This window comes from Leuciscus leuciscus (genome assembly GCF_965113295.1).
Source record: "Leuciscus leuciscus genome assembly, chromosome: 25".
NCBI classification, from domain to species: domain Eukaryota; kingdom Metazoa; phylum Chordata; class Actinopteri; order Cypriniformes; family Leuciscidae; genus Leuciscus; species Leuciscus leuciscus.
The window spans coordinates 9512229-9656407 of NC_138724.1; the positions used below are offsets into that span (position 1 = coordinate 9512229).

Below are 144179 nucleotides of genomic sequence, written 5' to 3' on the forward strand. Positions count from 1 at the left end.
CCATACATGCAGAGACCAGCGCTCTGGATGAGGATGCCAGATCGAGCCGCGGGCTTGAGAGAGAAGGTCTCTTCTCACCGGTATCCAGCCGTATTAGATCTGGGAACCACGTTTGATTCTCCCAATACGGGGCTATGAGGAGCACCGTGTGGCGCGCTTCCCTGATTCTCCCGATGACTTGTGGCAGCAGAGAGACAGGGGGAAAAGCGTAAAGCGGGCCGCTGGGCCAGGTTTGGGCCAGCGCGTCCTCGCTCTTGGAAAAGAACCGTGGGCAGTGCGCGTTGTCTTTTGACGCAAAGAGGTCGACTTCCGCTCTGCCGAAACGGCGCCACAGTGACTGGACTGTTTGGGGATGCAAAGACCACTCCCCCAGGGGAACATTGTCCCTGGACAGTCTGTCTGGACCCTCGTTCAGGAGACCCGGCACATGCGCGGCTCTCAGCGAGCGCAGTGAGTGCTGAGCCCACACAAGGAGGCGTTCCGCCAGGGCGCAGAGTGTTTTGGATCTGACACCGCCCTGACGGTTCACATAGGCTACCACTGACATGTTGTCCGTGCGGACTAGTACATGGTGGCCCTGTAGGTATGGGAGGAAGTGCTTGAGCGCTTTCTCGACCGCCAGCATCTCTAGACAGTTTATATGAAGGTGACTCTCCTGGTCTGACCAAGGGCCATAGACCGGTCTGCCCTCTAATAGCGCTCCCCAACCTAGGTTGGACGCATCTGTCGAGACAACTTTCCGGTGCGAGACAACTCCCATCGTCACTCCCGTGCGATACCATTCGGCTGCTAGCCAGGGCTGCAGGGCTGAAACACAGCCATGATCCACTCTGACTCGTAAGCGGCCGGCCGTCCAGGCTTGGTGAGGCACTCGCGCTTTCAGCCAGCGTTGAAGCGGGCGCATGCGCAGTAAGCCCAGCTGGAGCACTGCTGCAGCTGAGGCCATATGCCCCAGGACTCGCTGGAATGTCCTCAGCGGAACCTGACTGCCCGTCTGGAAAGACGCGGCGAGATGTCGAATGCGGCGCGCGCGCTGCTCTGACAATCTGGCCGTCATAGCCACCGAGTCCAGTTCTATTCCGAGAAAGGAAGTCGACTGGCGGGGCAGTAATGAGCTCTTGGTCCAGTTGACCGAGAGACCCAAGCATTCCAGATGGCTGAGAAGCGCTGTTCTGTGAGACAAAAGCTCTGCCTCTGACTGCGCGAGGACTAGCCAGTCGTCCAGATAATTCAGTATCCGCATTCCTTGTCTCCTCAGGGGAGAGAGAGCCGCGTCCATGCACTTCGTAAATGTACGGGGTGCTAAAGATAGACCGAACGGCAGGACGGTGTACTGATATACCCGACCGTCGAAGGCGAATCTCAAGAATGGCCTGTGACGGGGTATTATCTGAATCTGAAAATATGCGTCCTTTAGATCGAGAGAGATGAACCAGTCTCCCGGGCGAATTTGCGCGAGGATTTGTCTGGTTGTGATCATTTTGAACGGCCGTCTCATGAGAGCTTTGTTCAAATGTCTCAGATCTAAAATAGGTCTCAGCGCTCCGTCCTTCTTGGGTACGAGGAAGTAACGGCTGTAAAGCCCGACTCGCTCAGAGAAGGATAAACCTGTTCTATAGCCCCTTTGCGCAGCAGCTTCGCTATTTCTGCTTGAAGCAGGTGCGCTGCTTCTAAAGTCACTTTTGTCTCCGTCTGCGCTAGAAAGCGCGGGGGGCGACGAGCGAATTGAAGCGAATAGCCGTGTTATATAGTATTCAGCACCCATTCTGACGCGCCCTGAATAGCTTCCCATGCTTTTGCACGCATAGCTAGGGGTCGAATGGTCTCTGGGTTCAGATCGCCGCGCTGAGCGGGATGGGGAACCTGTATCAGAGAGGATGGGGCGGCGACGCGCCGCCAGTGCTCGAACACGGGGGCTGGAAAACAGTGCTGACTGGCTGTACAGCATATGATGGCTCGATCGCTACGGATGGAGCGCGTTTTGCTGCTAAACACCCCTGGCGCGAGAGCGGCGTGGGGGTTGTCATGTCTGAAAGTGGGTCCGCGTGCTCGTGAGCGGGCGCAGAGTTTACACTTATAACACGGCCAGTGTTTGGGAGCTTTGTAACCCGAGGTAACTGAGTGGCAGAGCAAGCAGCGGGTAGTTGTGAGCACAGGGTTGTGGGCACATTTACTACACTTGGTACTCGAGCGTGTGTCCGCTTTATGAGAGTGCGCTCTGAGCGTGTTACCATGGGGATAGTGTTTGTGTGTAGTGGTGAGCACATTTTCTACACTTATGACACCTTCGGCCAGAGCCGGAATGTTTGTGAGCTTTGGAGGATCTGCAACCCGGGGTAACTGTGTAACAGAGCGGGCAGTGGGTAGGTGTGGGCACAGAATTGTGGGCACATTCTCTACGCTTAGCACTCGAGCGGCGCATGCCCGCTATGAGAGTGCGCTCTGTGAGCGTTACCGGGGAGACCGTGTTTGTGTGTAGCAGTGAGCACGTGGGAGTGGGCACATATTCTACACTTATAACACCATTGGCGTTATAGGAAACTGATAGAGCGAATGCTTTGTTGGCTCATATGTTTAGACGCTCATAAATACTCAAGCACCATCCTGTGAGCGGGAGGGTGCGAGATGCGGGTTCACTTTCTGTATGTAAGAAAGCTGCCGCGAGCTCGGAGAAGCCAGCAGAAAAATATATATTTATCTGCCGCCAGAGTCGGATTCGAACTCGGGTCTCCCGCGCGGAGGCTTAGTGTTCTGCCACTGAGCCACAGGGGCACACATAAGCTCTCAGTTAGCGCGAGCATATGACAGAGCGTCGTGTTTCGTTTCGGCGTTTGTTTGCAGGCGCGCGTGTATTAAACAGGCTCGTTTACTGCAGTATTAGTATTTCCAGCCGCCTGAACTTTAGAGGGGACTGAGAAATATGTCAGGAACGGAGTTTAGTCCGACCTGGGTGGGACTTCCTCTTTTCGCCGGTGCTCGTGACGTCCGCTCTGATATCCCTTGAGAACGGCGCGGTTGCGCGGCTCGGACAAAGGGAGAGAGAGCGGGAAGATGTCATCATGTGCTGTGACATCGTTAGTTTGCAGACGTGCGTGTATGAAAACAGGCTCGTTTACTGCAACATAGATATTTCTAGTCGCCTGTAGCTTAGGAGGGGACTGAGAAATGGAGGTGGCCGGTAGGTGACGCGCACGACCGAGACGCGGGGTAGCTTTCTTATAACGCAAAGGAAGCCAGCCCGTGACCGCCTACTTCTGACATCCCTTGTGAGCGGCGCGTTTGCGCGGCTCGAACAGAGGGGGAGAGCGCAGGAAGGGCGAGCGTCGTCATGTTTTGCGTAGCGTTAGTTTGCAGGCGTGCGTGCATAAAAACAGGCTCGTTACTGCAATATATGTATTTCCAGTCGCCTGAGCTTAGGAGGGGACTGAGAAATATGTCAGGAATGGAGGTTAGTCCGCTAACACTCTACTCTCCTTTAGCCAGTGACGGGGGGGTAGCTTTCTTGTAACGTAAAGGAAGCTATAGCCCGAGACCGTCCGTTTCTGACATCCCTTGTGAGCGGCGCCGTTTGCGCGGCTTGACAGAGGGGTCTGACGTCATCTGCTTCGTCCCCTGAGGCGACGGCAGTGCGGGCAATGGCCGGCCGCTGCGCGTCGGTGAAGGGCGGGGGAGAAGGAGAGAGCGAGGCTCGCGGGAGGGGCTCCGGCGAGCGCTCAGCTGTCATACCCGGCTCGCTGTACGCAGCCGCCCGGGTAGAAGGCCAGGCAGAGAGCGCAATCACAAGGCGGTCTCCGTCGCTGAGCGTGGCTCTGCACGAGCCACAGGATGAGCGAGGCATTTGAAACAATGCCTCACGCTCTTTTAGATGCAAAGTGTGTCGCGGGGCGAGCACACAACACACACACATAGAGCAAATAAAGGATATATTCGCCGGATAGCGAAGCAGGCAGGGATAGCTGAAGGCGGCGAAGGCGGCCGGCTTCCTCAGGCAGAATCCTCGGCTTGCAAGGCGCTGGTTTCAACGGCGGCTTCCTCAGAGATCAGCGATGCCTAGAGCTTCGCTGAAGAGACAAAAAATCAGTGAAAGCAGCCTCTCAGCCTATATTTATACCCTCTGCCACGCCCCGCCTCGGGCCGTGACGCGTAGGCGCGCTGCTCGCGCTCATTGGGCGTGACGTCACGCCAAGGGCTCAGTGATAGGCTGCTGCAGTTGCCGCAGAGCAGCCTATGAGCACGCTAGATTGCCTGCTCTAGGTCTGCTTGCTGCCGCACTGCGTTGACAAGATCCCCTGCGTCCTCGCGCTAACTAAGAGCTTATGTGTGCCCCTGTGGCTCAGTGGCAGAACACTAGGCTAACGCGCGGGGGACCCGAGTTCGAATCCGACTCTGGCGGCAGATAAATATATTTTTTTCTGCTGGCTTCTCCGAGCTCGCGGCAGCTTTCTTACATACAGAAAGTGAACCCGCATCTCGCACCCTCCCGCTCACAGGATGGTGCTTGAGTATTTATGAGCGTCTAAACATATGAGCCATCAAAGCATTCGCTCTATCAGTTTCCTATAACGCCAATGGTGTTATAAGTGTAGAATATGTGCCCACTCCCACGTGCTCACTGCTACACACAAACACGGTCTCCCCGGTAACGCTCACAGAGCGCACTCTCATAGCGGGCATGCGCCGCTCGAGTGCTAAGCGTAGAGAATGTGCCCACAATTCTGTGCCCACACCTACCCACTGCCCGCTCTGTTACACAGTTACCCCGGGTTGCAGATCCTCCAAAGCTCACAAACATTCCGGCTCTGGCCGAAGGTGTCATAAGTGTAGAAAATGTGCTCACCACTACACACAAACACTATCCCCATGGTAACACGCTCAGAGCGCACTCTCATAAAGCGGACACATGCTCGAGTACCAAGTGTAGTAAATGTGCCCACAACCCTGTGCTCACAACTACCCGCTGCTTGCTCTGCCACTCAGTTACCTCGGGTTACAAAGCTCCCAAACACTGGCCGTGTTATAAGTGTAAACTCTGCGCCCGCTCACGAGCACGCGCACCCACTTTCAGACATGACAACCCCCACGCCGCTCTCGCGCCAGGGGTGTTTAGCAGCAAAACGCGCTCCATCCGTAGCGATCGAGCCATCATATGCTGTACAGCCAGTCAGCACTGTTTTCCAGCCCCCGTGTTCGAGCACTGGCGGCGCGTCGCTGCCCCATCCTCTCTGATACAGGTTCCCCATCCCGCTCAGCGCGGCGATCTGAACCCAGAGACCATTCGACCCCTAGCTATGCGTGCAAAAGCATGGGAAGCTATTCAGGGCGCGTCAGAATGGGTGCTGAATACTATATAACACGGCTATTCGCTTCAATTCGCTCGTCGCCCCCCGCGCTTTCTAGCGCAGACGGAGACAAAAGTGACTTTAGAAGCAGCGCACCTGCTTCAAGCACAAATAGCGAAGCTGCTGCGCAAAGGGGCTATAGAACAGGTTTATCCTTCTCTGAGCGAGTCGGGCTTTACAGCCGTTACTTCCTCGTACCCAAGAAGGACGGAGCGCTGAGACCTATTTTAGATCTGAGACATTTGAACAAAGCTCTCATGAGACGGCCGTTCAAAATGATCACAACCAGACAAATCCTTGCGCAAATTCGCCCGGGAGACTGGTTCATCTCTCTCGATCTAAAGGACGCATATTTTCAGATTCAGATAATACCCCGTCACAGGCCATTCTTGAGATTCGCCTTTGACGGTCGGGTATATCAGTACACCGTCCTGCCGTTCGGTCTATCTTTAGCACCCCGTACATTTACGAAGTGCATGGACGCGGCTCTCTCTCCCCTGAGGAGACAAGGAATGCGGATACTGAATTATCTGGACGACTGGCTAGTCCTCGCGCAGTCAGAGGCAGAGCTTTTGTCTCACAGAACAGCGCTTCTCAGCCATCTGGAATGCTTGGGTCTCTCGGTCAACTGGACCAAGAGCTCATTACTGCCCCGCCAGTCGACTTCCTTTCTCGGAATAGAACTGGACTCGGTGGCTATGACGGCCAGATTGTCAGAGCAGCGCGTGCGCCGCATTCGACATCTCGCCGCGTCTTTCCAGACGGGCAGTCAGGTTCCGCTGAGGACATTCCAGCGAGTCCTGGGGCATATGGCCTCAGCTGCAGCAGTGCTCCAGCTGGGCTTACTGCGCATGCGCCCGCTTCAACGCTGGCTGAAAGCGCGAGTGCCTCACCGAGCCTGGACGGCCGGCCGCTTACGAGTCAGAGTGGATCATGGCTGTGTTTCAGCCCTGCAGCCCTGGCTAGCAGCCGAATGGTATCGCACGGGAGTGACGATGGGAGTTGTCTCGCACCGGAAAGTTGTCTCGACAGATGCGTCCAACCTAGGTTGGGGAGCGCTATTAGAGGGCAGACCGGTCTATGGCCCTTGGTCAGACCAGGAGAGTCACCTTCATATAAACTGTCTAGAGATGCTGGCGGTCGAGAAAGCGCTCAAGCACTTCCTCCCATACCTACAGGGCCACCATGTACTAGTCCGCACGGACAACATGTCAGTGGTAGCCTATGTGAACCGTCAGGGCGGTGTCAGATCCAAAACACTCTGCGCCCTGGCGGAACGCCTCCTTGTGTGGGCTCAGCACTCACTGCGCTCGCTGAGAGCCGCGCATGTGCCGGGTCTCCTGAACGAGGGTCCAGACAGACTGTCCAGGGACAATGTTCCCCTGGGGGAGTGGTCTTTGCATCCCCAAACAGTCCAGTCACTGTGGCGCCGTTTCGGCAGAGCGGAAGTCGACCTCTTTGCGTCAAAAGACAACGCGCACTGCCCACGGTTCTTTTCCAAGAGCGAGGACGCGCTGGCCCAAACCTGGCCCAGCGGCCCGCTTTACGCTTTTCCCCCTGTCTCTCTGCTGCCACAAGTCATCGGGAGAATCAGGGAAGCGCGCCACACGGTGCTCCTCATAGCCCCGTATTGGGAGAATCAAACGTGGTTCCCAGATCTAATACGGCTGGCGGACACACCCCCCTGGCCGATACCGGTGAGAAGAGACCTTCTCTCTCAAGCCCGCGGCTCGATCTGGCATCCTCATCCAGAGCGCTGTCTCTGCATGTATGGATAGTCAACGGATACCCGTTGACTTGCCAATAGGGGTTGTGAACACGATCACACAGTCTAGAGCTCCCTCTACGAGACGGCTCTACACATCTAAATGGTCTGTGTTTAATAAATGGTGCACCGCCCAAGGGCTGGATCCACAAACATGTGAGGTGTCGCGTGTGCTTTGTTTCCTCCAAGAGCTGTTGGACATGGGCAGGTCCCCCTCCACGCTCAAAGTATATGTTGCGGCCATATCAGCTTTTTCCGACTAGGCGCTGGGCCGCGCATTAGGGAGGAATGAGTTCATTATCCGCTTCCTTAGAGGAGCTAGGAGGATGAACCCCCCGCGACCCCCCTCGGTTCCTATTTGGGATCTTTCCCTGGTCTTAGAGGCCATGAAAGCGCATCCCTTTGAACCCATGGAAACTGTGGATATGAAATACCTCACGCTCAAAACCGTTTTTCTGATAGCCCTGTCTTCAGTCAAACGTGTGGGTGACCTGCATGCGTTATCAGTTAACGCGGCATGTCTCGAGTTCGGACCTAATGACTCTAAAGTCATTCTCAAACCGAGACACGGTTATGTCCCCAAAGTGTTGGGCACACCCTTCAGAGCACAGGTCATTTCTCTCTCAGCTTTGCCGGCTACCGGCAGCGAAGTTGACAGTAATCTCCTTTGCCCTGTCAGAACGCTGAGAAATTACATTACGCGCTCCGCCGCCATGAGGCGCTCGGAGCAGCTTTTCGTTTCGTTTGGTGGGCGCACCAAGGGTCTCGCCGCCTCGAAACACACTCTGTCCAGATGGATAGTGGACGCTATTGCAGCTGCTTATGCGTCTAAAGACCTGCAATGCCCTTTGGGCATCAGAGCCCACTCTACTAGAGGCATGGCCTCGTCATGGGCTTGGACTAGCGGAATTTCTATTCATGACATTTGTACGGCGGCGGGCTGGGCCTCCCCGTCTACATTTGTTAGATTTTACAATCTAGAAGTTCCCGCCCTGCAGGCTAAACTTTTATCAGTCTAAATCTCGCGTAGGCCGGCCCACTTCTGTGCGCGGGCTACTGCTGTTTGATTTAGCCCTCCTGGTTGAGCTGTACAATATAAGGGTTGGTTAGTCAGACCGGCCGCGCCGTTCTGTTCCCCCTACTATGTGCTTATGTACTTGCGCTAGCCATATCATTGGCCGCCTGGCTCACACTCTCGTGTTCCCCGGGCTTCCCTGGGACTCATTCAGTGGATGCCGGGCGCGCACGGCGTTGACAAGGGAGTTCCCGTAGCGTAAGCTAAACTTACGCAATACGAGAGAACCTCTCGTAAGAGAACGTACTCGGTTACCTAACGTAACCTCTGTTCTCTCTAGAGAGGGAACGAGTATTGCGTAACCCGCCGTGCTCGCGCCACGAGCTCACTCGCTTCTGCGACAAAAACCAGTGAAAGCAGCCTCTCAGCCCATATTTATACCCTCTGCCACGCCCCGCCTCGGGCCGTGACGCGTAGGCGCGCTGCTCGCGCTCATTGGGCGTGACGTCACGCCAAGGGCTCAGTGATAGGCTGCTGCAGTTGCCGCAGAGCAGCCTATGAGCACGCTAGATTGCCTGCTCTAGGTCTGCTTGCTGCCGCACTGCGTTGACAAGATATAAAAATTAAGGATAATTTTTTGCTTCATATCTCGAGAAAAGATGACTTTACCCGTAGCGTAAGCTAAACTTACGCAATACTCGTTCCCTCTCTAGAGAGAACAGAGGTTACGTTAGGTAACCGAGTACGTTCCATGCTGGTGGAACGCTCTCCCCACCCTCATCCGGAATGCAGAATCCCTGTTAACATTCAAAAGACAACTGAAAACCCATCTCTTCCGTGAGCACTTAACCTCTTATAAAAAAAATTAAAATAAAATAAAAACCTTCCCTTTCCCTTTAAATACCTCGCTTATCGGGCTTATGCTACTCTGAATAATGCCTGAACTTCGTATTTTGAGCACTTCTTGCGTTGTTTTTGCCTCTTCATGATGACTCGCTTAACTTAGTCCTAATCTGTAAGTCGCTTTGGATAAAAGCGTCTGCTAAATGACTAAATGTAAATGTAAGAAAAGACAGAATAATGCCTAAAAGCTGCTATGTGACAAGGTGTACAGCAAACAAGCTAAGAAACCCAGAAATAAGTTTTCATAAGCTGTCGACCCCAAAAAACGAGCGTTTGAGGACATAAAAGTGGATACAGGCTGGAACGAATGGGTAAATTGTGGGATCCTGACACTCAGTATGCACTAAAAATACACTACGTGTGCAGTAAGTTAAACATTTGGTCACTGCTGAGCCAAATATCAGTTTTATATATTATATTTCTGTAAGATAAACTATCCTGTGTTGCCGATTACGGTCTCCTCCAGCGGACGTACGTTAGTTCTCAGAGTAATGAGACACGTGACGCTCTGTCTCAACTGCCTGTATCCACTTTTATGTCCTTAAACACTCGTTTTTTGGGGTCGAGAGCTAATAAAAACTTTTTTCTGTTTTTTTTTTAGCTTCTTTGCTGTACACCTTGTCACACAGCAGCTTTTAGGCATTTTTCTGTCTTTTGTTAGAAGCAAGGAATGACAAGGAGGCAGCCTCTCGCAATGCAAAGTCAATGGGGACGGTTGGTTTGTTTTCCCCCTGGGTGTGTGGGCGTGGCCTAAATACGCTCTGTCTCTATAGGGGGTTGAGCTTTGGAGCGAAGGCCAGTGATTGGTTTGAATCTTTATAGACTCTAAACCAATGGGCGACCTGCATTCCCCTTTAAAGGCAGTAAATGGAGAAACGGTTATTCATTCTCTTTACTTAGGCTTAGAAGATTTCAATACTTGAAATTAAGAAAATAAAATGAGTGGAAGAGGCAAAACCGGTGGTAAAGCCAGAGCGAAGGCTAAGACTCGCTCCTCTAGGGCGGGCCTGCAGTTTCCCGTCGGCCGTGTTCACAGGCTTCTTCGCAAAGGAAACTACGGCGAGCGTGTCGGTGCCGGAGCTCCTGTTTATCTGGCGGCGGTGCTCGAGTATCTCACCGCTGAGATTCTGGAGCTGGCTGGAAACGCCGCTCGGGACAACAAGAAGACCCGCATCATCCCCCGCCACCTGCAGCTGGCAGTGCGCAACGACGAGGAGCTTAACAAACTTTTGGGCCGAGTGACCATCGCTCAGGGCGGCGTGCTGCCCAACATCCAGGCCGTGTTGCTGCCCAAGAAGACCGAGAAACCCTCCAAATCTAAATAAACGACTCGTGTCTGTTACATTAAGACCAAAGGCTCTTTTAAGAGCCACCCATTTCATCTCATAGAGAGCACATTCTGTTTCTAATATTTATAAAGCCGGGGGTGATTAGAAAATTAACGATAAAAAAATAGCAGTAGCAGGAACAAAGTGTTAATGTCTATGAACATAACCCTGAGTTATATTTGTTTGATGGATATCGTTTGTGTCATGTTTGCTGTGCTTAATGGTAAGGTATTCTGTTAAAATCCGAGAACTGCACAACCATTACGAATAAAATAAACGCTTAAGAACAAATAAATACCAAAAAATAAGCATATGGGTTGTTTCATGAGCAAAGTAGTAAAGGGAACAAAGCACATTGAGCGGGAAACCCTCCGCTTGTTTGAAAAGAGGGAACACGCAGTCATTGGCTAGCAGTCATAAGCACACGTCACACCAGCCAGTCACGACACTATGAGCTTTTGGCGGTATAATGCTTTAAAAGCGGGTGTATAACATATAGCAACATTTCCTTCCAGCGCAAGCAGGACAGAGAGAAAGACCGCAGCAATGGCAAGAACCAAGCAGACCGCTCGTAAATCCACCGGTGGTAAAGCCCCGAGGAAGCAGCTCGCTACTAAAGCCGCCCGTAAGAGCGCTCCGGCCACCGGCGGCGTCAAGAAGCCTCACCGCTACCGGCCCGGGACCGTGGCTCTGCGGGAGATCCGCCGCTATCAGAAGTCCACCGAGCTGCTGATCCGCAAACTGCCCTTCCAGCGGCTGGTGAGAGAAATCGCTCAGGACTTCAAGACGGACCTGCGCTTCCAGAGCTCCGCTGTCATGGCCCTGCAGGAGTCCAGCGAGGCTTATTTGGTCGGTCTGTTCGAGGACACCAATCTGTGCGCCATCCACGCCAAGAGGGTCACCATCATGCCCAAAGATATTCAGCTGGCCCGCCGCATCCGCGGAGAGCGCGCTTAAACCCGCGTCTGCGTCAACCCACAACGGCTCTTTTAAGAGCCACCACAAATGTATCTAAAGAGTTAGTTTTCGCTCTCTTAAACAATTTATTACCGTTACGAACTGGCTTTATCGAACTTTTTTGATCCACTTCAAATGTTGACTACTGCATATATCTTTTTTCGAAGTGGTACAAAAATGAGTCTTTTTGTGACAATTGCACAATGCACACACACACACACAAACATTTTGTGACTTGCACTGACTTCATATACACTTTATTTTTCTGTCACTGTTGCCCTTTTAGGGCTGATTTGCCCTCTCAGTTTCAGTTTTACGGTGTTTTTTTTTTTTTGGCATGACAAATATTCTTACATTTGTATTGCTAAAGCATTTGCAGAGATTGTTGTTCAGTTAAAACTGCAAAATGGCACTACTGTGGTTTTGAATGTGTGCATATGGTTAGTAAACCCTATGTTATTGGAACAAAAGGCCCCAACAAAGATGTAATATTTTAAATTCTTGTTCTTGTGGGGACGTTTTTGGTCCTGATGAGTAAAATGGCTTAAAATCATCGATTTATAAGGAACGTTTTAAATGTAAAAATGCAGACATTTTTCGGCTAGGGGATAAAATATTGATTGTTCAGTACAAACATAATTGTGTCTATAAGGAGGAGGAGGAGACGACGACTTCTCAGCTAGTATTTTCTTCATTTATATAGCACTTTATACAATACGGATTGTTTAAAGCATATTTACAGTGATAACCGGAAAATAATGCATTTTGGCTGTTCAGCTGAAGTCAGATTGTAAAGATCATCACCACGGATTATGTCTTTAGAGAAGCAAAGAGCTGAATGCCAGGCATTTGGGTGAACTATATTGTATGCATTTTAGTAAACTGTTAATGAATTTACAATTTTGACATTGAATAAAAAAAAGTAGTAAAATGTTTTCTGTCATGTTATTGGCTTATGGATATTTGTATTGAACATACTCAGGTTTTTTTTTCAGTGAATATAGGGCAAAATATTTTAAATAGTATAAGTATTTGCTTAAAGAATTTTGCTTAAAGAAAACTTACAAGTATAATTGCAGTATAAAAAATGGTTCAAGTAATTCACTGAGAATATAACTAGTAAACTTCATTTTAATTTCATCATAGTTCCTCAGGCGACCAATGTATGTTCATTGTTCACCATCTGTTATTTCTTCATAAACACAAATTAAGATTTTTAAGAAAACGTCAAGTTGACGCTTGAAAAACTGGAATTTGGCAGAATCGGACAAGATAATGAGCACTTTGAAAAATGTCATAATTAAAACAGAACTGATGGGGAAAATATGCAAGTGCAGTGAAGAATGCAGGAGTTCATGACTCCAGAAGAGGGCAGTAGCGCGACATCCAGGTTACGAGCTGCCCTTAAAACACAAAGAAGAAGAAGAAGAAGAAGAAGAAGAACAAGAAGGCGCCAAATTTTGTATTGATCCTTTACGAATACAGTGAGAGAGAGAAAAAAATAAAAATAGGAATGAATCATGAATCTTAAAGGCAAAGGTGAGGATTATTTACTCATGCTATGAGTTAATGTAGCGATCTCAATCTTCGCATATGATATTAAAGCAAATAGCCGAAATGTTTACTACATGTTTAATGTTTATTACATCGAATAAACAGAAGATATTTAACGTTACTGTTGGGGTCGAGTAACGTTACACGTCAATGTTTACTGACGAGCTTTGTTGTCGTTAATATTAGCACCATGTTTACTATAGTTTTGTTATATTTGTGTTTTATCTTTTATGTTTCCTTTCAGCAACCGCGGAATCGAACATCAACAGGTACATAAATATACACATAACCAAAAGATAGTAAACACTGCTGACTGTGCTAGCACTGAGCTCACGTTAAAGAATGAAAGAGATGTTAGCTAATGTTTTATACCATTATCTACACCGAGCAGTGCTGGGTAGTAACTGATTACATGTTAAAATGGATTACGTAATCAGATCCCCAAAATTGAGTAATTAATCTGATTACATTACACTTTTTAAAAACTCGTAATCATACTTTTCTATTGAGTAAATGGTTACATGTTATTCTTAAAATAATATTAAATTATGCTATGCATTGATTCTACTTCTTTGTTATGTTTAAAAAATGTCTTTCTAAAAAATTTTTTAAAAAGCCTATACTGTTTATCCGTTCAGAAGGTCTTCCAGGTTCACAGACCAGCCACTGTCACTGAAAACTGACAACAGCATTTGATCATTTCTTTGTAGGAAGTGTTTTCCCAACATTGCATATCTGATCAGCTCCTGATGAGCACATTAATTATTATTTGAATGATCTTTCAGTGAGTTATTTAACCATGTATTTTAAAATGTTCAAATGATCATCATTTCATGTCTGCATGCAATACAGGGATTCTTCAACTTTTTTGTTAGCTGAACCTCTTTGCCCTAATACATTTACTGGAAGGAAGCCCTTATATTTTAAAGGGTTAGTTCACCCAAAAATGAAAATTCTATCAGTAATTACTCACCCTCATGTTGTTCCAACCGCGTAAGACCTTCGTTCATCTTCGGAACACAAATTAAGATATTTTTGATGAAATCTGAGAGGTGATCACTTCTCCGTAGGCTGCTAGGTGGCCCAAACTTGCTGGCCCAGAAAAGTTATTAAAGAGATCGTTAATATAGTCCAAGTGACTACAGTGGCTCAATCTTAAGTATATCAAGCGACGAGAATACTTTTTGTGCGCAAAAACAAACATAAATAACGACTTTATTCCACTATTCACTTCCTTCTCTCTGGGCCTCTAGTCGGTTCACGTAGTGTTTTTGCGCTGCGCGTCACACACATGACCAGCGTCGGCCAATAGTGAGCCTACGTGGTGACGTGTAACACAGACGCGCTGCGCAAAAACACTACGAGGCCCAGAGAGAAGGAAATGAATAGTGGAATAAAGTCGTTATTTTTGTTTGTTTTTGCGCACAAAAAGTATTCTCGTCGCTTGATATACTTAAGATTGAGCCACTGTAGTCACTTGGACTATATTAACGATCTCTTTAATAACTTTTCTGGGCCAGCAAGTTTGGGCCACCTAGCAGCCTACGGAGAAGTGATCACCTCTCAGATTTCATCAAAAATATCTTAATTTGTGTTCCGAAGATGAACGAAGGTCTTACGCGGTTGGAACAACATGAGGGTGAGTAATTACTGACAGAATTTTCATTTTTGGGTGAACTAACCCTTTAAGTTAATAGGTCAATAATACAAATAAGTCAATAATAATAATAAAATGAAGTTCATGGTTCTCTGATGTTGGTTAATGGTCACATGACATGCAGGGAAAAAAATAATAATAATTATTTTAGTAAATGTTTTATTTTGATTGGTTTCATTTATTTTATTTTATATATTATATCATTCCTGTTGTTGATAAAGATTGGAATATATTTTCTTTCTCTTTGTATTTTTATATCAATAATGTACAAGATTATCCTCTCCAGATCAATGTGATAAACGAGTTAGGTCAAAAGTAATCAAAAAGGAGTCAGAATACATTACCTAAAGTGAGCAATCTACAGGGTGGGCCATTTATATGGATACACCGCAACAACATGGGAATGGCTGGTGACACCAAAGTCCCGTTTGTGGCACACCAGTACATGTGAGGGGGCAAACTCCTCAAGATGGGTGGTGACCATGACATATACTAATGTGCCACAAACAGGACCTCAATATCACCAACCACTCCCATGCCACCACGGTGTATCCATATAAATGGCCCACCCTGTAGATTACATTACTAACTACAATTTTTGTCATGTAATTTGGAATCAGCAACTAACTACTATTAGTAATCTAAGTAATCTACCCAGCACTGCCACCGAGTTTGTTCCCTTTTTGTGATTCTATCAGGTAACTGAGAACATTCAGAGTTTATCATGCTTGTCGGTTGACATTTTTCTGGTAGAAACAAATTAATTGCGCTTTTCTTCCCCTTATCTTCGCTGGTCGCTCCGCTTTTGAGCACAGATCTCAACTTTGATGGTTGTAGTTCATGAATGCGTTGGAATACAGAATGGTTTCTCTTGGTTGTAGTTCATGAATGCGTTGGAATACAGAATGGTTTCTCTTTTTAAAGAAGTAAAAGAATACAATTTAGAGAATAGAATAGTATTTAAAGAGTACAAATTTGCATGGTTGCATCCCTTTATACTGAATGTGGATCAAACAGATGTGTGTTCTACCGTCCGAGACTCATTTCCTCCTCTAACGTCCTCATGCAGTGATGGAGATGCCATCAAGGTGTTTGTGCGGGTACGGCCACTGACTCAAGGCTCTGGGTTAACAACAGACGGCGATCACAGTCTGTGCCTGACCGTGAGCTCACCGCACACTGTCAGACTGCACTGCAAACCAGAGCCTCGGACCTTCACTTACGACCATGTGGCTGACATGAACACAAGCCAGGTGAGACAGGGCTTCAGAAGTGTCTTCTCTGGCTGAAGATCAGTCGAGGAACATCTCATCCACTGCTCTTTGTGTCTCTCAGGAGGAGGTGTTCTCCAGCGTGGCTAAAAACATCGTGGAGTCGTGCATGAACGGATACAACGGCACCATTTTTGCCTAGTGAGTTCCTGTGTGGTTCCCGTTTTAAAAATGTTAGAGCCTTGTCAATTCATGACGTTGTTTTTGTTTTTCAGTGGACAGACGGGCTCAGGAAAGACCTTCACCATGCTGGGTAAGTGCTGAGATCTCGTGTCAGTTTGCAAACTAGTTCGCTTTTTGACATGCATAGCAAACATGAAGTAGCTCCCAAAAAGTATTTAGACACTTGAGCTACAATTAAAAATGGTTGGTAACACTCACTTTACAATAAGGTTCATTAGTTAATGCATTAACTAACATGAACTAACAATGAGCAATACATTTGTTACTATATTAGTTAATCCTTGTTAATGCTAGTTAATTAAAATCCAGGTGTTCATGTTAGTTCACAGTGCATTAACTAATGTTTACAAATACAACCTTTGATTTTAATAAAGTATTCGATAAAGTATTCAATAAAATGTTTAAATTAATCAACTAAGATTAATAAATGCTGAAGTATTGTTCATTCTTAGTTTGTTAACTAAGGTATTTAACTAATGTTAAATAATGAACCTTATTGTAAAGTGTTACCAAATGTTTTTATAACATTGCAATGTATAACAAAAATATCAAAACAAGTGGCATTTGTTTAGAAGATACCGTAAGCTCAAGCTATTTTTTGTAGTTTTTGTATCTTATTTTGTAGTTGTCAAATGCTAGTTCATATGAGTTTGATGTGATTAGAATATGAATTATGAGTGAACTTGAAGGGAACCGACTGCATTCATGCACACAAATCACAACAGCTGACACCGGTCATTTAAAAATGTCTCAGAACAGTAAAGCTGTGAGAACAGTTGTTTGATCAGATGACGTTTTTTGTTATCTAATGTGTTGTCAATTATATGTTTCAAGTGTGACTTTTCCAGGAGTTTCCATTTACTTTGTTGGGAGCACTGTAAGCATACAGACAGGTGTGTGTGTTTTGTGTCTGCAGGTCCCTCAGAGCTGGATAATTTTTCCGATGAGCTGCGTGGTGTGATTCCTCGTAGTTTTGAATACCTCTTCTTCCTCATCAATCGAGAGGTGGAACGGGTGAGACAAGTTTCAATAAATGTAAAATAATTCTAGATTAATTTAATGTTGCCAATTAAGTGCACACTCATTGAGGTATCTTGCTGTTTAAATGATGTGTGCATGGGACTCTCAAGAACCGCTCATACAGAACCAGCTCAAAACTTGGAAATTTGTGAAATTTATATGATGTTTATTTAGTTATTCTAGAATGTCTGTGTTCTTCCACTGAATTGGGCAGTACATCACAGTAAAATAGGGATCTCTGATGTGTGATTTGTTCTGTGTGAAGAAGAAAATGCGTAATTAGAGCTACGATGAACTGTTGTCATGACAAGTGCATGTTCAATCAGCTTTTGTAGGAGAACAAAACAAAATATTTTATAAATGTTGCAATACATTGTTGATACAACATTTCTTCTTCTCTTTCGCCCCTCAGTGTGTCACAATACTATGTATTTTTAATGTCTTAGTAGGGGTGTAACAATATATCGTGTCACAATATATCGCAATACAAAAATGCAACATGTATCGTGTGAAGTTAACCCAAAATTCAAATTACTGTGTGAGAAAAAATTCACGTTTTCAGAGTTTTCGTGTCAGTAGGCTACTACATTAAACTACTATATATAATGTTGAATATAATGTATAATAATGCAATGGGGGAATATTTGTGTGTCCTGATAATGCCAAATTTCTGATGTTACCAGTAAAAAGTGGCCTACATTGTTTTAAATATATCTAGTCAGTGGCAGACTGCAAGCATATTCATCTAAAATAATTCTGTATTTTCAGCTTCAGAATAATGAATATTTTTATTCTGGTGTCTCTATTGTCCTTTGAATTGCGTTTCCAGCAACAAGTCCAAGCCTATTCATTTTCAATGTAATTCCGAATGTCGCATTTTAATCAACAGTACATTTTTTGTTAACTTTTTACCATATGTCTTGGAGTATCACAATAATATCGTATCGTGGTGTCGAATTGTGACACGAGGGTATCGTTACACCCCTAGAGTTATTAGTGTTCATTTGAACACGTCTGAAATGACACAATGACTAGTGTTTTGTATTCTTTTCCTTAATTATAGATTAGAGAAGCATTGACGTTTTTACATTTCTTAATCAGTGGGTACAGTAAATTATTTATTTGGTGTTGTGCTTTGTGGTGTTTATTAATTCTTTCTGTTTTCTGTGCAGTCTGGTGGGACGAAGAGCTTCCTCTGCAAGTGTTCGTTTATAGAGATCTACAACGAGCAGATTTATGACCTGTTGGACAGTGTGTCCACCAGCCTGTTCCTGCGAGAGGACATCAAGAGGGGCGTCTTTGTAGAAGGAGCTGTGGAGAAATACGCTGCATCTGCTGCAGAGGCCTATCAGGTCTCGCACATGTTGACCTCGAGTAGTTGTCAAAAAACAACACTAGCAACAGACATTAATAGCTTTCAAACCGCAAGACTCTTTTCAGGCTTTTTGTCAAACCAACTTTTTTAAATACCCTACAGTGTGACGGCTGGATTCCATCTAACAGAGTTCTACTCATCAAGTTGCTAATTCTATTTTTACTTAATTATGATGTATAACGATATTTTTAATGTATAATGAACAAACATTTTCTTTTTAAGAGCTGAATGTTCTTCAGGGTCCCGTTTTTTTTTTAACCAATGACTTTTCCAGTCATTCGATATTTACTGGATAAGACTTTTTACAAAATGTCTACCTGATAAAAATATTTTAGAACTTTTGCACAACTAGAACAATTTACATTCTACATTTCATACAAATACCGTGGCTATTTAAATTTGATTAAGCAATCTCACATTTTCAGGTTTTCCCAAACTGTGGGAATCTGGTTGTATATTATCTTTATTTATACTATTTTGCCAGTTCTATTGTGACCTTGTGATGTTTCTGAATGTTTGTGTTTGCAGGTGTTGTCGATGGGATGGCGGAACCGGCGAGTGGCTTCCACCTCAATGAACCGCGAATCCTCTCGTTCACATGCAGTGTTCACCATGACGTTGGAATCGAAGGAAACTGGACATGAAGTGGTCAACATCAGGACCTCTCAGCTCAACCTGGTGGATCTTGCCGGCTCAGAGAGACAGAGGGACACGCATTCAGAGGGTTCACGGCTCAAGGTGCTTATGTTGAACATTTACCCCTCAAAAATACTTTAAAGCAGTGGTTGTCAATCTGTTCTGTTTTCAAACAAAATAAGGGATTTAGTTTCAGGTCATCAGGAACACATTATTATTATTATAAATATTACTACTCTGCAGTATTGTATTACAATAATATTCAACTTGAATCTGTTTCAAATAAGTGCAATACTCTATCACAGCTAATGTGGACTAAAAATCCACTTTCATGTAATTTAGTTTCCCCTTGATACACTGGCAACAGCAATATGAGGAGTTAATGTTTTAATTCTACCTCAGTATGTCATCATAGGGCAATCATGCAGTCCTATTGTAATTGACGAAATCAACTCATAACACTGTTATAATGAATTTGTAGTGTTTCTGTTGCTTTACTTCATTAACATGGCTGTGGTCATACATAAGTGCAGCCCAATTTATTTCGGTTTGTCTAACAAAAGTAGCAATGTAGTCTTTCTTAGTGTGACAAAGTTAAGTACGAATTGTAAAAGTTAAGCTCTTTAAATATATATTTTATAAACTTTACACTAATTCAACTTTTACATACTATTCAATTTTAGTGCCCACCAAATGAAAAGTTTTAAAACACCTGCTGTGTTGCAATAAAGACATTCTGTTACTCCACTGTTATTACTTTAAAAATTAACTGTAACCTTTGATTTGTATGCTTTAGGAGGCAAGCAGCATAAACCGGTCACTGATGTGTCTCGGTCAGGTGATCATGGCCCTGATGGATGTCTCCAATGGGAAAAACCGTCATATTTGTTATAGAGACTCGAAACTGACCTTCCTGCTCAGGGTGAGGGTGCTTTGAGAACGTTACTCTGAATGAATGTAGATGAGTGAATCGTGGCTGACTGCTGTTCATTTTGTCAGGACTCTCTGGGCGGAAATGCAAAGACGTACATCATCGCAAACGTTCATCCGGGTTCCAGGTGCTTTGGAGAGACGTTGTCCACTCTGCAATTCGCTCAGAGAGCCAAACTCATCAAAAATAAGGTTGAACAGCAGAATTATTCATCCGAACATTCATGATCTTCTCCGTATTCTTGAAGAGATGTGAAGGCTGATCTGTGTGTTTGTGTCTCTGTAGGCTATGGTAAATGAGGACACTCAGGGTAATGTCAGACAACTGCAAGCAGAAGTGAGAAAACTAAAGGAGCAGCTTGCAAATGCTCTTTCTCAAGGGCGCATTGTAGAGCTTACGCCAACAGACCAGCAAACAGGTATACACACATTACAGAGCTCACACAGACAATCTATCTGCCTAGACATGGTGTCAGAAACTACAACTACAGTGCGCACATTCATTCATTCATTCATTCGTTATTTAAACTGGTGTTTGTGTTGCCGCAGACTCTGACCCTGAAGTTTCCTATAAGACACAGTTCATTCAGGCTATGAGCTTCTGGAAGAAAGGACAGGAGGAGAAGAAGGTGCTTTTTTATTGATTTCATTATTATTATTTTATTTTTCTATTGAGAACTTATCTGTGCCCATGATTTAGTAATGGTACACAATGACATGAGGTACATTTGGTACACCAAAACAATTAGGAAATCAATCATTTTAATATAAAAGTTAAAAGTAATTTAAATACAGTATATATGACCAAAAATGTAAATTCTGTAATTTACTCATCGTCATGTTTGACTTGCGTTTTCTTCCCATTATGCTCAGTCTTAACCACAGTCGCCTCTGCTGCTGTCTTTCTTACAGGCTCTTCAGCAGAAGGTGTCTCAGCTGGAAGCTGCCTGGGCTCAGAAGGAGAAATTCATCCAGTCAAACCGCATGATCATGAAGTTCAGAGATGATTACATCGCAGAGCTAAAGAAAGAACTTCAGACAGGCCAGAGATCAGATCCTGAGCAGCAAAACCAGGAGCTGCAGGAAGAGATCCGTCTGCTTCGAGATCAGGTAGACAGACTGCATAACAGTGGTGTTTGAGTCAACAGCATAGCCCAGAATGATAGCGTGGATCAGCATGTGTTTGATCCAACAGTCAAAGCGGAGTGGAAAAATGAAATGAACAGAACATAACATAAATCTTCAGATTCCAATATTTAGGCATGTGCTGATATTAGATATCTACATTTTATTAGACTGATAACAAAAAAGCTTTTACACTAAACACAAATTTCTGCCACAAATACAAATAAGATTGTGAAACAATGGATTCCTAGAATGGAGACACTTATGTCTGTTCACCAATGTTTTTTAGTGTGTTTTTTTTAATAGATTTTTTACTGTCAACAAAATGTTCCAGTCAGTATGAAATATTGTTTTAGTCGCATGTCTGGAGCCATTGCAGATAGACATACTCCTTTTTGTTTCTTTATTCTTTGTTATTCACTGGGGCATTTTGGGGGGAAAGAGCTGACTTTGGGGTTCAAACGTGCTCAGGTATGGTTCAGAATGCCTTCATTGAGTACACTCTAACAAGAGTTCGTTTGACTAGTGGGATCGCACCGTACTGTGCCCAGTCACGGTTCGCTTAACCGTCCCTGGCCCGCTTGGAAGAGTTGGTCCAGAGCACAGTTCGGTTGGACTCAGGCACGGTACACATGTAGTGTGATCGGTACACACTCTTTTTAAATATTAACCATGCATATTAAGTCAGTAGACATACACGATTAAAGCAGGCCTTAGAAAGAATTGTAAATTAATGGTTTCAGCTACTATGTTCAATCTGTAATTCATTGAATGAACTGGTGTTTAACACCTTTAATGCCTTTCAGTTTTGGTGTTGACCTGCTAATATATTCCTAGTCAAGTCAAGTCACCTCCATTTATATAGCACTTTTAACAATATGGATTGTTTCAAATCACCTTTGACAGTGATAATAGGAAATTACCGTAACAGATTGTTTAGGCTTTACAACAGCTCTAGGATAAAGTTATTGTCCAGCTAAAGTTAGTTTTGATTGATTGATTCACTTCCGTTGCGAAGATCATTAGTTATTAACTTAGGGGCCGCGAACACAACACCGTTCTAACAGGAAAACCCCGCTCCGGCCGCCCATCCGCACAAAACAGTGCCTGGTGTCCCGAGAACGCACTCCCTGAAATAGTTTCGAAGGTGCAAACAATTATCCATTATCTCTGGTCAAACCTCAAAAATGCAAACCCGCGAAAACGCAGACGTCGCACACATCCGCATTACGTTCTCAGTCCAAAGGTATGCACTTTGAATATATATATATGTGCGCAGGCGTGTAGTCCTTCTCTAGTCATTTCTAGTAGTAGTTATCCAACTATGCAAACATTTTCTTAAAAATATTTTTCTTTTTGTCAGGTGGAACACCACCCACGGATGATGCGGTATGCAGCGGAGAACTGCGCCCTGCGTGAGGAGAATCGAGCCCTGCGCGCTCTGGATTCTGTCAGATCTGCCGTTGAGACCAAGGTTCAGTCGTTAACTGCGCTGGAGAAAAACTTCCTAGAGCTGCTGGAAGCTCAGAGACCAGAGGAAATCACAGGAGGTGAAGAACTCAAACCTCTGTTTGAACTGTTTGCCACAGTCGTTAGGCAGATATGTATAAAGTAGGGTTGTCAAAGTTAAACACACATGATTTAATTAAACATTAAGAACACTGTAGCTGAAGCTACTTCTCTCTGGCCCTCTTCACACCTGGGATTAAGATGCATTTTGGTCGATCGGTGGACGATGCTAAATACAGGTGTAAACGGGGGCTAAAATGTTTTGAGCTTGCCTACTTTCGACCACTTCCAGAGGTAGCTGAAAACGCATTCGACCAGATTGCTTTAGTAGTGTAAACGATCGAACGCATTCAAACGGTCACAAAAGACGCCGACTATCTGCATTCTGACCTAATGTGTAAACATTATGGGAAGCGCACCAGCCAGATGAGATTTAAACTCTGTCGGCTGAAGACCCAACTTTGGTTTGAAGACGAAAAATGTTCTCGAAGACGAAACACAACAATGTTCTCTCCTGATCATCATTCCTGATTTCTAACACACACTTTAGTTGTTTATGTACTCGGTCATTATATAATTTTTGTATATGTTTAACAAACAAAGGTACCTTTCACTACAAAAAAAGAGATTAATTACACTTAAAAATTTCAATTCATAGCTTTACAGTAAAGTCAACATCACATTTAAAGAGCTTTGCAAAAGTCAACTTTTAAGCACAAGGAGATCACTTAGACTGCTGTTACTGCCTTGATTATTAGCTCCTCCCATCTACTCCACCCCTGTCACCATGGAGACGCTGTCATCAGTTTCCATGGAGAGAATGAAGGTTCAGCTGCTGCAGAAACAGTCAGAGCTCACAGCAACAATTCAAGCCTTTGAGGAATTTAAGGAGGTCAACAAGTATGTTCATGTCACATTCATGTGTCTCTTCCCAAATGCTTGCGGAGTCCTTGGTGGCTATAAATTTGATCATTCTGACCAGTGTTTCAACATTATACTTTTCAGAAAACAGGTAGCTGAGCTGGAATCTGAGAAACGCTATCTGGAGAAGTCCAACAAACACCTTGAGAATATCCTCGAGGCCACTAAAGCCTACAGCAAACAGGAAGTGTCTCAACTCAACAAGATTCATGCTGAGACCATTAAGGTAGGGAGACTTTAAGTTGGTCTGTTTTAAAATGATTTCAAATTGAAATGTCTTATAATGGCTGCTGCTGCTCCCCAGATCTTGACTACGCCCACAAAAGGCTATAACTTGCGCAATCGACTGGTGCCGTTGTCTAGCCCAGAGCATCTGAATGGACAGGCCGAGGATATGGACGTTGATGATATCCAGAGTGAACCGCCGCCCCCTGAAATGAACGAGCTAGCCTGTGAAGCGCTCACTGAAGAGCTCAAGCAAATGCAGGTGATCACAAAGAACCTTACTTTTTCATCTGTTTTAAGGGTTGTTTTGCAGTTTCAAAGCAGCATACTAGGACTGCCCCCGACTGAAGATGTCTCTAGTCGACTAGTCATTCATTTAAGCCATTAGTCGACTAATCACGAGTATATTCATTTAAAGGGATAATTCACCCAAAAAATTCAATTCTGTCATAATTTACTCGCCCTCAAGTTGTTCCAGACCTGTATGAATTTATTTATTGTGCTGAACACAAAAGAAGCTTTTTGAAGAATATTGGTTACCAAACAGTTGATGGACCCCATTGACTTCCATAGTATGGAAAAAGTAAAAGGCCTCCATATCATGCAGCAATGCGTGCTAATACTTTAGCTTCCTCACTCCGCACACACACTTGGATATGCACCTAATAATTGCGCACATTTATCTAGGTTTACGTTAGAGCGAGCGGCCATGTAAAGTTGCTACTTACATGTTTCAAATGATAAGGCATATTTAAGGTCGATGGATGATAGGCGAACGTTTGGATTCTTTCCTCGACATACTGTAATTACCACAAGGACCCGCAGTTAACGATCTGGCCCTCACGGACTTCGCCACCTCCTGTTCAGTTTTTTTTTTTTTTTTTTTTACTAACCGACTAATAACGTTTTGGTCGACTAAGCCTCTTCTCATCGACTAGCGTTTAGTCGACTATTAGGGGGCAGCACTACAGATTACCATCAAATTAATGTACAAGAGCTTTTTTTGCATTCTTACAGTATGGAAATCATCAGTGCATGTTCTAGAAGAAAAAAAATCATAATATTGCATAAAATTTTGATCGTATGATTTGATTACTGAAATTAATATTACAATTTACTGTAGATTGTGGGAATCTATTTAAACGTTCTTCTTGGTTTGGTTCCAGGAACATGCTCTTGGTGTTCAGGGCCAGTTAGACGAGGAGGAAGCCAAGAACAGGAAACTGCTTAAGCAAATCAGCAAGCTGGAAGAAGAGGTCACCAAAGCCATTGAGAAGTCCAGTCGCACAGAGGAGGTGTGTTTGTAATAGTGTTCAGTTTTTCTGGTGTTCTGTTTCCTGTGCAAATGGGTTTGATGATGCTCTCTACCCGTAGTTGTTCAGTGCTGAGCGACACTCCCTGCTGGAAAAAGAGGATCATCTGCAGGAGAAAATCAGTACCCTTGAACAGCAGCTGGAAGATGAGAAGAGAGAGATGGATGGTGAGTTTTGAGTGGTTCAGATGCTTAACTCCTTGCCACATGGGTTCCCAAACTTTTTTTAATGCTGGGACCCACCTTGAAGAAATAATGACTTGCAGCTCAGTAAGTGAGTAATATGTTGAATTAGTAGCCAATATGATGGATTCTGTGAGTTTGTTAACCTCTTTTAGGCTCCTAAAATGAACCAAGTGTACAAAATTATGAATCAGTCTGTGATTGCTGTGACCTCTCTGCAGTGCTTCGGGTGGAGGTGCGAGATCTGCGTGTTGTCCTTCAGTCCTCTGATAAAGAGCTGGAGACCACGCGGACAGAACTGCAGCAGCAGAAAGCAGAACACGAGAGAGAGACGACACAACTGTCCAACAGCCTGATCAGCACACAGCTGCAGCTGGACACCGTCAAGTACAAACACACCGTCACATCAAATACACTGCCAGCCGCAAGTTTGAACACACCTCCGCCTTATTTACTGTTGTTCTAAAAAATGTATATATAATTGAAATCAAGGAATTATGAAGTAAATGAACCAAATCAAAACTATCCAAAAGTAGCCTTAAAAAAAAAAAAAAAAACCTGAACTTGTTAAATGCTCTATCGGTTAATAAACAAAACTGCATTAATAAACAAAGCTACTTCTCCAAAGCAGCCAGTGTTAGTTTAATCAATTTTATTTTAAGCTGAAGCCTTCATATCAAAAGGTTTCAAACTTTTGACTGGTAGTGTAAATTAAACTAAAATATACTCTATAGAAATTGTCTCTCTGAGAGTTGAATTAATCTCCTTCAGGTTATAATTGTACTCAGTAGCCTGTCTATCTCTGAGGTTTTGAATGATACACAGTGTAACCTGTCTATCTTACATTAGGTCACAGACCGTAAAAGAAAAGCAGCTTTACATTTTCATGTGTTAAAAGTCTCATGTATTCTGTATGAGGGGGAAAAAATAGTGAGCATATTATTATAAATTAAAATATAATAAAAACTATTTTTTTTTTGGCATTCTATTAAAAACAAAGTTTTTGCGGTAGTGCTCAGTGCCCTTCTCATAGGTGTTTCATTTGTAGTTGATTTTCACCTTATTTGGTGACAATTCAAGATTGCAGGCAGATTTACTTTATTTTATTTTTAAGATAAAAATATGAATTGCCGTTAAGATTACATTAAAGGTGCAAGTCTCTGAGTTTTTGCAGAACTATGCCCCCTCTGGCGGCAAGCGAAACTGCAACAACAAAAGTTTTCTTTTTTTTTATCTTACGTGGAGTTTGCGTTGGTGTTTGAAATGAACTACAAGCCGGTCTCTTAGAATCCATCTTCTACGGAGAATGGCGGCGAATACACGAACCTGCCAGACATAGCCAGGTGAGCGTGCCGTGAATGCGCATGACGTCACGCCCAGTCTCAAATTCCGACCCGAATCCCTCTTATTTATTTTACTGTACAGGATTATAGAGACAATCGCAGTGATCAGAGAAGGGCTCATTCAGCCCATCAGGCAATTGTTTAAGCATGTATGGGTTAGAAAACGGGTATTTTTAACATGAAAAGTTGCGCAATGCACCTTTAATATTAAAGGTTTAGTTCACCCAAAAATGAAAATTCGGTGATTGATTACTTGCCCTCGTGTCGTTCCAAACTCCTAAGACATTAGTTCATCTTCGTAACACAAATGAAGATCTTTTTAATGAAATCGGAGAGCTTTCAAAACATCCGCATTGCTCATAAAATTGAGGTTAAACCACTGGAGTCGCATTGATTACTGATGTCTTTCCTACCTTTCTGGAGCTTGAAAATGGTATTTGCGTAGGCTGCAAATGCAGATACATTACAGAAAGCTCTCAGAATGAATATCTTACGGGGCGGTTTGGGACGGGGGTGCCAAATCGTCCTGTTTGCCTGGTAAAGAAGGTCTTCCCTCTGGGGTATCCGCCACGGGGCTGCTGACAGCAGCTGAATCAACTCGGGGAACCAGGGTTTGGTCCGCCAGAGGGGGGCCACTGGTAGGACTGTGTGTCTACCCTCCCTGATCCTTTTTATGACTTGAGGGAGGAGCGTGACCGGGGGAAAAGCATATAGGGGAAGGCTGGGCCATTCGTGGGCCAGCGCATCCCTGCCCTTTGAGAAAAATATTGGGCAGTGAGAGTTGTCTTCGGTGGCGAAGAGGTCGTCCTCTGCTCTCCCGAAAACGTCCCTGATCGTTTGACCCATTTGGGGATGGAGGGTTCATTCCCCTGGGGACACATTTCCCTGGGACAGCATATCTGCTCCCTGGTTCAGTTTGCCCGGGACATGCGTCGCTCTCAGCAAACGCAGGTTGCTCTTTGCCCATTATAGGAGACTTCTGGCCAGTTCGTACCAGAATGTATGAGCAGAGTGGAGTGGTGAGAATCTCAGCTCCTCGCTCACGGAGCTGTTCACCCCTCTGCTCCCCCCGCTCAAATCCACATCAGGCCAGTCCGCTCATTATCGCTCCGCGCTCAACGCAGTTTACATCGCGCTCCACTCAAATCGCCCCTCCCCCCCCCGGCTCGCTCCAAAATAGGAAAAATATCTGCATGTATTTCACTGTTAGCTTAAACCACAGCCTTACCTCCCAAAGAACTAAAGAGAAACAACAACAATTTCCAAATAGAAATGTTTTTTGAAATGTATGTAAGAAGAAATATACACAAAAAGTCCTGTAAAATTAAACTAATCAATGGGCCTAATTATATAAATAAAAATATACAGGCCAGAATTCTGATAACTGAACTTTTGCGCAGCGTGCACGTCATTTAAAATTTAAATTGGCTTATGTCCATTGTCAAACTTTAAAATAAAATAAAAATTGAATTGCTTTCCTTATCTACAGTTCTTTTGAGTTCACCTTCAAGAACACAAGTTTGGCCAATGTCTGAGGCTTCAGACTCATGCGGTGGTTTCTTGACAGCAGGCCAGCAGCGGAGAAAACCCTCTCTGCACTCGCAGACCCGCTTGCTGAACACAATGCTGAATGCTGAACACAATGTGAGCTACTTTAGCCAGGCGGGCAAAAGACGTGGAGTTTTCTTTCCAAAATCGAATAACATCTGCGTCCGGGTTCTGTCTCGGGGATAAGATGTAATTTTCGACTTCACCTTTGGTGCTTCCGTTTATGCGTTTCTGCTCGCTGAAGTATGACCCGAACAGGCGAGCTCTTTTTGGTTCAGGCTCAGGATTCAGGTCAGCAGCTGGTGGGGTGTCGGTCTCGGGTGTCCCGCTGGGAGCGTTAATTTCCTCAGCTTCTTTTATGAGGAGGTCCCGGATCTCCCCGAGTTTGTTGCATGCGGACTCATCTCGGTTATCTATTCTGTCTTGAAACGGGGATCTAACACTGATGCTAAAATATTCCATAGCGAATTGACACGTTTTTTGCCAATGTTTCTGCAAAAGCAGTGATGCCCATTGGAAGTGCAGCGTGAGTGTCATTGGTGAGCAGGGATTTGATTTCTGTGACAGCAGGGAGGATCAACCCCAGGTTCCCCAGCTCCTTCTGCATTTTCTCTGTGAGGTCTGCCAGTGGTTTCAGCACACTGACAAGGTGTCAAGCTGCCATACTTGATTCAGGGTGATGTTAGCAACATTAGACTTGAGTTTGTTTTGCCATAACGGGTCTTTTTGGAACAACCGGATGACCGACTGAATCATCCGCAGCTGGCTGCTCCATCGAGTGGGGCGGACACCTAATTGGTCGGTTTCCTCTGTGTTCAGGGTGCTCTTGCGTACACTTTTCACCAGGTGCCCGACTTTCACTAACAGCCTATTAATGTTGTCATGCTCGTTAACGACACGTTTGCCAGCTTTGATCTCCAGCTGAAACATGTGAATGGGGCATCTCAGATGTAAATTTGACACAGAAAAGTACTGCTTTATCATAGTTCCCACATTAGTGGTTATCACTTCCACATGGACTTGCGAGGGCGCAGGTGGTCTCTCATCCTCCTCTTCATGTTCTGTGCTGCTGCTGACATCCGCGTTCACTTCACCCTCCGCCTCCTCTTCAGTGCCAGGGAGGAGGTTAAACGCTGTAGAAGCCTGACTCGCTGTGGGATGGAGGTACTGCCTCTACCGCCCCTTTTTCCAGTATGCTCATCACTTCGGTGCGGAGGACGTGAGACACGTTGCTCTTCACCAAAGTGTCGACTATGCCTGCAAAGCGGGGTGGATTGCAAGCAAATTAGAGCGAGTAGCCTGTTTCTACTGTGTTCAAAACCCATCGTGACACACCAGGGATGGCTTTCCATAGTTCATCAGCGTCGTCGATGTTTCAGCTGGCGTGAGCTCACTAACTTCCAAATGCTCAGCCCTCTGACTCCTCCATTTTCTCTCTCACTGTGTTTGTCCTCTGCATGCAGAGGGGCTCTGCATATGCCACAGCCGTGGCGCAACATTTGCATCAACGTCGCTTGCTCTTTTAGAAATTTGCCTCTCTTAGGCGCCCGCCGGAGAGCGCAGGGAAACAGCGCGACAGCTCACTGCGATGAATTCTGCTGGCTGAAGAGCGCGCTGGTCTGGTGCAGTCTGCTGGCTCTGCTTTCTCTGTGAAGAAGGTGAAGGCTTCGAGTAGAGTTGTTCTGCGAGGTCCGTAGATCGTCGCTGAAGGAGATAAATCTGAATATATGGTGAAACGAGCGTCTTTTATAGGCAGATGCCCCGCCCATTCTGGCGGGCTCTGCGCTCAGCTCGGGGAGCTGTGCACCGATTGGTTCGTGCAGTTATGCCGCTCTGTGCTTTTGGTTGGTCAATCTCATGATGATAGCTGGTTTGTCGCTGTCATTTCTCCGGGGCAGAGGGTGGCATGCCTCAATGTTATCGGAGTCCATTTTTTATCCCTTTGGATTGAAGAAAGGTAACCACCTGTTGCTCCACAGAGCTGACATCCTGCTCACGGGGCTGCCCTACGTTATCAGCGGTCACTGCTCGAGCATATGACCGAGGTTTAATGCGGAGCCCAGTGATGACCCAACGCATTCTCATCCTAGGGCGTCATATACTGACGCTTTTGACATTTCGTCTACATCGAACGCACATGGCACCCTTTAACGTCAATATGAGACGCACAGAGCTTTGTTCGGTTATGGGTAGGTTTAGGTCTGGGGTAGGGTTAGGGTTAGACCGCTAGGAGGCGCCTTCTGGCCCATATCTATCTGCGTGTCATATTGACGCTAAAGGGTGCCATGTTCGATGTAGACAAAATGTCAAAAGTCAGTATATGACGCCTTGGGATGAGAACGGGCTGGATGACCACATCGTTGATCCTGGTGTACTGCTCCGCTACTCTGCTCTCCAGGTACACCAGACGCCGGTTCTTCTCAGCGTTCTGGATCCGGAGAGCCTTCACCTCCTCCACCAGGTCCAAGATGGATTTCTGCTGCAGTTTGACAGCAGAAATTTTTTGTCATGTCATAAACTCCCGTCTGTCATAAACTCCCAACGACTTTTTAATGTTATCACCTTCCATGACTGTCAGCGCCTTTTTTGGCAGCATAGTGCCTGTCGTAGCGTCAGCCGGAACTGAATGATTCCAATATAAACTGCCATAGGTTTGTGCAGTTACCACTGACCAGCCAATAAGCTTGCGAGTAGCATCTGCACTATTATGGCTGTGCAGTAGCACTGCGTTATTATACAAAAAGGCTTCAGTATTCGGAGAAAAAGGAGTTTTCCCCATAGCGTATAGCTACGCAATATGACTGACCGTTCGAAAGGGAACATGCTGTTTGTAGAGGTTTAATTACTGGGGTGTTCAGATTGATGTTTTCTTTTTTGTTTTTTTTTACATTTTGTAACCTGTCTTTCTGTCTCAGAAAACATTTATACCCAGTATAACTTGTCTGTCTTAGATTACAATGATGCTCAATATAATCTGTTTGTCTGTCTCAGGTTGGAGTGGGAGCAGGTGTTGGAAAAACAGCGTGTTCTTCAGGACACATATGACACACTGCAGGCTGAGTTTCAGTTCGAGTTGGATCAGCACACACAGCAGATGGAGCTCAAGCGCCGAGAGTGTTCAGAAATGCAAACCAAGATTAATGTCAGTATTCATTCACATAATCACACAGTTTTAGTTTTCACTTAAGGGCTTTTCACACTGTGCCTAACCCTGGGATATTGCTGTTCTAAACACAGCTTTTATGAAACCCTGTCCTAGAGCAGGGTTAACACCGCTTTTGCACTGTTAACTCCACAATGTGTTGCCAAACTAGAAAATGTTAGAATGTTAAGGCTAAGCCTAACAGGCACCCACTTTGCATTCCTCATATTTACATAATTTAGACAGTCACAAAGTCACTGCTTGTTGAATAAAAAGTTTCAGTGTTTGAGGGGAAAAAAATTCATATGGTGACAGAAAATACATCTACTGGAGTTAAGAAATGTATTCTTACTTTTTATAGTCTGAAAAAGTCCATTCAGGTAAAACTTGATATATTCAGAAATATATAAAATGAAGATGTGCAGCGCTAGAGGCTTTATGTACAGTGTACAGCAGCTATCACACTGTAGCCCACTGAAGCTAAGCAGGGTTGAGTCTGGTCTCAGTACCTGGGTGGGAGACTCCTGGGAAAACTAAGTTGCTGCTGGTAAGGCCAGCAGGGGGCGCTCACTCTGGTCTGTGTGGGTCCTAATGGCCCAGTATAGTGACGGGGACACTATACTGAAACAAGCACTGTCCCTTGCATGAGACTTTAAACCGAGGTCCTGACTCTGTGGTCATTAAAAATCCCGGGATGTCCTTAAAAAAAAGGTTTAGGGGTGTAACCCTGGCATCCTGGCCAAATTTGCCCATTAGCCTCCTAATCATCCCCATATATACTGATTGGCTTCATTACTCTGTTCTTCTCCACCAATAAGCCGGTGTGTTGTGGGTAGGGGTGGAACGGTTCACAAAATCCTCGGTTCGGTTTGTATCACGGCTTGTGGTCACGGTTTTCGGTTAGATACCGTATACATTGTTAATGGTTTTTTTTTTTTTTTTTTACACTTTAGAAATACTATACATCAGCATAACATATATAGCCTTAAAATCTACCATTTACAGTATTTAAAAAATAAGTTATTCTCAAGGTCAAGTAATCAAAACAACTGAAAGAGTGAGGCAGCTTGATTTTAGGAATAGACACGTTATTGTGACAATCATAAATTAAATCTGTGAGATTCTGATACAGCAAGAGGCTGTAAATGTTAATTTCAACAGGCTTTTCATTTATTTGTCAAAAAAAGTTTACAACTGTTGGCCTTAAATAAATTGTAGCTGATAACAAAAACACTTAAAGAATAGGCTTTCTTGTCACTGTTACTCCGTGTCCTAACCAGATGCGATGCAACACGTGATAAAAGGTAACTTTTCCATGTTAATCTGAGTTTTTGTCCTAACCAGCCGCAACGGCGACACGCTTCGATTCTATTTTAGAAAAAGTTCCTATTTCTCCGACGTCGCGGAGAACAGAAAGTATGCTAATCTCAGGTAGGCTACTGTTTGTGCTTTATTTAATGTTAAAAGCGTCTGTGTGAGTTTGCATATCATTTTGTGTGTCTTTTTATAGCCGTATTGAAAGCAACAATTCACCTCGGATCTTCTAAATAAATAAAAGTGAACAAGAACGTTCAAACTGTCAACTCATTCTTAACAGACAAGTGTATTCTATGACAAGGATAGTTTCAATAACTCAGCATGTATTTTTAATAGTGTTAAAATTGTGTAATATTCATGAACTTGATTATGTACTTATCCATTTAGTTGAGAGTGCCGGGAGCTTGCCTAGAGAGCCCACTCACTCACGCTCTTCTGATTGGCTGTGATTTTTGATTGACTACATTGTGTCCCATAGTTGCATCGCGTCTGGTGTGGACAGTCAAATTATTTGTCGCTGGAATCTTATCGCATCGCATCTGGTTAGGACACGGTGTAACATTTGCCTCTGTGCCAAATGAAAAAATAAAACGTGTTATGCTGTGCATGGCTTGACCCGAACAAAACACACGTGTCTCGAACCGTGATAAGTGAATTGAACGGTTCAGATTTTTTTTTTTGATGAACTGCTCCACCCCTAGTTGTGGGCGTTCTGGTGCAGTCTGGCTGCCGTCGCATCATCATCATCCAGGTGGTGCTGCACATTGGTGGTGGTTGAGGAGATTCCCCCCTGCCATATGTAAAGCAATTTGAGTACCCAGAAAAGCCCTATATAAATGTAACTAATCAATTAGCTAATTACAGTGTGAAATGTCTTATGAATACCCAGTATTTAACCCAGAATAAATTATGACCAGTGTGAAGCAGTCTAACCCAGGATAATTCATGGTTAACTATTACAAGTGTGTAAAACCCTATACTGTTCACGTTTATTATACAGGTTTACTAGTGGTTCAAACATGCTTGTTTGAATGATTTTTAGGTCAGGTGTCTGCATTTCATTTTATTGTGTGGTTGAAGGCATAGCTATTATCACAGCATTGATCGCATAGTATGGTTTTGTTTGTAGGAGTTGCAGCATAATCTTCAGGAGGAGAAAGAGCAGAACAACAGTGTGAGATCCCAGCTGACCGCCCACCAAGAGAGTGTGTCCAAGTGAGTGAAAGAGACATGAAAACATCTGTCAAAAACCCGCCTTATTATTTGATGTTTCTAATTTTGGTATTAGATATTATAGAGTAAGCGTGTAAATAATGGACTTGTTGATATAACTCGATATAGTTATAGTTTTGTTGTTGTTGTTTTCCACCATCTTTTCTTGCGTGCATAAGTGTCTAAATACTTTTTGGGGCGTGTGTGTGGAGAGAGCCAGAGAGAAATGAATGCACTTATAATTTGCATTATGTGCAACCTATAGAAGTTTTGATGTTGAGTGTTTTTCAGGGAGCTTGTGCAGTCTGTAGAAGAGAATTCCTCGCTGAAGAAACATATCACTGACCTGACAAACAAAAATCAACAACAGGTATGTGTGTCCGTTAATAATTTTAGTATTTTGTAATTTGCATGATGTTGTTCTGATGCTGTATTACATGACCTCTACATGTCTGTTTGGTTCTGATGTGTCTGTGCAGTGTGATGAGATCAGTGCTCTACAGCAGAGTGTGTGTTCAGCCAACATGACTATCAACAGCCTCAAGCAGAAGATAGAACAGGACAAAGTGAGAATACAATACACTGATCACAAAAAGCAGGAATCGTTCACTCACTGTAAAAATGTCTATTAAAAAAAAAAGGTTAGGTTATATAACCTTAGTTTATGCATTGTATATCAATAAAAAAACGAATAAAACGGCATAAAATGTATTTAATGCTAAATTAATTGTTAATGGTTATAACTTAATGTTAACATTCAACATGTTTAATGTCAATGCAAATGTGGAATGTGGTATATGTAGAAAATAACATTAATGGAACAAGACAAAACACACTTAAGGTTTCAGTAAAATAATCAGATTTACACTCTGAAACCAGCTGGAAAAACTGAAAATAAGAATTGTCCATTTTGATTTCAAATGTGACTTTAAAGTGTGTTCATGGTAAACCATAAACACAAGCAACTTATGATTGCTGTCATTAGGTTGAATACTGAAAATATCATGATTCGTGCAATTAGTTGTTTACTGTGTATGATCTTATAGGTTTCTGATATTGATGTTTATATTGAGGTTAATCTAAATATACATGTAACTGCAATTAAATGTGTTATATGTATTCAAGATCTATTTTGAAAACAAGTCAAGATAACATTTTATCTATAATTCTTATTGTAACCTATGTTTTAATGAAAAACAAGACTAAGACTGACTGAATAACAATAGGATTTAGTTTTTCCTCTGCTGTGTTACGACTGGGGTTTCATTATGTGTGTGTTTGTTTGCAGGATGTGGTGCTGGAGTTTATGCAGGAGACCAGAGAGCTTCGGAGTGAGGTGGCTGAGAGAGATCAGACTGTGTGTTTGCTGCGAGGAGAGATCGCTGACATCAGTGTGAGTTGCCCTATCCATACCCTACATGCTCATAATGCTTTAGGTAGGTTGTATTGATATATTAAGTGTTGTACCTGCAGGGGAAGTACAGCACAGTTTGTACTGAGAAAGAGCAGATGAAAGAGAACATCACACAAATGCAGAACGAACTACAGGAGCTGCGAGAAGCTTCAGAGAGGCGTCTTGCTTCTGACCGTGTAGAGGTATGTGTGTAACAGGGTTTACGTTTTGCTTCTGACAGTGTTGGGGTATGTGTGTAACTGGGTTAAGTTTTGCTTCTGACAGTGTTGGGGTATGTGTGTATCTGGGTTAAGTTTTAATACTTTGTCACAAGCCGAAACTGAAGTAAGTGTGTGTCACAGCTGGAGCTGCTGCAGGAAGATATGTCATATGCTACTGATGAGATGGAGAGACTCAGTAAAGTGGTGGAGGAACAAGCTGCTTTATTGGAGAGGTCTAGGACTCTGAACACAGAGAAAGAGAACAATATAAACACCCTAGAGGAACAGGTACTGCCCCTTCTACGTTCTATCTCAATTCATGCTTCAGTTTTTAAATCAAATATGTAGGAGTTATTAATGTAGAGTCCACCTGGCATTCAGTCATTATCGATGGCTCTCTGCAATACTTGATTCTGATTGAACAGTTGTGGTATTTTGCAGTCAAATGTTTTTGAACCAGTGGTTCTCAACTGGTGTGTTGCAAACCAAAAATGGGTCTCGGAATTGTTCTGATGTGTCTTAGACTGCAGGCAAACAATGTGAAATCCAATTATTAAAATGCAATATATATTCAAGTATAGGTAGGTTAACAGTATTCATCAACTTTCAAAAGTGTGGAGAAAATGCTTCTCGAACTCAGACCACCTCCTACAGGTAGTCTCGGGTTCGATACCATGATGCGCTCCTAGGTGCTCATTACAGCTTTTACATGACCAATTTTTCATGCAAACCGTGCCCTGTTTCGAGCTAAACTGCCAGTGTGAAAGCACTCGGTAACAATTTAGTTTAGGGTCCAATTCGCACTATTAACTAGTTGCTTCTCAGCATGCATATTATGATGATATTGACTGTTTATTAGTACTTATAAAGCACATATTAATGCCTTATTCTGCATGACCATTTTCTACATGCCTTACTCCTAAACTTAAAGGGATACTCCATGCTGAACAGAAAGGAAGATATTTAGAAGAATGTCAGTAACCAGACAGTTTTAGATACCATTGACTTCCATAGTATATTTTTTTCCTACTATGGAAGTCAATGGTATCTAAAATTGTCTGGTTACTGACATTCTTCTAAATATCTTCCTTTCTGTTCAGCAGAAGAAAGAAATTCATACAGTTTTGAAACAACATGAGGGTGAGTATATGATGACAGAATTTTCATTTTTCGGTGGAGTATCCCTTTAACAACTACCTTACTAACTAATAAGCAGTAAAAGTTTTTTGAGGCAAAAGTCGTTGTTAATAGTTAGTTAATAGTGAGAATTGGACCATAATCTAAAGTGTGACCAAGCACCCTTAGTACAAGCTTGTTGAATCAGACAAACGTCCACAATATGCATGAAAACACAACAGAATGATTTCTGGTGCACACACATTCACAGGTGAAACAGCTGAATGATCAGATTAACCTTCTGAGAGTGAGAGAGTCTGTCAATCAACCTCCAGCTGCTGCCACACCCAAAGGAAATATACAGGTGTGTGTGTGTGTAAGAGAGAGAGTGCTTGCTCTTGATTGTGATGAAAGAGTCAATTTAAAAATGAAGCCTTTGTCAAACATTGTCTGTTTTTTCAGACACCCCAAACCCCCGGTGGCTTTAGCTCGAGTCTGTCTCAGGTGCTGGAGTGTCAAGAGAGAGAGCTGGAGAGTCGACGCTCTTCAATGATCACCATGGAGGTTCTGCTGAAGGAACTCAACGCAGAGCGCACAGCCAAGAACCAAGAGATCGTCAGATTAAAGGTTATGCTCATGCGCACATACACGCACAGTTCCAACTTCAGTCACAGCAGATATACGGGTTAATCTCACAGCTTATTATATAATTAAATATAATAAATATATGTATTTGTAATTGTTTATTTATTTTATTCTAGAAACTGTTCATCTAATTGAGAGGGAGGAGTTCTCTTTTATCATACTCTTGTTCACCTTTGGATAGTTTTGTTTCACTGCCACAAACATTTCCAGCTTTGAATTCAGTTGAATTCAGGCAGTTTTTTGCCCAATTAATTTTCATAGCAGTGTATGCTTTTTTTTTTCTTTTTTTTTTTTAATGAAAGTTTTCAGGTGGTTCATTTTTCATAAAAATGTTTGCCTGTGCATCTGTAGGCCCAGCTGAATGAAAAAGAGATTGTGCGAATGGAGATTCAAACACTGTTGGACCAGTTTTACACCGTCCAGAATCAGCAACAGCAGGGCAGCTGTGCGCAAAAGTAAGAATGATTCACTCATACACTCGTTCATACGTGTGTGTTCTGTCTATGAAATTATCTCTTTGCTTTGTCTTTATAGAGATGTGAAGGAGACCATACCCATTTCTTTGCTGAGAGAACTACAAGAAGAGAGGAAAGTGAAAGTATGTCCAGGCAAGATCTAAAAAAATCTCTATATGAATTAGATTACATCAACCCTCTGGAGTCTAGACTGTTTCCAATAACCTGGGTCAATGATGTGACCCAATGCTATAATTTTATTTTAGCAAAATTCAACGGTTCAGAGTCAGTTTTTATCACTTATATCGTGCTTATATCACTGTTACCACTTTTCTGGTAATGTATGCGTGTAGAATTTATATGCCACTAATTCAGCATCTTGCTTAGAAAAAGATGTTGTTGGTAACGGTTGACTTGAGTAGCTACTATAGTATTTGATATTGGAATAACTAGGTTGTGTTTGCATGTGTGATAGAGAGGGATGTTATTATCTGCGTCTGCCATGGCTAACAGTATTGAGCGATGGTGTCACTGAAACAGTTGAACTACTTTCACTTGGAAAATTTTTCCATGCATGAATGTTTTCAAGGCCCTCCTAACATGGAGATCAGAGCAGCATCAAGGTAGAAAAATGTAAATGTCTGAAATTATATTTTTGACCAAGTAATTGCTTCAGGTGTTTTTGTTGTCTTTATAACTTTTGGTGTAATCCAATTGCATTTATTCATGACTAACTTGGTAAAAAGGTACATTAGAAATGCTATATGCCCTTTTCAACAATTCAACTGGATTGAATTGTTAAGTTGAATCTCTTTTTTTTTTTTTTTCAGAGCTCCATGATGATGCAGTTGACTGATGCTCAGACAGCGTAAGTGAAAATAATGAATTTAATCTATTTTGGAATAAGGCTGTAACATAACAAAATGTGGAAAAAGTGAAGCGCTGTGAAAACTTTACGGTGTGTGTGCGCGCGCGCATGAGGCCCCTGCACGATCATTTGAATAGTTTCCTTGCAACAGACTTAAAACACTTGATTGTGAACCGAAACTCAGCACTACTTGTCGCACAGTTTTAATTTTTTTTCTTTCGTTTTGTTACTATTATAGAATACAGCTTTTATTGTCATTGTAAACAATGAAATTACAAATAGTCACCATGCTCACTCAGCAAATCAGCAAATATTAGAAAACAATAAATACACATGGAGTTAACATAGAATGAAAATAAATAACATAAGATAGGATTAAATAACAAGAAATGAGATGAGTAAACGTGATGAAAAAAGTATCAATGTACAAGAATGGAATTAACATGTTACTTTCTGTGGACCTTGATTATTGCACACTGAGGATTTGTGAGGGATTATGGGTAGCAGCAGTGTTCGGTATTGTCACAGCCCTGGGAAAGAAACTATTTTTCTTCCGGGAAGTCCGAGTGTTATTCCTGTATAACCGTTTTTACAAATGTCTGAATTGATTGCCATTAAACTCCACAACATTAACAAACTTCCCAACCCCCCGTTTGTGTGTGTTACAGACTCCAGCGTAATGAGGTTACTCTTGCCCAGTCTCAGATGTGTGTGCAGGAACTGACCACTGAACTTAGGAATCGTTGCCTGGAGCTGCGGGATCTGCGGGAGAAAGACCATCATCAAGAAAAACTGCAGCAGGTCAGAGAGAAACAATAGTCGCTTTTCCACTGTCGGGCCAGTGCAAGCCAGAGCTAACAACGTGACGTGCGAAGCCAATAGCCTTGGACCTCAAGCACAGATCCCAAAACCAAGTTGCGTTTCCGCTGCAGGGCTACTGGCCTGACAGTGGAAACTATTGAAACTAAAACTACTGAACGATTAATTGCTACAATCTGGTCACGTGACACGCGAGAGTAAAGCATATAGGCCTGGCATACAGAAAAGAACCGTTTATGTATAATTTATGTGATATTGTGTTATAGATTCTCTCTCCAACGATTCTGGATCGATTCAGAGAATTTCAGAATCGAGTCTGAGCTTAGTTTTTAAACGGTGTTGTGTTAGCGGCCCCTAAGTTAATAACTAATGATCTTTGCAACGGAAGTGAATCGATCAAAACTAACTTTAGCTGGACAATAACTTTATTCTAGAGCTGCTGTAAAGCTTTAATTTCCTATTATCTCTGTAAAGCTGCTTTGAAACAGTTCATATTGTTAAAAGCACTATATAAATGAAGGTGACTTGACTTGACTTGACATAGATACGTGTGCTTTAGAAACAACCGTATTCTGCTTGCTTCTAATTCATCTCTCTCTCTCACACACACACACCACTCAAACCTTCCGAAAAATAATCTTTCATAAAGTTCGGAAAGGTTGAAGCAAATTACAAGGACATTCATTGCACAGGTCATGCTCTGTGAGAAACGTGCGCTTTGCTTGATGTTAAGCCCTGTTTATACTTTCACCTGGCTCCGCAGAGCGAGTCTCCACAGACTGCGCGCGCACATCCCCAAACGGACGAGGCGTTTATACTTGACGCGCTCGCCGTTGTACTATTTTCTGTGAAACGACGGGGCTACTCAAATAATTGTTCTCTTAAAGGAACACGGCAACTTTTGGGGACTTTAGCTTATTCACCGTATCCCCCAGAGTTAGATAAGTCCATACATACCCTTTTCATCTCTGTGCGTGCCATAACTCTGTCTGACGCACCCACCGCTAGCCTAGCTTAGCACAAATACTGGAGGTAAACGGCTCCAGCTAGCATACTGCTCCCAATAAGTGACAAAATAACGCCAACATTTTCCTATTTACATGTTGTGATTTGTATAGTTACAGCGTGTACAAATAACAAGGTCACATGAGACTCAGCCATCTTCTAACCGTATACATACTGGGAACTATATTGTCAGAAGGCGAAGCACTGCTACTTGGGCCGAGGGATTTTCCGCTGACCTGAGAAGCCCCATGGTGAGGAGCAGAGAGTTCGCTCAGAGTTGGAGTAAATCACTCCGCAGAAGTAGCAGTGCTTCACCTTTTGAGAATGTAGTTCCCAGTATGTATACGGTGGCTGTGTCTCATGTGACCTTGTTATTTGTATACGCTGTGACTATACAAGTTTTAAGCTTTAAATTCATTCATATGTCTTAAATGTTGAGGTTAGCTGGTAGCCTGATATAATAACATTGGAAATGAGCAGTGTTGTTGACAAAACAATGCTTGGAACAGTTCACCACCTTGGAATTATAAGGTTCTATCTGCATTCTGAGCGGTTTTGAGAAATTGAGCTTCAAAGATTTTGCATTCCATATAGCAAAAATGATATGGGGAACAAGTCTCTTTCATACATGAATATGACAGAGACCCTAAATGTATTCTAAATGTAAAATATCAAAATCTTCTCAAATTTGTAAATGGGGATTTTTGGAACAGGTCAAATGCAGAACCTTCTAATTCTAAAAAATTACTTTCCGCTTGGAATCGTAAGGTTCTATCTTGCAAAACATTAATTAAAGCAATAATTTTCAAGAAACACAAACAGTTTACTTACAAATTGTTTTAAAACATAAAATTAGTGTTGTAACAATGTATCGACATGTATAAGAAAGTTAAGTTTAATGCTTTCTATGAGATTTATTTCATATTTTAGGACGAATTTAATTAATTAATTTTTTATTTCTAGATAAATAAATAAAAAGTGCAAATGAAAAACTTTCCTGATGACGCTGACTGATGTCCAATCAGGCCAATTCTAGCTTTGAAGCTGTTTTAAACCGTTCAAGCACAATGTTTTCTGTGCGTGCACACCCAAAGCGTCTGCACAAAGCCGCCTCTCAGACAGCCTATTAGTTAAGCTAGTAGTGAGTTAATTACTATGGTATTGAAATTTGAATAAAACTATTTGAAATTTCACTGTTGTTTACATTGTCTCCTCACAACTTTAGTTATTAGTTATTGTATTCCATTTCGCTGACCCATTTAACCTTGTATTCTAATTTATTTATTTATTTATTTATTTGTTTTTGTGGTGGGGCCCCAACAAGTAAAAATGTGAACCACTGGCCAAATCCTTTATGATGAACCCTGATAATGGGGAAAGGGGATCGGTTGGACATTACTACTTAAAATACTAATTATTTGATTCTCAGCCCATGTGGTTCCAGAACTGTATGACTGTCTTTTGTGGACCACTAAAGAACAATATGTAGCGCAAGAGTCAGAAAAATTTGTTATGAAACTCTATATACAATAGTTTTGTTGTGAAGAGACCAAAATTCAAGAAATAATTAAAATCTTCATCTGTAGCAGTTAAATCTCATTCGCAGACATGTTATTGATATCAACAATGATATGAATGGATGTCATCGCCATCAAAGCTGAGGCAAAGCTTCTTAACCTTGCAGTGTTTGAATATACACAAATGAGATTCCATAGTAGGGAAACTGGTGGCCAGGACACGGAGCAAAATTATTTCTTCCATGGAACACAAAAGAAGAAAAGTCAAATGGATTTGGAACAAAATGAGGATTAGCAAACTATGACAGAATGTTCCTTTAAGTTCATTTAAATGTGTGTAAATGTAAATCCTTAATTGTAACCCTAGTGGTATCTTTCAGGAAATTGAGGTTCTGAGAAAGCAGGTGGATCATCTGACCGAGGAAAATGGGAAACTGTTGGGTCATCAGAACCCCAAGCAGAAGATTGAGTACCTGGTCAAATTGAAAAAGGAGATCACCAAACTTCAGGAGGTCAGTATGAACCCACAGTTTTTATGCACAAAACCAGAGACGTATAAGACAGAAAACATTCACTTGTTTACATGGGAAAAAATCATAACACTCAAAGTGGCAGCTGTAGTCCTGTCTTAAAAAATTTACTTTTTCATAGAGGCATAAGGGGGCCGCATAAGGGGGCCGCACACCGGACGCGCAGCTCAGCGCCGCGCCACGTCTAGGACAACTCTCACAGGAAAATCTGATAACATCAGCAATTTTCTGATTTCTGTAAATAAATATAAAACTAAATGTATATTGCAGCACAGGGTGAAGTCCGTATATACATTAACTACGATTTGAGACACATACATGTAAATTTAATATAAAACTATGTAAATGGCGCTCTGTGGCGCGGCAGGATTTTGAACACGGTCCTGAGCCGCCGCGGACAGACGCCGAAAGGCGCCGCCGGTGTGTGTACTCTCATAGAGAATAATGTGTTCGGATTTAAAAGACGTGGCGCGGCGCTGAGCTGCGCGTCCGGTGTGCGACCCCCTATAGCATGCTCAATATGGCCATCCAATTGAAGAGGCAATCCCTGTTTATCCAGAACATATTCGATTAATCTTCCAAGACGCCTGGTCTCTGTATTTCCTTCCCAGCAGAGGTCCAGACAATACTTTTTGTGTGTGTGTATATATATATAGCCTATATATATGTATATGTGTGTGTGTATATATATATGTATATGTATGTTTATGTATATACGTGTATATATATGTATATACGTGTATACTGTATATATGTATGTATATGTATATACGTGTATGTATATGTGTAAAAAAAAAAAATCTGGGATTTTATGGATAATTATAATCAGACAATATTTTGCCGTGGACAGCTAGCTCCTAAAGTTTTTGATATTCTTCATCTTCATATCTGTGTGGTGGTCAGTTCACAGCAGTGACAGAAATTATTTTTTTCCAATACGTTTCAATTGATTTTTACCTTTTATTGGCATTTTTACCTTTTATAAATTTAATTTAAACCTAATTATATGCATGCATCGTCTTTTGTGTCAATTTCATACATTTAATCAAATTAAATTATAATAATAAGACACAATAGGGCTGTTACCAATCAAATTAAATAAGTATTAACAAAATCTTTGCAATGGAGAGGATACACAGAAGCTGCATTTGAAATGGCATTTAGATGCTTTTACACAGACAAAAATGTTTTGATGTTTTAAACATAAAACGTTGAATATTGATATTTGAAATTATTTAAAGGGCACCTATTATGACTCTTTTCACAAGATGTAAAATAAGTCTCTGATGTCCCCAGAGTATGTATGTGAAGTTTTAGCTCAAAATACCCAACAGATAATTTTTTACAGCATGTTTAAATTGTAATTTTTTGGGGCTCAGAAAAACGCGCTGTTTTAGTGTGTGCAAATTAACTGCTGCTGCATGGCACAGGGGGCGGAGCCTCACGAGCTCGCGCTCAGAGTCAGGACAATCTCATCTTGATAATATCAGAACAGAAACTCTCAGTTGCGGTGTTCATTTCGACTCGGAGTCGGACAATAATGCCCACAGAGCCAGAGAATATATGCTGTATGGACATAGAACAGGTATAGTTTAGTTTAATTATGGTTATAACTTATTTGTCATCTAATAAGATGTCTCCACTAATACAAGCCTGCTGTAGCAAAACCCGTCCGAATGATGACCAAAATATACTGATGAGTTCAGTGAAGTTTATTGTACATCACACAAAAGATGAAGTGTTAGTTTTACTCCAGAGAATCTCTGTAAGAGCTGAATAAACAGTATAAGAAGTGCGCATTAAAGTCTTATCCATAAACTCTCTCTCTCTCTCTCTCTCTCCCTTTCATTATCAACAACATACTCAGCGAAGTACACAAAACACTCGTTACAACTAACAGTAAACAAATATACTCACCTTTTCAGTGGGTGCTAAATAAACTGGTAAACCTTATATCCGTAAAATGACTCGAAGAGCTGTCATAAAGAGCGCGCTCGCACTTTCATTTCTTCCGTGTCCAGTCACTTAGGCCTGTTGCTCCGGAGAGTGTAAGCTTGATCACAAACAGTACAGATCCATCCTCGAGTAACAACAAGAGTAAATGAAGACTGCTATGTTCACTCTTACATCCATCAACAACACACCTCAATCGCTTAGGAGACATTCTTGTCTACAGCTGCTCAAGCGTCGAACAATGGCGGACTCTGTGTCCAGCTCACTCAGGGCGGGTCTAGGCTCAAACTGAAGTGTCACTCAACAGTCATGAGAGGGGCCTGCTCAATTTTACGTCACATTGAGAACACGCCGAATCTGAGAACAGCTCATTCTGAGACAGTGCTTATGATTTATGAGTTTGTAAAAAAAACACTGGGTGGATTTTTATAATTTAGGGTGGTGTTGCTCACACACTGCCAACACACATTTATGTTCAAACACCATGTAAAAGTGAATTTTGCATAATAGGTGCCCTTTAAAGCTTGAAAAGATACTTTAAATGTGAAATTAAAACCGCCAGTAGGTGGCAGCAAATCACTGTTAATGAGTGAGTCATTGAGATTCAACTGATTCGTTCAAAAAGCTGATTCGTTCAAAAAGCTGATTCATTCAGTAAGGAAACACCTCAGTGTGTTTCTCAGAGACGCAAATACAGTGCTGTGGCTTAGTTTTCAACTATTTCCGTTGGCGAAATAGAGCTAAAACAGTGTATAAAATGTCACTTAATATTAACTTCTATTTTATTAAACTTGTATAAAATAAAAATCACATTTGTTGTTATGCTAATATCTGGAGAACAACTGCACTCTTCGTGTGATATTAGATTAAATTAACTATATTAAATTATATAATCCGACAAAATCACACAGTGAAAGCGTGAAAATCTAACTGCGCACCCGTTCTAGTCTAATCTACAAGACTGCATCACGTAGTGTATGCGTACACTATATGGGTGTGTGTGAAGCATATACTAGGTAAACGCATTTTTTGTATAAAAAGTGTATACCAGGGGTCGGCAATAGGCGGCCCGCGGGCCAAAACTGGCCCGACAGCAATATTTTCTGGCCCGCCGGATTATTTTGGAAGTCCGCTTTTTTATTAGCCTATTTTTATTTTACAATAACGGTTTACAAATACGGTGTATCATTCGTTATTTATTATTTATTCGGGTATAAAAAAAATTTGCACTAAATGCTGCACAAAAGCTACTTGTGAAAAGCTGTGGCCGCGCGGTGATTTCACCGCCGCATACTGTGTGAAACGCCCATAAGGAATCATGCGGCGCGGGATTACATTTTAAAGTATAAAGATGGTAGCGGTTGGAACTCTGGTGTAGGCTACCTATATACAGAGCGGGCGGTCTGACTGACAATAGCCCATTCCCGACTTCTTTTGACAGTGTATCCGCACTTCATTCTGACCACCTGTACACCTAGCTCTGAGGAGCTGTTTGGTAGGCTACTGAAACCATTGTCAGTCAACAACATTCTTTTTTTGCAAGGATGTTTGAAATAGTTTGGCAGAAAATAGCCTACTTCATTTGTCAGTAGGGCAATATGGTTTTCGTTTATGTTGCTTAGAAATTTGAGTGATAGGCATAGTCCTATTTAATTTATGTTATATATATTTCATTATTTTTTTCTGTGACATTTTTTTTCTCTGCTGAAAGTACAATGTTAAAATAATATTTTATATTGACACAAACACAATTTTTGTATAGCATTTATAATTGTTATAGGCTACTTAATCTCTCTCTTTCCGTTAGAGACATTTGAATGTGAGATTCTGGAAACGAGATCTAAATTTTGCGGACCCGTCAGGTCGGGAAATAAAGCGGGTGAACACAGAGTGTAATTTAAGCGATTGCTGAATAGAACCTTGTGGGAGCGGGATGGAAAAAAAAACAGTCCCGCGCAGACCTCCTTAAACCTTAGGTGTGTATGTGTGTGTCCCGAATAAATAATAATAAAAAAAAGGAATAAAGTTCAAAAGTCGGACTGTAAGCGAATGAGGCATGATTGCTATTCACACCTTTATTAAAATGGCTGTAATATGTTACCACAATAGTACTTGATCTGTTTAAAATGATTTCATTGATATATGTAATGTAGACGTTAAGAGTATTCATTAAGAGTATTTAATTTGTATCCATAGGCCTACTCCGTGTAGCTGGCCCGCCATCTACTGGCAAAAAAAATAAATTGGCCCGCGGCTAAAGTTACTTGCTGACCCCTGGTGTATATGTTATAGTCGCTAACATAGCGGACTACATCGGTGACAAAAGTACATTGGTTATACATTTTTTTTTTTCATGATTTATTAATGACTCAGCATCATCTGTATTAAAGAGAAAATAATCACTTCATCCGATTTTTAAAGTGAATAAAATAGCCTTGAGAGTTGTTCTCTCAAACCGGAATTTGCGTGTGTCTGTGGTGAGTTAAAAGGGGAGCAGGCAGTGGACCAAAGCACTGTGAGGCAAGGGAGGAGGGACTCTGTTTAAAAGGTTTTTTTTTTTGCCCCGTTTGCATTTGCTTTGTTTTACTACTTACTAGGGCTGGGAGAAAAAAACGGATTCACCTAGCTATCACAATTATTTATTTATTTATTTTAACGATTCTAAAATCGATTTGTTTTATTCCAGAATCGATATTAATTCAAATTCAATTGCTTTATTTTTGTCCTTGCTTGTAGATGAGGTTGACAGAAGTTAGCCACTTTCATTCCAACAGAGGATGAAATGTGTTGTTATCTATGAGTGTTATCCCAAGTGAACGCGTGGAAGAGACGTGAGACTGAAAGCACTGAAAAGCCCTCGCGCTACTCATATACTGAGAGAGAGATAAGACAATAGAGCTGCACGATTCATCTTTAAAAGACTGTGATCTCAATTCAAACACCCACGCGATCTTTCAATTCGTCTATCTATTAAACTTTGACAAAATCATATTGCAACGTTCAAAGCTGTGTTGGCGCTGCCGCTGACCCGGAGACAGTTGTCATGAAACAGCTTCACAAAGTCTTTTCAACCTTATAGTATCATTATTTCTGTGATACAATACTTAAAATTATCATAGAAGTACTAAAAGTTTAAAGTTCAGATATGAACACTGATGTCTACGATAGCGTGCTTAAAACAAATCTTGGTGCTTAAAATAACGCATTTATCGATTAAATTGTTTCGGCAAAAATTTGTTTTGTTATTGAATCATTTATTCAAGAATGTAGTATTGTATGATGCTTCTGAAATAAAAGTCAGAAAGATGTGGTGTATGATTTAACTTTTCCCGATGGTCTAGTGTTTAAAAAAAAATGCAATATCAAATCGCAATACTTGTAGAATCGCGATTCTTAAAAAAATCGCAATACATATCGTATCGCACCCAAGTCGAGATCACGAGATTGTATCGAATCGAGATCACGAGATTGTATCGAATCGGGAGATGGTTGTATCGTCCCAGCCCTACTACTTATACAATTATTTTAAGTTTATATCATTATATTATTTACAAATGCACATATTTTAATGATATTTTTAGGGATGGACAACCCTCAGATAAGGGGGAGGTCCTTTTTTATATTTTGCTTAAAATAAGTATCTACTAAATACAAATAACGTATATAATAATCAAAATGCTCTCATTATGAGCAGAAAACAAATTAAACTAGTCATTTCAAAGTTTAATGGTCTTTCCTTGCAATTTACAAATAATTTTCTCAATTGTAACAATGTTTATTATGAAATGCTCTTGACATGCTGATTAATAGGCCTAATGCTAAATGTAGTCACAAACCTGGTTTGAATGGTCAAAGTCATAAATAAATTAGAGCTGCCCCCTAAAAGTTGACTAAATGTTAGTCGTCAAGAAGAGGCCTTGGTTTACTACGTTTTAATTAGTCGGTTAGTCACAGAAAAAAAAAAACACAGGAATTGGTAAAGTCACGCAGTGACAAGATCGTTAAAGGGAGAGTTCACCCAAAAATAAAAATTCTCATCATTTACTCACCCTCAAGTTGTTCCAAACCTGTACGAGTTTCTTTCTTCTGATGAACACAAAAGAAGATATTTTAAAGAATGTTGGTAACCAGACAGTTGACAGTCGCCATTGACTTCCAAAGTTGAAAAAAAAAATACTATGCATCATCAATGGCGACCGTCAACTGTCATGAACAACATGAGGGTGAGTAAATGATGACAGAATTCCTTTAACACGGCTGGCTCATGTCGGGCAGAAAATTCGACTTGTGGGAATATTTTGACACAAAGGTGATGTGCAACCTCAAACATGACTTTTATTTAAAACATGTAGACCTAAGTAGCCTGACGTTAGCCACTTTACATGGCCACTTGCTCTAATGTTAACCTAGATAAATGTGTGCTATTATTAGCCGCATATCCAAGTGTACGTGCGGAGTGTGGAAGCTAAATGAGAACCTCTTACTGCACAAACTGTTTAACTTCCATGTCGTCCATGCCTTCGGTGTGCATCTTCTCTTAGGCTGGCTTCATTATATAATGTATCGTGTGTGTTTTTATTCGATGTTAAGGCTGTACTATAGTGTTTACATTGATGTTTCTCTTCTAACTGATTAATTTTGCTGTATATTTATTTATTTGTTAAATATTCCTCTCTGAATCATGTTTTACACCTCATTATGTTATGCTCAACTTTTTCAGGGACATTACATACATTACATTTATCTGATATACATAAAGCATCTCTCTTATCTCTTGATGCTTTCATATTCTCAAGATGGGAAAGAATTTTTTAAGTAACGAGTTGCTGTTGCAGGATTGTATTAAATCTGTCTCTGTGTTTTCAGGAAAACGGAAAACTCAAGCAGTGTCTTCAAATGGAAGAAAGTCCTGCAACAGGCCTATAACATGCTCACCCTTCACATGCTGGAAGTAAAAACTAAATGACATGATTTTTAAAAGTAATTTTTGTGTCTGTGTGTGTCTGTGTGTCATTCGTTTGTTGTTGTTTTTTTGTTGTTTTTTTGCTTCCATTTTTATCTTTTTATGTTCTTCTTTTTAAATTTCCTTTCTGTTCTAAACGGTAGCTACACAATTTATGAATTGTAATTATTTTTGTATAATAAATCTATTAAAGCAACCCTTCAAAAGGCATTTTACATGTGTAACTGCTTGTTCATATTTTGGGGATAAATTTGTACCCAGAAGTGAACCAAATTTCACAAAATTACCTCATTTGTAATAATGGTATTTTTTATTTTAAGGGTTAGAATATTAAATTTACAACTAGCTACATATAAAAACAATAACTGTCTGAATGCAGACATTACATACATTTCTAAGTAGAACATGAAAGACTTTTCTTATCTCTCCCCTTCTTTTTTTAAATGTCTGTAATATTATGCGTTTCAAATAGGTGTGTGAAATATCATTCTCTATCTCCAAGTAGTGAAAGAGTATGGCTTTAGTCACACTTTAGTCCATGGCTCACAACAGAAATGTGAACTGCACAACACTTATCCAAACTTCATTGGAGTTTAAAAGTAATGTCTTATTTAATTCTATTGTAGTGTGGTTTCACTACAGTGGTTCATGCTGTTGGTAAGCTGAAATGACTTGTGTTAACTGACAAGAAATGGAGTTTTATACCATTATACTATTATAACTACTATCTGCCACTTGATTCTGTCAATGTATGTTGGAGAACATTGATTGAAGTGAGTATTGAAATATGTAGCATTAAAATGTTAACAAAAATAGTTTGCAAGAAAGGATTTATCATCATAACTTTTACACGAGATTAAACAATTTACTGTAATCAGTGTGTATGTGAAACATTAGTTTGGTGGAATGGGCTGGCAAAATGAAAACAAGTCTTCCACAAGCTTTTCAAAAATGCACAATCACAAACAAAAGATGCTTACTACTTTTTAGTTAAAAAGAATAGCTTTTCCCTTTCAGCATTTCACCTTTGTTTTAGCTTGAACATTAATGTAGTTTGAAGAACATACATTTTTGGAAAAGAAACTGGGTTGTAACGCACGTCTACACACTCTTTATGTGATCATGTGGATAGTTTAGGGTAGTTGGAAGCGTCACACCACACTTCACTTAGAGCTGGTGTATCTGTTGCCTCAGACACTGTTTGACCGGTTCTCCGCAGCAGCAGATGCACAGATGCTGCATCTCTCTAGAAGTGAAATCTCTATAATGTGAAGTATAAATGTTCAAAGAGGGAATGATAAACATGACGCTGTCGATTGTTATAAAGTTGTACTGAACCTGGAATATTCCCATAGATATGATTGAGGATGATTAGAAAATTTGTCATGTCTAGAAGCAAATTAAACCACAATGTCGTAAATTATACAAAAATGCTTGGTTGACTGATGTTTCTTAAACATTCAGTTGTTATGCTTTGAATGTATAATTTTAAAAAGCGTTCATCATTCATATGCCAAACATTAAACAAGTTCAGGCAATTAGACACCATTTGCAAATCTCATGCACTCTTTTTCCAAAACTATAAACACATTCTCACTCAGTAAAAAAACATTTCGCACTGTGATGCACTGCAAAAGTTCAACACATCTAATCACAGTTGCATGTTTACACACTCAAAAATTTACTCAAAATTCACACTTGTTTCTAATGATGTGATCAAACCAACTATACAAAATAAGCCAGTTCAGAGTGCACAGGAGCACTGAATGTTGATATGAACAATAGATGAAACAATCTGAGGAGAGGAGGAAGAGTGAGTAAAAGGATAAGGATGATGAAGAGCAAGGTGTGGAGTCTTATCAAAACTGAATCTGGCACACCAGATGTTTTTTTCTTTGCCTGGCAAGACAACATTGCCTGTGATGTGGACAGTCCTCAGGCCAGACCCAACATGAAGATGTGATGCTGAGGCAGAATGAATCTCACTGACTTTGTTTTTGCAGTTACGCAACTCTTCTGAGTGTACTGTAACATGCTTTTCATTTACAATTTTCTTTGACCTTTTGGGCTACTGTATTTTTACAGTATGCAAGTGCTGAATATACAGACATTCAATACGTAAGGGTTAATGCCCGACGAGGTGTCCATTATCAGGTATTAATGGACGACGGCGAGGCGTGAACCGTCCGACGCGCAGCGGAGAAATTGCCAAATTTCAAGCCTTTCCTAGGTGTACATTATCACTTTTTAACGGACACCCTGCAGCCAATCAGAATCGAGTATTCACCCAGACCATGGTATAATATACAATATTTAATACAATGCTATACTTGCAGCACATACAGTAGGCCAGTGGTTCCCAAACTATAATGAATTAATTACATTTTTTCACTTACTACATTCATCAAAATGGACACCTGGTTAAAAACTGGCACTTTAAAGAAATCAAGGGACAGTGAGCCATCTACATCGGCATCTTCTGCAGAGATGTGCACCGACCACGGTGGTGAATAATGAAGAAACCCAATAGAGAAGTGCAGATATGACGTCACTTTGTTGGCCAACCGGTAGTTTGCATCACGCTGGTTCCCTCGACAAAAACCCAATAGGATTTTCCATAGCCTTTTGGATTATCGCTAAAAACAAGCTCTGTGATCAACAAAAGTTTATGATACTTGACGTTTTCCCAGAACGTTTGAGTTAGAATAGTTTGTAAGAGCACAATTATAAGCATAAGGATGCTGTATAAGCGGACTGAGTTTACCTGTTCGGCGTGATGGCGTTTAATCTCCTTAACAGCTTCTGTAGTCCCATTTAACCACTTGTTAGCAACTGCCTTTTTCAAGGCACATAACAGCTTAAAAAAATCACGAGTGGGGTAATATTGATGTTATTGATGGATATAGATTGAATGGATATAGATGCTGTTAAAGTGTCTTGAGCTTGTGTTCCCCACAGACCTTTTTTCAGCCATTTCACCAAAACCATTATGTACTGTCAAGTCAAGTCACCTTTATTTATATAGCGCTTTTTACTATACAGATTGTATCAAAGCAGCTTCACATTGATAACATGAAAATAATACAACAAAGTTTGTTTCTAGAAGAAAATTGCATCATCGTCCACCCATAATAAGGCAGATCAATAATATTGTTGAATATTAAATGTCCATGTGCTCTGTGTATTTTTAAAGTGGTCAAATGGAACTTTACTGCTGGACTCTGTGTTCTAATAGACACCCCAGCTGGGATCAAGTCTGACATTCCTACTTAATTCCTATCCTCCCTTACATGGTCCTTCGAGCCAGAGCTCACTTATTAGCAGCAGGATATGTCCAGTCAGTCCTTGCCATCCCTTTCCCATAATGAACGACCACGTCGCTAGATTCAGCTCTCAGCCCACTATGATGACTTTGTGATGCAACATCCTGTCTTATCATCCACCATTGGCTAGTGGTGAGTTTTCTCCTGAGGACTGTAGTGCACAGTATCATCCACGGAAAAAGGAAGATGTGAATGAGGAGCCATTTCATGAAGAAAACAGCCAGCCTCCTTCTGTAGTTACAGAATCCAACCATCCAACGGATCTCCTTCAGCAGTGGATTACAGAAGTCAAGATGCAAGGAAGATTAATCCAAGTGCATGAATGCAGGTGGTTCTCTATGACCATTCTTCTCCTAGACATTCAGAGCCAGTTTTTGTTCCACCACCTAATTGAGTTATTCAACAACTCTCATCTCAGGTTCAAGCTCCTTTCCAGCTTCAGTCTCCACCTCCTGTAAAACATAATGTCTCTGCTCGTATTCTACCATCAGTCTCATCTGCTCGTCTTAATTTCCCACAAGCCACATTTCAAGCCTCTCATGCTCCTGCATTGTCAGCTCCTGTTCTTTTGTCAACTTTGTCTCAGCCATTGTTTATACCAGCTGCAGTCCCTTACCAGCCTGCTGTGTCAGTACATTTGCCCAGCAGTATTCAACCTGCTACTGTGACACCGCCCCCACTGGTTACTTATGCACCTGCTTTAAATGTTCCTCAATATCCAAGCACACAGCCTTTAACGGTGCCCTCTCAGACCTCTTATGGACCTGTTTCTCAGTTATATCAACATCAAGTATTTCTCTTTCCTGACTTGACTCTCATGTAGAGAGAATTTTAGAAAAACTACCCAGTGAGCAGTTCTGTGAATATAAGAGGTCCATGTAAAGACCAACCAAGGTCTGTTCTCTTACAATCTTCTAGATTTTTTCCAATTGGTTACAAGTTGAGTCTTTCTGCCAGACAAAGGGAATATGTCTGCCTCCAGCTGATAGACAAAAGCAGGCATCAAATTCAGTCAAAGCTACAACAATTCTTCATGTTGTTAAGGATTCTTTGAAAGGAGATTTTCTTAAAGCTGGAGTAAAGTCTTCTACAGTAAGTAGTATGACCCCTCAACTAACTTCAGAGTGCCTTCCTGTTTGTGCATATTGCAGTACCACTGATCATCATATCAGTAAATATGGTAATTTCCCAAAGCACACTAAAGATCAAAAAATCAATTGGATTCAGCAGGAAAAAAAAAAGATATTGGGGGTGTGCCTGTGATATGGCAGCGGACTGCAACCTAAGAAACCCTTGTAACTTTTGCAATGGAAACACTTACAGATTATTTGCCATGTTAATCAAAGGCCCGATCAAAACCTGTACCTTGATCATCCCAGTGACTGTAACAGAGTGCTGTTAAAGGTAGTAGCAGTAACACTGACAAATGGGGACAAAACTCTGGATACATATGCCATATTAGATGATGGATCTGAAAGGACAATCATCTTACAACCAGCTGTTCAACATGCTTGGAGGATAAACCAGAGAGTTTAACATTGAGAACTGTGTGTCAGGATGTTAAGACCCTTGAGGGTGCAGCAGTAAGTTTCAACATAATTCCTGTATGCAATCCAGAAAAATCCTTGCTTATACGAGATGCTTTCACTACTGAACATCTTGCTTTGTCTGAACAAGTGATATCTCCTCAGTGTCATTACCCTCACTTGCAGAGATTGCCCCTCCAGCAGCTTGATAAAGTGACTCCTTTGGTTCTAATTGGTGCAGATTACACTCATCTGATAACGCTGATCCAACCTGTAAAGTCTGGCCCTCCTGGTGCTCCTGCAGCCATCAGAACTCGACTTGATTGGACACTTCAGGGGCCTGTCAGAGATTTCCTAAATCCACCGGTCATATATTCCAATTAGATCTCTGTTAGCTCTCCACCAGATGACTTCTCTAAGGATGTAGAAAAGCTTTGGCAACTTGATGCTGTATCACCAAGGAGTGATAAAGTTGTCCGTTCCAAGCAAGATTAAAAGGCAGTTCAACTTTAGGAAAGTCAGACAACCTGAGTTGCTACAGATGGAATTGATGGGTATGCTACACTTCTCCTTCGTTCAAGTATTTGTGCACCTCTGAAAGCCCCAATAAAGAAAGCTATGTTTAGGCTTCAAAGCTGTGAGATGTGCCTCCTCAATGAACTGAATTTGTCGAAAACTTACAACAACTGTCTTCTCCTGAGACCTCAAGTTCTCATCTCCGAGTGAAATCAAGTACCTTTTTCTCGAAGCCCAATTCTAAACTAGAGAAACCTAGGGATCCCATGGAACCCATTTCCTTTCCATCTGAGAAGTCCAGCTCTCATTCCTTTTAAGAAGCCCAGCTCTAAACCTGAAAAAACTCAGTGCTGCTATGCAACCCAGTTCTTCCCTCTCATCTGAGAGATCCAGCACTAAACCTGTGAAACTACATTTTAAATCTAGTCCGTTTTCCACCTTTCAAGACCTGTTGTTGACTACTGCAGCATCCATTCACAGGGCGGCTGTTAAGAACTAAATTCCCTCTGCTGAGGTCTTAAAACAACCACAGACTGAGTCATTCAGAGATTGCATGCCAAGAGAACATGTTTAAGCCCAATTTATACTTCTGCGTTGAACTCACGTCGTAGGCTGTGTGAGTATCCTTCGGCGTACCCTGACGTGCACCATTTCTACTCGGATGCAAGCGCTGTGATTGGTCTGCCAGAACCCCTCCCTTGTGTTCCACATACTCCCTCCCCATGTGTAATTGCTCGTCAACGCGTCCAACGACGCAGAAATGAAATAAATGAAAAATATACATTATAAATGAAAACCAACGTGTAGCCTACAGCGTAGAAGCTCCGGCGTAGGTCCGACGCAGAAGTATAAATTGGGCTTTACGTTTAGGCTAGACAAAAATAGCGCATTGAAAGCCCTAACCTCTCCCTTGACTCTGTCATCATCCTTGATCCCCCAGCTTCCTAATTCTATTTGGCCTATAGGTGGCAAGGTCCTGGTAATTCTCTCTGAGGTTCAAGTGAAGGAAAAAAGGTACATCAGACCTGTAGCACGTCTTGTCCCTATTCCTGTTTATGCTGATTCCCTTTAATGTTAATGTTGCAAATTTGTGATACAAATTTCCATCTCCATCTACACCACATCACTGGGACACATCATACAGGCACACGGTTTTTCCTACCACTGCTATGCTGATGACACACAGCTCTTCCTCTCCTTTCAACCAGATGATCCCACAGTAGCTGCACGGGTCTCAAGCTGTCTGGCGGACATCTCCACATGGATGAAGGAACATCACCTGCAGCTCAACCTGGCAAAGACTGAGCTTCTCGTCCTCCCTGCCAATCCATCTCTACAGCACGACTTCACCATCCAGCTAGAGTCATCATTAATCACCCCATCAAGATCGGTCAGAAATCTTGGAGTAACGTTTGATGACCAGCTGACCTTCACAGATCACATTTCAAAGACAGCTCGATCATGCAGGTTTGCACTGCACAACATCAGGAAGATCAGGCCTTTCCTAACTGAGCATGCAACACAACTTATCGTCCAGGCCCTGGTCATCTCTAGGCTTGACTACTGCAATGCCCTTCTGGCTGGACTCCCAGCATGTGCGACCAAACCCCTACAGATGATCCAGAATGCTGCAGCTCGTCTTGTCTTCAACGAGCCCAAGAGGGCCCACGTCACTCCTCTGTTCATCTCTCTGCACTGGCTACCTCTAGCTGCTCGCATCAAGTTCAAGGCACTGACGCTTGCTTACAGAACTATCACAGGCTCAGCAGCCTCCTACTTTCACTCACTCCTACGAGTCTACATCCCTACCAGACACCTACGATCGGTCAACGAGCGACGTCTCGTGGTTCCATCACAGAAAGCCACAAAATCACTTTCCAGAACATTCTCATTCACAGTTCCATGCTGGTGGAACGCTCTCCCCACCCTCATCCGGAATGCAGAATCCCTGACAACATTCAAAAAACAGCTGAAAACCAATCTCTTCCGTGAGCACTTAACCTTATAGAGAAAAAAAAAAAAAGAAAAAAAATTCCTTTCCCTTTGAAACATCACTTATCAGGCTTATGCTACTCTGAATAATACCTGACCTTCGTATTTTGAGCACTTCCTGCGTTGTTGTTGCTTTTGCCTCTTTATGATGACTCGCTGAATTTAGTCCTAATTTGTAAGTCGCTTTGGATAAAGGCGTCTGCTAAATGACTAAATGTAAATTTGAGGGCGGCTGTATTAAAGATTATTATTTTATTTTATTACAGTTTTTCCTCAATTGCTCATTCTGCATTGTAATGCACACGTCATCCACACTGGTAAACACAAGTGGCAACAATCAAATACAAATAGAGAACACAACCACTCAAAACTGATTTAACCTGTTTCAAATGATGCCCAAAGACAAGAAGAAGCACTTTGATTTTTGTCCCTTTTAGTATTGTATACTGTAGTACATTGCATTGTAGGCTGTATACTTTACAATGAACAAACTGTATGGCCCTGAACATTGTGCTCTCCATTTGTTAACAATACTGACTGCTCAATAGATTTTGACTGGTTGCAGGATCATATCAACAAAGAACAAGAATTACAGTATCACAGAGACAAAGGACAAGTTTGTGAGATGCAGGGTACAGTACTGTAAAAATAGGGGTACAAGGAGGAGGAAGAACAAAGAAATTTTGCAAAGAGCACAGCAGAGTAGTAATTTCTGATCAGTTTTGAGCTACTATGATAGAACATGTTTTCGTTCATCAAAAGACAATGACGGAAAAATATGAAATTTGTTTTGAGATTAAAAATGTACTTCTCCCTGAACTTTTTTATGGTACAGTAAGGTGTCACGGGTAAGTCTACAAACAGAATAGCAGTCCATAGATATCTTTCGAGAACTATATGTTTTGTGTTTTCTGTTTTTTGGTGTATTGTTTACTGACTGCTTGATAGTGTCATTTTGATCACTTTGTTTATGATTTGAGAGCAGTGTTTGATTTTGAACACAGTTACCTGGTCTGAGGCGAAAGTTTCATTTTGCGAGAGGAGTCAGAGGTTTTGTGAATAGTGCTTGAAGATGAGGTTTTGTGTTTAACGTTTTCAGAAAAAGGAGCAAGGTTCCAGAAAATGTGTTTTAGCAATTGAGAAAAACTGTAATATTTCCCTTTTAAAGGGAATGGTAGATGAGACTCTGGTTGATTTATTTCACGTTACTCCCAAAACACACCAATTACTCATTAAGAGAATAGGGACAACCCTTTTAGACCATGCGCCGCGCGTCGACTATTTTTCCTGTTTTACGCCCTAAGTGCACTTGCGCCCTGCGCTTTAGACCATACACTTAGATCGTTACAATAGGACCCATGATGTGCTCCCTGTTCATTTGCTCTGTTGATTAATAAGTGGTCAAATAAAACTGTACTGCTGGACTCTGTGTTCTAATAGACAGCCCAGAAGCCAGACATTCCTACTTAATTCCTATCCTCCTTTACAGTTATATTGACTTGCTGTGTGATCTGAAAGCATTGTTTGATTTTGAGTATACAGGTGAAATGGTTTTCAGCCGATTGTTTGATTTTTGCCAGAAGTGTCAGAGGTGTAGTTTGAAGAATTGGTTTTGTGTTTAAAGTTGTGAGAAAAGGGGTTTCAAGAAATGCGTCGTAGCGATTGTGAAATTGTGAAATTGTGAACTGTAATATGAGTATGCAATATTTTGCAAAACCTGAGGGCCATATAGAATGTATTTTACCTATGTTTAAATGAACAAACTGGGCTCACAGGATATCACATTAAAATGAATAATTATTTTAAAAAAGAGCATGTCAGGACAAAAGCTAAATTTGTCGTCATGTGTGTGTGTGTGTGTGTGTGTGTGTGTGTGTGTGTGTGTGTGTATGGAAAAAACAACACACTTAAGTTTTATTCTTTATTTAAGTTTTAAATAATGCATATTAAATAATTGGTTAAGATAACAAAAAGTACATTCTATAAAGCATATAAAAGCACTGGATACATCTATACACTGTTGAAATTATCAGAACACAAAACCATTTTGCTGTAATTTTTCATGACCAACAAAAGTGCCTTTAAGAACAATAAATCTCCCTCTGTAAAATACTCACATTTTGTCTTTTGGTGATTAAACAAAACAGGCTTTTGAAAACTGAACTATATTCCTTTTTTAATTAAATAAAACTCTTCACTCTTTTAACAATAAATGGTACATTGTGGCATCCAACACAGTATTAAAATGCATTTGTGTCAAATAGGTTAGCATTAAATAAAGGGCAGCGGCCTCTAAGATCAGCTTTTGTCATAAAATAAGATTTTCTTCAGAGAAGTAGGAACTCTAGAGGTTTGACTTTAGGTGATTAGGGAGCGCTCACATGGAAGGGACTTCCTGGTACAGTTTCATCCCCCCATTTAACAATAACTACATAGTTTCCTTTCTCCTTCACTGTGTAGGTTACATTGTAAAGCTTGTTTCCCATATGTTTAACAGCCACGTCTTCACATGGAGTTCTGGGACCATGGACACCAACCATTAGCATGTTTGTACCTGAAAAAAGAAAAAGAAAAAATACCCTGTATAATTATGTATTTAGTTGGTGCTAAACCATCATTGACTTAATTTTGGTTTTATTTTACCTGCTTTACTACAGTCAACGGAAAAATTGTTCTTCTGTCCCACAAAGGCTTTGGAGAGGCCAGCACCATGACATACAACCTTACTGGCATCTGAAGTTGACTGTGAGCTGGACAGAGAACTGTAAGCTCCGGCCATCTTAGAGGTTTTGGTAACAGTTTCCACAATGACTGATGAAGTTTCATGCAAACTGTGGCCCCCAGACAGACGCATACCTACAACAAGAGACAGACATGTTAAAACCCATAGTCACAACTCTCTAACTGTGCAAATATTACAAAGCTGAAAAAACACACTGGATGTCCTATGACTTATTTAGGGTAAAACTGTTCCTGGTTCAATACAATCTAAGCTCAATGGCAGGATTTGTGGCATAATTATGTATTAATTACCAATAACAACAACAAAAATCAGGAAACATTCCATCACATCAAAGTACGAATTTCAATCAATTTGTGTTCATCCTACCTGTAACCTTTGCTTTGAAGGGACTGCCAACAATATGCTGTGGGCCACCATATTTGATGCATATAAGATAGTTCCCTGGTGCCATAGGTGTATAAGACACTTTGTAACCTTCTGGGCACTCAGAGCAGTCCATTTTGACCTTTGAGGGACCATCAATAGTAACAGATAAGGCACCTGATCCAGCCTTGCATGTGTTGACGACAAACTCAGAGGGAACCCCTACAGAACAATAAGAACATAATATTAAAATTGGATCTACTGGTGATTTATAACTGAGCAAAACCACCTGCAGCAACATCATGCTAAATCCTTCATAATACTAATCATTACATATCACTCATTTTTGCACTTATCAAGCAGAATATTACAGTGGACCAATACCTGTGCGTCCACCCTCAAGTCCTGGACCAAAGGCAGACACCATTCCTGGATCTCCAACAGATTCTGCTTCTCCAACACGGACTCTGAATGGGCTACCTGGGATATGGCTTCCATTGAACTTCACATCAATTGAATGAACACCATTCTCACGTGGAATGAAGCGAATTGCATTCTTGTCTATGAAAAGGATGGAATTATAATGTTGTAACAATTAAAGGTTGTAACATTAACATTTAACAAAGTAACATTTCAATAAGCATTTGCCATCTTTTACAATCTGTACTTTATAAAGCAATAAAGATGGCTTGGGTTATTTGTTGTCATGCTTTCAAATAAGTCATGTTCTTACAGTTTTTCTCAGTCGCTTTGGTGCATTTCTCACATCACTATTTACATTTGCACAACAGTTAGTTCAACCTCCACAACATTTAGTCATTTGTGCGCATCATAGTAGCAGTTTCTCATTCCTTCCAACAAATTGTAAATGCTTTTGGACATGCATCAATTGCTTTCATACAACTCTCTGCTGTTTTAAAACGTTATCATTTGCTTATGTCATGTCAGTCAAAATTAACTATACTTGTGAATGCTGAATAGTCATTCCATATAAAACTAATAGTCCTCATTTCATTGCTTGAGTCATTGCATACAAAAATGTTGAACTAGTTGTCAAAATCTGTCAAGCAAATTTTACACATTTCTTTAAATCTTTTTTTTTTCCTGAAAATGTCTCCTAAATTGAACAATACCAGACAGAGAGGAATGTCTGGATGTGCATGAATGATTACAGTACTATGTATGTTGTATGTTCAGATCCAATATGTACTGCAATATTGTTTCCAGTTGTGCACAGCTCTACCCAAAGGGAGTTTATGTTTGTTGTAAATAAGGGTGTATTTTTTCTTTTGCACAATGCTGTGAACAAATTAGAATTGCAAAGAGCATATGCAGTAAAAATGTGAAACATACATATTCAGTGTCTTGTACTCACTGTTACCTCACTAAATACAGTAAGGTGTAACTTTACTGTATTTTTCAAATGGCTGTGCAAATAGTAGTGCTGTCTTGAGCATTTCCAGGTAGTGTCACCAAGATCTGACTTTTTTTGCATTGGAAAACATTTACAGAGCAAACTTTCATAATGAAAACATGACAAAGCCATTTGACTATCTTGTTCATAGACAATGGTGTCAGGACTTTTCATCTTGATGACACTGACACTTTCATTGACATAAATACTTGCTTTTGAGGAATGAGCTATCCATTTTGAGCAAGTGACACGCTTTTGCAGGTTATCAACTAGGTTTTGCAGTTTGTACTAATTGTTTTGAGAACGGCATTAACTGTTGTGCAAATGTAAATAGTGATGTGAGAAATGCACCAAAGCGACTGAGAAAAACTGTAAGACAAAACATAAACAAGTCTACAACTCACCGCTATCCAGTTCAGTGACATAACACTCCTCTACTACACCAGAGGGTGCATGTACTTTAGCATCTATGACACCCCTCGCCCCATTCCTCTGAACCGCAAATGAGGCTTCCTGATTAACCTTCAAATCCTTCTCCTGCAAATGAAAAGAGGAATGACAGTTTGATTTCTGACTCCAAAATGCTCAGATAGATAGATAGATAGATAGATAGATAGATAGATAGATAGATAGATAGATAGATAGATAGATAGATAGATAGATAGATAGATAGATAGATAGATAGATAGATAGATAGATAGATAGATAGATAGATAGATAGATAGAGCACACTTAAGAACACTTAATCCTTGCTCAATAAAAATATAGTATGGCCCTGGACAGACATGGAGTCGAATTACATTTCGAGCACAAAAATAGCTGAGCCATGACTCAAAGAGTTGTTCTGGCAAGCGTTTATTTCACTGTTGCTGTATAGTTACTACCATGTGTTCAGTCAGTGCATGTTATATAATATCCCTCATTGTTCCTTATTGTTTTGTAAGGTACAGGCTAGCTGTGACTTGAGCTTACCTGAAGGCTTGTAACAGTAAGTCGACGTGCATCATCAGACAATGTGGCAACAGGAACAATGAAGGGGCTATCTGGGATATGTTCATTATTGAACTTGATGGAAACTTCATAGTCACCTGAGAGGAGAAATGGGGAATGAGAATGCAATGATTTCAACTGATTTTGCTATCTGATTGTAACTCAAATCATAGCAACTTTTTTGTAAATCTTACCTGGCTCTTGCACAATGTAAATAACACCACAGGATCCATCTTTTCTGTCTTCAAAGGAGATTTCAGCCTTGCTTGGCCCCTCTATAGCAATAGACAGACCGCCTGCTCCAGCCTCTCTTGTCCAAATACTGAATTCAGCTATCAGAGCGTAATGAAAAGAGAGATGCAGTAAATTAAAGAAAAAAATGTATACACATCTCTATCATTACAAAAATAAGAAGAAAACAATTTGTTTAAAACATACCAGGAACTTTTGCAACAGCTCTCTCTAGGCCTGTGCCTCCAGCCCGGACCTTGTGGGAACCTCCTTCTCCGAGAGGCCCGACTGTAAACTGGAAGGGGCTTCCAGGGACATGCTCACCCCTGTATTTGACGTTGACAGTGTGAGAACCCATTTCGACAGGTACAAAGCGGACTCTGTAGGTACTGTTCCCGCTATCAACAATCTCTGCATCTGTTACGTTTCCACCAGGGCTGGTCACCTGGGCTGTCATTCCCTGGATCCCTGTGTCACCTGGAAAGGGGAGAACAAGTAAAGGAAACGATGAAACAAGAACTATAGGCGGTGGTGTTTTTTTGGTGGTGGTGGTACATCATAATAAAGATTTACCCTCTTGCCGAACTGTACCAAAGCTTCCCAGTCTTTCTCTTCCCAGGAAGGATCCAAATACATCTCTGAAAGGGTCGCCGCCAAGCTCTGTGCTCTCCTCTACGTGTACTTCCCGCTTAGTCTCACCACCATGTGACTTGCTGATTTCTGTGCGTTCTGTGCGTGTGTAAGTGTGGCTACTGCGTGTGAAGGTACGAGTTAAGCGCTCCTGTGCTGACATCATCTGAAACCAATTTCCTAAGTAAAAAATAAATCAGATTTCAGACACCTTGGCTAATACTGTCACAGTTAATTGTATTCTAACTCTCACAATCTAATTTATTGGTATTTGTTTTTACCTGGAATTTTAAGGTTTAGGTCACATGCGCTGCCCACTGAAGCAATAGAGGCAGCTTGCCTTTTCCTTGTTATACTCTCCTTCATCCTTCCTTCTCCTGTTATCTTCACTGTAAAAGGACTTCCTACGGAGTGGTGCGAGCAAACAAAATGTTACAAATCTCTGCCGTAATGGACTGCCAGCCTACATGAGCATATCACTGTAAAGAAACACTGAAAAAGTAACCTGGTATATGTTTGTCTGCAAACTTGATGTTGATGATGTAGTTGCCTGGTTCAGTGGGGCAATATGTCACTTTACATGTTCCATCTTCCACATCCTCACAATTGATATCCACTTTACTTGGACCCTCGATGGACAATCCAAGACCTCCATATCCTTTGAATCAAGACACCGTGGAAATAAATTAAATTAGGTGGTTTGAATTTGGTTTGAATTTGAAATCATACATAGACAAATCATGCAAGTTCAAAAGCTCATAACAGAAAAGAAAAAGAAAAAAAACTGTAAGAACATACCAGCATTTCTGGTGTCCACAAAGAACTCTGCCACTTCAAAGGTATGAGCTTCAACCAAACCTTTACCAAAAGCCTTGACTCTGCTGGCCTCTCCGATTTCAGTTGGTCCTACCATAATCTTAAAAGGGCTGTTGTTCACATGTTTCCCACTCTTCCTCACGCTGACCTCATGCTCCCCCACTTCCTTTGGGGTGAAGGAGAGACCTGGTGAAGCAAGGGGAGCAGAGATTAATCAAAGCCAATCTAGTACACGCAGAAAACATTTGATGGCCTCTTGTGCTTACCAATGTGCTGGTTGGGCAACCTCTTCAGTAGGCAAGGTTCGTCCTTTCCTGATGGAGCTTTGATGCTAGCTGTCAGATAGCTCAGGTCTGTTTCAGTGATCTTCAGTGAGACATCTGCCGCTGTGCCAACGTTCATCTGAGACCTTCGGAGTGAATCATCACCTACACAAACAGACATATTACAGGTAAGGATGGCAAGAGTTCAGTTATTTTTAAGCATAAACACAAGTGACACATTTCTTATCGTACCAGTAATTTTTGCAGTGAAGGGGCTGCCAGGAATATGGCTGTTGTCAAACTTGACAATGATGTTGTAATCACCAGGTGCAGTGGGCAAGTAGGACACAGTGCACGTACCATCTTTATTGTCCTTACAACTGATTTCAGCTTTAGATGGACCCTCTACAGCAAGGGACAAACCACCTGTGAAGGGCAAACAAAATGGACTATTTGGCACACTTTTTATTAAAAATATATTTATATATTTGCTTTGCTGCAAACACCTTTATGTACCTTGTCCAGCATTCTTGGTAACAACCGTAAAAGTGGCCAGTTTATTGATTATCCCATGACACAAACCAGGTCCATAGGCTGTCACCATCCCACTGTTCATTACATCTACATAGAACTGCAAAGGACTTCCTGTGAACATATTTGCATTGAAGCTGTGATTCTGTAAACTACATAACGCAGTGTATTATTTCACTGACATCTTAAATTACTTAAATTAAGCAGAAAAGCGAAACTCTCTACTAGCATTGTGTGTTTGCAATTGCAAATGAGTTTGATATTATCAAATAAAAGTTATTTTTATTTTATTTTAAGTACATCTTGAGTGTCCAAATGTTTTTTTGGGCCATTTCGCACATAATGTGAAAAGGGGGTCCAACCTGGGATGTGGTTGCCATCATACTTTATGTCCATTTCATGCAGGCCTCTCTCTGTAGGCTGAAATTGCACTGTGACTGTTCCATCTTTGTTGTCCCTGATGAAGGGACGAGCTGTCTTACCAGAGGGCATACGCACCTCGCCTGCAAATAAAACAGAGGTGGGATACTTCTAACAACAGCACACAAAAGTAGTACGATTTTTGCTCTAAATTAACATGATTAAAGATGTTACCACTGAGCTCTCCTTGCTGGACAGTGAATGGGATAACTAAGTTCAGGGGTTGAAACATGGGTTTTGTGTCGTCTCTCGGTGCAACAGGCTGATCTGTAGCCTGAGATAGCATAAGAAAGACAAGCAACAATGATTTCAAACAGTGGCCTGCTCACTGTCACTGCAGTACTGAATATTTTATCCATTCTGTTGTAATGTCCCTGGTATTGATATCAATAGATCTATAATTGGTTTATCAGGCCAGTGATACGCAGTTCAACACACCTGTTCAGTAATATCACTCACCATGACTTGAAAAGGGCTTTTAGGAATATGTTGCCCTCCGAAGCGGATTGTGATGACATATTTTCCCGGCTCGGGTGCAGTATAATATATGTCGAAGGTGCCATCTGGATTTTCTGTAACATCCATATCCAGCTCAAGGCCATTTGGGGTCAGAACTGTACATGTCACCTTCCCTTTTCCAGCAGCCTTGGCATCCACAGTGATGAATGTCTCTTCTGCCATCTTAATATTGGGCCCAAGGCTTTCTGCTCAAATAACAATATTGTTAAAAACCGAATAACTTAATTATAGAACCATATTACTTGGTGTAATGGTAAAATATTTATAATGGTAGAATATTTAATTATAGAATATATCACTATACAATAATTCATAAAAATATTTAAAATTAATTTTCTGATTCCTTACCAACACCATGTCCTCCAATAGACACTGAAAATAAAAAGCAAGCAAAAATGAAATGAAAATCAGTAAAAACAAGAGTTACGAAAAGAAAGCACAAAACACCAAGCACCAAAATGGAAAGAATACCTGTGAGCAGACACTTGCTGGCATCACCAGTTGGTAAGGCTTGGATATTGTAAGGTGAGAATGGAATGTTATCTCCACCATACTTAATGGTTATGGTGTAGCGGCCAGTCATATCTGGCACATAAGATACAGTGTAAGTTCCATCTCTGTTGTCTTGAATGCTGGCTTTTTTCGGCTTTCCCTCTGGATCCTAAATAGAACACAACGTTTAAATGCCCTGCTCTGGTAATATATGCCTTATTTTGAGGTTTTTTATATTTATATATGTATATATATAAATGTGCTCACAAGGATTTGAACTGTCAGAAGGCCTTTCCCTGCATCGCGAGCATCAATGGTAAACTCCACTGGTAGACTGGCAGCAACTCCTTTAGTGTCCAGACCAGGTCCGCTAGCCCGCACCTTACTGGCATCGTGTGAGGGGGCTGAATTGACTTTGAATGGACTGTTTACAACCACAAAACAAAAGAGATGCAAATTATGTCTTCAAGTCACATTATTGTCATATGGTAACAATTAAACAGTCTAAAATGCATGACTTTAAGATCTTACCTGCCAGGTACTTCTTGGTTGGCGTATTTGACAGACACTGTGTGTGGCCCCTCCTGCGCAGGGGTGTAGTTGACAGTATGCGTTCCATCTCGGTTGTTTTTAACAACAACAGGCTCAAGAGTTCCTGTAAGACAGAACATGTTCAAGATTTCATGTATCAAGTATGGCAAGTATGGAACATATCAACTGAATTCAGAACTGCATACTAGTATACTACTCATACTTCGAATTCAGCAATTCTTCTACAGTGTAGAAGTACATTTAAACAAGTTATTTAGTGTTAGACTGGATCAGAGCATATTTGTAATGGACTGCAGGGGTTCATGTTTTGTACCTTTTGGTCCATACAGCTGGACCTCTAGAGGAGCCAGTCCTGCTTTGCTACTGTCCACAGTGAAGGTTTGTGGAACATGTGCTGTAACTCTGTTAGCAAGTCCAGGACCTGAGCACTTCACCTTACTGACATCCACCACATCCTTAACCAGCACCCGAAATGGACTGCCTGAGAACAAAAACCCCAAATATGAAGTAATTATAGAACTATACAATTTAAATTAAAAATTATATAGAGAATCTAGTTAAGGTATTTATCTAGTATTGGTAGTTAACATCTTTATAGGTAATTAGATAGATAATAATTAGATAGATATATATTCACCTGGAATAGGCTGGCCTCCATAAGTGATATTGACATCATAGTCTCCAGCAGTGAAAGGCATATATTCAACACTGCAACTACCATCTTTGTTGTCCTTACAGAACATTTTGGATTCTGATGCTCCTTCAATGGTCAAACCCAAACCACCTGTCCCAGCACCCCTTTAAAATAAACATGGATGTACAATTAGATGTTAATTTCCCACATCTAATCGAGCTTTAAAGCAACTATGAGTTTCTTTTAGGGCATCAATGATGCTACAGTATTTGCATACATAGTCCATACCTTGTCTCCACTGTGAAGCAGTTGGGTTTGTTAACTAGCCCACCTTCCAGGCCTGGACCATAAGCTCGAACACGTGTTGGGTCACAACCTTCTACAACTGACACCTTAAAGGGGCTCTTAGGAACAGCAACATCATCATAAAAGACCTCGATCAGGTGCAAACCTACACAAAACAAAGAATTACTTTCATTTGAAGAACTCAGCTTTATGCCAATCCAACTTCATAGGCTACATATAGCTGTCTTACACATATTATTTAATATTATTTTATTTAGTTTATAATTGCATCTATAAAATAAGAAAGAACCTTCAGAGTTTGACAGCATATAGTTTTGTAGTGTTTCTAGAAAGTATTTGTAATAGGCTCTGTTTGAACTGCAGCTGTCATTGGTATTAATATAAGATGTATTTCTGTACGGATGTGCAGAGCGCCCAAGTCAGGCACACAACTATTTAATGATCTCTTTTTACAATGCATTTCCTATTTATAAACTCCCTCTCCATCTGTCATATGCTCTCATTCAGTACCGCTTCTAAGCTCTAAAAGCTTCTCAAACCCTGTCTTGTCTGTATATGTACTCCAGGGGCCCCCCTTTGCAGGAACCCCTAAACTTTGTGGGAAAGTGGATCACAAGGGATGAAATACCCAATCCATTGTATAATATATATACATACATGTATCTTTTTCTAAAAAGATATCTCATTTGAAAAACTTAATACTCACTTAGCATTCACATGTATTTATATATAAAATATTTAAAACTCTTTGAAAGCCTTTGAAAAAACCCTCACTTTCAACATATTTTTTTCCTTAAACATATTTGTTCTGTGTTTGAGTGACATACCATCCTCAAAAGCAGTATATTCCACTCTATATGTGCCGTCGCCCTTATCAGTGATATATGCATCTGTGTTAGCGCCTGATGGATTGATGATGCGAATCTTAACATGATTCCCTCCTTTGGTCTTAGTCTGGGCCCGGGCATCCACAATGAAGTGTGTTGTCACTTCCCTGAGGACCCCTTAAGTGACAGAAAAACAGGAAAATAAGGTATAATTGATTTGCGGTTGGAAAGTTAATCACAGAAAGTTGTTGTTTACATTTTTAAATATTACCTCTTGGCTCGACTCCAGGTCCATACACTTTAATCCCACTCGTGTCCACTGACGGCTCCACCAGAACATGTATGGGGCTCTTGGGCACCTGCTGGCCTCCATATTTAATTGTGATGGTGTGTGCCCCATGAAAGAGTGGGGTGTAGGTGACAGAGAATGTTCCATCACTGTTCTTTTTAATACAAACTTCAGCTTGAGCCCCTGAATCTGACACAATCTCAATGGTGAGTTCAGCCTCTCCGGCTCTACTGCAGTCCACTGTGAAACTGGCCACCTCACCAGCTTTAGCCCTCTCTAGTCCTGGTCCACTTACTATAACCTTGCCAGCATCCAGAGCTGGCTTGACAGCAGCTTTAAAAGGAGAGCCAGGGATATGAGCCTCCCCAAATAGGATATTGATGTTGTAGTCACCAGCCTCTGTGGGCAAGTAGAAAACAGAGCAGGTTCCATCACCGTTGTCTTGGCACTCAATCTTCGCCTCACAGGGGCCTTCCAATGTTAGACCCAGACCACCAGCACCTGCCCCTTTTGTGTCTATAGTGAACGGTGCAGGCTGACCCACAATACCACCCTTAAGTCCTGGTCCATAGGCACGAACCTAGTGGGAAATCCAGTAACATTAAATTATAGAGCTCACACAATAATTTTACAAAGTCACGAGACCTTTTATTTCCAATAGGCTGTGCTCTTACTTTGGAAGGATCGGCAGGCATGAGTCCCTCCACAGAAAAGGGACTTCCTGGAACAGGGTTCCCATCATAGCTGATGTCCACCTTGTAATGACCCTCCTCAGGTGGGATGTATTTCACACAAGTGGCCTCTTTTGTCTTGTCTGATTCCAACTTACAAGGTATTGGTCTACCAGAGGGTGAGGTTATGCTCACTTGTACCATACCCTGTCCACCTGCCCCTTTTGTGCTAACAATAAACTCTTGGTCCTTTCCAACTTCCACTTCTGCAACACATACAGCAGTTTAGTAAGCATGAGAGCAGTATGCATTTACAGTTGATAGTTCAGGTTGTAAATTACTTTGGCATAAGTGGTTTAACTGTTGAGTTAAAGTGCTTACTTTCATTTAGGCCTTGAACTTTGACTTTGCCAAGATCGAGTGAAGGGGCAACTGTGACTTTGAAAGGGCTTTTGGGAACAGGATCCCCACCATGTGTGACCATGATAGCCATCTCACCCTAATTTGCAGAAGATTAAGCATTTATTGCTGGTGACACATAACCTTTCCAATCTTAATAATATTCATGTTCAAAGCAAAAAAGACATGGAATAGATGATAGTGACCCCTGACCTGATGAAGAGCAGTGTACTTCACAGTGTAGGAGTAATCATGATTATCAATGATCTCAAAATCTTTAACAGCGTTTCCTTTAAAAGCAGTTTTGAACTGCACATCTGGTTTTGCCTTTCCTGCTCCCTTTGTGAAGATGGTGAAATGGGTTGGAATATCCACTTGAATGCCTGTAAAGCAGAGTTGTGTCAATTAAAATTAATTTCTCTGTGGCTTAAGGTCTTAATGTTGCGGCTTACACCCACCTGTCTTGTTCAGTCCAGGACCTTCAGCTCTGACTTTACCAGCATCATGAGACGGATCCACCTTGACTTTGAATGGGCTGCTGGGGATTTCCTGTTATAAGCAGAGAATAGTTTGATATGTTCACTTAGCATTAGTGTGCAGTTGGGTGCAGGCAAGAAGCAAGAAGTTTGTTCAGTGCTTTACCTGATCTGCAAAAAGCACCATGATTGTGTAACGGCCAGGGCCAGGGGGTGTGTACTTGACAGTGAAGGTGTCATTGTCATTTTTAATGATGTCAAAATCGATATCTGCCTCTGCTGGACCCACCACACCTGGGGCACATTTGATGCCAATGCTAATATCACCTAAGATATAGTCAGAATGGTTAGCCACATTCAAACCTTTTTACAGTGTCATATAATGAAAAAACAAACTCATTATGCAAACCTTGGCCAGCTTTACTGCAGTCGACAGTGAAGTAGGTGGGCTCATCTGCCTTTAGGCCAGTTTTCTCAACTCCAGGCCCATAGACCTTCACTTTGTCAGGATGACAGCCTTCACCAACAAGAACCTTTAAAAACAAAGTTTTAAGCAATGGACTATAAAATCAGCAATGATGTGCAAAAAACAAAGCGAAATCTCAAAGAAAACAGTGACTCAACTTATGGTGCTTTTACAACACATAATAATACAAACCGAAATACTGCACTGGGAATACTCACTCTGAAGGGACTCTTGGGTACGTTGACCTCCCCCCAGGTTAATATGATGGTGTGCTTCACTGGCTTGGTAGGAACATACATACAAACAAAAGTGCCATCTCCCTTATCAGTAATTTGAATGTCAATCACACAGCCCTCAGCATCCTAGAAGAAAGTTTGCAGAAATATAAGAATTCACGTTTGCATATATGTGTCTTTGCCATCTGTTACCCTTTAACACTGATTCTACTGGCAGGACTAATGCTTAGCATTAGTCTACAATCATTGCCAAAGCAAAGCACTGAGAATATTAAAGATATTAAACCTGAGCATAGATCTTCAGACTGCCTTTGCCAGCTTCTCGAGCATCTACAGTGAATTGTGTTGATTTGTTGACAATAATTCCGGTGGGCTCCAGGCCTGGCCCAAATGCTTTGACCTGCACATGAGATTCATCAGATCAATAACACTGACACTGACAAAAAAAAATCAGAGATTACTTTTGATTATTGTTTCCATGTGTAAACCACCTTCTCAGGGAAGATATCATTAGCTGCTGGAAGGATATGGGCCATGAATGGGCTGTCTTTGATATCTTCATCATCACAGATGACATGAACTGCATAATCTCCGGGTTCGGTGGGCCAGTAACGCACATCACAGGAACCGTCACCTTTATCATCACACTCTATCTTTGCTTGAGAAGGTCCCTCAATTGAAAACCCTTTAAAGAAAAGAGATGGTATGTAAAAATTTGCTGGACACATAAAAGAAAGTATCTTAATTATTGTCTTCCTTATGTAGAATTACCCACCTAGAGTTCCTACTTCTGTTCCAATGGCCTCAACAACAAAGTCAGCTGACTTTCCAACCATTCCAGTCTTCAAGCCAGGACCCCAAGCCCGCACCTTTTGCGGTCCAGCTTCCTTGCTGACTTCCACTTCAAATGGGCTAAAATAATCACATTTTAAACAGTGCTGAGATTGAACATAAAATATAATAGAGGAAACTTTGACACAGAGGAAGGGGTGAAAGTGATTTCACCAAGTAAAACATGTTCCTTGATAAATCCTGAAAAAACATTTTAATCAATCAATCAGATTTGAGGGATACGTTTACAGTTAATGTCAAGTTTAGGCTTACAAAAAGGGGAAGGGCCTTCTACACCATTCTTATTCATCTGTCATTTCCCTCTGATTTTAGGGATAAGTTATGGGCAGGGTTAGGGTTAAGGGTAGGGATAGGGTTAGGACAATGTTTTTGGACAGGAATGTTGATCCAGGAATATATCTTGCTTGGCAAAATCATGGCGACCTAGAGGAAGGTGTTTATATTTGCATTACGGTGGTTAACTAAGATGTACAACTAGCTCTCACCTGCGTGGGATAGGTTGGCCTCCCCATGTGATGTTTACAGTATATTTTCCAGGCTTAACAGGGCAATAATCACACTTGAACTCTCCATCACCAACATCACGTACTTTCACAGGAACCTCTACTCCTCCTGAAAACATATGCATAGAATACTCTAAATGTTTCTAAATGTAGAGACTAAGAATTACAGCAAGGACGTAAAATGAATTCATTATGTAGTCAAAGTGTACACAATTAATAGTCAAAGTATCTAGCCAAGTAAGAAAGTGTAAGTAAGAAAATGTAACACATCTGATTGTACTATGTAGTACATTTACTTGTTTTTTTTGTTTTGTTTTTTTTGGAAAGGTAATTGCGTTAGAATACAAGTTTTTCAGAATACAAGTGTTCAGTTTTAACAGTAAAATAATCCCCACAATATACCCCAGAAAGAAAGAAAGTTTATAAATGACTCACCTGGCCCTTTCACAGAGACCTTCAACTCTCCAGTTCCTGCTCCTTTGGTAAAAACTGTGAAATCCGCCACCTCCTTAACCCGAACGCCGTTAGGCTGCAGTCCCCGGCCAGCTGCACGGCAGGCATTGGCATTGCTGGCTGATGGGGAAAAAGAAACAAAATAAACATATTATAAAATGTCCCCAACTTTTTTAAATGCACAGACTGAAGCAGTGTTAGTAAGATCAAGCGAGGTGCTGTGCTTCTGGTCAGTTGCTCTGATGACAAACAGGAAAACTGGACAAGTCATTTATGATAAGAATAAAATATAGGACATTCATAGAATACAATAGGATATTCACAAAATACAATACAAAAAACATACCAGTATTACAGTGACAGATTGCTAGAATGGTCATTTTATAAACATCCAAACTGACAGTATTACAAAATGTTTTGCTTTTATAAAGATGTATAAAATCAATTTAAAATCTTTTTTCAACATGACACTCATACAAATATTATGTAAGTTCATGTGTTCCTCCAATTCAAACACATAACTTTGGTATTGCTCTTTTCCTACCATGCCTCAAAGTAGGTGTTTTGATGTATGGTAGGAATTAAGCTGCTGCGAACAAGCAAGAAGCTAAGCTTTAGCCCGCAGAGGTTTGCGCACCTTTCTTTTTATGAGGGGGTATCAGCTTCATGGGAACAGCAGAAGGTTTAGGGTGTGCTACAAAATAAACAATTGTGTTTTTGGTGTGGGAGGGAGATTCTTTGACTTTCTTTGTTGCTCACTGTTCCAGTATGGCTGACACATTTAAAGACATTTGATTAATTCAACAAGATATATAAGAAAAGAAAATTATCAGATGTTTACCCTCGGAGATGTTCACTTTAAAGGGGCTGTTGGGTATGGGCTGCCCAGCAAAGGTCACATGGATGGTGTGCGGCCCCTCCTGAAGGGGTTTGTAGGTGCAACGGAACATGTTATCACCCTTGTTTTCTAGAAGAACTTCCACAGTGTTGTTTTTATTCTGAGGGTCAACAATGACCACGCTAACATCTCCAGCCCCAGCACCTGAAATGAGTGAGACAGAACCGTGAGAGCAACTTCATATAGAAAAACCTCTTCCAAAACACATTTTGTGCATTCTGCTCACCTGCAGTATAGATGTCAAAATAAGTAGGTTTATGGGCCACATTGCCAACTGCCTCAAGTCCTGGTCCTCGAGCCTGAACTTTGCTGGGATCCCCCAGAGCCTTTGCCACATTCACCATGAAGGGGCTCTTATCAATGTCCTGACCAGCAAAGAGTACCTTCACCTGTGATATAATAGAATAAATAAACAACCATGCAACTGGAAGCAAACCAGTTTATATCCTCAAATGGACACTGTACAACCAACTATGTTTTTGTACTAATGCATACCTTGTGGGGTCCCTCAACCTTGGGCACATAAGTGACAGAGAATGTCCTTTTCTTGTCATTGTTGGCGACAACTTTAGCCTTAATTTTAGGAAAATTAAAAGATAGATTTTAGTTTAAAATGGTTTGTTTCACATTGATGCAACAGTTACAGAATGTTAGAGAAATATATCTGTCACTTCTCACCTCCTCAGTGTGACCCTCTGGGTCCTCTACATATACAATCACTTCACCAAGTCCAGCCTCCAGTGTTTCTACAGTAAATACAGCTGGCTTCAAAACCATGTTCCCCTGAGGCTCAATACCTGTTTTCATAAAAATAAAAATGAACTGTCATACATATTAAGTCTTTCAACAACAGCAATACTCAGAATGTACATATTGAATACTTGATTGTATGCAAAGTACGCAAATCCAGCATAAATAGCCCTTATTTTAAAATTCCTTTTACTAAATCTGTATGTGTGGCTCAAAAACTCATTATTAGTGTTTGTGACAAACATTTTTCGTGATGTTTCAACTGAACTTGGAGTACAGTATAAGCCTTTGTTTGCTCACCTGGTCCATAGGCCTTGGCTTTTTTGGGGTGCAGCTGCTTTGGCTTAAGAGGGGCTCCAGGCTTCAGTTTAGCTTTGGGAAATTGAGAGAGGTATGTCATCACTGAATGCTCATCCACATCCGGATCCACAATTTCCTCTGGAGCTATCACCTAGAGATCAAAAATGCATACATGTCAGATGAATTAAGAATTAAGTATACAGGGCCTCATTAACTAATAACTGCTTTCAAGTTCCATATGTATGTGCTCAGAAAAAAAATATTACACCAAATTTCCATTGGAGAAGTAACTAGTGAACTAGTCAGAAAGCCTGTTTATGATGACATAAACATTGGAAAAAGAAGCCACACCCTTCCAGCATTTCTTTTTTCACCATCACATTTGTTCTACCATCACAAGGTGGTGGCAATCTCTTCAGATACTATATTTATCCACAGAGTGCCGAGGTTTGAGAGCGGCCTTCAACAAGCCAGCAGGATTTACCAGGAGCCAGACCCCTCCCACATCCCCTCAACAGTCAGCAGGGAATTTAGCCTCAAGAATTTATGACACACATGCTACACCATCCATGGAATCTCACACTTATCCCATGAGGATGACGGAGCATGCACCCACTATGTGTCAAAGTGCTGAAAACACTAACATTTTACACAAACCCATGCCTAGACACTACCTTCCTTATGACTTCCTTTTATACTTTCAAGTAGAGTATAAAATTCATTGGATAAACAAGTGGTGTTAATGTTGAGTGGATGTTCACCTGTGGCACACCAAGCCAGTCATCCGCCTGCTGCATGGCCTCACGAGCATTTGCAACAGGCTGGTTGGGGTCCCATTTTTGCCAGTCAGGGCACAGACCTACAGAAAGAGTTAAATTGGTATGAGTGAATAATTTCACTTCTTCATTTAATGAGGTCGTAAGCCACAAACTATACTTAAAAAGTAAAGGAAACATTTTATTGAAACAATAATGACCTACATTTATAAATCAGTTATGTTATCAGGCCTCCCATAAACTTGGTATGTTCTTTATAAATTGTTTATTAAAAATGTCAAAAGAAACATATAATGTATCCAAAATATAAAATGATAATGGTAATGCTGTGATTTGTCAAAAGCCAGCAACACCCTGTATGGTCATGACTGTCTCACAGGGACTGTTTCATATCAACTACACTGAAGTAAACACTTTACTTCACTATCCCTCTCCTAAGTACGGCTCCATGTGAGCAAAGAATGGCGCAGGAAGTAGGTCATGATTTAGTTTTTTACTTTTTACTTTTTTTTATTTATTATTATTGCCATGTTATTATTTCTCTTCCTAATGACAATAAAATGGGTTAAGCTCTCTAAAAGGAAAGGGGGGAAGGAGGATAGTCACACAAAACTATTCAGAATTTTATTAAGACTGTATATACTAATTTCCTATTTAATGATTTGATTACATTACTTAATGTAAAGTACGTTGTATATTGGCACTGAATTATATTGGCAGTGTCGTTTTATATTGGCACTGAAACTCAATCAATTCTATTTATGACAATTAATTATCTTGTGTTCTTGCCCTTTTGTCTAAAAAATCAAAAAATAAGTTAACCATCAAATTGGTCAAAGCATTGAATATAGCGTGAGAACCTGAAATCTCTGGACAAATGTGATTGTTAACCAGGACTTCCTCACCCAAACACAAATGGCCAAAGTCAAATTAAGAAAACAGCTACACCTGATAATGTCAGAATGTGTACTTACCAGGGGCACAGTTGTCCACGAGAGCACCAAGGGCCTTGCCATCCCTCCAGTCTTTGTTAAAGTTGTTTATAGGTAGCTCTGGAACCTTGTTCTGAATCCATCCCAGCAATCTTTGTTTGGGAGTGAGTTTCTTAACCTCTTCATCATCCTCATCATCCCACATGGGCATGGAGATGGAATAATGGAGAATGAGTGTCCATATGAGACCCAGAATCAGTTTCAGGTTCCCATCTACAATGGCTTTGCTGTCTACACAGGTCAAAGACAATCACAAGAAAACTGATTTTTTACATTTAGCATCTCAGAAATAACACTGCAGGCTGTTAAAGGCTTAGTTCACCCAAAAATAAACATTCTGTCAAGATGTTTGAATGAAATCTGAGAGATTTATGTCCCTCCATTGACAGTCCATGCAACTACCACTTTGATGCTTCAAAAAGTTAATAAAGAGAACATAGAACTAATCAATATGAATTAAGTGTTTTAGTCTTACATTTCTGAAGAGACAAGATCGCTTTATATGACGAACATATTTAATTTAAGCTTTTATTCACATATAAACATTCATCAACTAACACATCAGTTATAGTAAATGTAGGCTGAAGCATGTTTGATTGACGTGCGAGTAACAATGAGGTTCATTCTCTTGTTACGCATCAACGTTTGAGCTTCTGCAAAAAAACAATGAGGTTTGTTCTCACATGTCCAGGCAAGTGCAGTTGAGCTTCTGTTTACGTTTTCACTGATCAATTTTTACATGTGAATAAAAGCTTAAATTCAATCTGTTCATCATATAAAGCGATCGTGTCTCTTCAAAAGAAATTGGACTAAACTGCTCAATTCATTTGGATTAGTTTTACGATCTCTTTATGAACTTTTTGAAGCGTCAAATTGGTAGTTGCGTAGCTGTCAATGGAGGGACAGAAAGCTCTCAGTTTCATTAAAATATTTTCATTAGTGTTCCGAAGATGAACAAAAGTCTTACAGGTTTGAAACAACATGAGGGTGAGTAAAAAAAAACATACATTTGTGAGTGAATTAACCCTTTACGTAGTCAAGTCTCCTAAACAACTTCACACAACTGGTTTACACAAAGTCAGTTCTTTATCTATCAAAAGCAGCTCTAAACATTGACCAATAAACTGCAATCCTACAGTGATGTAACTGCAGTATTTACTCTGTATTCATTAATACTCCAACAAGTTTTTACAGCATGTCTAGAGACAGATCAATGTAACCTTTCACCTTATAAAAAATATAACAAACATGCTGTGGCCCTTTAGAACTATTTTCCATTTCACTGACAGATCAATGTGTACATGGTGCTGAAATACTACACCCAGACTCTGACCTGACACCCGAACTTTAGATAGGTAAAGAAGTGAGCATCTGAATGCTGATAATGTTTACGGGTAGGCTTGTGTGTGAGAGAGAGGTTTGGCAGTCAACTTTACCAGAGATACAAAAACAGCAGTAATATCAACTACATTTGCATGCTAACTTCACTTCTATTAATAAGTGATTAACAAATAATAATTTAAGAATAATTCACATTTATTAATAAGTAAAGTAGGCTACAAATTTTTGTTAAACATCAACCATGTGAAATTGTTAAATTAAGGATCTGTTCCTACACTGGGACGATCTTTGCTGAAGTTTAAATAGAAATGTTGGTAAGTGACACTTTAGATAATGGAACACATATTCACTATTCACTTTTTAGCTTGCATATTACTAGCATATGGACGTTTAGTACTTACAAAGCACATATTAATGCCTTATTCTGCGTGATCGTATTCTAGATCCTTTAACCAATACCTAAACATAACCACTACCACAACCTTGCTTACTATCAATAAGCAATTAGGAGTTAATTTATGGAAAATCCTAGATAATAGTGACTATGGGTTCTCAAATCTAAAGTGTTAACTAAATGTTTGTGTCAATACAATGATATAGAACTTAAATATAAAAACAGAAACGTATTTAACTTTAAGTGTTTTCCTGTCTAACTAGGCTAGTTAAATCAGAACTTACCTATTGACACTAATTTGATTCGCTCTCTGTCCAGAAACTCCAGCGCCACCGACACGTTCTCCAGTTTCATTTGTCTGAAGTTTGGTCTGACGTTATGCTTTCTATACATTTTCTTCTGACTGAGGACCTCTAGAAGCCCGATGAGTTTGAGCCCATCGGCCAGGTCTTTCTGGAGGTCAGTGATGCCCTTATTGACGCATTTGAGGTGTTCATTGCACCATCTTGTGAAGGTGTTCTGCTGGATCTTCTTCCACGGCGCGTCCTCGGCCAGATCTTTCTCTGTTGCTGGCATCTCTTCCTCTTCCTCTTCCCCAAGGTCCGTGCCCTGGTAGTATTGAGGCGGCAGATCGTCTAAATGTGTGTGATTGCTCATGATGGACTCTTCCTTTTATACTTCTAATGCAAGAAATTCACAGCTCGTCACTTTTGCGGGAGAGTGTCAGAGGCGCGCTCGCTGTTAAACAGATCAAAACTTGGATGAAGTAAAAAACACACACACAAAAAAAAAAACAGACAGACTTTCACATATAGCCTACTTGTGAAAAGTGATCTTCTGTCAAGACGATGATAGATTATCCGATTTACGGTTTACAAGGCGGCCAGTCCCCGTTTTTAATTCTCAGTGCCCTGTCAAATGTAGTCGCTTCTTCTTAATGGACACTTCGCGTTTGAAGAATATCACTTTATGACAAATGAAAAAGTCACTTTTGCTGATCCACAGTTCGCAGGAGTGAAACTCAGTTTGAAATGAAGAGAGGGTGAATGAAGGGGGCTTAAATGCACCCAGGACCCCTGGGATTACATCACACTGATGTCATGCTGTAAACTGGAGTATGACGAACTAGTTTTCTAATTCTGAAGGATATCTATCATAGATCAGATTGGTGGAAATAAATGAGACAGTCTGTGATTGGCCAGTTGAGACACACTTATTTCTGGACTATCGGAGTAAGTGGGCGGGGTGAAAGTCCTCTCATTTGTAAACTGTGCGCTCACCAGCCCTGTATGACAAAGTCACAGCAAAAATAGAGCGTGACGGCACAACACTTTACATTATGCTTGTCACATAGGCTGTCGTTATAACAAATGATTAGTGAATGAAGAACTATATGTAATTACAAACAGCTTCTTCTACTGTAAATAAGTAGCCTACATAGGCTACATGCGCTCAAAAATGTTTGTATTTTTTCTAGATTTACGCATTTCAATTCATTGTAAAATTCCAATAAAATGAATTGAATAAGTTACATATTATTCATATACAAAAATAATTAAATGAGTAAAAAAAAAAAAAAGCTAACTATATTTTAATAAAACATTTAGCCTAGTAAAAAATCTTAATGGATCAAGGGAATGGACCATTTAGTTAAGGCTATGTGATTCGTATTCAGAAATTAAAAATGAAAATATATTATAGTTTAAGATTTATACAAAATGTTTTATTAAGCTCTATAGTTTTTAACAAATTTTTGTTATATTTGTTATATATTACAAACAATAATTGATAATATCAATAACGTGGAATTTTACTATTAATTGGCTAAAACTTTTTTGAATAGGCTTAACAAAATAAAACCGCGTTATTATATTATATTATATTATATTATATTATATTATATTATATTGTATTATTATATTATATTATATTATATTATATTATATTATATTATATTATATTATATTATATTATATTATATTATATTATATTATATTATATTTGTCACAGTTTCACTCAGTTTGGCTCTGTTTTCCTGTTTGCACTATTTCCCCAGAGTTTGTTGTCATGGTGTCCTGATTTGAGTCTTCATCACTGTCAGCTTTGCACCTGTATTTAAGTTCCCTTGTTTCTGTTCATTGTTGTCGAGTCTTGTCAACGTTTGGATGTGTGTTACGCTACTCTCTTACATTAGTTTACACCTACAAAACTTTTTACGGAGCATGTGAAATTTGCATGTTTTCTGAAATTTCAAGCAGAAGTTGTATTTCTATACAAATGATAAATTAAATACGCTTGTAACAAGATCAATCAGAAATCTTGTTCATTCATTGTCAGTTGTCTTAAAAAAAAAAACCCCAATACTTAGGCTAAATGTTAAGTGCTTTTTATAAGGACATTGGGATCCCTCTATCCAAGCCTTTAAACTGTGACTGGTATCAGGTGTCACCTGACGGAAAATGCTTTCAAATTTTAATCCAGTCAGAGCATGGCATGTGCTCAAGCACTTTACTGTGGTTTGGTAATGTGACAGCAATTGATATTGGTCTGTTTAGGGAGTAAATGAGTGCCAAGTGTTCAAAGTAAAACATCATGTAGCCTAAAACATCACATAGTCTCGAGGGAATCAATAATGTTTTATTAGAAAAAGAAAAAAAATGCAAACATGTAGGCTAGCAGATTGTGTATGTTAAGATTTGTTACTTCATCTTGAAATGTTCTAAGAAGGTCAATGTTCTTGTTCATTTATAGTCTCTGATTGTATATGTCTTGAATTGCAATAGTGTTGTGTTCACCCATGTGTATTTTTGGGCTGTCCCCTCTGTGTAGAGCAATGACCAGACAAAGTGACTCAGCATGGCAGATTTAGATAAACACTTCTGACTTACTGACACATCAGTGACACACCAAATGATTAAACCTGCATTTCACACGCTCATTAAAATCTCTTTTGTAACCCAAAATTCCAGTGACAATAAAATATTATCTTGTAAGAGACAATAAAATAATAAGACCGGGGTTTCTTTTTCAGACAAAATTTGATCAGCACACTGACTGATTTTCTTATTAATGTTGATACACAAAAGACCTGTTAGAACAAACAAACAGTTATACAATTGTATTGAAGACACTGAGTGATCGTTGATATACTGTATAAGGCAGGCTGGACAAAGTAAGTGCACTAGAATTGAGTGACTTAGATCCTCCTTTAGTAGCAGTTGTACTGTGTCTTGATAGCACAGCCCTCTTTACCACAACATCTCAATTGGCCTCAGGTAAACACATTTTCTGGCTTCAGGTAAACACATTTTCTTCTTTTTCAGCCATTCTTTCGTTGTTGAATGCTTGTTTGCTTTGGATCATTGTCATGTTGCATCACACAGCCTCTCTAAAGCTTGAAGTAATGGACTGTTTATACACTTTTGAATTTATTGTTCTTTCAGTGATTGTGACGTGTCCAGACTCTGAGGTAGCTCTAAACCCTGATGCCCCTTCCGCCATGTTTCACAGTTGGGATGAGGCTTTGATTGTGTCAGTCTATAATTGTTACTGAAGACCAGACTACATTTTATAAGCAACCAATGTAGAAATGTAGATATTTTTAAAGGGTTCACAAACACAGATTATTGCCAATGTAGTTTAAAGATGGATCATAAGCAGCTCTTCCTTGTTGAGGAAAAAAAAACACTTCCCAACAATTGCTGGTCTCAGCTGGTTTCAGATGGTCTTCCAGCTTGATTTGTCTTCTTATGCCTTAGTCTGACCTAATTTTCTGTAAAAGAAGAGCCCAAGTCAACATACCTGCCAGCATGAATTGGCTTGAATTTAATATGACAATTTATGACACATATAAATAAATATCAGGTATTGAAGTGTGCAGTGGCATCCAGGAAGTCTCATATTTCTTTTGAACCTTAAACACATGATGAATGTGATACCTCACTTTCTAACAATAGTGTTATTTTTCAGAAGATCCTAAAAGAACATCTAAAAGAAAGTTACATTTTATATTTTTCGGTATCATACAAATATATAGCACAATACACAAATGAGGTGTTTAGAAAGTCTTCTAGAAGTTTGTTTAAAAAGTTGTTACCAGAGTTAGAGATCTCTATTTGCCGTTGGACAATCCGGACTGTAAAACAATTCATGTAATGTAATAGTTAATTTTATCCAAAAAATTAATTAGTTAATTTAAAACTAAAAGTTAATTTAGTTTGTATTCTTGAATGTGAAGCAATGATATTAACACTAATAATATAAGATATGTTGCACCCCTTCATTTGAAAAAAAATCAAGAGAAAATCTCTGCACTGTGTTACTGTAAGGGATTATCTGGGTTTGTTTCTGTTTTGGATGCAGGGTTTGTCACGTGTTTTAGCTCTGTGTCCTCCTGGGCTGTATTTAACTCTTAACACTTTTAGACATACACTTGCAAACTTCCCTAAGCACTTCCCCTTGGGGAAATCCCTACCACCAGAGGGACAGAGTCTACCCAACATGTACACTTCAGGTAGAACCATAGACCACAATGCAACATGATTGTGACATCACAACTGGTGGCATTTTATTTACCCCCACCCCACAAAACTATAGTGTATGATACTGGAGTTATTTTGACATTAAGTTACCTTAAGCTGACTGTTATAGTTTGTTGTATTGTTGTAATTTTTGTTTGTGTAATTTTTATATTTTCTCCAACATCCCAAGCATACATACAGGCCTATAGAATGGTGCGTAAAACCAATTCATAAGGAAAAAAACTGTAAATAATAAATCAGCTCCATTGCGGATTCCATGTGATCAAGGGTTAAGGGCGTTTTATTTAACGTAAGCAATGACGTACTTCCGAGTGAACGAGACAGAAGAAAGGGAATAAAAAAGGGGGAAGAGCATGAAAAGCACAGCACTGGTTTTCAGTTTGTTTCCATTGTTTTTCATTGTTTGCTTAATTTATGCACCTGTTAATCATTTAGTTGATTAGTTTGTCTGGTCATATAAGCCCTGTGTTTCTTTCAAATCATTGTCTGTCCTCGTCGATGTGTGATGGTTGTTCTGTTCCAGTTAATTTGTGTTCAAATTTGGTTCAAGTATTTTGTTTTGAATTTCTTTGTTATTAAACGTTAAACTGCTGCAATTAGATTCTTCACTCCTTGTTATTTGCAACCAATGCTGACAGTTACAATGCTGCTTTGAAAATATGTGTACTATGAAAAGCGCAACACAAATAAATGTATTATTATTTGATGATTATTTAGGATTATTCTCATGCATGATCATATAAACATATATGGTCTGTCTAAATACTCTGATTGCCTTGTGCATTCAAATTATGGTAACACTTTAGTATACGGTCCAATTCTCACTATTAACTAGTTACTTATTAGCATGTATATTACTTGGATATTGGCTGTTTATTACTGTTTATAAAGCACATATTAATGCATGATCATATTCTACATCCCTTAATCCTACCCCAAACCTAAACTTATCAACTATACTTACTAACTATTAACAAGCAGCAATTAGGAGTTTACTGAGGCAAAAGTTGTCGTTAATTGTTAGTTAATAGTGAGAATTAGACCCTTAACTAAAGTGTGACCAAAATTATATATATACCCAGCCAATATTGATATGTGGGGCCCATATGGGTATGAAATGGGCTGAAAAATGGGCTCTGTATGGGTTTGTCCGTGGGTTACATAATGGCCCGGGCCCATGTTAATTGCCCAGATGAATTTCATGTAGGATTGCACTTGGTACTAGGTGGGACCCAAGTGGGCAACATGCACAAGACCCATCTCGGCCCCAGCTTTAATACATACACACACACACACACACACACACACACACACATACTGATACCAACAGAAGGAGACAACACAGGTAATTCAACAAGCTGGAAAATGTATTTGCAGGTTTGGAGTGATGAAGAGCTTGGATTTATGGTCAATATGAGACAGTCAGAGAGATTGCAGACACTTAGCTGGACGTTGATTGTGCTTTCCTGTTTTGCAGAGAGAGATGGGAGCATGAAGCGCTGGGTGAAGGAGACAGATGACGGATGGCAGAAGAAGGATGACTGAAGATGGGCAAAACGGGTCAATGAGTATCAGGTGGGTAGCCAGGTGAGTTGAAGCGTAAGTAGCAACAACGAGACGAGACTGACAGTGTGGAGAGTGATGGTTTAAGAAGGGTGAGGTAATGAGCTGGAGCAGGTGCATTGCGTTAGAATTCGGGTGATTGGGATCGGATTAGTCTCGCATAGCCAGACCTTCAGACTGACGGCAGAAGGTCTGGACTCTATCGCAGCATTTCTTGGCCAAGGACCGGCCGCCCAAGAGGACGTTTGACTGACATGTAACACAACCAATCACAGTTTGTTTTGTACCGCGTCATATTTAGGGTCGTGACAATATAATGTTGATGTCCCTACAATAACAGACTGGCGTGCATCTAATAAATTATTCATTCAAGAACCTTGTGCAAGTTTACTGCATCAATGGAGCCGAGAACTTCACATACTTTTGAAAATACAGCGTTTAGTTGATCGTGGTAAGCGCTCATTGTCACAGTTGTAAAAACAACGGCTTTCTTCTTCCACGAGGGGTTTTGGCGTCATGACATTTGTTTCCAGGCTGACAGATAAAGAACGCGACACTCAAGTCTCCTGGACATCCTGTGGATTTCAACCAATCAGATCGCGACTTCGAAACTCCTGAAGTGTTTCCAGAAAAGTGTGCCATATGCATCAGACGTTCAGCCAACGGTCTGTGGGCATGACGCCTGAGGCTGAGACTAGGATCGGATGGGTGGAGCTGGGTGTTCAGAGCTGCGTTCAGCCCCGACAAAAAGTTGCAAAACATTTTTTTAAACGGAAACGGTGGTGCGTTGAACACCCTGTTCTGATGACGCAAGAGTTGCAACTATGTCAGCTGAGAAGGCCATTCTTTGTGTTCTTTTTGAAAAAATGTCGGAGCCTGATGAAATCGGTATAAATACGTGTTTAATGCTGAAAAATACGCTTGATGTTACAGTCACTGCCCTTGCCGTCCAGAATAAAAGAGAACATCCCATTCGAGTGAGGGGATTTGTGGAAACTGTGGTTCCTAATTATTGTGATCCAAAATTTGTCTCGCATTTCAGGTGAAGGATAATCCACTTCTTACCTTCAAGACTGTGTTATGATCTATGTGACCTTATTATTTTTATTGTGAGTATTAGGCTTTTCATTATTGCTGGTCACTCTTGATATGCTATATTTTTACTATAAAACTCTTACGACAAACATGTCTTCTAATATCTTCAATTGTTGGACCCATTGCGCAAGCTGTCTCTTTAATACCGTGGTTTATATACATGTTGCTGCTGATTGGGCTGACATTTTTGACACACCCACCAAACAAGAGAAAACGTATCTCAAACCCCATTGTACACCGTTTCCAGGAAACATCGTTCAACCCGGAAACCGTAGCAAAACCTTGTGCGGTTTGAGCTTGAACATGCACCCAGGTGTTGAGGGTGTGATGGCTGGTGGGGAGGATTCCTGTGACACATACATACATGACACAAAGTTTATATTATAATAATATTTTTGTTTTATGCTTTTCCCAGAGCTTAGAAATCATAAAATATGAACATAAAAAAAATATCCAAACACAGAGCAAAATACAAATGATTGAAATTACAAACCATTTTTATTGTGTGAAAATGATTTATATAATCTTTTACACAGATTACTATACTGTCCCTTGTTGAGGCATAATACCACAATCAACAATTTTGTGCAACAAGTGCAAAAATATGATTACATTTAGGATACAAAATGAAAGTAGCCTTAACAGTTGATCTTTTTTTCTTGAAGTTTGTGATGTTTCAGAAAAAAAAATCAGATGTTATATAAACATTTTATATTATTTATATAAAAATCACAGGAGAATTGGACATTGATAGTGTACAAATGAAATGTGTAATTATGAAGAGTGTGTTTAAAGAGAGTTTATTTTTTTAAAGTGTCCACAGCACAACAAGGGCCCATGTTTGTAGAAACACAAATATTTTGGAAGGATGGAACATTTTTTGTTTGTCTTCATCAAATGTATGGATAAAGTGGAATTCAGTTAATTGTTAATTTAACACCACATCAATCACCATTAAACCTGATGGTTCATCTACTGTATATTACTATTCAAAGTCTACAAATATTCTAGAAATTTTACATATTTAAATACAACTGTTTTGGTACCACTGTGACAACTCAATACTACTAATACTACTATTAATAATGATAATAATAATAAAAATAAAAAATAAATATATTTGTTGCTAGGCTTTGATAATCTCAGCTGACTTTTGGCTGACTCACCCAAGAACATCTCGGCTACTATTGTAACCTTCGTTCCCTGAGGGAGGGAACGAGACGTACTAGGGGGGTCGCACTTGTGAGTCCCAAACACCTCTGATACTTTGCAAAAAGGCCAATGAGATTTGGTGAGGGGAATTTGCATGCCACTCCCCTGGACATACGGATATAAAAGGGAGACGGCATGCATCACTCATTCAGGTTTATGTTGAGGAGCCGAGACAGTGTCCCATTTCATTGGGCAGTTTAGAGTTGTGGCAAGAAGGACTCCACATTTCGTTCCCTCCATCAGTAAACAAAGGATATAATAGTAACCGAGATGTTCCCTATCTGTCAGTCACTTCGACGTGGTGCAGATGACTGACACTATGGGTCCCCCGGGGAAATCGCTACAACACCTGAACCGTGTTATAGTGATGCGCGGATCGCGGTTATTAATCTTGTGTTTATGACATTAAGAAAATGAAAATTTGTTTAAAATAAATGTTAATTTAAAAGCAGCATTCCTCAGTGTATTTTACCATTAGAGATGCTCATCAGCTCTCTAGCGTCGCAGAGTCCTCTGTTGAAGGTCTTACATCCCGTGTAACATGAATAATTGTAATTTGACCATCGGGTGTGGGTCGGGTGTGGATATCTAAATCAGAGATAATTATTGGTGCAGGTGGGTGATTTGTTTTTGGCTGCGGATTCGGGTGACGTTGGAGCTGATCCGCGCATCTCTACCGTGTTACGAGGTTTTGGTGGTGCGGATGCAGGTGACAAGTGTACTTGCAACATTATAACCTACCCAACACCCCACGCAAGCTGTGTAGTCCTTCGTAACACGGGGACTCTCACAGCTGTACACAGCAACCACACACTCCACCTGTGGAACATCCCGTATACACCCTGAACCCAGAAACCAATCATCCAGCCGTGGCAGTCCAGAAAAGCATGGCTGCCAACTCTGCATCAGACTCAGACTGAGCTACTGCACCCGAGGGTGGAAGTCCAGCCGAGTCCTATCGATAGTTGTTCCTCATCCAGAGCCCCGAATGAAAAATCAGGTGTGCCATGTGACACACCGTCAAAGTTATCCAGGAGCAACAACGGTTGCAATGCTGCAGCCTTGTTCATCGCAGAAGGACCTGGACAAGCAACTGAGGAGACTCTCTCTCTAACCAGAAAAGAGAGTCACGATGGAAACGCAGCCATGGTCATGTTCTCGCAATGAGGATATGAGCATCCACGAAAGCTGTCTAGGGCGTGTTTTCACAAAGACACGCGACACAGACACAAAGATTGTGGCTGTCCGAAGACGAGAGATATTGATCAGAAACACACAAGCGGAAAGGCATCTTTAAAAAACACTCTACATCTGTGCTTGCTCTTTTAGAGAAAACTGATCTTTCAGGCTTGCTGAAGCGCAAAGGGGAACTCTGTACTTTTGGACCAGGAGAAAGACCACTGCAATGCGCCATCACACCAGCAATTCACTTCCTTTCCATCGGATAGATGACACTCACTCGGCTCCCCAGCACAAACCTGATTGAGTGATACACACCGTCTCACTTTTATATCCGTATGTCCAGGGGAGTGGCAAACAAATTCCATTTGCCAATACTCATTGGCCTTTTCTCAAAGTAACAGAGGTGTTTGGGGCTCACAGGTGCGACCCCCAGTGTCAGTCATTGACACCACATCAAAGTGTTCAAATAAATGTTATATAAATTATATTGTATCTTTATATAACAAAGGGTTTAAACAATCAAGGTCATTGATGGGAAAAGTAAATAATATGTGAACTTTCTTGATAATAAGGCTTTGATAAAGAGTTCCAAACAGGCCAGGTCAGATTTGACAAAATTGTATAACCTGCAAAATAATGTCATTCTGTTTCAACATGATGAAAAGAGATTTCAGATGACTTAAGAAAAGATTTGTTAAGGTTTAATTGACTGGAACAGGTCACAGTTATGACCCTTTATGAATGGCCATCTGTAGAACCCTATAGAAAACTACTGAATTTGGTGCATGTGTCAATGATCCAAAGAATGTAATGAAGGTACATTTTCAGCAGGTGTTTGAGGAAACAACCCAACCTCAGTTTAATTTAAATTCTGTAGCCTGACATATCTTCACTAAAGTGGTTTCTGTAAGCTCTTGAACTATTTACTAAATTTGAGGTTACATTTACTTTTTACATCAGTTAACTTGGGAGTTTATGAACTAAATGGATGCCACAGTTAAATGATGTGCGTTGTTTGTTGACTAATGATGTTCAGTTCACAATTAAGGGGGCATTTTGTTGTAATAACATTCTTCTTATCAATGTACAAATCTAAATACAATAAGTTATGACACTATATAGTGTTGTCTCATGCAGTAACATGCATAAAAATATAAAAAGAACAGATTGTAGCAGTTATTGCAAACCAATTGCATTGTGTAAAATTTCATAAAATAAGGTGTAAAATAATTAAGTATTATTTAATACTTATTATAACAGTATAATTAAGTATTTTTAAAAGTAATTATTTTATTATTTTATTTTACTTTTTTCATAAATTTTTCACAAACTCTAAATTTGATTTCCAATTTGGACCTCCTTAACAGTGCTTGTTTTGGCCTGTTACAATTAATATATTTCTTGCACTTCATCTCGTATTAGGAAGAATTCATCAATGTAGTCTTATCATGATATTGAATATATTTAAGCCAACAACACAACACAATCAGTAGCTATGGTGAATAAATCAAAAACATTATTAAAACTTACTTGCTAAACTAATATAAAGCACATGTGAAATATTATAGGAAAAATTGTAATAGAGAATATAACAGAGGTAAGCGGTCGCTGCTTTTGAATTCTTCCAAGAGCAGTCATGTGCGATTCAGAACAGGCTGAAAAAAAGTGGGAACTTTTTGTCTTGGTTATTATTGCGAAAAGACAAAAGGACACAGAAAAAACAGAGCTCCAGATGTTATTGTAGAGGCTGTGATGAGTGCTGATCATATTGATGTTTGTGGTTGTCATCAGGGGAGAACATACGTAGGTAGGAAAAAAGTAATTGGCATGTTAATAATCTGGCACACAATAAATCACATTTCTCACTGAACAGTATGACTATTATTTTAAAGTGTTTCCTGTTTTCAAAGCAAGATTATTTGTTATAATAAACAAAATAAATAAATATATAACAATATGAAGTCTAAGTCTAATTTACTCAAGTCATTAGAAAGCATAAAGTTTGTTTTTACAAAACATAGCATAAAAAACACCATTAAGACCAACATATAAATAACAATATGTCTATGTTTAATATTACCTTTTGTTCTTTATACGATATAGTTCAGACCGCCAGCAACAAATCAGTGGTTTATATGAGCATCATTCCTAGAAAGGATGAGAGAAACTGGGTGATTATGACATGATAGATATCTTGGAAAGAAATGAGAACAAAAGTAATGGCTGAATGAATAGTGCACTATTTTTAATATTGAATATGGACTAGATTGTAATATTATATCATACATATGTATTTATTTATTTGTTTATTAATTTGTTTATTTTTATAATACAGATTGAGTGATCATTAGTCTCCAGCTAAGCTCAAACACACGTTCACCTAGCTATGTGTATCTCACTGTGTAGAAAATATATCTGGGATTCAATATTTATGATATTGCACTATTTCTAGGTCAGTAATCAAATTTTCTTGCACTGAAAAACTCAGTCCAAGTTTGTATTATCTGTCTTTAACTACTATGTACTTACATTAAAAACTGTAGTACTCTGCCCTGCATGCCATGGCCCTCCTGCAAGTATACCAGGCCAAGGCACTCAAAGAGCTGCATGAGGGTAGTTCTGACCCTGTCAAGTTTGGACTCTGTCACCCTGACATCCTGCCTCATGCAGGAACGGCCTCAGTCGGTGCTGAACTGCCTAAACCTGCTCAATGGCTGCACGGCGGCTCCACTGAAACTATTTCAGAGGCTCCTGGGGAATATGGCATCCGCAGCCGCAGTAACGCCGCTCGGATTGCTTCATATGAGGCCACTTCAGCACTGGCTTCACGGCCAAGATCCAAGATGGGCGTGGCAACACGGCTCGCACCGGGTACAATCACCCTGGCCTGTTGCCAAACCTTCAGCCCTTAGTCAGACCCTTCATTTCTGCGGGCAGGAGTTCCCCTAGAACTGTCTCTGCTGTTGTCTCAACAGATACCTCCACCACCAGCTGCTGAGCCACGTACAACGGGCATGCAGCCTCGGGCATTTGGACAGGACCCCGACTGCATTGGCACATCAACTGCCTTAAGTTGCTAGCAGTACAGCTTGCTCTGGGTCGCTTCAAAGCAAGCACGTACTGGTCTGTACAGACAGCACTGCGACCACTACGTTCATCAATCACAAAGGAGGTCTACACTCCCGTCACATGTCGCAACTCACCCGCCATCTCTTTCTTTGGAGTCAGAAACATCTGAGGTCACTTTCATGCCGTTCATATTCCAGGCATGCTCAGTCGTGCAGCCGACGAGCTCTCATGACAGCCTATGCTTCCGGGAGAATGGAGACTCTATCCCTAGGCAATCCAGCTAATCTGGAGGCGCTTCGGAGCCACACGGGTACACCTGTTTGCCACTCCGGACTCGTCCCACTGCCAGTTGTTTTCCTCTCTGACCAAGAGGACCTTAGACACGGATTTGCTGGCCCACGCAAGTATACGTTTCCCCCAGTGAGCCTACTTGCACAGACACTGGCCCAGACCTACTGGCCCAACCGGACCTGGTTTTCAGAACTCATGCTCCTCGCGACCCTTTGGCTCTCGCATCCAGACATCTGTAACCTCCACGTGTGGTCTCTGGACATGACTTGATAGACACCATCACTTCAGCGAGAGCGCCCTCTACGAGGCACGCATATGCCTTGAAGTGTCTCTGCCGATATTGACTCCCCCCTAACTAGGCCGGAGCTACTCCAGAGACCTTCAATATGTACTGCCCTGCTGGCCAGTCCATATATATGTAAATTCCCACATGATATGTGGTCTCCGTAGCATCCCTTTCTATAGGTACGCCTTCCCAGTGTTATCCAATAGTCTCAGCACAAACCTGAATGCGAGTTGCATGCACTCTTCCTTATATAAGGAAGATATAGCTTCGCAGAGTGGAGTTTGTGATGCAAATGTACATTGGCTCATTTAGTTAAACCCGAAGATGACTGGACTCTCAATTGAGATCCAAATTCGTCAGTTCAAATCTGACGTAACGTCTACGTTCCCTCCTTCAGGGAACAGGGGTTACAATAGTAACCCAGACGTTAATACTATATTAAGAACATGTAACATATGCAACAAGGACACTGTAAAATACATTGTTACTGTATTTTTTTTTTATATAAAGACATGTATGTACACAATAAGTGCATTATATCAAATGATTAACTTAAATGTTAGTACATACAGTAGTTAAAGATACCTAATATAAAGTGGGACCCAAGATGCTCTTTGGTACATTCTCAAATCATGCTGGACCATCAGGTTTTGTCCATGCCAGCACGAGTGCTACTGTCATTAAAGCAAAAAAGGGACATACTAAATATGGAAGCCAAAGGGCAAAGGTGTCCTTGACCTTAATGTTTAATCATGTGGTGTGCAGAGTTTGATAACATGTGAAATGGATTTCAAAATAGCAGAGGAAACAGGTGAAGTCATCAACCTATTGGTGAGTGATGATTAGGAATAATGATCTCACTTAATTTACTGTCGTTTGGTGAGCACACAATCATGTCTAAATGAACATCCCCTGGAAGGTCTGTTTTCTTTGCACCTGTCACATCCCGTTTCATTGAAATCATCACTTGCTGATACATTGCTAATGATTTCACTCACTCTCTGACACACAACCTCCAAACTATCTGACCTGCCCTATGTCTGTAAAGTAGAAGAATTAGGCTCTCATTAATTTGGATAGCTGGCCCTCTTTTAGTACAAACGTATTGAGCAAAATTAATAATTAATTACAAAAAAATGTGTAAGTCAAAAATTGTCACAATCCTAAATCACAATCCCTGTCACCTTCAGCACTACATCTCCCAGAATCCTTCCCAGTCCACCACCTGCACGCATACCACAATCATCACCAGCTGTTACTAATTACCTCATCGACTCGGCACCACATACAAGGACACTCCACACATGCACACACATTGTCTGGTCTCGTCGTTCAAAGCTGACCACTCACCGGAGAGAAACTCACCTGAGAGATACATACCTGTACAATTCAACCTTCAGTTGTCTGCCTTCAGCTTCAGCCATTCGTAGTGGTGGGCTGATCGAGGCTTCATGAAACACTGAAACAGTTGAAGCAAATGTGCCGTATTGTGTCGAAGCTTCGAAACAATCCAACACCCGTCTCCGCGTTGACACCTAGTGGTCACTTGCACGTGTTGATCTTAAACAACCTTGACAACAAGCCATTTAAAAATTTGTTGTTTTTTTATTCTTGTGTTGTTTTAATGTGTTTAGTTTTTAACATCTGTCTGACAACTACATGAGCTTGGTTTTTGTAACCTGTAGCTCCTCGTTGTGAATAAGGTTGTTTTGGTCATGAAAAATGAATATTAATAAAAGCCACAATGTCACATTTGTTACAAATTTTTTATTCAAAAATATGAATTGCTTCGCTGTCGAAGGATTCAGCCTACTTCTTTTTTTACATATAATTTCTCCATCTTTTGAAAAAAAATCTCCTCACAAAGGACACTTGTTGCTGGCATGGACAGATATTTTTTTAGCAAGGACATTCAAATGAGAAAAATACCTATCTATCTATCTATCTATCTATCTATCTATCTATCTATCTATATATATATATATATATATGTGTCTGTCTGCCTATCTATCTGTCTATATATTAATGTGTCACTATATATCCTATCTGTCAGTCGGTAGCCTATCAGTCAATACAGCCTATGTAAATTTAAATCTAGCCTAAATATAACTAACCAAATCCCACTAGAAATATGTCAATATATCGCAAAACATCCGCTATCTCAAAATCTCTCTCCTCTCATAAAAACCCATGAGGTGAAGATGCATTAACTTCACTTTAAAACTTTGTGGGAGTAGGTTGAGACTGATGTTTGATTGTGTGTTCTGTTCCCGACCCTGTCAATCAAACGCGGATTCGGCAGGTATGCCACCTGTCGAAACACTTGTGAAACGCTCCAAAGCTTAATTTAGCCGTAGTCACGTGACATGGGTGTTTTGAATCACGCTTTGGAGCAGTGTTTTGAAGCATCTACGCTTCAGGATCTCGACAAAGCACCAAAATGTCAGTTTTTCGCATCAGCCATCCCTACCATTCAGTCCACCATCTCCAACACTCTGCATCAGCAACAGATAAGATTATCTGTTATCCACTGCCATTCCTTCTACAACTACCCATTTCTCAGTTTCTCTCCTGCTTATTTCAATTGTCTGCCAAACCTAAACTTATTTGGATATTACCTGTGTTGCATCCTTTTGTTTTATGACAGAAGACCAGACCCAACTATGGGCCTTTTCCTCACCCTTTGTGATCCAGCGAATCTGCTCATCTCCATTTTCCCAGATGGTCGTCCAGTTGAGGATTACGTAAAGGAATTTCTTGAGCTTTCCAACTGATGGTACCATGAAGATCATATTTCGGAGAGGATTGAACGACCATCTTTATCAGCAGATACCGGCGTCAGCTACCACTTGTTCCCTTGAGAGCTATATTGATTATGTGCTGTGGCTAAGTGGTTCTTCCCTCAATGTTGGTGAGTTTGAAGATGCCAGTTCCACTCAATCGCTTTCTCTCCAATCCCCTCCAGCCATCCTGGCATCAGAGGTTTTGTCCATTGGGCCACCAAACACCACCGAACTCCTCACAAGTCCTTCAACATCTTCACTCCTCATGCGAGCATAAGCGTCTCCAGCCGTCATGCCCGCCAAGCCTGAGTCTCCAGTATTCCCTTGAGCCCGGAAGATGCTATCGAACAGCGCAGACCTGGTTGTGAAAGCGGCGAATCCTGCGGTTATTTCCGTCTGGAAGGCCCTGAAGACATCTTCCCCTATCAGGTCCCTACATCCAGAATCCGCTTCCAAATCCGTTCCAGTAATTGAAATTCCTGATCCTGTTCCAGTGAGATAAATTCACCAGTCTGTTCCAGTGAGTCATCTTCCCTAGTCTGTTCCACTGTGAGAAACTCCCCAGTCTGTTCCAGTGTGAGAAATCCCAGAGTCCGCTTCAGTCCCAGAGTTCAGTCCCGAGCCTGCTCAAGCCCCGACATTTAGTGACAAGTCCATTCCCGGTGCAGAATCTGCTCCAACCCATGAGCCTGCTCCAGAGTCTGAGCCAAGTCCAAGGACCACTAAAGCCTCAGCGCCTCATTTAACCTCAACTCAAAGGAGGAAGCAGAGGAAGAAGAAACGGCCCAAAGTTCAGTAATGAGTCCGCTCTAGCCTCAGAATTCTGTATTGAGCCCGTTCAGGCCCAATAATCTACATTGGAGCCCACTCTAACCCCTGAATCAGCATCAACGCCCACTCATACCGGTGAGTTACCTCTAAATTTACCTCCACTCCTTGAGTCCGTATAAGAATTCTCCCCAGACAAAGAGTCCACTTCAGAGTACAGACCGGTGAAGGCTCCATCCCCTGACCAGAGCCCCGTGCTCGCCGTCAACCCTGAGCTCAGCCCAGTATCTGCTCTTCCGCCAGAATCCAGCCAACATGGCCATCATGCCAGAACCCAGCCAGATACTTCCAAGCCCAGAGGATTCTGAGACCCCTACACCAATGATTGTTCCCCCTGTTATGACGTTGGCCATAATGTGTGTTTGGACCGCACACTGCTCTACTACTTGTATCGAAGTGGAGGTATTCATCCCAGTAATTCAAATTTGCCCAGAGACGACCAGGGAGGTCGTTCCTAAGTTTGCAGTTTGTCCAGATACAACTATAAAGGACGTTTCCCAGTCTTCTGTCTGTCTAGATACGACCACAGATTCCCTGTTTTCCCAGATACGACCAAGAAGGTCATCCCCAAATTTTCTGTCTGCCCTAATACAACAAGAAAGGTTTTTCCCAAATTTCCTGTTTGCCCTAGTATCAAGGCCACGGAGGCCAATCCTTCATGGTCCCCTGAGCTACCTGCCACCCCGGAGGCTACCTATCCTGCCGGCACCGCCCTAGTCACCTGCTCCCCACTGGCCATCCTGTCCAGCACCAGGATGCCCGCCCTCCCTCCCTGGATGGATTCTATTAGGCATGAGGTCACGCCTTCTGGGAGGGGTGGGGGAGGACTGTCACAATCCTAAGTCACCAGCCCGGTCACCTTCAGCAATACATCTCCCAGAATCCTTCCTGGTCCACCGCCTGCACTCATTCCACAATCATCACCAGCTGTCACTAATCACCTCATCAACATCAGTTGTCTGCCTTCAGCTTCAGCCATCCGGTCCACCATCACCAACAATCTGCATCTGCAACAGATAAGACTGTTATCCACTGCCATTCCTTCTACAACTACCCATTTCTCAGTTTCTCACCTGCTTACTTCAATTATCAGCCAAACCTGCAAATAAACTTGTTATTTGTATTTTACCTGAGTTGCATCCTTCTGTGTTATGACAAAAATAGTGCAATAATGAAAAGCGTGTTTAAAGCGTGTTTTTGTTTAAAAGTATCCATATTTGTAGAAACATTCATAAATGCTCTGGAAGGATGGAACAATATTCAATTTGTCTGTCTTCATCAAATGTAGGGATAAAGTGGAATTCAGTTTATTGTTAATTTAACATCACATTAATCCTCATTAAACCTGATGGTTCATCTATATTACTTACGATTATAAATCGACTTGCATTCAGATATTTTATATATATATATATATATATATATATATATGTATATATATATATATGTATATATATATATATGTATGTATTCGCCAACTTTTGTAGGCCAATGGTAATCAATGTACCTCTTTTACGTCAGCAGCCCTCTCCAGCTCTTCCCTGCAGCGCAGTAACTCCAGCTCCAGTTCCGCTCGCTCCTTCTGACTGGTCTCATACATTTCCCGCAGATTTTCTAGTTCATTCTTTACTCCATCACACTAAAAGACACAATTAAGCAAAATGTAGAGAACATATTCTTAAGAAATATTTAATATAAAAAAAAAAAAAATACAGTATATATATATATAAAAGGACATCAGGGTGTGTACCTCTCGCTGCATGTGTGTGGCCTTCTCTTCTGTTTGTTTGAGTTGATCTCTCAGTGAGAGGATCTCTGAAAAACCTCCTGTCCAGCTAGTGGGAGTGATAGGTTTGCCTTCAAACGATATATTCTTCTGGATACCCGCATCCACCAGCCTGCAGTTGGAGCCTATTTGATTCACACTCATATAAGAACCTCCAGTTTCCATCTCTGTTCCACACTGCATATAGTTTCCCTCTTCGGTCTCTTCCTGTTCTTCTTTAAGAGATATGTAGGAACTGCCTGAACTGTGACATAAAAGCCAAAACAAGATGCATACAGGAGTGAAACGTCTACAGTACATGCTATTAAAACTTGTTCAAGTCGGCATGAAACGGAAATTGCTATAGTCTTTTCTTCCCTATTTTGATGTATATCCAAGTGAACCGGCCTCTGGAATGAGAAAAAATGTAGAGCAGGACTTGAATTCGTCATCTGGAATTGCTGGATCATAGGAAGTTGGGTGTTGCTAACTAAATGGAGGCAAATCTGAACAAGTAGTGCTCATTGCAGAGCCTATTGACGTCCAGCTCTGGATGTAATGGGTGAAGCTTGACCTAGTTCAGCTTCACCTCTGTGGACCTAATGGATAGAGTTATGTTTAGCGGTATGGTTAGGGTGTGGTTGGTCTGCCTAGCTCTAATGAAATCCAAATCCAAAGTTTTGGAATAATCTATGTCTTTTGAACAGAAAGGCAAGGAAAATGAGAAACGCATTCTATGGAGCCCCTAAAGGGACATGGTTAGGCTTGCTGCGGTAGCAGTACAAAGAGGTGACTGACGGGCCGATGTCAGAGGATTTGATGCGCAACAGATCCTGAGCATCACTGACACATCTAAAATGTGTGGTCAGTACTGCTGCTCCCGTACATGTGATCGCGAATTTAAATGTTATGTTCCTAAAGTTATTTCTTTTAGCAGATATATATTAAACATTCATCCTTTTCTGGAAAATTCAATCAAAAATGATGAGATTGTTAGATTTGATAGAAAAGTTTTGTCCAATAAAATGTTTAATGGAATGTGAATCTCCCTCCACCCTCAATTATCCAAACTCTGAATGCTTTGCCAGGTTGTGCTGTAAACTAAAGCCTGTTTGCAATTTCTTAAAAAAAAAATATTCTGGTAAGTCCTGCCCCAGTTTCCAGTTTCAATAGGAATTATGTCAATGACGGAAAGAGAATTTCAACAATAGTTTGTCAAAAAGTTGTGATAAATGCTTTCAGATTTTATAAAATGCCAGAACTGGAGACATTTGAGTATCAAAAGGTGTAGTTTCTCACCTCCTCTTTTGTAGCATGTGCAATTTATGAGTCAGTCTTGTGTTTTCATCTTGCAGTGCATGACATTGTTCCCTCAGACTCTTACATTCATCCATCAATTGACCCACATCACCTGATCAAGTAATGCAAGAAAATAGATTTACATGGGAATTAACAATGCTAGTTTATGTTTGTAGAGAGACACTTTCTAAACAAAGCAACCTACAAGAAATTGTATAGTCATTTGACTCATCTATCATATTTGATAAAAAGATAAAAATGGTGGTTCATAATTGCTTCTACTATTTAAGGGCAATAGCCAAATCAAAACCAATTTTGGGGCCAAACATATGTTGCTCGCTTGCAGCTAGTACAAACTGCTGCTACAAGGTTGTTAAGGAATGCTGGGAAAACGGATCATGTTACGCCCTTGTTATCCTTTTTAGGAGGACCACCAGTACAATTTAGGATACAGTATAAGATTCTGATATATGTTTTTAAAGCACTTCATGGAATGGAATACTTATCTAAACGTATTAAGCCCTATACAGTCCAGGCGAACCAATAATTGTATTAATGACTGAAGTGAGTTTTTTTATTTTATTATTATTATTATTTATTATTGCACATTATGAAAGAGGTAAGTTTACAATGCTTACCTGAAACCACCTTATTTATATCTGCTAACTCCATACCTGCAAATAACAATTCAATAATTTACAACACATCCCCCCAAATGCTTTTACTCACATTGTGACCAATACATAGTACTTTTCTTCACCCCGTTCTTGGCCTTACATTGACTGGAACAATCATTCCATCCAGTGGGACGCATGTAGTCATCCAGGCTCTCAACAGCTTCAGTGTCAGAGTTTACTGCATCTTCACATAACAATGACAATTACCCACACCATCTGCTATTCTGCAGGAGCTCTTCCCCGCTGGACACTGAGGGCTGCAAACGTTTCTGAAATGCTTCAGGGTTCCACCCTTTATTAAAACTAGTGTGATTTATGGTCATCACTGCAGGACGCTAACCAGCTTTAGAAATTAAGTGAATGTATCATGCATTGATTTCAAAATGATGTCAACATGGACATTAGTGGATGTTTCAGACATTGTCTAAATAAAAACAAACATATTACTTAAAAAAATTAAAATAAATGAACTGATTGTGAAATTGAAATAATTTTTGTTTTGAGATTATCAGAACCCTCGTTTCTAGCTTTTGGGCCAAGGTTTCTAAAACTATAACAATAGTATTCCACATTAATTGTAATTAATTATTCACCTGTCAGGTTTTATAAACTGACCAAGAGCTATTTTAATTATTGCTTGTAATAATAAAACACAATATTATTATATAAAACTATTAAACTGGGGTATCTAGTTTTCCACCAGGGATTAGCTTTTTAAGAAAAAAAAAGCTATTTATATATTGTCCCTTTTTTTCTATTGAAACCTGCATAGCCTGTTTTAAATTTGATTTGTGACTGTTGTGTTTGTATGTACTGTAACTTATTTTCATTAACTTTTTAATTTAACTAGTATTTTAATTTAACTATATTATTTTAACTATACTGATTGCATGTTATCTGGTGACAGATGTTATTTTAAAAAGTCTTAGAAATATTGTATTTAATTTTCAATATATATCTAGTTGATAGGTCCGTTACATGCAATCTGCTAGCAATCACATAATTTACTACATGGCACAAGCGGATTGGCCTCTATTCCATTGCTTGCTCAACATAGTCTGGTTCAGTGTTCACTGTAAGCCGGTTCCTCTGAAAACTCTCCACCTCCCCCAGCTCCACCTGTCTAGATCTGCTACGGGATTTATGCATGTCTATTCATGAAGGAGCAGCATATCTTACATGCTCACAGCAGCATGTCCGTGTATCTACTGGCAGTAGCAAGTCGATACTTGTCCATACCAACCCTATCCTAACCCATTGCGTAGCAGATCTATTCCACCAAGATTAAACAACTTAAAGGGATAGTTCACTCAAAAATGAAAATTTTCCCATCATTTACTCACCCTCAAGCCATCCTAGGTGCATATCACTTTATTCTTTCAGTCAAACACAGTCAGAGTTATATATAATAAAAAAAATCCTGACTCTTCCAAGCTTTGTAATTGGAGTAAATAGAGTCTGAGTTTTTGAAGATCCAAAAAGTGCATCAATCCATCATAAAAGTAATCCTTACGGCTCCAGGGGGTTAATAAATGCCTTTTGAAGTGAAGTGATGCATTTTTGTAAGAAAATTATCCATATTTATAACTTTATAAACTTTGATCACTGGCTTCTGGTAATGGCCGTACGCGAGTCTAGTTTCGGTGGAAGAGTGACCTCTGACCCGACGTAGGATGTAGGAGTAGCGTAAGCTTAGGTAACAGTTCAAACAAATAGGGCTAGGCAACAAACTCAAGCTCCTCCCACATTTCTCTTTAAAAATTCCCATTTTGTAAGCTCCCCCAGCTCCAACTGTATTTTTCTAACAAAAAGGCCTTTATTAACCCCCTAGAGTCATATGGAGTACTTTTATGATGGATGGATGGATGCGCTTTTTGGAGCTTCAGAACCCAGGCTCTATTCACTCATATTATAAAGCTTGGAAGAGCCAGGATATTTTTTGATATAACTCCGATAGTGTTTGGCTGAAAGAAGAAAGTCATATACACCTAGGATGGCCTGAGGGTGAGTAAATTAATGGGATCATTTTCATTTCTTTAACATTTAACACTGTCAGTTTTAACATTTTTAAGTCAGTTTTAAGCTAAACTGTTGTCATGAAAAGTTGTTTATGTTAGTACTTGGTATCAAATTAAAAAGTGAAAAATTCTGAAATGTTGTAACCTGACAATCTGACTAAGAGCTCTTTTGCTGTGTCCTGTGTTTTGTTCTCACCCTCTTTCCTCTGCTTTTGACGGAACTGGCTCTTCATCTCTATTTCCGCTCGGAGAGTGACGATCTCCTGCTCATACTCCTGTTCCGTGTTCTCCAGTCTTGAGATTTCAGCCCGTAAACGGCAGAGCTCCTCCTGCAGACTGGCGATGTCGTTCTCCCTTTCAGCCGCAGCCTCCTCCGCCGCCTGCTGCAGCACCAGCACCTCCTCCTGTGCTGTTCGCAGTTCCTCCTGCGCTTCCAGAAGCTCGCTCTCCTTCTCCTCCTCTAGACTGTCCATCTCTTCCTGAACAGAACGAAGCTGGGCTACAGGGGTTGGGAGATAATAAGAAACGTATGACTTTTATAAACCAAACTCAGTCAAAATGTGGCAGCATTTTTTTTTTTTACCTCCTTCCTTACAAATATTTTAAATAAAAACGGCATTTGCTTTGATACTTTGTCAACTAATGCATTATGCAATACTATTCATATAAGTAAATATTTCTGTTGGACAACTTCAAATCAACCTCCTATTATCTTGGGTTTGTGTATTCAGAGTCTCTGTTACCTTGCAGACGCTGGATCTGTCTTGTGAAGGCCTCTGCCTGATGAGCACTAGCTAAACGCTCCTCCTCAAGAAGACCTGAACAGGGATAGAGAAATACATATTATATATAAAATGTCAGCAACCTCATCTATCTTAGGGATGCACCAATACCACTTTTTTCAGAATGAGTCTGATACTTTCATTTTTGGTTCTTGCCTATACCGATACCTGTACTTTCACTGCACTTATAATCTTTTAATAAATAGGGTAGAGAAACCAAAAGAATATGAATCATATTAGTTGGCTTAATTTGTTAAGTAAATATATATTTCCTTCAGTTATTTTCATGCTTAAGCATGTTAAAATGTATTGTATGAGCTTCTGTTACTTTCACTGTTCATTCTATTGCTCTATCATATTTTATCTATCATTTAATTGCACCGCACATATTTAGAGCTGCTCTAGCAGGGCTCACTGCTAAGGATTGTGTCAGTGGTTCAAATGTTTAGATAGAATTCTCTATTCCAATTTTGATACTACAGCAAAAAACTACTAGCCTAATTAATGTAAATTAAAACATAATTAAAGACAAGTAAGCAGTCAGTAATAAAATAAGAACAAATTATCAAACAAAGAAAGGCTACAAAGTTCCCTTTCAGATGGTCACGTTCGACATCACGTCAACATACTGACGAATTGGGTTCATGCCTGAGAGCCCAATCACTTTCGAGTTTAAACTAAATGAGCCAATGGACATTTGCATGTGAGATTTGCATCTCGCAGTCTGGACCACAGCGCAGGTGTATGGAAGCAGATGCAATGTATATTCAGCTTTTCGCTTTGGAACTAAGCTGTTCTTCTGTTCCTGCTCCATCCAGTCACCAAGAGTGAATTTAACGAGCGAGTGTTCTTCGGGAAGAAGCCTCTCTTCAGGTGTTGGTATGAAGGCGCTACAGCGGTGGTCGCAATCTCTGAGAGCATTAAAAACAGCTGTTTTCACAGCTTTTGAGAGAGTTGCGCCTTCAATGAGAGTGTTGTTCATTCAGCTTGAGAGAGTTTGCGCCTTCAATGAGTTTGAGTGCACATGGTTGATATTCTGCCGCCTTTGCTACCGCCTGAATCAGTCCGTTATGTCCAGAACTCGCTGGTCCCGCTCAGCCTCCCTCTCCCACCACCTCTCAAGAATGCTATTTAGACTGCTTTATTTTTTGTTGAATTTTGTACTGCCTGTCCAAGCTCCTCTCCAGTCCCCAGCTACTCCTGCCACCCAGTCATCACTATCTCCCATCAATCCCTCAGTGGCGATTAAACACCTCGGGCCTGCTGGGAGTCATCTCTCCCTGGATGTGGGAAGTCCTCATCATCGCCTCCGATCGTTCCCAGTGACAACATCTCCATGGCTCCTCCCTCCTCGCCTCCGTGGCGCGCAGTCTCAGCTGTGGCCTGAATCAGCGATCAACTTCCTCTGCTGAAGGCTAGGACTTCACCACCATCAGCACCACCCTGGACTTTTTTGTTTGACCTCCTCCCGGACGTCCTTCCTCCTCCAGAGCCTCCTCTTTTTTCCATCCTCTGGCACTAGGTTGCGCCTTCCGGGAGGGGGCGTACTGTCACACGCACACTCTCAATCTAGCCTTTATGATTTGCACCTTTCGCCCGCCTTGGTTAACCTTTTCACATAGGTTAAATATTCTGGCTGACCCCCCAGCAGTTTTTCAAGGTGACCGTTATTTAGAACCTGTCACTTTATTGTTTCCATGGTGCGCCTCCATGGTGCGCCTATCATTGCTTGTCACGTGACACACCGCAACCACAACAGCGCTAATTGAATGATGATCGCCGCCATGTTAGTTTGTTCCACAGTTCAGAGAATCGGATCTGTTGGATTTACAAAACGTCAATTCATCCACTTCTCCCGCAATACATGAAAGTAAGTGGTCAGTGAACTGGGAGAAGAATTGAGTAAACTTTAAAGCTACTTACACAATGTGTATCTGATATGAATAAAACGTGTCATCTAATTATAATGGAAAGGATTATTATTCCGATTCCATAGATATCAGTGTGTATTTTACAAACGTTGTGGTGTTTCTGGTGTTTGTTCCTGTTCTAGTTTGGCATTCTCTTCTGGGGCTCGTTCTTCGTACGTTGCTTATTACATTCGAGATCAAATGACACATCCAAGATGATATCATCGTGCTAATCATGATCTGGCTAACTCGGTTCTTCGAACACACTTGCCGGATATGATTAGTATAGCTGGATTGAGTTATCTGAGATAATTGCGCGTTCATGCGCTGGGTTAAAAGGGGATATGTATCGATAGTAGAAACATTGATCAGCAACGCTGCTATTGGCTGCTCAGCGTGGCCAAAGGGCGGGCACAGTTTTTCTCCGCAGCAGAGCAAGAACTAATAGTTGAAGTTAATTCGGAATTTTTATGTTTAATCAAAACGCCAGGGAACACCTCAAAGTCTGCAAAAGCCAGGAGAGAGGGCTGGCAAAAAGTAGCAGACAATTTAAATCCGTTAGAAGTGGCCATGTTAGATGTTTTTATCACTTATTAGCCTATATTTTTGTATTTTAATAATTGCATTATTACTTTATTCATTGTAATGTCAGAGTCACCACACTAGAACATGGGAACAAATAAAAGTGAAGTACAAAAATATTCTACATAATGGTAATTTTTTGTTATATATTATAGTCTCTTTTATAAAAGGCACTGTTAAATAAATGGTTGTCGGTTTATAAAAGCAACCAAGAAAAAGGCTGAGAAAAAAAAAGAAAAGATCTTAGTAGCCTACACTGTAAAATTCAGTAAATTAAGGCCGTATAGTCATTTCAACTGTTAAATCTTGAGTAATGATGAATTGCTTTGACTTGTGAAAGTGAAAACTGATAAACTTATGTTAATGTGAAATATTTTGCCATGAGTTATTGATCACATTTTTCCCGAGTGTAGTTCATTGTAATGTTTTCCTCTTTTGTGCACTTTTACATAATACACCAACACTTGTATCTGTTCCCAAGAAAGTGGTGGCTGAAATACAGTATGTGCAGTAAGTGGACATTTTCTAACTTTCCAAAGGAAAGAAAGTATAAGACTTTGTAATGTCCATTTGTTTCCATTGCACTGGACAGTGAATAAACCCTCTCAGATAACTGTCATATGGAGGAACTAGCCTACCTGCAAGTGCATAAATAACTTTACTTCATTTATACTTGTATGCTTTATGGCAGCAATTTAAGTTGCAGGATTCCACATCTACAGAAGAGTCTGCACAGACAGAGGAGACATAGGCCTACAGCTGGGCAGTGTATAGCCAACTTTTCCTTTTTATTTGTTGCATGAGGCATGTGTCTAATATCTCTTGTTGCAGGCACTTTACCACTGGCTTTTCTTTACAAAGAACAATTGAAATAAAACTCAAGGAACTAAGCATATTTGTCTTTTATTCAACATTTAATGAAAAGTGGGGTTTTTTTTGGCAATGTTGTGTAATATGGCACATGCAACAATGTCACAGGCCCTGTCAGGTGTGCAACCCTCAGACTTTTCAGACACTGAAATCTTCCCTTTAGTTAGCCAAAGTTAATTTCATTGTGTGCCCTTGTCCTGGCTAGAGCTGCATTGTAACTGGTTTGGGTCAGGGAATGGGGTCATAAAACACCTGTCTGCAGGCGGGAACATGTCATAATCACCTATGAAAAAATGCAGTTCTGTTAGGATCAGCATAAGTGTATGTAATACAGTGAGCTTGATATTTAATTATGGAACTTTCCTTACCACTTTCAAATAATGTGCATAAATGTGAATCTCTGAAAATGCTTAAGTCATGCACAGATCCTGGCCATTTTGCTTTCACATTTGTGATATGGAAGATTTTAGTCAACTGCCTTTTTTTTATTTGATATAATATTATTAATCTGGAATATTAAGAATCCCAATAGTAACTGGGCTGCACATTTACATTGTGAACCCCCTTTCTGTTCACATAATCCCCTTCATTGAGGCCTTGATGGCAGTCTATGGTAGCCTATAGTCTATGGTACCAATCACGTTAGTGAAGCCTGAGTGACATACTGTAATCGGCATGGTCATGATTGCATGATCTTCATAAAAAATTATGATAGCCTAAAAAAAAAATTGCTTTAAAAAAAAAAACTGCTTTACAACATTGGGTCTTAAGTGGCTTGGAAATGACACAAAAAACCTAAAACAGTTTTTTAAACCTAAAAGCGCCAGGTAAACTCCGAATGACACGACAGACAGCACTTTCCATCAAGTTCTCCGCATCTCCAATAGTGTAAAGGAAAGAGCCACTCGCAAATAATCTTAGGGCAATGCAAACAGTTTGTGCTGTAGTTAAAGCCCGACTCCGACAAGTCGAAACTAAATGTGCGTTTCCAACAATTTAATAATGTAAACGACAATCTCACGAGTCACGAGAAAAAAAAAATATATCTTAGAAAGTGCACTATCGCGCTGCGCTGGACTTCCCGTATCAACTCCGCTTATGAGCCGCAGTCTAATCCTGTTAACATGAAATAAGCCTGCTCCCGAGCAGGTTTAAGCTTACGGACCTGTTGCTATGACAGCAAGTCCAGGATGAGCGTCGAAGAACCAAACAATCCAAGATCATGCCAAATCGTCAACAATCAAATTCAGCCAACTGAGTTAGCGACGTATGAAGAACGGGCCCCTGGTCTCCGTTCCTGCTGGATTGTTCGTTGTGTCTTCGTCTCTGTTCTTCGTCTTCACTCTCTGGAACTGGACTCATCATTCATCCACCATCCACCTTCAGCCCGGTTGCCCGTCGAAGTCCCTGCATCACTCTCCTGCCCCTGTGTGTCGTATTTTGTGTGGACCTGACCTTCTCTGTTTATTCTTGAATAAACGTGATTTGACGTGCTTTTGCCTTCTCTCTTTCGTTCATGACACTATGGGCCCTATCTTACACCCAGTGTCTACACACTATGGGCCCTATCTTACACTCGGTGCAATGCAGCGCCAAGTGCGACGCAAGTGTTTTTTGCTTGTTTCAGTCCGACGCAGTTATCATTTTCACGTCCTGCGCCACATTGTTTAAATAGCAAATGCATTTGCGCCCATTTGTACGCCCATGGGTGACAACACGCATACACTCTGCTTATTAAACACACAGGGACGCACAACAGCACACAAACATGCCAAATATTAAAAATAAAAGGATTACAATGTAACCGATTATTATTGTGTACATAAAGATATGGTGGAATGAATCTGTCTTGTCCCGTAGATGGTCTGCTTGCACACTTTTACCTCGCGCAAGAGCAGATCCGTTTGCGCTCTGGAGACGCATTCGGTCTTTCCACTATCAAATTCTGCCATGTAAATAGCGAAACCGCCATGGCGCGAACACAACTGGCATTTAAAGGGAATGGGAGATGAGACTCTGATTGGTTTATTGCACGTAAAGCCCAAAACACACCCATTACTCATTAAGAGAATAGGGACAAGCTTTAGACCATGCGCACGTGCCGGCCATTTTTCCCGTCGATTAAACTAGCAAAAGTGGATTCGGACACGCCCTAAGTGCACTTGCGCCCTGCGCTCTAGACCATGCGCTTAGATCATTAAAATAGGGCCCTAAGACTCTGTGTGAGTAAGCTAATTCTGTGTTCCTGAGAATAATATTGTTTCTATTAAAGACTCTTGACCCTTCATCTTCGTCCTTGTGCGTGTTTCTACTACAAGTCGTGACAACATAGTAGTTAAAGACACCTTATATAAAGTGGGACCAGAATACTTGCTACATATTGTCCAGAACAACACAGAGCCTAATTTTCTTAAAGAGATCGTAGTGAAATAAAAAAATCTCCATTACATTTATATTTCATCTGCAGCTAAAAAAACAGCAACTGGGGCTCCAGCATCCCCAAGACCCTACAGAGGACAAGCGGTTTGGAATGGATGGACATTTATGCGCAAGGAAAATATTTAAGTGAGAGTAAATTCTCACAGTAAAATTAAAAGACTTTATAGCAACCCAAAACTCAGCAGGGGAGGCTTTGTCCCTCTTAATGTAAATGGGACTTATATACATACAGTAAACATGTTTTTACATAAACATGGAGAGTATCCCATCCCCCTGCCCTCTTTCCCCATACTTCAAGCATTAGGCCAGAGTGTCTAATTTCTGGATCTTTATACTATATGTTGTGTTTCGGGTATGAGAATGCTGTGCAACTCAAAACACTTGAAACCTCTTTAGGACAACTTTAGAGGGTGAGACTGATCTATGCTATGTCTGCGATCATGAATGAGCAGGAACAGCAGAGCATGGTGACTGGAGATGGTCCCGGAATAAAAGCATTTGCTGCCCTAGAGCTGGTCAGGACAACCCGTCTGGAACCTTCCCTCAGCATGCAGCTGTCATTTCACATGCCTGTCGTGTTACACACAAACAGCCCACAGTCACAGACCCCCGCACACGGAGATCATTACCAGAGTCCCACAAGTCTGTCTGCTATACAGCAGGTGACTCATTAAAGAGCTATAAAGGGCTATATATAGAAACTATTTTACTGGGCCTGTCATTGAGTCCAACAACTCATAAACAGACAGATCACACTTATCTATATCTCTGACAAATAACTTTTAAGAAATGTAAAGAAACATAGTTTTTTTAAGGACATTGTGCATTAAGGTTACAGTAAGTATTAGTCATTTACCCAGTGCCAATTTCATTACAATTTTTCCTATGCTGAGTTTATGGTTTGTATAATTTGAATATGTTTTATGCAGATATTATAGGTCATATAATCCATTGTATACCAAATATGTAGTCTGTTATAAATAACTCATTGTTTAAAGTTACAAGTTTGACATTTAACCATTCATTGTATTATAAAAACATTCCATTCAAAATTATTAAATTATTGAAAAAATTATTATTATTGAAACCAAGGCACAAAAATGGCTCATTCTCTATTTCTGCAACTTCATGGCATGTGACACATTTCAATTCACATTATTTCAAATGATCAGAGAAAGAAAGATAGAGAGGGGGGGTAGTCATGTCCATAATGGTTGTATGATTCACATAAAATTAGGCACACACAACAAAAAGTGGTCCTCAAAGTAAATAATAAATGTAACTTTAAGGTCATTACTGTTTTTTTCAGGAGTCTCACCTTGCAGCTCCAGAAAGCCCTCCTCGTGTTTCTGAGACGTGTCTCGAGCTTCTTCCAGCTCGAGCAGGAGCTGCAGTACCTGAGCCCTCAGCTCCTCCAGCTCCTGCTCCTCAGACACACCAGTCTTCTCATCCTTCACCTCCTTCTCCTCATCTGCATCATTCAGGACGCTGCACTCTTTTTCTGTGCTCATGACACTCTCCTGATGTCAGATCACTCTGTCACCTGAACAGTAGAGAACGGAAACAACGTTTACAACTGAACTAATGAATGATCAACACTTTTCTCTCAATGTGTCTCTGTGTGTTCTACAAACTTCCAAAGAGGGAATTAATTCAAGGAATTCTTTTGTTCACAGACGTGCATATGTTTATTAAAAAAAAAAAAAAATCTACACAGCTCATTTAATCATATTTTAATCTTAAAATCACTTTATAGCCAGTAGTCACTTACACAAATGAAATAATCATACAACACATTGCCTCAAAACAACCTAAATATTACAGATTTTGTGGCATATTTTCTGCATGAATCATCAGCACTGGTGTTATAACTCATTTGTCAATAAAAAAAAATTGTTTAGATTACTTACATTTGAGTATGAAATTTGTGTTATCATAACTTATCTGATTATTAGCTCCCTCTTGTGGCGAAGAGGGGCATGCAAAACACCCATGCATTATCATCCTGTCTTTGAATTGGTGTTTCTACAATGTGCATCCCCTTTCACAATGGGTGAGGAGTCTATGAGTCTTCTCCAGCTCTAGAACTCACAAGGTCTTTTGGTGAGCTGCCTGGACAGACAAGGTGGCGCTATAATAAGCAACTTTACGTTTTAGCTAAAACCTCCGCAACTGTGTGTGGCAGAATCAAATTTCTTGTTTCTTCTAATTCCTGCCTTTAACCCAAACAATAGTAAATATTTTTTTTTATGATTATCTAAAAACATCATCCATCATTCTATTTTATTTATTTTTTTTTACTACTTTTTCAGAACTTGACCACACTTTGTTTGTACACATTAGACCTTAGATATATAGACCATGCTCACAAAAAAGTTATCAAAAGAATTTTGATCTATTAAGCCGTTTAGCAGATACAATTATTAGGGCGGAAGCCCTATTGTTTTGCTAAGGACTATTATTAGGGCCCAAGCCCTGAAAAGGCTAAATCCCTACTGTTTTTCTAAGGACTATTATTAGGGCCCAAGCCCTGAAAAGGCTAAATCCCTAACTGTTTTTCTAAGGACTATTATTAGGGCTCAAGCCCTGAAAGGGCAAAGGTCCTATTGTTTTCCTTAGGATACTATCTTCTCAAAAGGGCTTTTGGGGCCCTTAATATGCTCAAAAACTCTTGAGAATTTGCACACTGGTCAGAATCCGCAGCCAGGACTTATTTTTACCCGATTTGCTTCAAACTTTATCAGAATAATGTCAAAACATGGCAAATGTAGACCTGTGAAGGGATTATCTAAAATTAGGGATTAAAGTAAGGACAAAAAAGGGAAAGAGGAAGTGTCTTATATCTTGTAAAATCATTGTTTGATTTAGAGGGATAGTTCACCCGAAAAGCTATCCTAGGTGTATATGACATTCTTCTTTCAGATGAATGCAATCGGAGTTATATTAAAAAATGCCCTGGCTCTTCCAAGTTTTATAATGGAAGTAAATGGGCATCCATCAAAGCGCATCCATCCATGATAAAAGTGCTCGAACCGGCTCTGTGGGGGTTAATAAAGGCCTTCTGAAATCAAGCGATTTACATTTTTGGCTGAACTATCCCTTTAATTTAAATTACGATTGCATTTCTGTCAGGACCACTACCGTCAAATACGATTGACAATTAGCATACAGTTTGGATTGGCGGTATGGGTCCGTTCTGGGCGAGAACTCCCTGAGCATCCATGCAGTCTAGCATGGATAAGAGCAGGAGCGCAGCGATAACCCCCCTTGGGGTAAACAGAACAGAACCAACATGAAAGTTTGCAAATATATTTAATTCAAGATTTTAAAGTACAACATAATTAGAGAATTTATTCTGATTCAAGGGGAATCAGAATGCCAAATCCTGACTGATGAGAGGAGGAGCTGGGGATGGAGGAGGGTAATTAGCGCCTGAGAAATGCGATAGCTGCTGATAATACTGAAGGAGCTTATATATGTATACAGTGATAGGCATCGTATTCCTATAGGTAGATGTGGATCAGCTGAGGGTCAGCTGATGCGAGCTTGACTAACGTGACCTGCCAGAACTGACGCTACGCTTGATGTTTGGTAATTGAACCTGAATGAATTTAAAATGAATGTACTATATTTCAGATCAATATATTTGTTTGTTTTTTCAAATTTTGTATTTTGAGATTAATTCATGACACTAAATAATATTCTCCTCTGAATTATACACTGTGTATTTCTATATAAAATAATACTAACATTAGAAGAAAAAAAACACATTTGAATTTCTTTTTCAATCAATGTATATGTGTCACTTAAAAATAAACAGTTTAATGCTATATGTTTGAGGTCAAGACATATTGATGAAAACAAAAACAAATTTAATATTTGGTATAACCACAAGATGGCAGCATAGCATTATTTTTAAACAGGGCTAGATAAATCCTGAACAGTGTTTTAAAGATCAAACTACTGTTGCTAAGAAAAGTGTTGTCAGACATAATTACTTATTTGGATATAAATGTAGACATGATCAAAAACAAATTTCTGTCACAGTTTAGAATTTTTTTTTTTTGTTCAAAATGCTGAATATTCTGACTACTATCTCACTCTGCCTCTCTCTGTCTCTCTCAGTGTGAGTGTGAGTGTGTCAGTTACACTTGTGATTTAGAGTTTAGAGTTTAACCCTTTCATTGCTTTGTGCTTTGGCCAGCACAAAAGGAATAGTTCACTCAAAAATTAAAATTAGCCCATGATTTACTCACCCTCAAGTCATCCTAGGTGTATATGACATTCTTCTTTCAGACGAACACAAGCGGAGTTATATAAAAAAAAAAATCCTGGTTTTCCAAACTTTATAATGGCTGTTTCTGTTTTGAAGTCCATAAAAGTGCATCCATCCATGATAAAAGTGCTCCACACTGCTCTGGGGGGTTAATAAAGGCCTTCTGAAGCAAAGCGATGAGTTTGTATAAGAAAAAGATTCATATTTAACACGTTACAAAGTGAAATTCTAGCTTCCTGACAAACGAACTGCGTAGTCTGCTTACGCCTGAAGCGCAACTTACACAACTTGTCACGTCAGAAGTAGTGTAGTGCGTCATGGCGTAGCGTAAATATCAGCAGTGTGTCGCATTACTCGCATAAGTTGCGGTTTTTACTTAAGTGGAATCCATATGTTCGTTTGGCCGGAATAGTTATTTTACTTTATAAAGTTTTAAATATGGATATTTTTCTTACAGGAACGCATCGCTTCACTTCAGAAGGCCTTTATTAACCACCCAGAGCAGTGTGAAGTTTGTTTATGATGAATAGATGCACTTTTATGGACTCCAAAAAAGAAACAGCAATTCAGTGCCATGCTTGGAAGAGCCAGGACATTTTTTTAATATAACTCTGAAAGAAGAAAGTCATATACACCTAGGATGACTCGAGGGTGAACAAATTATGGCCGAATTTTTATTGTTGGGTGAACTATCCCTTTCAAGGATAATAAATGTCTTAGGTCTTTTCTAAGTTTGAATGGCAAAATGAAGGCAAGAACCAGTTTATTTGTAGTGCACTAACAGCATAGTTTTATATTATTAGTTTAATAATAAGGTTAAATAAAAATATAGGCTATGTATATAAAAACTTGAGATAAATATGACATTATATTCATCTAAATTTCAATGATCTCATGGATTTGGCGGTTGTGGTTCATGGTCATAGTGGCACCAGCTGCTACAGTAAATGTGGCATGTTCAAATGATTTTGATGTAGTTCTTTTAAAGGGGTCATATAATGTCATTTTTGTACAAGCTAATATGATTCTTTAGGGTCTAAATTAAAAGTTTGTAATATACTTTAATTAAAAATTCTCATTAGTATTGTAAGAAAACACTCATTTTACCTGGTCAAAAACAGCTCTGTTTCAGCATGCCGTTTAAGTGCATGTGTCTTTAAATGATAATGAGCTTTGCTCACCCCGCCCCTCTGTTCTGTGCGTACACCGTTTGTAAGGGCTCTGACAGAGTCAACGCGAGCAACGTGAGCGACGTGCTCCCTTTGTCTACACGTCGGACGCAAGCAACTTGCAGTATCGCCCCCACCAACCGTTGTTGTCTAATGCAATAGTATTGCATGCAACGGTGCGTCGCGTATCAAAAACTGGGAAGACACATTTTGCTACGCATAGACGCATAATGGCGGCCGAAGCGTAGCGATGCGTAGCCTTGCAGGCGCGTATGCGTATCGATGCGTTGACTCTGTAAAGGCCTCATTATACTTCTGCGTCGGACCAACGCCGGAGCCTATACGCCGTAGGCAACGTGTTGGTTTTAATTTATACTTCTGCGTTGTTGTCCGCGTTGACGCGCACCTAGGGAGCATGTGAAACCCAGAGGGAGGGGTTCTGGCAGACCAATCACAGCGCTTGCGTCCGCGTAGAATTGACGCGTTGTTACATTTTTGGAGAGGTGCACGTCAGGGTACGCCGAAGGGTACGCGCGCTACACACAGCCTACGACATAGCTACGGCGGCAGTTCGACGCAGAAGTATAAATAGGCCTTAAGAGCCCTAACACAATAACCATAACGCATTGTTCATTATAAACGTGGGATTATGAATTATATTGAGAACGTCATACATAGAAAACATGCTGTAATGTACCCTGAGAGTGTAAAAATAGCCGCATTCATCGTGAAGTGTGCAAGCGATTTGCAAAGATTAATATAAAGATTAATATAAAGGTCAATAAAACGTTACACTCACTTAAGTTCTTCTGGAGGTGCAGCAGGAACACGAATAGTTGGTACCGATCCTTTTTTCAGGAGCAGCTTCTTAGCAAATAATCAGCTTTTTACTGACCCTCGTTTATAAAGCAGTCTGGTGTTTGAAATGATTCGCGCAAACATGAAAACATTGACGTTGATCGTGGGGAATATTCCCTTCGAAAACAAACTCAGCCACTGCGTCTTCAGCTGTACGGATTTAGGAACATCAACATGACTGCTGTGTTCGTTATTGCACCGAAGAACAGAACACCACACTCGCTTAGACGCCATTCTCCAGCTATCAACACTGAACGCGCCGGTCGGCGCAGGCTATGATATGATTGACAGCTCGCTCACGAGGGCGCGAGGGCGGGTCTGTGTTGAAACGCTCCTGTCAATCAACCATCGTGGGAGGGGCGTCGATTTTGTGACATCACAATATCGAACAGCTTGATTTGAGATGGGAGGAAACATAAGAAGATTTAAAAAAAAACACTGGATGGATTTTTATCATTTTATGATGGTTGTGTACAGGCAGCTGTACAGGTTCAGTACAATCAGCTTGTAAAAGTGCATGTACCATTATATGACCCCTTTAAATTTACAAAATTTGTCTCAGTCGTGCACGGTGGCGCCCGGGGCTTGGATAGCTATATTTATATTTTGGTATGACCTATTATGACTATTATGCCTATATATTGTGTGTCCAAACTTCTCAAAACTTTGTACATATGGAGAAATCAAGCGTAGCGTTAGTTCTGGCAGGTCACGTTAGTCAAGTTCACATCAGCTGACTCTCAGCTGATCCTCGTCTACCTATAAGAATACGAAGCCTATCAAAGCATCTCTATATATAAGGTCCATTCAGTATTATCAGCAGCTTTATCGTGTTGCTCGGGAGCTTGTTAAATTGTGAATTCAGCTGGCGAAATCGCATAGGTATTGTGCAATCGGGATTTTAGCGAGAGGGATTTGTTACCCACACGGATTTCACCTCATATTCAAGTTTGAGAACTTGATATGCGAATTCGCCGCATTGGTTTGGTTTGGTTTGATTTGGTTTGATTTGATTAGCTGCTTGATTTGAAAGTGACCTGAGAAACTGGTTCACACAGGGATGAGGGCAGTGGAATGGGTAAAAAGCACAGGAGACGTGTCTTTTAAAGTTGAACTTATTTTAACTTGAGTTTTTGGAGCACTGTGTCATGCGCAAAGACGCTGCAAAAGTTGCAAGATGTGAGCGCAGTGGACATACACATCTGTCTAGCGCATGTTTACATTGAAAAAAATTATGGAAAAGTAGCGCAGTGGATTGGAAAAACGTGTCTGTGTGAACAGCCCCTAAACATAGCTTCTCGCATCGCTGTATTATTGACATGGACTCTTTGCCTGCAGTCACACTGAAGTTATACTGACCGCCTCAAGAACAAACTTTAGGGGAGATCTGCACACACCGCACGAAGGAGAGGGAGATCAAGAAGGAGATCAAGCATCCACGTCAAAGCTGGCTATATCCCTCCTTTAATCTCTCAACGTCTTCACAAAGCTATGTTTTCCTTTTTATGCTCATTGCTTAAAAGCTCTCAAGTTATTGGCAACATGTTTGCTCAATGCTATCTGGGTATCAACAACATAAGGCTTAAGGCCTTATTGCATCAACAACAATAGGCTTAAGGCCTATCTAATTGTTTTTAATAACATGCTTGTTGCAAGGCTTGCGATCATGTGTACTTCCATTGTAACTGCCAAACTGCTGTGCTTAAACTCATAGGGCCCTATTTTAACGATCTGAAACGCAAGTATCAAACACGAAACGCAAGTAACTTTGTGGGTGGATCTCGGGCGCTGTTGCTATTATACCGGCAGGATAAATGTCTCTTGCGCCCGACGCAAATCTAAAATGGGTTGGTCTGAAGTAGCTACAGTACTCATAGGTGTGGTTTGGGCATAACGTGCAATAAACCAATCAGCGACATCTCACATTCCCTTTAAAGCGCCGGTCACGCTTGTTCCATGGCGGCTTGCTATTATAACGGCGGATTTGCCAAGCGCATGCCAGGAGCGGTTAACAGCCGAGGAGACCGACGTTCTCGTCAGGGCCGTAAAAGACAGAGAAGTGACATTGTATGGGGATGGGAGAAGCCCACCCAAATAAGCTTCGGTTAAACAGGCGTATAAGACTTTAGAATTTAGAATTTAGTTCTATAGAACTATCTAGAAATAAGAATTTAGTCCTAATTTGTAAGTCGCTTTGGATAAAGGCTTCTGCTAAATGACTAAATGTAAATGTAAATGTATAATAATGTGGGTAAATGTGTAAGCTAGATTTATGCCTATTTTTTCACATCTTCATGGACACCACAATGATTTCCCTTGTGTGGAATATTTTTCCTTGTAATTATGTATGGTTTGCAAAAATGGCAACTGCTGCATCTGTGTAGATGAGAGAAGCAAAGTGTATGCACATTGTGCACACGCTACATTATGGCCAAGCATGCGCCCTTAAAATAGCATCTGAATAACGCGCCACTAACTTTAGACTAGGTTTTTCCTGGTCTGTGGCGGAATTGTTTTCTGGAACTGCAAAATAGCACCATGCAGGGAACGTTTGCGCCGGAACATGCCTCCTCTTTTCGCTGAACCACCCCCGGGAGCGCAAGTTCATTCCCTAATTTACCGACGTGGTGTCATTGCCAACATGCTGTGCTAAGCTTATCTGGGTATCAGCAACATGCTTACCGTTGTTATCGGTACTTGTTATAGAAACATTCTTGTTACTTAGTTTTAGTATTATTACAACATTCTGTACTAAGCTCAGCTAATGTTTGTTCCTTAAGCTTATAATGTATCAGCAAATTGCTAAGGTTCATCTGGTTGTATTGGGAAAACGCTTGTTGCTCAGGTTTATCGGTTTATCATTGTTGCTTTAGCTTCTTAGAATAATGCATGTTACATGTTACTAATTGTAACTGTGATTGTAGGATATTTTTATGCAAATTCTTACATAGTTGTGCCCTTAAAGATATCTAGGTATCAGCATTACATTTGTTGCATCAAGCCGTTTTATGTTTATGCTTAAGTCTGCGTGAACCAGAAGTTGCCACTGACCATACTTCAGTATTGGGGTATATTTCCAGGTGAAGAAGATATTTGAAGAGGAAATCTCCATCTCACATCTTTAGCTCACAGATACAAACCATAAGCAAGCAGCACTTGATCAATGTTGATCACTTAATCTTCACTTTCTTTCTTTCCAGACGGCGTGTAGTTTACAGAAATATTGCATTGGAATGCTCAGAAGAACCCTTCTGTGTGTGCCCGCTTGACTTCGATGTTTGCTTGCTTAACCACTTGCTTTTTTTTCTCATGCACTGGTTGCTAAGCTGAACAGTCTTGGGTAAGACAGCACATTCTCATAACATGGTAGCAGGTCAGAAGAACCTGCACAGGCCAATATTTATTTGATTTATTTACTTTTTTGTTTGTTTAAGTAACATGACTTTCTGTGTAGTATTTCTGCATTCCAGCATTATGCTCAGCTATACTATTTTATAATTGTAATGGGCTGTGCAAATCAAGTTGAAACAGGATCTAATCACACCAGTCTTCTAAACACAGGGTTTAAATACACAGGGCAAACAAAGGAGCTAATGTGATAATTAACTAGACACACCTGAACAGAATACTCAATCAAAATGAGTAACCAAGGAAACAAACAGGCAGGGGAGGAGAACGTCTTGGTTAATAATGTATGTTACGTCAGAATGAGCTGACGAAGTGGGATCTCACCTTGAAAGCAGACCGTTTTTGCAGCTATATTTTACTTATGTTATTGGAATTTTATGTCTAAAAAAAAAAAACTAAAAAAAATCAAATATATTACACACTAAAAAGAAGTGTTCGAATCCAACATACTGTGAGGTGTGGTCAATGCCATTCAGATTCCAACTCTAAAATAAAAAAAGCGTGTTTTTGAATTTGTATAAACTTTTATTCTGTGAATTAATTGAAGAAACAAATTAAAGAAAGTCATTGAAAACATTAAAACTTTCAATTATTAAGCAGTACTTTCTGCTCATGTAATTTAGCATGCTGAGCTGTAAGGAACACATTCAGTCAAACATATAGTTCTGACGTCAGTGTGGGAATATTCTCATCCATGAAGGGATTAATCTGTCGCTGGGATGAGGATGTTTCATTAAAGTTTGATAGAGTCAAGTTGTGACTGGGAAATGAAGTGATACATCAAAGGAAGCAGTGTTAGATACAGTAGTGTGTGTGAGTGACTCATCCATGATACAGTATAAGCCTTTTTTATTTTCTTTGTTCTAGCTTATGATTTTCTTGTTTCGACTTCAGGAAACTTTTCACAGTATTTAAATTTATACATAAAATCAGGTTTCATTTATTACAGCAATATTCAATGACATATTTTTCTGCCTGAAGTACAATAATAAAAATGCTGTTTTCTCGACCTTTGTGAAATTGCCTTGAATTTCTGAAACATGTTTAAATGTAACAGCATCAGAGCAGATCTACCTTTTCATGCATCTCCTGACCTTGGTATTACTTTGGCAAACAGACGTGTATATTGTGTACATGTTATGGTCTGGGGACAAAACTGACTACCAAAGGGAGCTAAATCCGACAATGCCTCCTCGGTTGGAAAATTGCTTCATAAAATAAAGAAAATGCTTTTTTTATTCTAAAAATAAAATAAAAATGTGCGCGTCTAATGTTTGTTCATGTCTTGTATTTGTGTAGCAGTGTAGGCGTCTATGAATAATCTATGCCACCCCCTCCATGGTTTGAAGCAGCTCCTCATGTTCACAGTAACCCACAGCAGCACATCAAATACCCTTTGAGCACCAAAGCTGAGGACGAGAACAAGATAAAAGCAGACACAACTAATTTAGATTGACAAAATTAAAAAGGAAGAAGTGATTCACATCTTCTGTTCCCTTATGTCACAATAAATAAATAAAACACTCTTTTTGGTAATAAAAAACATGCTTGTACCCATTAGTGTTTGCAGAAAGCAGTAAAACATCTGTACTGTCAATTTACAATTTACAAACATCAAAAGCAGAGATAATTTAAACCATCATGTCATGCTGGCATTCAAGTGTACAACACAATCAAATTACAGCTAAAAGAAACATTACTATAGCAAAAAAAATACTACAAATCTATGCTGGCTTAAAGATACAGTCAAAAGAGAGGCTGAAGAAGAAGACTCAAAACACTTACTCTAAGACTCCTTAATGGAAGAAGCTGTAGTGCAAGTTCTCTGAGATGGAAGTTACTTTTTCACTCCAGCCCTCCTGTTTTCCCACAGAGAAATCTAAAGTGGCCTTCACCATCACGCTTCTGATCAGGCAAGCGAGAGAATGGCGAATGGCCATGTGGGACAATGGACATGAATGTTGAAGTTCGTTAAAAGATTTTTTTCAGAGGAGCTCCGCAAGCTTTCGACCGTTCCGCTCTGGGGACAGAGGTAGCGCAGGCTTTATCATTGCTGCAACAGGGAGGTCGGTCTGTTTCTGACTACTCTATCGAGTTTCACACGCTCGCTGCGTCATGGAAGGAATCCGCGGTCAAGTGGTCGTTCCGTCCTCCAGACCTTATTGCAATTTAATGGGGCTGCTCATCAGGTGTAAGCTTTCATCTATTCTGGAGCGTAGGGGGATTTTATGAACACTGAGCTGGCTGCATTCTTAGGTGTTCTGCCTGTTCCACTGGCCGAGCCCATTTCAGCCAGGACTCTCTGCGGCACCCATCTCACTAGGATTAGCCATTCACATTTTCGGGCAACCATGCTGAGAAGATTAGGTTTCTCCTCATTCATTCTCCCTCCGCTTCAGTGGTTTTGGGACACTCCTGGCTGGTCAACCATAACCCTCACAATGACTGGGCTCTTAATTCTGTGCTGGCATGGAGCCCTATTTGTTTATCTCAGTGTTTGGGTCCTGCATTTTCTCCTGTAATGTCCTGTTCTGTAGGTGTTGCTTGAGGAGCCGGTGAGCCTGGTGAGTGTACCGGAGGCTTACCATGACTTGAGAGCGGTTTTCAGTAAGTTCCGAGCTTCATTTCTTCCTCTGCACTGCCCGTACAACTGTGCGATAGAGCTGTAGCCTGGCACTTCTCCGCCTAGGGGGTGCCTTTTTACTTTCTTTCTGGGCCTGAGAGGGAGGCCATGGAGAAGTGTATTCATGATTCTCAGGTAGCTGGCATCCTCCGGCCCTCTTCCTCTCCAGTTGGGGCGAGGTTCCTCTTTGTCGAGAAGAAAGATGGATCTCTGCGTCTCTGTATAGATTATCAGGGCTTGAACGGGACGAATGGGAGACCGCCTTTAACACCCCCACGGGGCACTTTGAACATTTGGTCATGCCTTTTGGGCTTTCAAACTCCCTGGTGGGTCTTCCAGGCACTCGGCAATGACGTGCTCAGAGACATGGTCAACCGGTTTGTATTTGTTTACCTCAACGACATCCTGATCTTCTCCCAGAACGAGCGCAACTATGTCAAGCATGGCAGATGAGTGTTCCAGCGGCTGGTTGAGAATCGTTTATTCGCCAAGGTAGAGAAGTGCGAGTTTCACGCACAGTCGGTTCCGTTCCTGGGATTTATTCTTTCACCCAAGGGTATCCGCCAATGTAAAAGCGGTTGCTGATTGGCCCATCCCAGATAGTTGTAGAGCTGTCCAGCGATTTCTGAGGATTGCCCATTTTTACAAGCGGTTCATTCGGAATTTTAGCCAGGTCGCCCTTCCTCTAACTGATCTCACCTCCATTCAAAAACGCTTCTGTTGGTCGCTGCAGGCCCAGGTTGCGTTTACAAACTTAAAGAATCCCTGCACCTTTTTTCTCATTATTTAACCCCCTAGGAACAGAATTACTACATCGGGAATAGGGAGTTACTGGCTGTTAAGCTGGTGCTGGAGGAGTGGCGCCAATGGTTAGAGGGCGCGGAGGTCCCTTTTCTCGTTTGGACCGATCATAAAAATTGCATCCGCATAAAAAGTACATCCGCACCGCTTAACGGCTAAATTCTCGACAAGCTCACTGGGAACTGTTTTTCGGTCGGTTCAATTTCAACATCTCCTCCCACCCGGGGACCAAGAATGGTAAGCACACTGGGCTCTGTGCAATGTCACTTTTCCCTTATATTCTCTGCTGTGCCCTGAGAGCTTGTTGTTTGTGACCAAATCGGTCCGAACTAGCGTCCAACAGTGGAGCCACTGATCCGTACTAGCTCGCCACCCAATAACGACTTGCAGTTTAATCAAGCAGCAGTTTTGGTGGCCGTCCATGGCTCGGGACTCGAGTCAGTTCATATCGGCCTGTCCGGTTTGTGCTGTGAGCAAGGGCGCCAATCGACCCCAGGCAGGCCTACTCCAGCCACTGCCAGTCCCTTCGAGGCCATGTTCACAAATTGCTGTGGATTTCATCACAGGCCTACCCCTGTCTAGCGGCAACATGGTAGTCCTCACTGTGGTGAACAGGTTCTGGAAGGTGGCTCATTTTATTCCCCTACCCAAATTGCCTTCAGCGAGGAAGACAACGACTCTTGTCTTGGATCACATTTTGCATAATCATGGCCTCCCTGTGAACGTAGTCTCTGACAGGGGCCCTCAATTTGTATCTAAGTTTTGGGTAGATTTCTGTCGACAGCTGGGAGCGACTGTGAGTCTTTCATCCAGGTATCACCCGCAGACTAACGGTCAGGCCAAGCTAACCAGTATCTGGAGAGGGTATTGCGCTGTGGCGTCTGCAGAACCATCATCTTGGAACTCCAGATTAACCATGGTTGAGGACGTGCATAACTCCCTCCTGGTCTTGTCTACGGGTTTGTCTCCCTTCCAGTGCTGTTTAGGCACCATTATTCCCCTCCCAAGAATCAAACGCGTTGTTCCGTCAGCGCATTCTTTTTTTCAGAGATGCCTCCGTACGTGGAGGATCGCAAGAGAAGCCCTCACTCGGACTGTGACAGAAACAAGGTGTCGGCAGACCATCACAGTTTTCAGAAGGTCTGGTTATCTTCCCAGGACATTCCTCTTAAACTTTCTTCACATAAACTGGGTCCCAAATTTATTAGACCGTTTTCCATCACCAAGGTGCTCAGTCCAGTATCAGCTCGATTCAAATTAAGCCCCCAGTTTAAGAATATCCACCCGGTTTTTCATGTCTCTAAGATCAAGCCTGTCATTCGCTCCCCCCTTCAGCCCCAGACCTCTCCCGGTTGCTTCTTCGGCTTCCCTGTTGTCTGTGTTGTCCTGTCATTTTCTGCAGCTCGTGACCTGGGGAATCAGCTCTGATTTTGCAGTGCGGATGTGTGCAGATCACGAGCTGATTGCCCTCACCTGTCGCTTGTTCCCTTTTCCCTTATATTCTCTGCTGTGTCTGCCCCTTGTTGTCAGTAGATTTTTGTGTGCCTCGTTTCATGTGCTGTTGTATCTATGCTGTGTGGACGGCTCTGGAGCTCTCACACATCCCTTTTGTCTGTGTGTGTCACTACACTTTGGATGTTGTTTATTCCCAAAAGTGTCTAATAAACTGTTGTACGAACCCTCTGGTTTTGAGTCCTCCATTCACGCAGCCTGAAAATGTTTTCTTTCTCAACAGTTTACATTCACTTAAGACATAACTGACTGTGTTTACTAGGATACTCACCGGGAGGGGTCTTTTTTGAAAAAATGTTTGTGTCAATTTGTCTATTTAAGTGCAAGAAGACATGAAAGCATAGTTCGAATTACAGGGGGTACTGGGGGGTACTATACCCCCAAAGGGACAGAAATATCAGTTTTGGGGGGGGTCAGATAATTTTTCTGATATTGTGAAAAAAATATAATTACAGTTACAATACAAGTCAACTCCTATTTTCACTGTAGGAACATTTTAATGTAAAGCGATTTCAGACACCCCTATTGTGGACCATACCATTTTTAACCACCGTGGCTAGAAGCAACGGAGATAGAGAACGACTTCAACTTCTCAAGCAAGTGTCAACGTTGAATGTCAAAACGCTAGTTTCATAAAGTATCATTCTTTTCAACATTCCTTATTTGTATATTCAAAAATATTTAAAATAATCTAATTTAATACAGTTATAATTTTTCAATGTAAATTATTTAATTTTATTGGTAACAGCCTAGTGTCTAATTATTTTAATTGAATATATTTATCAAATTTAAGAATTTGAAATGAAAGATGGAGCATACATTTAATAAAATTAGGGGAAAATGCCCTTTATAAAGGTATAAAAAAATGTGTTTTCAAACAGTGATGTAATGAAACATTGACAATTTAAGCTTGAAGGGAGTAAAGCCTCTGTTTAGGCTATTAAGGAAATGTAATTTTGCCAAAAGAAGAACTTTTATTTTAAATAAATGTTCATTTTAAATCAGCCTACTTCAGTGTGATATGTTACCATATTATCATGCTTAACACTAAGAATTTGAATAATTGTAATGTGATGATCAGATGCAGATATCTAAATATAGGCGGTTTGCGGGTGGATTATTTATTACAAAATGAGCCTACAATGGCAGAAACAGCCTCCTCCACTAGCCCTGCATTATGAAAAGTTAATGGAGGTTATGACCCACCACGGCCAGGCTTTGTTTAACTTTGTCAGCATTGAACAGGAAATTGCTCACGGCAGACAAGATGAGCGCTATCAGCTGCGCAGAGCCACAGATTTCACAGATTACAGATTCAACAGTGATTTGAGTCACAATGAGATTATGTGACCCACTGTCTCACATGCCGCGCTCTCTCTCCAGGTTAAATAAAGGTAGTCGCAGTAAGATGATGTAACTCCTTTCTCTTTGGCTGCCCTCCCTCCAGAATAGCTGGAGGTAAGGATGCACTCATCGATGGACAGTGACCTACACTGTGCATAATAGGCAATAAGCACTGCCATTTGCTTTCACTGCCCACTTAACTAACAAGTAATATCTTGGCTCCAGGACAGTCCATTTAAAGGTCAATACATCTTTCTATTGTAACTGCATTGCTGCAGGGGACAACTTATGGCTAATAATAATCACAGGATGCTCCTTACCTTGTATTGTCTGTGAAAGAACAGCCCCAAGTCCAATTTCTGATGTGTCCGTCCGAAAGATGAAGGGTCTGTTGAAATTTTGAGGCATGTAGAACCGCCTCTATTTTTGCCTCTTTCAGAACCCGTCAACACCACTCTCTCGTCCTGTCACTTCTTTGTCAGGTCCTTTAGAGGGCAAGCTATTGAGAAGAAGTTAAGAATGAAACAAACAGTAGTATCTGGCCAACCTTGTCCAGGAAGTTGCCACCTATGCTTGGTAAGGCTGCAACATCCCCCATAAAACTGCCCCAGTACTGCCAATGGCCCCCAGGAAAACTGTCTTTTTCTTTTACTGAAACAACTATAAGGCACTTTTTCTTTTAATCGAATCAACAGTTAACAGTTCTGGATTCTGGTTCTAAGTTCCTCCAAATGTTCTGGTTCATTTGGTTCCATTAAAGAAGTCATGACATACGGCAGTAGTTCCCAACCCTGGTCCTGGAGCACCCCCAACACTGCACATTTTGGATGTTTCTCTTATCTGACACATCCATCTGAGGTCTTGGAGTCTTTACTAATGTGCTGATGAGTTGAATAAGGTGTTATTTATTAGGGATATATCTAAACTGTGCAGTGCTGGGAGTACTCCAGGACCAGGACTGGGAACCACTGACATAAGGAATCACTGAAGGAAGCCCAGTTCCAGAATCACATCACTAAGGGTGCTTCTGAAATTAGTGATGGTGCTCTAGTGAAGCGCATGTGAATGCCACTCCTGAAACTTTGCAATATGTAAGTGCCTGTTGGTCATCTCAGTCTCAATAAAGACAAAACTTTTATTAAAAATCTAAATGAATTATATATTTACATTTACATGTAAACATTTATTCATTTAGTTGACGCTTTTTATCCAAAGCGACTTACAATTGCTAATAATGTCAGAGGTCGCACACCTCTGGAGCAATTAGGGGTTAAGTGTCTTGCTCAGGGACACATTGGTGTCTCACAGTGGATTCGAACCCGGGTCTCTCACACCAAAGGCATGTGTCTTATCCATTGCGCCACCCCCCTATATATAGAACACACACAAACTTTCTTCCCTTTAGAATCACTAAAAAGCTGTCCCTCACATCAGTTCATTTTAATATTCAACAATATTATTGATCTGAACTGAGCTGGACGATGACATCACTGTTTTCTCCAGTGCTGCTGTATAGATGAATGAACTACATTAATCTGTCTATCTATTTTCTTACCTAGGTGTTTGATCAGTTTTAATTCTCTGATTCGTTTAAATTAATTGTCTGTGCAATTGAATACTTTGTCTGCTTTTTTAAGTTGCGTTGTTCAACCTGCAGAACCTAGATCAGACATGAGGTCTAGGGACGGAAATATTTTTAACAGTTAAAATCTTTTTTAATTCTTTTTAACAGAATTCAACAGTTTTGTGTTTGGTTCTGTTCTCTCAATGTTTCTGGTTCCTTAATTGTTCCATTAAGAAGTCATGATGTAAGGAATAAAAAAAAATATTTTGACATATAGGACGTCGTTGTACTCTTATAAGTAAGTTTTAGAACTCATAAATTCCTCCTTACTGCAAAAAGTAAGTTCTACACATTGTGACATCACACTATGATAGACATTTAATTTGAACGGCCCTCCACAACTGCACTTACTTTGCCATATTACTTCCGTAGCTCACCTAGCAGCAGTGAGAAGTGAGGTGCCAAGGAGAGAGCAGCAGGTTACTCAAGCGTTAGTACTCAGGTCACATCAGACACTTTAAGACACCTAAAGTTTACTGCAACTTTTGTACTAGATTGCAACAAGATTATTAGAGGCAATATTGCCAAACATTAAGCTGTTTGTGGATGTGACATCTACTGACATCCTATCGTCACTGGATGAGAGTGTCACGTCAAAAGCAACAATAGACTTATGGTCTGGTCTTTCGTGCCCTGTCCCAACCGGTCCTGCTCCATGCCCTGCCACAGTCTCTTGGTCCTATGCTTTCACAGCCTTGCAATTGCTATATGGTCTTTTTTCGCATTGGCCTAAAAGGCCTTGATCCAGGTCTGCCACTGCTCTCCGATTCAGGACTGGGTCCACCACAACTTCAAGACCGAAGACCAGATCCACCACTGCTCAAATGCCCATGTCCCAATGCCCACTGTGCACCACCACCAACTCTTAAAGGCACCTGCCCTGAGTCCTAGATGAAAAATTCAGAATTGTTGATCACCAGCATAAAGTATGTTTTGCATGCTGGCACCAACATGGGTTCCTGGTTTCTGGTTCCCAGCATGGGGATTGGAAGTACTGGTGAACCAGATACAGCAGCTTAGTTTCGCTTAAGAACAGCATGACACTAGCTGTTTCCATCCACCTATTTTTGGACACATTTTGGAATATCGCATAAAAACTGCTGGATGGAAATTCCAAGATGGTCATAAATTAAAAAAATGCGCATAAAAAAATGTATGTACTTGTTTGGGTCTGATAAAAATTTGATCCAATAAGAAAACATGAGCATAGAACTGTCTTATATGACTGCACATAAGTTAAATTTGCTACTTTTAGATGGAAACAGCTAATGCAAGCTCTAACCAGCCTGGAAAAAATATGGAATTCATGCTGGTTTATTCTGGATTCTTCAGCACATTCTTCTGAACATTTAACAATGTTACCAAGGCTCCAACACCTTTTGACCAAACAGTTTTAAAAACTATAGGGTGCTGTTGTCATCTGCATAGTGATGCTCTCTCTCTTCTCTCTCTCTCTCTCTCTCTCTCTCTCTCTCTCTCTCTCTCTCTCTCTCTCTGTACACGAGTTCAAGAAGAGCTCATCAGTGCTGAAGGCATCTTTGCTCTTTTGCATTATTGTGGTTTGGTGTTAATGTGTGTGGGCTCAGAGCATCACTGCATTAGTGTGGTGGATGGGTGTTGGTGGGCGAGAGTGTGTGTGGGTGCTGCGAATTGGCTGGTACAACAATGTGCTGTGTGGGCGAAAGAGAGAACTCTTTGAAAAAATGGAGTGAAGGGGTGAAATGAGGCAGTGAATATGGAGGAGGATCAAAGAAAACACATTAATGGAAAAGAGAATATATGCAGTATCTGTTTCATAGACCACTAATGAAAATAAAGGGTTTTTTTGTGATACCCTCTGCATTTTCACCAGAGATTCAGCTCTATTACAAATCAACACATGAATGATAAACAACGAATTCGTTATCAGTTTAATGGTAAAGATTAAATTCAACACTTTTAATTTTCACATATCATCATGCAGTACTCTTAATACTGCATATTATATGAGAGCTTTAAAAGTGGTGAATTGATTGGATTTACCTTTACCTGTCCACTTAATAAAGTGTTCTTTTGGTTGCGCTTCTTCACTTAATGGATCAGTTCTGTTATGAATATTGGTGGCCAAACCTTGCTAGAATTCAAGGTTTTCAAGAATTCAAAGCACATTTTCATTTTGTGTATTTTCATCACACCATCAAAATGACACACCACTTCTTGTTCATCTCAGCTCTAGATCCAGCTAATTCATTCAGCTGGCAAAATCTCAATGATTTACAGAAATGAGAATTGTTACTAGCAACAAATATACATGTTTGTGATATATAAAACTTTATCTGTATTTTCACCTTATCTTCCAATACAACTAATGAAACATCTTTGAAAAAAAGATACATTTACTTAAGCAAAATTGTTTACTTACATTCTACTAATACTCGTAATACTGTCAAAAAAAATGCAATTGGGTTCCTTTATTAGTTTTATATAACTGTTAATGAAAAATATTTGACATTGGGTAAAAAATAAATAAATAAAAAACAGAACAACAAACTACTGACAGGACAACGAAATCAGAATTCAGACTAAAAAAAGACAGTGCAATTAAATCATCCACACACCACCACATTCAGCAGAAGCTGCAGCATAACCTTCTACACAATCTACACAGAGGAACAGATTCTTTACCTGCTGATAAGATGATTCCATGTCCATGATAACCGCAGAAAAAGAGCACACTGAGAGAAGAGAGAAACATTGACACACTCTTGCCCTCGCTCCCTTGCTCCCTCCCTCTCACTCTCTCTTTCTCTCTCACCAACAAATTATGTAAGGGATAACGTATACTCCGACAGTCATAACCACCAAATAAACCGACAGGTCAATCAGGACGCCTACGCCAAGCGGAGCCAATTATTACACAGCTACTCATCAAACAAATTAATAAATGGACATTAAATATATATATATTAAATTATTTACTATGTGAGAAGAAAAAGATTACAGAGTGTTACAAGAGACATGAAACCGGTAGAGAAAGAAATCTGTTGCCTGGGTGAATAGTCAATTATGGCCTAGTTTCACAGACAGGGCTTAAATTAAGCCAGGATTAGGCCATAGTTCAATTAGGACATTTAAGTAGGCTAGCTTTTATAAACGTTCCTTAGTGTTCCTTGAGTGTTTCTTAACAAATATTTTTCCACAGAATGCCACAGTTAACCAATAAGAATAAAATAACCCAGAGAGCCATGTAATATATTTAAATAATGTTCCATGTTTTAGACATTTTCATTTTTACAGATTAAGGGCCAGATTTACTAAACAGAGCAAATTCCAAAAAAGCACTGATGGGAGTGGAAAGTTCTGCACTTGATCTACTGAACACATTAAAGAACACAGAAGCATCCGGATCATTTCCATAATGACCAACACAATCTACTCTCCTCTAATAAATTCTGCGTCTGTGCCCACTCCTCTTCAGTGTGAATTTTTCACTGCGTGTCTTTAGTAAATCCTGAAAGTAGTTTTTTAATGCCAAAAGAGGGTTTTTGCTGGTGCAAGCTGTTAGTAAATCTGGCCCTAAAGCCTCTGTATAGGGATCAACATGCTAGTGATGAGGGCTTGTAAACAAACCATCCACTGCTTTATGTGATGTGTGTGGGTGGGTAGAACTGGACTGGGGACACACATAAACACATTACACAAACACAAACACACATACATATCTTGTGGGAATATAAAATGCTTCAGGACACTGATCTTCTGTTCCAGTGTGGGAGTGCATATGGAAGATACTAGAAAAATATCATGGGGCATTGTGAGCTGCTTTAAAAAAAAAAAAACGTAACATTTTTCATTTGACCAAAATAATCATTATGTCACTTCACGTCACAAATCCAAAAGATCCAAATCCCATTGAACTGTTAACCTGCGATCAGAGCAGTCAGTTTAATTCAAGAATTTTTTTTTTAGTGAATCAGCTGTCCAAGTTTACAAAAACGGTCTGAATGATATTTTCACAAATCATACAGATGCGGTTCTCGGGTTCAACTGCAATGAATTGATACGCTTGTAGCGGTTAATTGCTCACAATTGTGAGCTAATTTTTGAAATGCTACTCACATAAAGTGGTAGTATATGGTCTCAGAAGAATATTGTTTAAGTTGTGTTCTCTTACACTGGATGTTTAATGAAATCAGGCAGTAGACAATGAGTAATTAACAGTTGTGTACATTTTACTTAGAAACTTTCCATGTGACCAACAATGTACATTAGATCTGGCGCTACTGCATTGACTCTTTAAGTGCAACAGTGTCGCAAATATTTAGTGTCTATAAGTGAATATAATATATGGAGCCTGCACTGGGTTTGTTGAAGAAACTGTGTTTGGAGAAATGCATAATGCATTTACTTTTGCTCTACTGTTAGAGTGAATTTTAGCAATTTAGCAGTGAAAGCTGGAGTGTTTAAAATATACAACACATTATAAGCTTCAGAAACTGTATGTGTACTTCAGCAGAGACATATGTCTATTTTTTTTTAATGTAAATATGCACAATGTGCTATATAGCAAAGATTCTGAGGAAACTTTCTCCAATTTTAGTGCTTAGTGTAGTCTATGTGGATTGCAATGGATGTGTACATTTGATGCAGTGCTATATCACTAAAGATATATATTTTTTATATATATCTAAATATTTTTCAGTGTCATTAACAGACATAAGCTATTTGACTTGGGAAGTTAACCTTATAATATTATATATTTAATTTGTATATATTTTATTTCCTTTTTAAAGTGAAGCAGTAATTCCTATCATCAGACTTTCCACTAGCAGTGCATTGTTGCTAAGCAACTAAATGAAAAGCGTACAATAGAAATAGGACAGTCTGAGATTATAACACAGACAGGAAAGAGCACATACCACGGGTGATGAATATGACAGTTAAAACCAAAGAAAAACTATTTACTCACTGTATCATTACCTAGCACATTGCTCAGTTTTTCTATCATTTTAAAATGAAACCCTTTATATGCCATATGAGAAGGTCGTGGAAGGATTTCCAGTAAATGATGTCACCAATTTACAAACAAAAAAATATCTCTAAAGCAAACAACCAAATTCATAAAGACCACCTCTTTTCTCTATAACCCATGTGTCATCTCTCTGTTAGTTGTCATGCCAACAAATAATGAAATGCAAAAAGCTCTGACCAACATAGTTTGCCCTACATTTGATATAATAGCACTATGACACTCATAAGTTTATCAGTACTGAAGATTCCTGAGTGGCATAATGGTACTTGTAATTAATAAATAAATATATTAGCAGTCCTCATAAACTGAGAGTATTTGGCAATGGTTTTGTGATAGTCAGTGGATCAGTTATGGATCTACGCAGCTTTGCTGTTATTAAACTGTCCCTGAGAGAGGTAAATATGATGTGCTGAGGGTTAATGCGGATGATTTGAAATGATGGTTGAATGGTGATTGATCAAACTCTGTCCACTTTTAGGAGTCCTTGAATATCCATCCTTCTCATTGGAGACCTTTCAACAGTATCAAACGGTTTTTCCATAGTAAAAATTTTTTTGTAACATCTATTAAAAACGTCGGATTCCTTTTACAGCTCAGGGCCGGGTTTCCCAATTACGATGTATCTTAGCTCTTAAGAGTGCTCCCTACATGCAAGGTTACGAACGCTTGCCGCGATTCCATGCGCGTTTCCCAAAAATGCACTTTACATTAAGCATTAAGCATGCACATAATTAAAGGTGCTGTATGTAACTTTTTCACTCTACTAAAGCATAAAAATACCAAAATATGTTTGCATATATTGAGGAAACATGCTAAGTTCACATACTCGTTTCTCTGAAAAACACTTCTACAGCCAGTTATTTTACTTTGAAATGTGTCTTCCAGACTGGAATGTTTGTTATTGTTTTGGTCTGTGATACTGCACGTTGACAATTTGCCAAGTTTCATTGTCCATTGCGCTTGTTTCTGTTGTGTGTGCTCAAACTGGCAACCCTTGTGAGCGCCATCCAGTCTGAGGAGCAGGTGGCGGGAGAAACCACGATCTCCGATGTTTTGAATTCGACTGCAGTACCTATTTCGACCACTAATTGTCTTTCTTACATACTGCACCTTTACTGTTACTTAAGAGTCGCTGTCCATTGACGAAGTGCTGAAATATAACCTTATATGGGATCATATCCTGAACGTTTAACCTAATAATTGTCACTGAATGTGGATTAGCAATAAAGACCAAGACAACAAGACAAAAAATCTATATAAAGCACCTACCTACAGGCGGCGGCACTGACAAAATGGCTGAACAAAAAAAAAACACACAAGAAAAGATACCTTTCAAAAAGATTACATTAATGTCCTTCTAGAGGAGATTGAGCGAAACAAAGATGTTAATGTCAACAGATGTAAAGGACACCATACATCTAAGGAAAAACAAAACATCTGGGAGGCCATTGCTATCAAATTAACTACAACCAGGGGTGTTCAAAGATCAGGGAATGAGGTCTGCAAGAAGTGGCAGGATTTTGCAAGCCTGGCAAAAAGGAAGAGAACACTGCAGAGGACTGCAATAAAAAAAAAAATAAAAAAAACTGGTGGGACCAGTGAGTCTCCCCTTCTCACAGCAGAGGAAGAAAAGGCCTTGCCAATACTTGGAACAAGTGCTTCAGATTTGTGGTGGTATTGACATCAATGGAGGAGTAGGGGTAACTCAACCTGAGCCGGGTCCTTCATGCTCAGAGGAACTATCAGTTTAATCTCCCAGCACCTACCATCTCCTAGTCCTCCAAACAACCCTCCCAGGCCTCAGCCTCCATCTTCAGTTGTCCAGACTGCAGCCACAACTCCTCAGCAGTTTGAGAATGTTTGTAGTTGTAGTCAGGACATAGTGTAGCTGGAGAGGGAGAAACTATATGTCTTGAAAGACATTAGGCAATGCCAAAGGCTTGCACAAGAGGAGATGAGTTTTGCCAGGCTCTCAATTTCTGTGCCAATTATCTTGTCAGAAGACTCAGATAATATGATTATTGTTCAATGGGGATTCATTAAGTTTCTGTCATTTCTTGTGCAATGTGAAATGTTTTCTATGTTGTTATGACTCATCCCACTGTATAATGTCTTTTGCAGGTCCTGAACTAAATAAACCAAATTAATAAAACTAGATGCAATATTTTTGATTAATAAAACTAGATGCAATGTTTTTGATTAATAAAACTTGATGCAATGTTTTTGATGTCCATGTGTTTGTTGAACCACACAAGGCCTAAGGCCCTATGAAATACTATAATAATTGTTATGAGTTCTTGCAATTGATTCTGAAGTAATTGGCTAATGGTTGATGATTATTTTCAGACATAAGCCTGTAAGTTTCAATATTATTAATATTTTAAAGTATATATATTAAGGGTGACAGCACAAATATATGTACTTCATCTAGACAATACATTTCTACAGGTACAGACAAAAAATACATGTTTTACAAGCCAGCTTTTTATCATTATGAACATTACAAACAGAGGATAGATTAAAGGAAGATGTCTTTTCTTCAAGGCAGGGCCTAATGTGATTACTGAAATTGATGGTAAGCAGTGGGAAATGTGAACATTATTACAGCCTGATAACCTTCACATGGTTCCTTCAAGTAGGCTAGGATAGTATAGAGTTTACACCTCACTAGACTTGCAGAGGAAATCATGGCTGCTCTACAGCATGTTCTTCAACTGAGGGTCAGAGAAAGACAAAGCCAGAGACGAAGTAGATTGGTGACTTTAAATGACTTCATCAGACAGCATCAAAACCCTTTGAATATGACATGGCTATAATTGGGCGATACCGTCTGCCAAGAGGGCAAATTGCCCAACTGCTAAATAGCATTGGACCTCAGTTTATGTGTGCCACCAGGAAGTCCAACTCCTATCAGCCTTGAGATTTTATGCAACAGGCAGTTTTCTCCAGGTACTTGGTGATGAACTGCCTGTTCGTCGATGGATTGCTCCTGTCTGCCTCGTTTGCTGCTGCTGCTGTTGTTGCGTTGGTTTGCGTCTGAAAGCTTTGTACATCTTTCTGTTTTGAATCATTATTTACTATCATTCCTTGTTGTTTATAATGCTAAATCTAGCTTACTCAACATCACACATTAACCCGACATCGCTAGCTTCAATCTAAATCGTTATTGCTAGCACAACACGCTAGTATTTCGCAAGCCTGTTAGCGTGCCATTCGTGCGCTCTTTATTTATTTATTTTTAATTCTCATGCGCGCTCGCGCCTTTTACGAGTTCATCAAACAACTTAGGTGAGTAGGGTCAGTTAACAAACACGGTGAGTCATGTCATCTTCTCCTCTTATTGTCACTTGCACTTCATGTAACATTTATGGCATAGCCTTCTCTCTCAGCACAGGATTTACATGTGATAAATGCAGGGAGAAAGTCAGGCTGGCGGAGAAGATTTACTAGAGACACGCATCCAAACTTTAATTGAGGTTAATTGTAAGAGTGCAAGGGCTTTAGATACTGCTTTGGATGCGACTAGCTTAGTAAACTCTGTAGCCTACATTGTTCAGTTCCGGCTGTAGGCCGTGCAGTAGGGCAATTGGGTGACGGTGAGGCGCTGTAGTCGCGGGACAAAACGCCGCTCTTCCATTCCGATTACCATAACAAATAGATTCTCCCCTCTCAGTGAAACACCCACTGTGAATCCTGTTGAATGTCCCCTAGTTATTGGCGATTCTATTACACGGAACATGAAAATAGAGACACTAGCCATCATAGTCACATTTTGCCGGGAGCCAGAGCGCCTGACATCAAAGCAAATTTAAAAGTGCTGGCTAATGCTAATCATAAATTCTCTAAGATTATTATTCACGTCGGCACTAATGATGTTCGACTTCGCCAGTCGGAGATCACCTAAATTAACGTTAAAGAGGTGTGTGAACTTGCAAGTACGATGTCAGGCACTGTAATTTGCTCTGGCCCCCTTCCTGTTCGCAGGAGTGATGAGATACTTAGTAGATTGTCCTCACTCAATGGCTGGCTGTCTAAGTGGTGTCCGCAAAATAATATAGAATTCATAGACAATTGGAAACGTTTTTGGGGCAGACCTGACCTGTTGGAAAGAGATGGTATTCATCCCTCCTGGGATGGTGCTGCTCTTCTCTCTAGTAATATGGCACATAGTCTTAGAGCTCAAATATGAATTGGGGCTCAGGTCAGGAAGCAGACAGACTGGCTAAACCGACCGTCTGCTAGCTGTCTCACGTCACTGAGGTCAGATAAATCCAACCGCATAGAGACTCTTTCAGCTAGATATCATCATATAGAGACTGTCGATTCCCCGAATTAGGACATAAAAAAAAGGGTAACAATTTAATTGATGTTCAACAAATAAAAAACAGATATAATACAAATGAGCAAATGATAAAGCTTGGGTTGCTGAATATTCGATCCCTTACTTCAAAAGTACTTATTGTTAATGATATGATTACAGACTATAACCTAGATGTGCTGTGTTTGACAGAAACCTGGCTAAAACCAAACGATTACATGACTTTAAATGAGTCCACCCCCAAAGATTACGGTTATAAACATGAACCTCGTCTGAAAGGCAAAGGGGGAGGTGTTGCGGTAATTTATAGTAATATTTTCAAAATTACTAAGAAGTCTAGTTTCAAATATAATTATTTTGAAGTGTTGGTGCTTAATGTAGCAATATATAGTGTAAATGATAAACCACGTTTGAGATATGTACTGGCTACTGTATACAGGCCACCAGGGCACCATACAGACTTTATCAAAGAATTTTCTGACTTTCTATCAGAGTTAGTACTGGCTGCAGATGAAGTCCTAATTGTTGGTGATTTTAATATACATGTAGATAACGAAAAAACTCAGACTGTATTGGGATTGGCATTTAAAGACATTCTGAACTCTATTGGAGTTAAACAACACGTGTCAGGACCTACTCATTGTCGTAATCATACTCTTGATCTAATATTATCATACGGAATGCTGTTGAAATTCTGCAGCAGAGCGAAGACATCTCAGATCATTATCTAGTCTTGTGTAAACTTAATTTAGCCAAGGCTGCAAAGCCGACTCCGTGTTACAAATATGTTAGACCTATCACTTCTGCCGCTAAAGATTGCTTTATTAATAATCTTCCTGATCAGTTTCATCATCTCAGCATCCCAGATAGCTTAGAAGAACTCGATATTGCGATAGAAACTTATAATTCTCTCTTTTCCAGCACTTTAGACACAGTTGCTCCGTTGCGCTTAAAGAAGATTAAAGAAAATAGTCCAACGCCATGGTACAACGAGCACACTCAGGCCCTTAAGAGAGCAGCCAGAAAAATGTGCAACTGGAAGAAAACAAAGAGGTATTTCGCATTTCATGGAAAGAGAGCTCGATTGCATACAGAGATGCTAGATCTGCTTATTTTTCAACCCTATTAGAAGAAAATAAACAAAACCCTAGGTATTTACCAGAAACAGTTGCTCAACTAACTAAAAATAAAGCTTCAACCCCAGACGTTTCCAAGATTGATAATATCAGGGAGAAAATTATAACTATGCAACCGTCTACTACAGTATTGCATCAGGGAGTGCATTGTAGTCTCCCTAAGGAAAAAATCGATTAATTCATTACTATAGGAGAGGACCGACTAAGCTACTGAAAGAGATGCTTCCAGAGGTCATAGATCCTCTTCTTTAATATCATTAATTCATCTTTGTCATTTGGATACGTATCAAAAACTTTTGAGCTGGCTATGATTAAACCGCTTGTTAAAAAAACACAACTTGATCCTACAGAATTAGTCAATTACAGGCCGATCTTGAATCTACCTTTTCTGTCAAAGATACTAGAAAAGGCAGTATCTTCACAACTTTGTTCCTTTTTAGAAAGAAATGATATATGCGAGGATTTTCAATCAGGATTTAGACTGTATCATAGTACTGAGACAGCTCTCATTAGAGTCACAAATGATTTGCTCTTATCATCCGATCGTGGTTGTATCTCTAATTAGTGTTACTCGATCTTAATGCTGCATTTGACTCAATCGACCACAACATTCTTTTAAATAGACTCGAAAATTATGTTGGCATTAGTGGAATTGCATTAGCATGTTTAAATCATACTTATCTGACCGTTATCAGTTTGTAGCAGTAAATGAAGAGATTTCTTATCGATCACAAGTTCAGTATGGTGTACCACAAGGCTCAGTACTAGGACTGTTGCTGTTCACTCTGTACATGCTACCCTTAGATATCATTAGGAAGCATGGCATTATCACTGTTACGCTGATGATATGCTCTATATTTCTTCACACCCTGACGAAACTTACCAATTCACAAAATTAACGGAATGCATAGCTGATATAAAAAACTGGATGACTAGTAAATTCCTACTACTTAATTCTGAAAAAAAACTGAGATTCTAATTATTGGACAAAAAACGTCCTCACGTAATAATCTAGAATACTGTCTAACACTTGATGGCTGCTCTGTCAAGTCTTCGTTGTTGGTTAGGAACCTGGGTGTGCTCTTTGATACCAATCTTTCATTTGAAAGTCATGTGTCTAGCATCTGTAAAAACGAATTTTTTCATCTTAAAAATATATCTAAATTACATCTTAAAAATACATCTAAATTACGTCATATGCTCTCATTGACAAATGCAGAACAATTAGTTCATGCATTTATGACATCAAGGCTAGATTATTGTAAAGCTATTTTGGGTGGTTGAACTGCACGCTCAATAAATAAACTACAGCTGGTCCAAAACGCAGCCGCTAGAGTTCTTACCAGAACCAGGAAGGCTGACCATATTAGCCAGGTTCTGTCAACACTGCATTGGCTCCCTATTAAACATCGTATACATTTTAAAATATTGCTGATCACTTACAAAGCACTAAATGGTTTAGCTCCCCAGTACTTGAGGGAGCTCTTAACGCATTGTATACTTCACGTCTACTGCGATCTCAAAATTCCGGCCAGTTGACAATCAACCTAGAATACCAAATACCTATACCTAGAATATCAAAATCGACTGCTGGTGGTAGATCCTTTTCTTATTTAGCACCAAAACTTTGGAACAATCTTCCTAACATTGTCCAGGGAGCAGACACATTCTGTCAGTTCAAATCTAGACTAAAAACACATCTCTTTGGCCTAGCATACACATAACACATTATAGACTTCTATAATTCAATGTTAGGCTGCATAGTTTAGGTCAGCCAGAACACTCCCCATAAATCTTGATGTACTTGTTACGTCATAAGAAGGATGGCGTCTACGCTAATATTAGTCTCTCTGTTTATCCGAGGTTTACCGCAGTCCGCCGGATCCAGGCCATATCCAGATCAGATGAAGGACCTGTGCCTGGACACGATGACAACGCAGTCCTGAAGTCTCAACCAGTCCCTCCCCTGTTTACTTAAGTCAGCCGTATCCCGGCCGTATCCAGATCAGATGGTGGACCTGCACCTGGACCCATCCATGACGCATCCCTGAAGTGCCAGCCTCATCAGCCCTGTGAAGGCCTCATCGACACGACAGCCATCGTCACTGATCCTCAACCAACTCATCTCCATACCGTTGTGATGACTCCGACCTCCAACCAGATGGAACTGGATAAATATTCTGAATGTTCTGATCCAATCTGACTTCTGACCTGTAATGCTGCCTGGATCATAATCATACACAGTTCGTTCGTTGGCCAGAGGAGAACTGGCCCCCGACTGAGCCTGGTTTCTCCCAAGGTTTTTTTCTCCATTCTGTCACCTGATGGAGTTTTGGTTCCTTGCCACTGTTGCCTTGGCTTTTGGCTTGCTTAGTTGGGGACATTTAATATTCAACAATATTATTGATCTGCCTTACTTAAGGTGGACGATGACGCAATGTTCTTCTAGAAACAAACTTTGTTGTATTATTTTCATGTTATCACTGTGAAACTGCTTTGATACAGTCTGCATTGTAAAAAGTGTTATATAAATAAAGGTGACTTGACTTGACTTGACTTGATGGGCTTGGACTAAGTAAGGCATCGGTGTCAAGAGCTGTTCAAGGGGTCACCAATGCATTACTTCCAATTGCAGCGGAACACAATAAGTTTCCAGTATCAAGACAGGACATCACAGAAATCCAATACAATACATCATCACATCCCACAGGTCATCGGAGTGATCGATGGTACCTTGATCCCGATCCTTACGCCATCTGTGGATGACCCTATATATATATACATAGCAAAGGCTATGCAGCTATCAACTGCCAGGTGATCTGTGACCATAAGGGTTTGATCACAGACATTGTGGCAAGGTTGCACACACGACTCCTTCATGTTCACCAATTCATCTGTGGGTCAGGAGGCACAAATCTCACAGGGACAGTGGATGCTGCTTGGAGACAGTGGTTACCCACTGAGGCCATATCTCTTCACCCCTGTGGCTAATCCTATGAATAACAGGGAGATAGATTTCAACGAGGCACACCGTGTTGCACGTAGTATTGTGGAACGCACAATAGGGAGGTGGAAGCTGCGCTTTCGGGCTATTAAACAGTCCAGCTGTGGTCTTTTGTTTGCTCCACAAAAGTGCTGTGCAGTAATAACAGTAACATCTATGCTACACAACATTGCGGTGCATATGAGAGTGCCCTTACTTAAGGAAGATGAGGAAGATGAAGAGGTGGAGGAGGACGGTGATGAAGATGGCATGGGACCACATGATGGCCAAATAAGAAATTCCCAATATATGGATGGTTTTCGTGCACGTTATCAAGTCATTGATAGATTCTTGAGTTCATCTCTATTTTTCACAGTCTTTGAAGCATATTTCCCACATTACATCTTTTATTTATTTTTTGTTCATTCATTTAATTTTGATTAAAATGATTAGATTAAATTATAATTTTTTTCTGCCCTTATTATTTCATTTATAAATTAATTTAAACAAAAAAACGAGTAATAAAGTGTACAATAAAGTACAATCAAAACCTTATAGTATAATCACATTGCACTTGAATAAAGCTAAAGGTGTAATCTGCCGGTTGTCCTGCAGGTGACCTCATAACTGTCTTCTTACAATGCACTTGGGGATTTACGATTACTCCAGAGCACTCATAGATCTGCGATGATTTTCAAGTCCTACTTAAGTTACAATGCTTTTGGGAAACAGACCATAATATTAAGATCAGTCATATGATTGATTTTAAGAACTTCTTTGGCTTACGGTGCTTTTGGGAAACGCAGCCCCGGTTAGTTATAGGAAAGGGCTTGTGTGTTCTTGCTGTGCCATCTGCTAATATTAATCACATTGTAATTGGCCCATGATGAGGAACCATGTGCACCTGGTGCTGATTTCGATTTGTGTCCTGTCTGTGCCAGCTGAGCAAGTTGAGATGAATGAAATTTCCCACGTATTGCTTTCTCACACCTCATTGAGGGGGCTTTCTGGTGGTGAGGAGGTGGTACCAAAGACTTGGATGTGACAGAATCCCCCCTCCGATGAATACCTCCTGGTGCTTATATGTTTCTGGGCCTATCTTTAATAAGCTCGGGGGTTGGGTAAGTTCAGTGGAAATCTATGAGTATACCTCTGGAGCAACCAAACAATACTTAAGGCCTTAAGGCTGTAACACACCAAGCCATCATCACAGAACTAGAGGCGACAGAACCTGACTGTGTTGTCGCCTCACCTGTGTGCAGTGGCGTCACTAAGACTAATCATTCGGGGCTCAACATCTTGTCCCGGATGTTTGTGGCCTGGAACAGGCCCTTGGGTTTAGGGGAAATATGATACGAATTAAGTAATTGGTGGTTTAATCTTAGTTAGGAGCTGTCGCTGACTGGTGATTGTTGAAATCTGTCTCTCCCTCCCCCTACACACAAACACAGACACGCACCACGTGATTGATTTTAATCTATCCTAGAATTTTTTTTTTTATAATGCAGTCAGCACCGCATAGTCCTGAAAATGGCAAATAACAACCAAACAAGACTTCTTTATTTTTGGCAGAACACGAAGAAAGGTCAATTTTAGCTGTTCTGAAACTCTGTTAGGTCAAAACTACGGGAGTAAAACTAACTTTTACCTGCTTAAATGAAATACCAGAAGATATCTGAGTGCAATCTGAGTCTCATTTCGAAGGCTGCATCCTCCGGAGGTTGACCGCACAGGACGGCGACGACGGGGACGGCCTTGACCTCTGGGAGCTGGACGGTTCGGATGATTGATGTGGAAGTCCGCCAGTAAGGATGATCATAGCCAGACATAGGATGTCATTACGGCTTACCCACAATCTTTCCTCAGGGTCATATCCTTACCATTCCACCAGGTACTCGAGAAGGCCCCCCATCGTCGGGAGTCCAGGATGGCTTCCACACGATAGATGTTGTCCTCCTCGATAATCTCAGGTGGAGGAGTGCGTCATTTACACCAGACCCTGTGGAAGAAGGAACCAGAGGATTATTGAAGGGTTTAAGGAGTGTCACGTTAAATGTGGGTGAGATGGGCTCTTGTGTCTCCGTACTGCTCGCTGGAGATGGATGTGAGCTGAGTCCCATTCCCTCTTGCTCTCCTGAAACCAGTATTTGACAGCTTGGATGTCTGATGGCTCCCCTGACCAAGGAAACAGGGGAGGCTGGTGGTAGAGTATGCACTGAAAGGGGGTTAACCCGGTGGTGGATTGACGGAGAGAGTTCTGTGCATACTTGTGCATACTCAGCCCACTCGTGCAGGTGCTGATGGCAGTAAGACCGCAGGTATCTCCCGATCTCCTGGATCTTACGTTCAGTCTGACTGTTGGTCTGTGGGGGATATCCCGATGAGATGCTAATGGAAGTACCCAGTAGTTAGAGGAAGGAACGCCAGACTCGGGATATGAACTGGAGCTCACGGTCTGAGACGATATCTTCTGGTAGTCCGAAGTGGCAGAAGACATGATGGAACAGTGATTCTGCAGTCTCTAATGCTGCGGGGTAACCCCTTCAAGGGAATAAGCTTGCAGGCTTTAGAGAATCTTCCGACGACTACCAGAATGCAAGTGTATGATTCCGATAGAAGGAAGATCAGTGGCAAGTCAATGCCAGGATAAGACCATGGACAGTTGGCAATGGGTAGTGGAACCAGTTTACCAGCAGGAAAACGACAAGGAGTTTGTGAGATGGCACAGCCTGAACAGGCATTGACGTATCGGGAGACATCCTGGGTCATTTCAGACTAACAGTATTTGTTTCGGAGGAGCGAGAGGGTTCGCTGGCTGCCTGGGTGTCCAGAGCCCACAGATGTATGAGAGTCCATGAGAGACAGGTATAGGCAGATGGTACAAAAACCCATCTCTCAGGACCTCCCGGCAGAGCAGGTTCAGAGCGTGTGGCTTTGGCAATCTGGTCATCCGGAGACCACTGGATGGGACTCATGACTATGGCTGGAGGGAGGATTGGTTCCGGTGCAGAAAAATCCTGTTCAGGGTGGTAAAGGTGTGAGAGGGCATCAGCACGGAGATTCTTGTCCCCTGGGCGGTAAGTGACGATGAAATTAAATCGGGTGAAGAACAATGTCTGTCGAGGAATAGGCTAGTTATTTTACTTTATAAAGTTTTAAATATTAATCTTTTTCTTACACAAACTCATAGTTTTGCTTCCTTTATTAACCCCCTGGAGTCCACTGACATTATAAAACTGGGAAGAGCCAGGATATTTTTTTATATAACTCTGATTCTATTTGTCTGAAAGAAGAAAGTCATATACACCTAGGATGGCCTGAGGGTGAGTAAATCATGAGCTAATTTTCATTTGAAAGTGAACTACTCATTTAAAGATTAACAAGTTGCAATTATAGCAAGACTTGTACGCCCATTGACAGAGCAGCGAGACAGCGGTTGTGGCCAGAGGTGGAGTGCACCAGAAAAGCTGGAAAGATGCCGTTCTTTCTTGGAGCGAAGGCTTATGTGGATGGGAAGCAGATTTGACTACATGACAAATGGAGAACTAATGAATTTGCTGTTTTAGAGGACATAGTGCCAGAAGAGAGAAAAAAAGAAATGAAGGCAGATTTCTCCCTTGAAGTTCGACAGTTGATGTTCTGGTAAAAGAAAAAAGAAAAAAGAAATTAAAGCTGCAAGCAGCGATGAAAGGGCCCTCGCACCCGTGCCATCGTCACTCGTTGGCTTTAGGAAGACAGAGCATGGTTGGGCAATGTGCATTTAAGGAGGTATACAGTATATAGTAGTTGCTAGCATGTTTAGTATGTTTTTAGCATGCTTAGTACACAATAGGTATGTGGTTAGTACTGCATTACTGTGTTAACCAGTTCAGTTTCTGTTGGCAGTAGGTGGGGTTATATATCTGAATATTGCTTTGTAGATGTGTTCAGTGCAGGACTTTTATCAAGTATGTGAAGTTTGGGGCAGATTGGATATTGTATGTTTGAGTTACAGCAAATTCATATTTAATTGTAGTAATAGTATGGTTTAGTACTTATAGTGTTTACTAGTATGTTTTAGCATGTTTCTAGTATGTTGGTAGGATGTTAAGCACCTACTGGCATTTTTTTTTATATGTTATTAGGAGTCCACAACAGTGTTTAACATGTCACTTCCTGTTGCCAGCAGGTGGCGCATTGACTGTAACTGAATATGAGCATTGTCATGTGTTCAAGACAGAACGCTTATCAAAAGTGTGAAGTTTGGCGCAGATTGGACATTGCCTTCTTGAGTAACAACAACATCCTGTTTCATTATATTAGCATGCTTTAGCACTTAGCTTAGTATTGCTAGCATGTTTTAACATGTTTCTAGCATGTTTAGAAGTCAATGGTATTTTTAACATGTTGCTAGAACGGCATCAACGTGTTAAACATGACACTTCCTGTTACCAGTAGGTGGCACTATTACTATAACTGAATATTCTCATGTAGATGTGTTCAGGCCATGACTCTTATCAAACGTGTGAAGTTTGGGGCAGACTGGACATTCCGTGCCTGTGTTACAGCAAATTCCTATTTAATTGCAGTATTAGCATGCTTTAGCACTAAGCTAAGTGTTTGCTAGCATTTTTTAACATGTTTCTAGTATGTTGTTAGCATGTTTAGCACATGCTGGAACTTTTTTATATGTTATTAGGAGTCCACAACAGTGTTTAACATGTCACTTCCTGTTGCCAGCAGGTGGCGCTATGACTGTAACTGAATATGAGCATGGTCATGTGTTCAGGACAGAACGCTTATCAAAAGAGTGAAGTTTGGCGCAGATTGGACATTGCCTTCTTGAGTAACAACAACATCCTGTTTCATTGAATTAACATGCTTTAGCACTTAGCTAAGTTTTGCTAGCATGTTTTAACATGTTTCTAGCATGTTTAGAAGTCAATGGCATTTTTAACATGTTGCTAGAACGGCATCAACGTGTTAAACATGACACTTCCTGTTACCAGTAGGTGGCGCTATTACTATAACTGAATATTCTCATGTAGATGTGTTCAGGCCATGACTCTTATCAAACGTGTGACGTTTGGGGCAGACTGGACATTCCGTGCCTGTGTTTCAGCAAATTCCTATTTAATTGCAGTATTAGCATGCTTAAGCACTAAGCTAAGTGTTTGCTAGCATGTTTTAACATGTTTCTAGTATGTTGTTAGCATGTTTAGCACATGCTGGAACTTTTTTATATGTTATTAGGAGTCCACAACAGTGTTTAACATGTCACTTCCTGTTGCCAGCAGGTGGCGCTATGACTGTAACTGAATATGAGCATGGTCATGTGTCCAGGACAGAACGCTTATCAAAAGTGTGAAGTTTGGCGCAGATTGGACATTGCCTTCTTGAGTAACAACAACATCCTGTTTCATTGAATTAGCATGCTTTAGCACTTAGCTAAGTATTGCTAGCATGTTTTAACATGTTTCTAGCATGTTTAGAAGTCAATGGCATTTTTAACATGTTGCTAGAATGGCATCAACGTGTTAAACATGACACTTCCTGTTACCAGTAGGTGGCGCTATTACTATAACTGAATATTCTCATGTAGATGTGTTCAGGACAGAACGATTATCAAAAGTGTGAAGTTTGGGGCAGATTGGACATTCCATGCCTGAGTTACAGCAAATTCCTATTTAATTGCAAAAATAGCATGCTTTAGCACTTAGCTAAGAGTTTGCTAGCATGTTTTAGCATGCTTCTAGTATGTTGTTAGCATGTTTAGCACTTGCTGGCACTTTTTTATATGTTATTA

At 40.6% G+C, this 144179-nt stretch overlaps 5 protein-coding genes across 7 annotated transcripts; 3 read left to right on the top strand and 2 right to left on the bottom strand.

Moving 5' to 3' along the window:
* Positions 1–9904: 9904 nt before the first annotated feature.
* LOC309490313 (histone H2A-like) lies at positions 9905–10394 on the top strand. Its single transcript, XM_082159408.1, has one exon. The coding sequence runs from the start codon at positions 9961–9963 to the stop codon at positions 10345–10347; it is 387 nt and encodes a 128-aa protein (XP_082015534.1). The 5' UTR covers positions 9905–9960; the 3' UTR covers positions 10348–10394.
* A 449-nt stretch (positions 10395–10843) lies between these two features.
* LOC309490312 (histone H3.2-like) lies at positions 10844–11348 on the top strand. Its single transcript, XM_082159407.1, has one exon. It carries the CDS (start codon positions 10897–10899, stop codon positions 11305–11307), a length of 411 nt encoding a protein of 136 aa, XP_082015533.1. The 5' UTR covers positions 10844–10896; the 3' UTR covers positions 11308–11348.
* A 1364-nt stretch (positions 11349–12712) lies between these two features.
* On the top strand, positions 12713–49451 carry kif15 (kinesin family member 15). Its single transcript, XM_082160410.1, has 35 exons — positions 12713–12846; positions 13106–13130; positions 15588–15771; positions 15854–15930; positions 16005–16042; positions 16889–16986; positions 18165–18344; positions 18896–19105; positions 19800–19925; positions 20003–20125; positions 20220–20352; positions 20483–20562; positions 20846–21043; positions 22422–22608; positions 23326–23467; positions 23573–23714; positions 23793–23975; positions 24880–25008; positions 25088–25193; positions 25430–25595; positions 31091–31241; positions 33688–33773; positions 34062–34140; positions 34250–34336; positions 35059–35163; positions 35244–35366; positions 35526–35672; positions 36772–36864; positions 36963–37127; positions 37497–37600; positions 37680–37743; positions 38431–38468; positions 39137–39269; positions 42190–42321; positions 49159–49451. Exons 1-35 carry the CDS (start codon positions 12828–12830, stop codon positions 49216–49218), a joined length of 4113 nt encoding a protein of 1370 aa, XP_082016536.1. The 5' UTR covers positions 12713–12827; the 3' UTR covers positions 49219–49451.
* A 9068-nt stretch (positions 49452–58519) lies between these two features.
* flnca (filamin C, gamma a (actin binding protein 280)) lies at positions 58520–79177 on the bottom strand. Of its 2 annotated transcripts, XM_082159235.1 has the most exons (49): positions 78960–79177; positions 78424–78877; positions 76387–76635; positions 75398–75495; positions 74637–74787; positions 74265–74383; positions 74082–74159; positions 73813–73975; positions 73530–73730; positions 73326–73382; positions 72671–72808; positions 72218–72344; positions 71656–71792; positions 71372–71565; positions 71167–71280; positions 70863–71006; positions 70588–70711; positions 70345–70505; positions 70161–70251; positions 69916–70085; positions 69685–69802; positions 69307–69569; positions 68615–69212; positions 68344–68520; positions 67499–67661; positions 67214–67374; positions 66890–67057; positions 66556–66679; positions 66292–66448; positions 66004–66193; positions 65881–65904; positions 65473–65717; positions 65188–65287; positions 64956–65096; positions 64579–64707; positions 64315–64488; positions 64066–64227; positions 63782–63985; positions 63489–63641; positions 63265–63387; positions 62927–63163; positions 62561–62830; positions 62317–62454; positions 62105–62220; positions 61537–61669; positions 60103–60279; positions 59722–59940; positions 59256–59468; positions 58520–59166 (listed from the first exon to the last, which is right to left on the bottom strand). In XM_082159235.1, exons 2-49 carry the CDS (start codon positions 78794–78796, stop codon positions 58979–58981), a joined length of 8154 nt encoding a protein of 2717 aa, XP_082015361.1. In that variant the 5' UTR covers positions 78797–78877; positions 78960–79177; the 3' UTR covers positions 58520–58978. The 2 variants fall into 2 exon arrangements, with proteins under 2 accessions (XP_082015361.1, XP_082015362.1); XM_082159236.1 differs by lacking the exon at positions 73326–73382.
* Positions 79178–88303: 9126 nt separating this feature from the next.
* ccdc136a (coiled-coil domain containing 136a) lies at positions 88304–127738 on the bottom strand. 2 transcript variants are annotated; one of them, XM_082160500.1, is made up of 12 exons: positions 127611–127738; positions 123643–123821; positions 108650–108874; positions 101492–101566; positions 100945–101247; positions 98692–98727; positions 98054–98165; positions 96740–97019; positions 96497–96628; positions 95931–95996; positions 89813–89880; positions 88304–89491 (listed from the first exon to the last, which is right to left on the bottom strand). In XM_082160500.1, the coding sequence occupies exons 3-10, from the start codon at positions 108840–108842 to the stop codon at positions 95961–95963; spliced, it is 1167 nt and encodes a 388-aa protein (XP_082016626.1). In that variant the 5' UTR covers positions 108843–108874; positions 123643–123821; positions 127611–127738; the 3' UTR covers positions 88304–89491; positions 89813–89880; positions 95931–95960. The 2 variants fall into 2 exon arrangements, with proteins under 2 accessions (XP_082016626.1, XP_082016627.1); XM_082160501.1 differs by lacking the exon at positions 95931–95996.
* Between the last annotated feature and the right edge of the window lie 16441 nt (positions 127739–144179).

Bases quoted from the DNA above. Each gene is read 5' to 3' on its own strand.
- LOC309490313 (XM_082159408.1), top strand. From the start codon at position 9,961: ATGAGTGGAAGAGGCAAAACCGGTGGTAAAGCCAGAGCGAAGGCTAAG.
- LOC309490312 (XM_082159407.1), top strand. From the start codon at position 10,897: ATGGCAAGAACCAAGCAGACCGCTCGTAAATCCACCGGTGGTAAAGCC.
- kif15 (XM_082160410.1), top strand. The intron at 20,126-20,219 runs GTTGAACAGCAG...GTGTCTCTGTAG, and splicing joins CCAAACTCATCAAAAATAAG to GCTATGGTAAATGAGGACAC. The intron at 20,353-20,482 runs GTATACACACAT...GTGTTGCCGCAG, and splicing joins GCCAACAGACCAGCAAACAG to ACTCTGACCCTGAAGTTTCC.
- flnca (XM_082159235.1), bottom strand. From the start codon at position 78,796: ATGAGCAATCACACACATTTAGACGATCTGCCGCCTCAATACTACCAG. The intron at 66,194-66,291 runs GTGAGCACATTT...TGTTCTATTTAG, and splicing joins TTCTGACAGTTCAAATCCTT to GATCCAGAGGGAAAGCCGAA. The intron at 61,670-62,104 runs GTAAGCTCAAGT...TTTCATTTGCAG, and splicing joins TTACTGTTACAAGCCTTCAG to GAGAAGGATTTGAAGGTTAA.
- ccdc136a (XM_082160500.1), bottom strand. From the start codon at position 108,842: ATGAGCACAGAAAAAGAGTGCAGCGTCCTGAATGATGCAGATGAGGAG. The intron at 101,248-101,491 runs GTAACAGAGACT...CAACCCCTGTAG, and splicing joins ACAGATCCAGCGTCTGCAAG to CCCAGCTTCGTTCTGTTCAG. The intron at 98,166-98,691 runs GTAAGCATTGTA...TTACTTGATCAG, and splicing joins TATAAATAAGGTGGTTTCAG to GTGATGTGGGTCAATTGATG.